The sequence below is a fragment of the Perna viridis genome, chromosome 12 (assembly GCF_037379345.1).
Source record: "Perna viridis isolate PV_CMFRI_1.1 ecotype Kerala chromosome 12, ASM3737934v1, whole genome shotgun sequence".
Classification (NCBI taxonomy): Eukaryota; Metazoa; Mollusca; class Bivalvia; order Mytilida; family Mytilidae; genus Perna; species Perna viridis.
In genome coordinates, this window is record NC_142456.1 from 17,392,344 (window position 1) to 17,508,098 (window position 115,755).

At 32.4% G+C, this 115,755-nt stretch overlaps 8 protein-coding genes across 12 annotated transcripts; 4 read left to right on the forward strand and 4 right to left on the reverse strand.

The window, feature by feature from the left end:
• Positions 1-383: 383 nt before the first annotated feature.
• LOC148601500 (uncharacterized) lies at positions 384-6,622 on the reverse strand. The gene is made up of 7 exons (XM_088556409.1): positions 6,565-6,622; positions 5,944-6,090; positions 5,621-5,837; positions 2,227-2,379; positions 1,653-1,779; positions 900-1,053; positions 384-521 (listed from the first exon to the last, which is right to left on the reverse strand). Exons 1-7 carry the CDS (start codon positions 6,620-6,622, stop codon positions 502-504), a joined length of 876 nt encoding a protein of 291 aa, XP_088412535.1. The 3' UTR covers positions 384-501.
• Positions 6,623-12,484: 5,862 nt separating this feature from the next.
• Positions 12,485-13,778, reverse strand: LOC148601501 (uncharacterized). The gene has a single exon (XM_088556410.1). It carries the CDS (start codon positions 13,776-13,778, stop codon positions 12,909-12,911), a length of 870 nt encoding a protein of 289 aa, XP_088412536.1. The 3' UTR covers positions 12,485-12,908.
• A 9,132-nt stretch (positions 13,779-22,910) lies between these two features.
• LOC148601502 (uncharacterized) lies at positions 22,911-29,784 on the forward strand. The gene is made up of 10 exons (XM_088556778.1): positions 22,911-23,027; positions 23,566-23,696; positions 24,298-24,409; positions 24,903-25,017; positions 25,333-25,482; positions 25,722-25,952; positions 26,657-27,014; positions 27,421-27,600; positions 28,879-28,968; positions 29,388-29,784. The coding sequence occupies exons 1-10, from the start codon at positions 22,954-22,956 to the stop codon at positions 29,516-29,518; spliced, it is 1,572 nt and encodes a 523-aa protein (XP_088412904.1). The 5' UTR covers positions 22,911-22,953; the 3' UTR covers positions 29,519-29,784.
• A 321-nt stretch (positions 29,785-30,105) lies between these two features.
• On the reverse strand, positions 30,106-58,385 carry LOC148601503 (transmembrane and coiled-coil domain-containing protein 4-like). Of its 2 annotated transcripts, none has more exons than XM_088556775.1 (14): positions 58,314-58,385; positions 51,919-52,027; positions 48,607-48,664; positions 47,505-47,649; positions 46,862-46,994; positions 44,334-44,431; positions 43,159-43,302; positions 42,319-42,465; positions 41,746-41,907; positions 40,275-40,411; positions 39,393-39,477; positions 37,870-37,987; positions 36,075-36,192; positions 30,106-35,519 (listed from the first exon to the last, which is right to left on the reverse strand). In XM_088556775.1, exons 1-14 carry the CDS (start codon positions 58,330-58,332, stop codon positions 34,710-34,712), a joined length of 2,283 nt encoding a protein of 760 aa, XP_088412901.1. In that variant the 5' UTR covers positions 58,333-58,385; the 3' UTR covers positions 30,106-34,709. The 2 variants fall into 2 exon arrangements, with proteins under 2 accessions (XP_088412901.1, XP_088412903.1); XM_088556777.1 differs by lacking the exon at positions 58,314-58,385 and adding an exon at positions 52,124-52,235.
• A 4-nt stretch (positions 58,386-58,389) lies between these two features.
• On the forward strand, positions 58,390-80,308 carry LOC148601504 (OTU domain-containing protein 3-like). Of its 4 annotated transcripts, none has more exons than XM_088556781.1 (9): positions 58,390-58,475; positions 62,668-62,906; positions 64,845-64,993; positions 69,245-69,357; positions 71,394-71,522; positions 71,859-72,002; positions 73,387-73,480; positions 74,111-74,286; positions 75,639-80,308. In XM_088556781.1, exons 2-9 carry the CDS (start codon positions 62,677-62,679, stop codon positions 75,798-75,800), a joined length of 1,197 nt encoding a protein of 398 aa, XP_088412907.1. In that variant the 5' UTR covers positions 58,390-58,475; positions 62,668-62,676; the 3' UTR covers positions 75,801-80,308. The 4 variants fall into 4 exon arrangements, with proteins under 4 accessions (XP_088412907.1, XP_088412908.1, XP_088412905.1 ...); XM_088556782.1 differs by having other exon boundaries at positions 58,391-58,475; positions 74,111-74,280; XM_088556779.1 differs by lacking the exon at positions 58,390-58,475 and adding an exon at positions 58,542-58,900.
• Positions 80,309-81,811: 1,503 nt separating this feature from the next.
• On the reverse strand, positions 81,812-87,898 carry LOC148601505 (uncharacterized). Its single transcript, XM_088555888.1, has 5 exons — positions 87,640-87,898; positions 85,108-85,253; positions 84,524-84,631; positions 83,561-83,664; positions 81,812-83,046 (listed from the first exon to the last, which is right to left on the reverse strand). The coding sequence occupies exons 1-5, from the start codon at positions 87,775-87,777 to the stop codon at positions 82,874-82,876; spliced, it is 669 nt and encodes a 222-aa protein (XP_088412014.1). The 5' UTR covers positions 87,778-87,898; the 3' UTR covers positions 81,812-82,873.
• Positions 87,899-89,983: 2,085 nt separating this feature from the next.
• Positions 89,984-96,559, forward strand: LOC148601506 (placenta-specific gene 8 protein-like). The gene is made up of 4 exons (XM_088555482.1): positions 89,984-90,125; positions 94,632-94,838; positions 95,410-95,546; positions 95,999-96,559. The coding sequence occupies exons 1-4, from the start codon at positions 90,113-90,115 to the stop codon at positions 96,089-96,091; spliced, it is 450 nt and encodes a 149-aa protein (XP_088411608.1). The 5' UTR covers positions 89,984-90,112; the 3' UTR covers positions 96,092-96,559.
• A 4,115-nt stretch (positions 96,560-100,674) lies between these two features.
• Positions 100,675-107,210, forward strand: LOC148601507 (cysteine-rich venom protein VAR8-like). The gene is made up of 9 exons (XM_088555483.1): positions 100,675-101,234; positions 101,700-101,722; positions 102,720-102,833; positions 103,478-103,568; positions 103,838-103,989; positions 104,602-104,696; positions 105,318-105,403; positions 106,165-106,263; positions 106,846-107,210. Exons 1-9 carry the CDS (start codon positions 101,123-101,125, stop codon positions 106,956-106,958), a joined length of 885 nt encoding a protein of 294 aa, XP_088411609.1. The 5' UTR covers positions 100,675-101,122; the 3' UTR covers positions 106,959-107,210.
• The last annotated feature ends 8,545 nt before the right edge of the window (positions 107,211-115,755 follow it).

Consider the following 115,755-nt stretch of genomic DNA (forward strand, 5'->3'; position numbering starts at 1 on the left):
AAAACACGTAATCTGATGGTAAGAATTTGTTATCACATTTATGGCTTTTTTTGTGATATTTCGGTCCATTGAACTCTTTGGCTAAGCGTCTTGTTTTTTTTTAAATTTTTCCTCATCTAATACCGGGTAAATTTGTCCAAGCCCTTTCAAAGAGTAACCTCTCATCAGCAGCTTTGGAACCGACAAGTGAGAAAACGTTCGAATGCCAATAAGGTAAACAAGAGTATCTGAGAACAAAGCAATTCAAGCTGGAAAAACCACACGAAGAATAAAACAACAAGAAAGGAATAAAAAGTACACACAGAAACCAACAGCACGGATCTCGTCACAACCCGGAGTGCACCCGCGTGTATTTTGCAACGCGCCCACCATGTTTCACATTATAACACGTTTCAATCAAAAAGGACAAAACGAAAGACATTTTGACATTTTAACTAATATGATTTTTATATATTATGTTTTTTAATTTCTGTGTGAGCACAAAAAAATAATTTCTGTTTCTCAGTAATGCCTCTTATGATCTACAAAAAACAATAACACTAATAATATAAATTTGTTATGATATTATATGATTAGGTATTTTAAAAGGAGTGATAAAACATTGCAGATGTTTAACTCGATTCGGCCATTTCTAATTAATCTCTTTTTATGTTAAATGTTGATCGATATTTTTAAAATTCGTTTATTCACTCACTGTTATTGCTGGCCGTCTCGTGAATTCTGGTATAGGGGACCGTTTATGAAGTGAATTATTTTCTACGATCTATTTGCCTTTTGACATTGGTATTTTAAATGCTGAAAACATCAAGTATTTACATTTTGAAAGTTTGACACCCTTGTTTTTTGGATAAGGTATTTGTCGCGCATAAACATTATTTCCCATACTTATATAAACAAACCTTCCCTTTTCCTGTAACGCCGACACGATTTCGCCATCATCTTTAATTTTCTTTTGCTAGCCTTCTCTACATATATTCCCCTGAGCACACAGCCTGTCTTAGCAATACATGTATACCCTCCAGCTTTTAATCCAAACCCAGATATAAAAACACACTAAAATCAACAAAGATCGCATGAAATCAGACGAAATTATTCTACTTACTGTGAAAGTATTACTGCTCGTGGGGTACGAATTTTCGTGGTTTTCGTGGGTTGAGTGAACCAGAAAATTCGGTTCTCAACGAAAAGGAAATTTCCCATTCGCTTGTATTATAAAGTTGTCAAAACCACAAATTCAAATTTCAATGAACTGATAATTTTTCCCTAAACAACGAAAATTCAAAGTACTTTCACAATATGTGACCAACATGATTTTGATAAAAAGAAATGTCAATTGTAAAAAGAAAATCGTAGACTCGATTCACTGAAGTTATCTACAGTAGTAACTAAATTCACCACAACTCGTAAAACTGGGGAAAACACTTTTCGATTGTAAGGATTCATCTACAACATATACTTGTTTTTCTAAATACATATGATATAAGTTACTTAGTAGTGTTTAAATGAAAAACGCTACGTCTTTACTTCCGGAATCCGTCTTTTCAATTTGGAAATTCCATCTTACACTTGTTGTCTTTGATTCCACCTCTATGATTTAGCATCAAGCTTTTTTACTATGAAATTCAACAGCATGACTATGTTTCCATAGCTACCTTTGTATTGAATGGACATTTATGGGTTCCCCTGAAGGCATTTAGAAAAGCATCTGTAGATTTCCCATCGAAATCACATTGATTTACGTCGAGGTTGTTTATTGCCACGTCTATTGTACCAACCCCTCTGAAATATGTAAATAAAAAACATCAACGAAAGATTGGTAAATTTTCAGCCTCGATGCAAAATGTATCTTAAGTCATCAGTTAATTAGATGTTGCAATGTGCACAAAAGACCGGTCCCCGCAGGTATTTACCAGGCAGCCCAGTAGTAATTACCGGAATGAAATCAAAGAATGTTTACCGGATTTGCAGTAAAACAACATCAAAACCCCTAAAATAATGAGACTTCATATCTATATTGTACACAATTTTTGAATTTTAGTTCTAATTGTATACATTTTATTTACTTTTGGATACTGATCTTCTAAAGAAATTTACTCCATGAAACACGTGTGTAGCATAGTAAAATTTGCAAAATTTATATGATTGTTCAGATAATTTTACCAAATCACAAAATGATTATTGCGCTCTGGTCAAGTTCTTCAATGAAATATGTGAACACATACTTACTTAAAAACAGCTGAGCCTGATTTGTCTTTCCCGAAAACTGGTGCTAAATATGTAACCATCCAAACATTGCCACCTTCACAATCAAAATATGGCTTGGACCAAATACCATTTTCTATAGTAGCATAGAATACCTTCCGGTTTTTTGTGGAACCTCTGAGAATAACAATAATAAAGAAATCTTAATCATAATGCTTTGGCATTTTAGTATTGATATGACTATTTTCACTGGATTATTAAAAACTTATTGCTAAAATTCAGCATTTCATCTATAAAACAAAAACAGAATGCTTAACTCTCACACTTGTATATGCGCGTTTGGTATAAAAAGTTCTTTCTGAACATGACCAGATGTAGCAATGTGGACTAAAGACAAGGATGGCTCCTTTATATACTACATTGATAGATAAAAAAAATGTTTGTCTTATCAAGGATGCTTTCAAATTGTAAAAGGAAAGAAAGACAACATAATTAGTGGGTGTAGACAGACAGACAGATTTCGAAAAAAATACAAGTAAAGGCGGAGACAACCATGGTCATTGGAAGCAAAGTTAGACAACATCATGAAGGAGTAGAATCATTAGCTATAAGTCATTGATAGAATGGTACCAAGTAAATGAAAGGATAATAAGAGCAAAGTTGAACACCAAGCCAGTCAAACATTTTAATCCTGGTCCTACAAATTACACAGAAGACAGAAGATGATTTATATGAGCACTCCAAGTGAAAACGTTCTAAAGCAGGATATGATCATCATTATGGTATGAAAGAGTAATGGGTGAAAATGTGGCAGAATGTATGTGAATGGAGATTAGTTGAAGATTTCTTTGTGGAAGTGATAACCTTGTTATTGGTGAAATACTTTCCCCACAAAAAGACACCCACAAGCTTAAATGGGTGTCAGCTGAGTATCATATTAATTGCATCGTTATTAATGGTAAATGGAAGAGATCAATTCATGGTGTGAGAGTAAGACGAGAAGCTGACATAGGCAGTGCCCACCACCTAGTTACTGCCACCATAAGGCTGACGTGGATGAAAGTACTACCAATGTCTACTATAAAAAGGTTTGATGTAGGGAAACTCGGTGACAACAAAATCAAGCAAGACTTAGAACTGGGAAATTAATTCTAAGTACTAAACAGTAATGTGGATTGAACATGACACCTGATAGATGAATATTGGGCTAAAGTAAGTGATACCTTTAAAAAAGCAAGAAAACATATTGGTCTTCAGGAGACAAAGAATGGATTGCAACAGAAACAGTGAAGTTTATTCATAAAGAGTAATCAAGGGAACCAAGGTTATAGCGGTAATCAAAAGAATGTAATCCAGGGATAAAGACCAGACATGGAAAACAGACATACACAACAAAGAACATAAAGTAACTAAAATCATACATACAAGTAACAAAAGTAAATGAGCAACTCGGACTTCTAAAAGAATGAATCTCAAGAAGAAGCTTTGTAACACTCGCTCAGAGAGAATAAAAGAGAGACAATGAGAGAAAATGAGAGCAAACACAAAGAGCAATGAAGAAGTTAAGGAAAAAAGGCAACAAAGAGGGACAGGCAAAAGTTCATTGAAGGAATGGCTGTGGCTAAGGAAGCTGAGAAAGCTGCCTCTCATCAAAGAATGGGAGATTAATACTTTATAACAAAGAACCTTTTTTAGGGAAAAAAAGAAATGCAACATGGGAATATTGATTACCTCTATAAAACAACAAGATGAAAGATGGAATGAACGCTTTGAAGAAGTACTAAACATACCAGACCCTGGCAGAAATATTGGAACAGCAATCCAACAAAGAATATGGAAACGATCAGCGACCAGCAGAAATATCAAAAACCGACCCTTCACCAGCCACAGATATCCTCCATCCCTTTTTTCTACAAGACCAGGAACGAAAACATAATACCAACCACGTCGTCCAAAGGGAACATCATAAAACTAATAAAGAAATGAGATCGAAGAGGGGTGTTTCTAGAAAAGCAGAGGACGCTTATCCTACCGGTGCACCTGATTCATTCTCCCAGTTTTTAGTGGAGTCCGAGTTTACTTTTGTTGCTTTATACGTATTATTTTGATTATTTTATTTTCTATGTTGTGTTTGTTTGTTTTCCCAGTCTGGTCTTTGTACCTGGATTTCATTCTTTTAATTTCCGCTAGAATTATTGTTCCCTTGATATTCTCACTATCAATACAATGCAATATTTTCAGTAAGACAGTCGTGAATTAAGGCAGCAATTGACGGCAAATTAAGAGATGAGCAGGCAGGCTTAATTAAATCTTTTTACTCTGGGTTCAAATGCACAGTAGGCAAAACATTAGCTACTACCTAGATTTTGAAATCGTGAGTCAGACAAGGTTACGAGATGCCATCCCTTCTTTTTATCACAAATATTACATCAATTGACTGTGTAATGTGATCAACCCTTAATGAGAATAACACATGCATTAGGTGGACCCTCTTTTCTAATCTGGGAGATCTTGACTATACAGATTACCTTGAAGCACGTGTTTAGGATAAAACTTCAAAACTATAGCACAATGCCAGAAAGAAAGAACTGACTGAAGATCAACTAGAACAAATCTGAAGATATGTAAATGAAACATCCACACAGGATACAATTAGATGGTAAAAACCTGTTGAATACAAGATCCTTCACATATCTTGGAAGCATTGTAACACCTGATGGTGGTGCAGGAGAGGACAGCCAGGCAAGATGAGAGGACCTCAAGGCAAGGAAAAGCGATACGTGCCTTCAGAGCGTCTGGAAGCCCATCAGTATCGTAGGAACACAACGATCACAATATTTGTGTCCTATCAGTACTGTTGTAAGGAGCCGAATATTGGAGGATAACTGAGAGAGACATCACAAAACTCTCTAGTATTTATGACGAATGTCTAAGAAAGATCGAGAGATATTCTGGCCTGCAAAAATCACAAACAAAAATAGGCACGAGAGAACAAACTCCTCAGACATGTGCGCCATACTGATGGAATATCGATGTCGATGGATTGGGCGTTTCCTTAGGAAACGGACCAAACGACACTACAAGAGTGTCTCAAAGATGGACTCAAGAAGATAAACGGAAACAGGGTTGCCCAAAGACTACATGGAGGCTAACCGCTGAAGCAGGGATGAGCTGAAAAAGAAAGCAAAGGATACAGAAGAGTAGGAAAGGCTAGTCCTAGTGCTTAGTGTTTCCTGGTGGAGCAAGGTGGTAGGGATGCTTTTATGTTCCCAGTTTGCCATATTTAATCTTACGGTAATTATTAGCATGTATGACACATTCATATCTTATAGTCATAATGATGATTTCCAGTGGGTACACAAAAAAAATATGCTTTTATCGAATCCTACATCTATAACGCGTTAGAGTAGAAACAGACCCTTCTGTTGTCTTTGTAAGAACCTCCTTTACATTAGTCCAGTCCCTCTTTGCCAGTTTCTGGTACGATTCATTTTGTGTAAAATCCACTTCTTCGGCTGTATCGGATACTCTTACAGCCCCTTTGTCATTGAATGCAAAAGCTGTCTTGTAAATATTCCTGGTCCAGTAATAGCTGCAGACCCAAACACTGTTGGTCGGCCAGTTATTACTGCTTGCTTCACCAAATTAAAGAAATATGAGTCTGGGTTCAGTTCCAGTGATCCACCTTCTTGCTCTATCCTCATCGTCATTTTGTTGGCGATGTATAAGGCTAGAAGGTACTTGAGTCCCATCGTGAGAATTCCAACTTGACATCTAAAGTCTTATCTGTCTCCTTCGCTGCTGCACAGTTCTCAGGAGTAATTTTGTTAATTGTGTCAAAAAATTCTCTGTTATTTGATCTTAATTGATGACTGTGTTTATGATAATCTACAAATTAAAGACATAAACATTGATTTTCAGAACAGAATGGCCTTAAAGCATTATAATTAATATATCATTTGAAACTTCGTAAGTTTAATCTTGTATAATGCCTTTTCTCAGCAGCTAAAAGAGTTGATTTTTTTATTTTAAAATCGACCATGCTAAGTGATTGTGGAAACATTAAAACATTTTTTGTGTCCATGTTTGTGTGATTTATTTTTTTTTAATTTTGAAATTGTTTTTAAATCCCAGGCCCACTCAGTATTACAATGATTGGTACCTTACAATTGGAAACTACTGCATTTTGCATCAATCCCATGTAAGCATCAAAGTAACTTGTACCGATTTCACTCTGTTTCAAATGAAAGCTTGATAGACTGGTGAATTTGATATGATACAAACATATCACTGATTTCAAGAGTTATTTCCCTTACCCTACGTCTACCTCCTTAAAGAGTATACTAAACAAATTATACTTACATCTATAATGTCTATAACTTTTTGCTGAAATAGGAGAAGAAAATACAACATGAGTCATAGGAGGCAAAATACTGTAATCAACTCATTTTCGCGAAGCTTTTTCTAAAGTATCTATCTTTGGATAACATGATAGCATATCAGTTGGACTGCTACTTAATTTCTTGACTAAAACTCTATTTTATATGTATTCCATTATATGGTGGGTTGTTTGTGGAGATTCAAATTTATTTTCCCGGTTTTTCTTCTCCATGACAAAATTGATGAAAATAAATTGCTCGCGAAAATAAGTTGGTTCAGATTTAAAAAAAACTTCATATGGCATTATAAATTCAAATCAGACAAGGTAAATAATAAGGACATCATGTTGTTTTATTTTCAGCTATTTTAAAAGTAGAACTATTGAACTTACGGGGTTTGTCACAAAGCTTCATGTAGCATTCTACTTTTAAATCGGACAAGGTCAATAATAAGGACAACCTGTTGTTTTATTACAATGTACTAAGTTATGTTAAGTGAAACTATTGAACTTAAGGTTTTTTTCTAGAATCAAAATAGAAATAGAACACGAATATGTGCCAAAAAATCCAGGAAACAAATGGTGCCTTAATAAAAAAAAGCCTCCGATTGAAAAAAATAAAATGTACATGTATTATCAATACAAATAATCTTATTTTAAAATAATGCATGGTTCTTTCTGTTATGTCCATTACTAAGTAAAATCCTTTTCGCATGCTCACTAAAATGATACCCTTAACTCATACTATAGTTAGATAATTCCCTCATTCAATATCACTCTTACAACCAAATGAAAAATCGTCTTCAGTGCCCAAAATTGCTCCAAAATAATTTCTAATTTCTTAGAGGAAGTTGCCTCCTAAAACTTGTCCCGCGCCCCTTTGCAAAAAACCTTCAGACGACATGGGATGGTCTGGGTCACCCTATTTATATAAATACACAAAAATTTACCTCGTCGGAAATGACGTATGTAGAACTCAAAAAGTGACAGACACAAAGCATGTGGTTACATTGTATAGAAACTAGTCTGGTATTAGACTTGTCCTCGATATCAATACTCAACATGCTACACATTTCAGATTTTAATGTTTCATTTTTTGATGTTTCATTTGTTGTAAAAGCAATAACCGTAGCACATTTTTAATGACGCACTGCCACTTCATGTTCAAAATGTGCGACAGGTAAACGCTTGTACACAGTGATGAAACATCAAAAGTGGAATATCCCATTCTTATAACTACATTTTTTTTTCTAATTTCATTGCTACTATGCCGGTATACAAGATGTACATAGAAAACCTAGGCAACATACGGTGAACGATAAAAGTAGTCAACTTAATTGTGGGTGTAGCCTACAAATTCCCGTTGGTTGAGACATCATAGTGGTAACTCTGACTAACGCTATTTGAGTACATTTGCCCCTAAACACATCCGTAGATAACTATACAGCGAAACCTGTCTAAACCGAAGTCTCTTTGGACTTTAAACATGTTTCGATTTAATAGACAGGTTTTTGGTTTACCAAGGTCCTCAATAATTTTATGTAGATTTATATTAAGAGACTAAAACATATCTGGTTTAGAGTGTTTTCGGATTATTCAAGGTTCGGACGGTTTAGACATGTACATTGTGACATTGTATCATCTTTCATCTGCGCATTTACATCTAATAAAACCTAACATTTCTATTAACTTACACTGATAGCCATTGACCTGAGTAGGCACTAAAGTGAAGCTGTACTTACGGGAGCTGATGACAGACGAATGGGCGGACTTGTAAACAATATGATGCCTGTATACTCCAAAACTTTGTTTGAATATCAGTAATTACTAGTTATGAAGAGTCATTGAATCTCTGGCTTCTTCAAGTATGAAAACAAAATTTAAAAAAAATATATATACTTATTTAAAAACAGACTAAAATTTTCAAGTACATTCTTTTGATTACCGCTATAACCTTGGTTCCCTTGATTATTCTTTCGTAAGAAACGTTCAAAAATATATAAAAAGATAGTAAAAATATATTAAGAAATGAACAGTCATACAAGACAATGCGATTAGTACAATATTGTACCGAATCAGCAAATTATGAAAAAAATTACATACCATTAGAGTATGATGCCAAGGAAAGCAGAATGAGTAACATTTTTAGAAACTGGAAATCCATGATTGTAGTTTGCGCGTCCTTTCCGAACCCTTTTTTAACACTTACATATTAATGCGTGTATGACATTCGCAGACTATTTTGTTTTTTTATTAGCATTTACGCTATTCGTTTACCGTTTGATCCCGGAATAATCAACAACACATGTCAGAGAAGCTTTCGTTCTCCAGCAATTACATTGTAGCCGCATTAAGCTTAGACTATTGAATAAGACATTTAGTGTTAAAACAATGTCTCAATTTCTGTAAATAAAATTCTACATGGACATGTACTCAAGATTATGAATTTTCACAATCATTTTAATATTAACTTACGGTTTTAGTTAGTCTCCATACTAGACTGGCATAAAAAAAATGTCTACGCAACTCATATTGAACATCTATGGTTGCGCCGGGCGGATTTTATGCATGAAACACAACCGACACGACTCGGAGATCGATACAAAATGAATTATTAATCCAGCACTATTGCTTGTAAACAAGTGTATTCAAGTCACCAGTTTGATACATTTGAACATGAAACCGTACCTTGATAAATGATGCATTGTAATCCATTAATGGTGTGAAAAAATAGTGAGGAATCTCAGGCCTCTATAGTAAGTAAGTAAGTAATCATGTTATTACAGCGACCTGGGTTAACATATATGATAAATATGTTACATTGAATAAGTATAATGTATCAAACATCCGACCCTTTAGACCTATAAGTCACCTTGAATCTAAATCATTTTATATAGAAACAATTAGATAATCACGATTTGTCAATAGAACATCTTTAACGTAATGACAAAAGAAGAAAGAAAAAGGAAATTTGAAAATAGAAGTATTACAAAACGTTATCAGTTGATCAATTACTTGTATATGTGAGAACGTTTAAAATTGGAAGCTCGGACAATACATTTTGCCAACTACCCACCTCTCCCTATTTCCAGTGGCAATAAAAATTTGTCGACCCCCCATTGTCCTTGTGTCCCATCCCTTTTTCATTTCATCATCATTTCATGTTCATTTTATCATCAATTTCATGTTCATCGTCTGAATATAGCTGAAATATTGCTGCTCGGACATTAAACCCCAACAAACAAACAAACAAACAAACAAAAGCTAACTTCATTGCATGCTCAAACATTAAAAGATTCATCTTAGCAGTATTGTTCCTGAAAGTATATTCGTTAATATGAAAGATCATATTCTAAATGAAAATGGGTTCTGGCTTCACGGTCTGTTGATAACACAGTCTACACAGCCTATCCTCGACCTGTTCACCAATATAACGTCCGGTCTTAATTCGTAGTGGTAAAATACCAAAGTGAAATTGCGCTGAATGAGATCGCTCTAAACTTCTTCTTTCGTGTCTTCTATGTTGCTGTAGCCTGTAACTATTTCGCTGTATCTGTATATAATGCTGTTTTGGGGCTAGCTGCAGCTTGTATTGTGTTATGAGGGTTTCCTCGTCGTTCATAAAAGACCCATGGGTAGCCTTGATCTGACATGTTTCATCCCGGTGGGGTTGTTGTCTCTTTGACATATTCACCAAATCCATTCTATGACTTGTTATATTAAAGGTCAAAAAGAAGCGGAACCGGAGGTTTCATGGATTGGAATGATCCTATTTTTAAGTATATACAATGTTTGTTGCTAATTTTGTGCATTTTTAATAAAAAATAACAGACCGACAAATACCATGGATGCTTTGGGTAATTGTGTGCTTACCAATAATAAATTCTAACATTCTATTGGTTAAACATTGATCAGCTGACATGTAGAAAATCGTATATTGAAAATGAAACGGGAGTCTTTTGTATGTGCAAGTTTTCCAGTAAACGATCCGATTTTCTGGTATTGATGAATCAGGAAGCGGTTATTAGGTCTGCGGAGGAGACTGTGACCAACTTACCAAATAATGTTTACTATTTTGGCTTTTCGCTTTAATTATTTTTGTTATTTTGACAATTAGCCTTACTTACCTGGGTGCTCACTATTCCATAGTATTTTCTAAATAAATCATTGAAAAAGTGCTGCAAGTATTTAACAATAAATTGAGTTAAAGAATATCTACGAAATGGCTGACTCATAAACCATAGCAGGACTATATAGTTGAACATTCTGAATAATTTATGTTATAATGTCACAGTGAGTTTTTCATCGGATATTTAGAAAAGTAGGCACCTGTATAAGGCCCTGACTTTTGTTTTTATTGATTTAAAAAAAAATAAATGTTCTAAATTATTGAAAAGTTCCATTGAAAAATATGGAAATGATTTTATATTTTCCTCATTACTGAAAAAAGGCGGATTTTTAGATAGAAATATTGTTTTCGGTTGCTGCTGAAATGTTCATTACACAGTAAAATATGCAAATATTAGGAAAAAGAATGTTCATAACAGAGTAAGATACTAGTATACAAATTTCAGGAAAAGTATGTTTTATGGTATTTATTTATCGTAATGACGTTACAATATTGCAACAATTATACGACATTTGACAAAACAACTGTCAATTTTGTTGTTACATATGATATTTATCTTTATTCTCTAAAACCACATTACATACAGAGAAACATGCATTGAAAAAATGAATTAACATGAAAATGAAAATGTCCATCAACAATATTCAAAAACGGTTTTTAAACTCTAAATTCTCCTTAAAAAACTCTATGATTAATAATTATTGGTGGAAAATCACTGTTGTTTAAAAAGGTCTATGTAAGTCAATTAAACTACATAACAATGATATATACTATATTTAGAAAGTTTTGATCGTTCCACACAAACGATTCACCACATTCATCTAAAATCGATTTCAAATATTTAAACTAATTTCTTATGTGACAGGCTGTATGACATAAAAGGTAATTCCCCCTCTTTTCCAGTATTCATTTTTGTCCAGCATTTGAATATCAAGAAAAGGTACGCCTAAACATGTAAATCGTTAACAATTTAAATTACTATGCAATCTTTCCATTACTGTACCAACAGTGACTTTCTTCTAAGTTGTACAATATTTATGCAGTGAATCGAGTTGCCTTTGTAAGTCTATTTCTTATTCTGGCAAAAGGACAGTATCATCTGAATATATATTAAGAAAAGGTTTACAAGATATATCAAGTTCTCTATCTAGTTCGCCAGAGACACGATTGAGACCAGCCACGTTTTTACAGGACATAAACTTCATGCAGATCTTAGTTTTTTTAATGCAATAATTATCAGAACTCGTTTGTTATGGATTCAAGTCTGAAATTTCATAATTAAAACAATCAACATTTAATGATTAAATTTAATTGTATTCAATAGGCCAATTAGGGCCTTCATAGCCCCTTCTCATTTGCTTGATAAAAATGAACTTAGTATCTACGGAATACAAACAGTATGAACGTATTTCGGTTCAAGATCTTCAAAACCTCATTGGTCGAGGAGGGTGGGGACAAAGGCGAGACTGAAAAATAAACTGATAAGGTATCGCACTCTTCAGCAAATACACAAAAAATAATGAATGAGTGTGCACGAAATATCGTTTTATTATTATTTTTCTTTTAATTTTGTTCGTTTGTTTTTTGTGTTGTTTTTGTTTTTTTTTTTTTGGTGTTTTAAGGGGACTCCATGCGTTTTCAAGTGGATTATTTTACACAAAGAAGTGACCAAGTTCCCCAAAAAAATGCCTAACATCATGCACAAACGTTTCTGTGTTAGAGGATGTTTTCGCAGGAGTATAGTGCGAATGAATATATAACAAGAGACGTAGTCGAAGGTGATATATTTTTTTAATGTGATATAATAAAAACAATGAGGAGAAATACCCTTTTCTGCAGACTTTTTGCGTTATATTATACTGAATATAATTTGCGCATGCGGAATGGAGAAGCAATTTCCGGTCGAGTGGGCGAAATAGTTTTTAACGTCATTGACTATCTTTTGGGGTCGGTGACGGTAATTAGTATATCGCAGATACAGAGTGGTATGTCATGTGAAGTTTATAAATTGAGGAACGGGCGATCTATGTGGGTGGTTCATCATTCATTCAGTCTTCTGTAGGACAGGACCTAGTTAGTAGGAGTAGAACCACATAACACATGCTGATGCGCCAATGGAAATTCTAGAAATTTGTATACAATTATTTATGCACATTTTCTTACTTTATAATGCAGAAGAGAATTTATTCCAGTGTTGTTTTATTTTTGACAACTATAAAACGACCTGACGCTATTTTTGAACCGTGCATCAGTGAATCCATAAATAAAAGGATTACATACATTATTTACGAGAATCAGTCTAAAACATATCTGGTAAACAGTTAATTGTGCATCATTCAATCCTGATGTAAATGTACGATCTAAAGTAACGATACCCAAAAGCAAAAGATAAGGAGTAAATCCTAGTACGAATATAGCAGTAATAAAGAAAAGCGGACGAGTGTTTCTTAATGTTGTTGTCTTGTGCACAGCTTTGAGATCAAATGAAGGGCTTTTGTATAAATCGAATTTACTATCAACCACCGAATCTTGTGAAGAATGGACTGGGTATTTGGAATCGGACGATTCTGTCGATTTCGGTGCATTGACGTCATTACTACACTTTTGTGATCTTCGTATATTAGTATATCGGGTAAAAATTAACCTTGAGATTGCCACATACGAAAATATAAGTATGATCGTTGCTGTCACAAAAAGTAATAGTATGAACCCCAAGTAACCGTACGCATACGCCTTACCCGAAGCTTCGTCACTTATGAAACACTTATACCCCGTCGCGTTGGTGCCGTTCCCTTGAAGAATTTGGATATGGTGACCTGTAAATAAATACATTGGCATCGTCAAAACGAGACTAGTGATAATTACTACAACACACAGCTTCTTTGATAATGTCAAGGTCATTTGCCGTTTCATTGGATTGCAAACCCTGCGATATCGTTCGAAGGCAATAAGCACGAGTATCAACGCTGACGACATCAACAGAAATGCGTTGTTAAACCTGAACAATTTACAACCTGTTTCACTGTAGAACGTATACGGCCTTGTTAAATCAAATATCTCCATCGGCATGTGGAAAAGACATGTAGTCAAATCAATTATTGATAAAGTTATCACAAAAACTGTATAAGTTGACGGTTTCTGGTGCGATCGGGGAAATAGCGCAAGCACGTGAATGTTTCCGATAATACCAATCAGACTTAGGAAACCAATGAAAATAATACACGGTAACCGCTGCTTAATTGCGACATTTGTTATTCTTAATAGTATGTATGCTTCTGTATCAACTGGCGTGTTCAACGGATCTCCGTCTGACTCAGTGGTATTGTTCATATTGACAACCGACGTGTTTCACTGTATCAACCGACTTAACTATATAGCAACTCCGACAAAGAACTCTGTTTCAACAGATGGGCGTCTGTACCAACCAGCATGCGTTATCTTTCTGCATTAATAGATGCCTGTTAGTACAATGTAACTCGACGGTCGACTATACCGTCAACTGTAATGACTATATCGATCGACGACTGACTTGAATGTTTCAACCATTCATGTGTCTCAATCTGTACTGGTGTATCTTTGACGCACTTAAAACACCAAACTGGAAATCTGCAATTAAAGAACAGTTCTGATACATCTGTGTGGAAGTTGATCAAATAAATTACTATGTATCTTTTTCGACTTCAATTTGTTTATACCTTAGAACCAGTTTGTTACACAAATAGCTCAATCTCAAGTAACAGCATGGGAAAAAAGTCCTTTCATTTTTGCTTTTAGAGCAGAGCTGGATCAGTCTTCAGAATGATTTTCTTTGGTTCACGCTTTTAGTTGCATCATGTCGTAATGTTTCACGTATTATTTCTTCCCTGACTGCGGCACTGCTTGTTCTTAATTTGGGTCTTATTGGTGAACAAGATAAAGTATAATTCTTATTGGGAATAAAAATGCAGAAAGCAGTGCATTTTCACCAATCTTTAATTTTGACATTGTCATTAACGGGACTAATACACCCGCATCCAGTTGAACCCTGTACAATTTGGCGCCACCGATTTTCATAACAATCCTGCGAGTCGTTAAGGAGGAGTTGTGGACAATGTATCAGACCAAAAAAAAAAACACCTAAATTCCAACAGTAGTCATTTTTACATTTTTTGCCCAAACATAAATTCCTAACAACACGAACAACATATACATCCCCATATAGTAATCGAACACTCTATTCAATGTCATTAAGGAGGTAGACCTAGGGTAAAGGAAATAACTCTTGAAATCAGTGATATGTTTGTGTCATATTCAATTTCACCAAAGCCTTTCAAGCTTTCCTTTGAAACAGAATGAACTCAGTCCGAGTAACTTTGATGCTTACATGAGTTCAGATGTCAAATGCTGAATACAAACGTCCCAATGATTTGTAAGAGTTGTTTCCCTTACCCTAGGTTTACCTCATTAAAATTCTTAAAGCCGCTAATAAGGAATAGTGGACAACGTATAAAACCAAGTTTTGCTGAAAAACTCAAAGTCCCACAGCCGTTATTTCTATAATATCTGTCAAAACATAAATTTCTGACATTATGCATATCTTCATGTAGTTAAATTACCTCCCACAAAGTTTCATAAGAATGCTGCAAGATGCTTAGAAAATAATTTAGACTGAGAGACAGGATGAAACCTATATACCCTCCAACTTAGTTTGCGGGTTGGGGTATAATTGAGAATCTTTCTTGGCCTTTCTTGATCTCATCCGTGGCGATCCAGCTATTAGTGCCTTCGTCGCCTTCTGTTATTATTTTATTTCCGGGACGGGTTGGAAATCCTCTATTTTCATTAATCTGTGTAAGAAAAGTTAAGTATGTTCTAATCAGAAATGCTTAGCTAGAATTTATTATATTTTTATTCGTTTAGTCATGGAATACGCTTCAAAAGTCTGGATCGGGTGTAATTTTGAAAAATTGCAACTTAAAGCTGGACGTACATGTATGTAACATGATTACGTATTTTCATATTTTTGCCCACAGGGAATCGATTAATTATGAACAGGTTGAAAGCTATTGGAGGACAGAAGACGATTCAAAAATCTTAATATGTTCTACTATATAATCAATAATCATCTGTGTCCACTATGCTTAAGCGATAGTATGCCACCATTTAATAACCAAATTTCGTCGTTTATTAACAACAATGCGGATTATACCGGATTATAAAGGTCAACAAGAAAAAGACCCTGATCATTTCAATTTTGACGGAAGGAAAGTCAACGTTAGTCAAAGTTATTCTTAACAGGCTAAAAAAACGTGAAGTTTTTCAAATGCCGATATATTTCGTACAAATGTATTCCCTTCAACCCCTTCCTCTTATTACAGTTGTGCAAGCTTCGAACAGCATCTGACGTTCAGAATTCACTCTAGACATTGCAGCCAGCCCTATCAGAAAATGCAAAAATCTTGCAAAGTTGGGAATAAGGGCGATTACAAAATCACCGATCACTAATCCGATTCCAAATCAAGTCAAGTCCAAAACAAATCTGGCAAAATAGATATTACACCATCGAAAATGATTTACGCGACTTATCCGATTGTAAATCGACGTATGATTTGAATAACGCCCGAGAATTTTGAAAGGCCTGTCTACAACGGTTAGTAAGAGAGGAAACGAACGTTTGCCTCTGCGTGGAGCTTAATAATTGTGGACATCCGTTCGAAGAACGCATTCACTATTTCATGGAATTTTCAATTTGTATAAAGAACATCGATATTTAGGCGGTTTTAAGATAACGGTAGAATTTCTGAAAGTTTTTTTCCTTCACTTAAATATCATTGTTTTTTACTGTGTATTAAAATAATGACACAGATTAAACTTCAATAATCATGACTGTAGTCAATGGGCTGGGAGGGTCCACCGTGCATCCCCCAACTCATCAATTTTTAGGTACCTTTATACCTCTCACTGCCGAATCAATTTGTCGCCAAAGAATATTCTCTGATTCTTTTTCAGTATAAGCCTATATTTGTACCCCACTGGGTCAAAAAGCCAAGATTTTTATGACTAAATTATTTGTGCGTCTAACCCTTTCTTGGATAGCATGTGTAAACAAATTTAACACATTTAGGTATTACATGTATCGTATAGCCCAAAATCCCAGCTTTACAATGGTACCAAGAAAGTTGCAGTAACACTTAGGGTTTTGCGGAAAATGAAAAAATGTACCCCTACCCCGCCGAAAAATCGCTTAAATTGACATATTTTTCAATGTCAAAACCCCTAGAGTATTAATGCTTAAGTAAAAAATTTCTTATTTGGTATTTTCTGTTTAACATTATCACAAATTATACTTCTACAGTTCTTTTGATGAATTTTGACGAATTTCGTTGTGAGAATTTATCAAAAAATGCAAAAAATGAGATTATCGTTTATTCGGTCAAAAATCACATAAATTCGACTCTACAAGTTATTACTCAACTAAAACGGCTCAAATTTGGTATCATTCGATGGATATTTTTAATTTTCTATACAAATAAACCACGAAAAACTAATTTTCAAGAAAGGATTTTCCAAAAATGTTAAAAATATTACCCCAACCCCTAGAAAACTAGTCTCAGTATCAAACAGAATTTTCATTCACAGCATATTGACATTGTAGAAATCATATTTTAGGCATTCATAACTAAGATAATAATGTACCCAACATATCTGATCAATTCAGGCGCTTAGATTTTCCTCAACCGCAACATTCTTGGTACCATTGTAAAGCTAAGACATTGGGCTACATGATGAAGCATACTTATGTCCGTTTAATTTGTTCTGTAGAAAGAATTTCGTAGAATAAAAAACTTTCAAAATTGATTTTTGCCTCAACCAGGTATAAAAAGTAGCCAAAAAATACAAAAATGCTTCAGTTTATTTTTTGGCGACAAAAAGATTCGTAAATGGGAGGAATAAGGGTACCTGTAGATCATATCTTGGTTGATGAGTGGGGGGACATGGGGGTTAACTCAGCCCACGTACAATTTTAGTTACGTTTAATAGTGGTAATTCTGCATTATTTTGTTATCATAGTTTGTATGGGAGAGGACCTTCATAATGTTGTTATAATTTGAGACCAATCCCATTGCTTGTAATTTCGAGCAAAAATAAATTACTTTTGCGCTAGATTTTGGTAAAAATGAGCAATGAAAGCCTGAAGCCCCCTCAGATCGGAACACCACTTGAAAAAAGGTTTGATCAACCCCTGAATTGAAGGTCTAGATCTGTGCACTAAAATATTCAAGTTTACTTTATAAATACATATGTATATATAAGCGCAGCATTGTATGATCATTACAAACTGATAAACTTTAAGAAAAAAAAATAATTAAAAAATATGTATAAAAATTATAATTATGTACTCACTACGGGTATAACCTCAATAAAATATCCAAGAAAAAGTCAGGATCTGTTCATAGTCTATCTATGTGTCTGATAATTGAAAACTGATTTATACAAGATTTACTTTACGTCGTAACACTATTCAATTTACGACTCGAACAAAGGACCCCTCGATGCCTCTGGCTATTGTATTGCAACGGTAATCAATGCTGGTATTCGTACATTCTTTATTTAACTGTGGACATTACTTAATTTTGTCGGCAAGACAAAACCCGGATTACTTTTAAATTGAAAAATATTGGGACTGATACATTAGCTAAATGTGCTCATGTAATGAAATATTACATTTGTAATAAGGTAGTTATAATAATATTTGGATTTCTAAATTCACATTTTATGCAACACTGTTAAGTCTTACATAATAATATTCGTTAGAGTTTATATGACTCATATATTAATTAAATTGTGAATTAAAATATTCACACAATATAAAGATGGAATATTAAAACCTTTCCGATAAAAGCTCGTATGTATAAGTGGCTAATTTGGTTAAATAACACTATAACAATAAAGTTGAAAAAGATAGTACTTTCCATATATCCGTTACATCCTTCATTTCGGGCATTGTAGAGCTAGAACATCGTTGCTTTTAGAGATAATTCGAGTGTCTTTGTGGATATAAACCAAGAAAATCCAAAAAAATCTTTCGTAAGACACTGTAAGCCAATCATTCGCACGATATGAGAGGCACGAGGATATTTTTGTCGCTCAACGGAGATCCCCCGCAAATAGTGCCAGATGATTGCGTACTAATTTACACATATAGGAGGTTATTTATATCTACTTTCACTTTACAAAAAAACGTGGTCTTTGTTGCATAGAAAATAAAAGATTTTTTTCCGAAAAGTTATCACTAAATAATTACACACACACACACACACGCACACTAACACACATATTTAAATAAAGGATTTACAATACTTCACTGCTTAATTAACGTAATATATTAAATTGAAACCCCGATTCATAGATATAATTATTATGCGAATCCTTTTTTTTTTATAAAAGTGTGAAACTTCAATTCTGAAGAGATTCTCAGTAGATGATATAGCGATAAACAGCTTATAAATGACAGTGTTTATTCTATCAGAAGGGACAAATACATATAGATATAACATTGGGTTACCCATAGTCAAACCCGTGAATGTGGGTCATTGTGTGTTCGGGGAAATTAACTGTCATGTGACCACGTTCATTCCTTAAATGCATTATCACGTGTTTAATGTCGATCCGTGACCTAGTGATCGAATTTGTGGTATGCACACCATATACAGCATTGTGTAGCCTACAGCATTTGCTGAATCTTTGACCCAGCAAAATACTTTTTTGGATAAAGTCAACACTTTTTGGACAGTGGTTGTAAGACAGATGTTGGTACATGCCAGTCAATTGATGAGAAATTTCCAAGGCCGAAGAAAACAATGTTATGTTTCCGAGCACTATTCTAAAATTTTGTAGCATCGTTAGGTAGGGATTTATTTGTTTGAAATGAAATAAGTCATAAAGATAAGATGAAAACCAAATACACAAATACTAAACATGTAATAGGCTAGTCCACAGCCTTATCCCTTTTGACGGAGGTGGTCAAAACAAAATATATCTCAAGTGGCGAATTCCAGAAAGGGATTATCCAAAACCTAGAGCACATTCATGGCACGTATGTTTTCATTTTTCTCTTTTTTTCTGAATGCCAATCGGCAGAATTTTTACTTATTTTTTCTTTTAATTTCAAATAAAAATTTTGAGTAGGGTGTCTGAAGGAGGGTCAGTTATTTGACTGGAAGCATTTTCAGGCCTAAACGAATGTCTATTTCTCCAGCAGTGCTAGAGATTGTCTGGTAAGCTTTTTTTCTGACATTTGCTTGAGGTATGAAGGAACGAAATTCCAACCTCTTACATTGTAGGATTAGTCTATATATACAAATGAAGAATCTAAAAAATTAAAAGAGTAATGACAGTGTTGTGAAGCGCTGAATGTACATACACGTTATGTTGGTTCTGAAACCAAATTATACTGGCAGTGCCTCTGGATATATACAGCTGCAAAGCAAGTATACAGTTTTCGTCCAATGACTAAAAAGGTATGTGACTATGTAGAATTAGATAAAATTGTTTGATACAAGATTTAGTGGAAGTATTGATTTTGAAGCGTTAATTTTGAGTCATGGTACCGATGGATTTAGCCTTAAAGTCCTCTATAAACCGGTATTGTAATCTTTTTCATAAGAATTTCGAATGTTCTTCGTTGAGTACATAATGTAAATAGGATTTTTTTTCTACTATGCAGTTTTATTCTCCTTTGCTACAGAACTGTTTAACTAGGACTTATGTTAAAAGAAAGACATTATAAAAGTAAATTCTTAGCAAATCATACACTACTAATTTGGTCCTAAGGAAGAGTAATTGACAGGCTTTTTTAAAAAAATGCGTTCGTATATTGGTATGGTGCTGACAGCGATGTCGTCATCGGCAGCGTCCGTGTCGTCGTCGTCCATATTGACTTGGTTTCCGTGCGATGACTTTATGGCTATGGTTGATCAATGGTTATGAAATTATGATATGATTTTACTAACTACTAATTAAGGATTGCTCCTATTTAATTTTGAGTTCTTGACCCCTACCATTTTTAGTTAGGGCCATCCATATAACTGACAGATACCACGCTGTTGGTTTCTGTTAATATTAAAAAAAAAACTGAGAGTCTAGAATTTTACCAAGCTAACCTACATAAAGTGAAATGGGCAATCCTTATTAACATGACATAGCAAGTTCAACACATTCATGCAAGAACACGTTCAAGGAAGAAGCATTGTAATATGTACATGGCATGTCTTATGGTTTTGGCAAGTCATTGTGGAATTTGTTTCCGATTTATTGATCTCAGTAGATATTTAGTGACATATGTTAATAGATATTTATCAACATGTGCATAATTCAGTTGTTGATTTCAGTAAATGGAGGAGTTTTCTAGACGATGCAAACACGTTCACCCTACCGGTGCACCTAGTCCATGCTACCAGTTATGTTTTAGTTCGAGATTCTGATTTAATTTTGTTACTTTATAGTATAATTTTAGTTACTTTATGTTTATTGTTGTGTTTGTCTGTTTTTCATGTCTGGTCTTTGTCCCTGGATTACATTCCTTTGATATCTGCTACAATCTTGGTTCCATTGGTCACCTTTTCAAGACAAAACGTATGTACATGTGTGTTCAATTTTGCTCTTTGGGCAATACTGTCTGCGTCCACACTTACCCCTCGGGCAATACTAATCTGTGTCCACAATTGTTAATTAAAAATAAAATTCTTTGAATTTGAATATTGAAAAAGTCTGTAGATACGACCGAGGATGCCTCGCGCATCCCACGAAGATATGTGTAAATGTTTGTAAGAATCAGGCAAAATGTAAAAAATCAGAAACATGCAAGTCAAAACCTCACCGATCTGATAATGTAATATATCGCTCAAGGATACTGTCTCTATTTGAAAAAAACATTATTTGATCTCTGCATCACTGGGTTTGCGCAGAATTTTTTCAATAGAATCTTGGAAAAATTATGTTTTTGACAGATTTTTTTATATGGAAAATATTGTCAATTTTTCTTGATTCTAATGGAGCAAAATAGTCAAATTACACTATTAAATTGATGTATTTTTTATACCATGTTTCGCCTACTGCCTGATTCTTACTGGGACTGACACTTATATTGTACCTCAAAAACGTGACCTTGTCCTTTGCATGTACTACAAAATCATTCCACGTGACATAGGCAAAGTACGTGTACAGTACAGTAGCTAATTTTCGTCCAGTGAACCTTTACAGATAACTGGGGTTTGGTTTATGGCTTTTATCCTCTTTTACCTATTTATAATGAGGTTGCCCATTTTCTGCTGTATAGTAAATGCAATCACAGTAAAAGCTGTCAAAGCCAAACCCTTTTAGGGCTATAAATATCGGTTCGGTTTATACACGTGTTTTGTTTTCCAAGATCCAAAAATACATTTAAACTAATCTATAATAACTTCACAAGTGACTGGTTTGGACAGGTTTTCGGATTATTCAGGGTTCGGTTTAGTCATGCTTTGCTGCATGAGAAAATCAAAACTGGGTCGTTAATTATCAAGATATTACTGCAAGGCATACTGAACACATTTTCTTATATTAGATTTAATCTTAAAATGATCTATTTATAGAAGCCTGTAAACCCGGAAAAACAGACAAACAAGCAAAATGGGGAACTCATCATATCTCAAGATAATCAATGAAACTGTTCAAATATATTGGTTACGTCCTAAAAACAATTTTTTCCCGGATTTACTATATTTTGAATGGTTACAGTGGGAAAATTGTGGCGGGAAATTATCCCGTTCTTTTCTATAGTAAAACTTGACCAACCAAACTTTAGGTGTTAATACCCTCAGTTACCAACAATTTGCACTCTTATTGTCGTATACAGTTTCTATGAGGCCAATTGAAGGACTTTCAGGCAAAAGATTTTTGGAATTAAGATATGCATGAATCACTGATGATAAGACTGTCTAATTTCAAAGCTGAACTGTAGATGAACTTAAAATCTGGCCAGCATGCAAGTACAAAACAAATGAAACGGCGAAAAAAGTTCAAGAAATTACACTGGAAAGGCTTAAAATGTGAGTAACGTCAAGTTTCGTTACGCTTGTCTTGACGTCGGATCGAGTTTTCCGATGAACGTCATCGTTTGTAACATTAACGTCTAAGAACCAATCAAACTCGGAGATATTGTGACGTTCCTGTTGGTATCGAAGCATCCACATTGCAGCTAATACAACACCAGCAGCTAAGAAGCATGAATTTGCCTCTGCCAAATACAACCTCTGTCATTGTTTATAATGCAGATTTTGACGGTCGTCAGAAAGAATCGTGAGTATATGACAATATGCATACATGTAAAGTTTCACTCGTTTCTAGCAATAGCCAGTTTTCTAAAATCTTTTATTTTAAAAATAAGCGTATCTGTTTTCATTACCCAGAGGTTGGAATTGGATTTGTAATTAACGCTGGAATAGAAAATAATTGTAGTGTTCTTTTCCCCATTCTAAGCCAAGGATAAAAATGTAAATGACTTTTTGACCGTTGGTGGATATTTCATTGGATATTCCTTGGAGATTTCCTTTAATTTTACACTTTCCAAATTTTCTATAGATTTCATTAAAGAAACACTTTTAACGGATTCTCTTTCAGCCTTTACTTATTTAAAATTATTTCTCGACTCTCTAGCTATCATAAAATTTAACTGTTAACATGCTCACTTAAGCTCGCTATTTCAAATCTTAGTTTTACCACCCCGAGTGGGTCCCAGTCGATCCAGTCGGCAAGGGTCAAACTATACCTACCACAAACTATATACATACATGTATAATATTGACATCTCTAAATATCCAATGGTATGTATTTACAGGCTTACCAGCACCAGGTTTTGGAAGCGCTTTTCACAAATGAAAATTGAAGGATGCAGTGTATATATCAAGTATTTTGAGCCAAGATTAAGAGATTTCGAAACGGAGTTACAGCACTTCAAAAACCCAGCAGGTAAGAATTACAAGCTGTTAAAGATATTGTACCTTTTATTTGCAATTCTCGTTACCTTATCCACATTATGTCTGCGTTTTTCTTCTTACTTAAGTTGTTGTTTTTGTAAGAATCATGCAAAATCTGAAAAAATGTGATACACCCCAAAAAAGGTTACATATTTTTATTTTTGTAATTAAGTTGTTTTATGGGTCTATACTATGAAATGAGTAATTATTCATTCAAATCTGCTCATAGGAGATAATCAAGATTGAAAATCCAGTAGATTCTATTGTATTTGAGCGTCATTTACAGAGTTATCTCCCTTAATTTTGAAATTTACAGTGCATTCTATAGAATTTTTATCTCCTAAGAGCACGGGTTATATGAAAAACCACATGTTATTTTCTGTTTACTATGACATTTCAAACATAATATCAAAAATAAAAATGTGTAGGCTTTTCACCCATGAATCACATTTTGCATGATTCTTAGCTTGAGTGCTACTTAAACTGTTTTACAATAATTGGAAAAGTGATTACAACAAAGACAACACTTCTATTCAAAATGACAAAACTTATGCTAATCGATTCAATTATTAGATAAAATTTCTTGATTTCAGAGGAAGCATGGGTGAAGTCAATCACGGCTGAACTTGAAAGAGAGAAAGCACAATTAGAACTATTCAAGTCTCACAGAAAGACATTCGGAGAGATGGCAAGGGAACTTAGAGTGTAAGTTGATACGCATAAAAAATAAACTTTACGAAGTACTGCAGTGTCCAAACATTAACATTAACTAACCTTTTTTTTTTTTTTTTTTTTTTTTTTTTTTTTTTTTTTTTTTTTTTTTTTTAAAAACACCTGGCAATCTGACTTTAATTGGAACTGGAAATTTTGTAGTTATGTGTGGTTATTATATAAACATGTAAAAATTACCATTTCATCTTGCGCTTTCTCTGCACACTTGTTATCTGTCAGGTGCTCCGGGTTTAGAATCCCTTTTGTTGAAAGCATTTTGTTAATTTTGCACAAAGTTTGACAAAAAAGTGCAAATGATAGCTTGGACGGCCTTAAAATATTTCTGGGTCGGAACCCCCTTATATAAATTTCTGGTTCCGCCTCCATCAAGCAATCAAACTCACGGTGGTACAGAAATGGTAACGAAATACAAGAGCGAAGTGGAGCGATGAGTTGTATATAAACACATCTGTCATTTATATCGCAGATTTGATGAAAAGAAACAGGAAGATGAAGATAATTTGCTTAGGATGAAATCTGACTTAAAACTTCTGCAGGAAGATTGTCAACGGCTTAATAAGAAACTTATTGAAGAAAAAGTTGTACGTATAAAAAAACCTTTTTTAAATTTAAAACCTAATGGATTTTCTAAGTTTAGAAGAGTAGTCATGTTAAAGTTTGATAATCGTTCCGCGAAAACATGAACAAAATAAAGTGGAAATATCAAACTTCTTCACTGAACAAACAGAAAACTCCAATCGATCTGAATGTTTTTACTCATTATTCTTAATGTATCTACATTTTCTTGTACATATTTTCAGCAACTTGAAGGAAAATTGAACAAACTTGAAAACATGATCTGAATGTTTTTACCCATTATTCTTAATGTATCTACATTTTCTTGTACATATTTTCAGCAACTTGAAGGAAAATTGAACAAACTTGAAAACATGATTTTGAGTTCATCTCCCGAAGCTCCAGAGAAAGCAAACAAACTATCAAAGATGGCAGCTGTGTATGACCAACGCATAGCGGAGAGTACTCGCAAAACAACTGCAGTTCAAAAGGTTCGTTGTCAAATTTAATTTTTGTGTTTGTCCCTTATTGCTCGGTCGTTGTTCCAGGCCTATTCCTACTGTTACTGAAACTTTTTCAAGGTACTACTGGGCCTAAAAGTTTACTTGATACATTGTATGTGTGTGGTATTTCTCTAACAAACCATAAATTACCGAGAGTATAATAACTGGTGTCCACGATATTTTTTGTTGTATTTAAATGTTTCATTCGTATGTTTTCCTGGTTACAGAAATCAGAAGACATTTTTAGAAAATTTGAAAAAGTTGAAGTTGACAAAGCAGAAACCCTCCTCCAGAAATGGAAAACAACTATGGCCAATCTGGACAAGAACTACAAAGAATTTCGCAGGACACTTCATTTCAACAAAGGTGCAAACACAACTGATGAGATTGACGTGTTTGCCCTCTTGGAAATGACCAAGAGAAACAGACAAAGAATATTCAGATACCAGAATTTTCAGGTATGTTTTGATCTCATTCCATCTATTACCCCACTGCTAATATGTTGAGACCACCATATAAGGATGTGGTATTTATTATGTTCATATGCATGGCATTAAAGTGCATACAATGGTGATGTTCAATAGAAAAAGTTTAATTTCCCTTCATTAAATGAAAATCAATCGATGAACTACCTCAGACAGTTAAGTGGGCATTAGACAAAGAGCCTTTCTATCATCCCTGGACCCTGTTTTAATAAGAAATCTAAAATCGTGATTTTTCTCAAATCCTTCCCCAAATCAAATTTCGACCAATCATATCACTTGAAATCGAAGATCTGAGGAATAACTATGTCTTTGAGAAAACTCTCAACTTGAGATTTTTTCTTATGAAACCCAGACCAGGTCTGATAGAAAGTTTAAATCTTCTTGTCAGTTGTCCTACTCGAGGCAGTTCATCAGGTGAGGAAAGCTAGTAAAGCTGTAAGTCAGAGTTCATCAACAATATTATTGTATGCGCTGTAGTTGTGGTCACATCTTGTACAACGAGTCATCAATGGGTTAATTCAATAAGTCAACATGAATGTAACGGGTGGAATCTTTAAAATACTCCGGCACAGTTCATGTTTCCACAAGAATAAGGCAAGCTTTAAAACGAAATACTGTTCATTGTAAAGTATGATGCCGTTTAATACTGGTTAGCCTCCTTTCTTTTATATTTATAGAAAAGCAGCGGACTTATCCAGCAGAATCGTACTTGTTCAGATTACTATTCAGAAAAAGAAGATGAGAAAGGCATGGTCTGTCAACAAGACGACAAAACAAGCAAAGATTCTCAACAAACAGACGAAAAGAAAAAATTGGTTTCCACATTTATGGATGGTGAGAGAGACTTGATGTCTAAAGATCAACTAATGGAAGATAAGAAAGTCATGGATTGTAAAGCGAAGGGTGTGAATTCAAGTGAACGAGAAGACCGTCGTCGTGTTCAGAAGAAAGTGAAACTGAATGATGTATCATATGAAAAATCTTCTGATGAAACCGAGAAGGCAAAGACGATCGCAAAGATCTTCTGTATTTCAGGTACATAGAAATGCGAAAGTATATGCATTAAAAATTTTGATTAATCAGCTAATGTCGTCTATTTCTTTAAATGATAAATTTTGAGCGTCAATAATTAATCAGCTAACAGTGAGAGGTCAAACCGTCGATAGATCTTGCTAATAACTGAATAAATGCATTTGTATATATCAAATTCTACCCATGGCCTTCCATACCTTTAAGCGCACCCGGCCCATGTTTCAAGCTCTTTGTTTGCTCACTTACACACATTTTCTGTTGTTATTTTTTATTTCCATATGTTGTTTCCGTTCTTTGCTAAGTTTAGTTCTAGGATTTTTGACTTACCGGTTTCGCTTCAACAATGGTTGCCGTCGTCAGGTATAGTTTTAATTGTGTAAATATATATACTTATAAATAATCCATCTAGATGTGAATGGAGTTGGAACTACAAGGCCATTACCAATTACTAAAATGCAATGCTTGAATGATCAAACATCTGACCATGGTGAAGACGAGGACCCCAGAATCAACCATAGAAGACCGCTTCCTCAGCCAGGGAGTTCTTGTAAAAGTCAAGCACAGGTTGCCAAACCATCCTTACGAGCTGGTAAGCATCGTCGTTCACTTTTGAAAATGCAAATTCGGGTTGCGTGATACTTTTCCATTGCTACGACACTTTTATCATATCTTACAGCCACTGAAACACAGTATGTAGTTGTATTACATGGTAAACTCTCACAACCTATTTGCTTGTGCAAAGTAAAGCAATTTCCTGTATCTTTGAAGACTTTTGTTTGGTTACAACTCAGTCATTAAAATCAATTGGCGAACAATAAAAGCACCATAAATATATATCATAACAGTCTTGGCATATCGATTTCTTGTTTTATTCAGATCAGGAACATTTGCGATTTTCAGTGGCAAATCCAAGAGATGGTCCAACGGCGCTCCTGACAAACCCATTGCCTAACCATTGTTTTATTTGGCTTTTCTAAACATGATTAAATTGATATCCCCTGTTATGTCGAATTGAGTACCTTATTTGTTGTAGATATTTTTAGGATCAGTGTTCTACATGTTGTACTTGATATTCAATTATGAAAACAGCTTATCAAAGAAAAACTTCAGAGTAGCCTAATGATCAGATCTCTCGGTCACCAAGCATCCAAACACAAATGGAGTGGGATGTCGTGATAGTATTTCTAGCCGAGAAAACTCAACAATTTTCGAATTTAGTAGAATTTTGTGATGGTCAAGAATAATAATGCTGTTCAAAGCGTCTCTATTTGAAAAAAAATATATATAAAAACTTTTCACAACCACTGTCAATTCCTGCTGAATATGGTGTTCGTACTTTTTCTTGTAAACTGGAACTAAAGTAGACTATAGAAACTTTTGCAGTTACTATTCCTTATTTTGGTCAGACAGTTCGGTGTCTTGCCATCAAACCGCTACTAACTAAATGTGCACGTGGTTCATGCACGCGACAAGCTGACAAATACTTCTGGAAAAATGACAGAAGAACGATAAAAATACATAAACAAACAAAACAAGACAAAACACATGCACGCATATTTGGTATAAAAAATGCAATAATGTGCATGATGTGATGGAAAATACTAACGATGACATCAATTATTATATTATCAAGCAGGAAAAATGCAGATGTTAAATCATGTCGTCTGTAAATTAATATTGGAATCAAAATTTACCTTTACGAGCAATGTTGAAAAAAGATCAAGCTAATCGATGTTCGTTTGGGTACCCCCAATTTTTCTGGATCCGCCACTGATTTTAATGCAAGTTTCTCTATAGATCCACGATCAATCTAAAAAATTGTATTTCACTCCAATTATGACATCAAGGCATTTTTTTTTTATTTCAGATATAGACCAAGAGACATTTTCACCTTATGTAGTGAAGATCAAAATAGCTTTTCACAAGGAGGTTGAGGGCCATATATCGGTGAAGAAAGGTATGAGTCCATTTCTTCTGAGGACAGTTGGCCCTAAAAAGAAATTTTCCATTAATCGCCAAAAATGCTACTTATAGTGCAATTAATACAAATGCAAAAAAAAAAATATAAAAATTAAACAAAATCTAAATAACAGTCCAATTTACAAACAATATATTAACACATTATATTAACACAATATATTAACACATTTTATTAACACCAACCCTCAAGATCACTCATAACTGAAAGGTGATTTTTTTTTTCAAATCCATGAAATCAAGGCAACCTTGCAGAGCAAAAACATCTGGTGTAGGAATGTAACCTTTTAAATGTCTTGTTCCTTTATTAAGTTCAATAAGACTTGAGATTTATGATATAGAAATGCCATTAAATTGCATTGTCCTCTTGAAGAATAAAATAGCCATTATCTATTGCAGGAGACAAGGTCAAAATAATTTCGAAACCAGTAGATGGCTTTGTGATGGCAAAAAAGAAGACAAAACTTGGCAAAAACAAACAGGGGCTCATTCCTGCCTACACATATGATACTCCAACAATGGAATCATGAAAAAAACAAAACAAATGACTATCTTTAAAAAGTTCACTTCCTTAGTACACTTGTGATATTTATTTTATTTCCATAACTAAATGATATTTTGAAAAAAAGGGTTTCTTAACTCATTTTTGCAGAAACTTAATTTTGAATTATATTTTTTTCATGACTTACATTTTGACTAACATGTAATTGATAGTAAAGTGACTATTTTTGTGACAATCTATAGGCTTGATTCTTTCTTGGTCACAAAATATGTAAAAATAAATGGCTTGCATCAATATGTTGGTTTAGAGTCTTAGAAGAGAGAAGTAGATTTATATTTAAACAGTAACACCTCACATGGAAATTTGCCACTAAAGCTGATATAACTTGCTTAAAGGTCAATGTATCAAATTTTGATATTTTCCAAATTTACCAGCAAACCTGTGAATAAAACCAACTCTTGTGTGAAGTGACCATGAACAAAGCAAACATCTGTATATAATAACCATGAAAAAAAACCAGACACCTGTGAAACTTTGAACTAGCAAGAATGATCTTTGGGAAATATGTAAAAAAAAAAAGGATTTCATTAATACACAAACACTATAAGCCATAAGTAAAGATAAGAGAATAAGTTTTATTTCAAAGACAAGCAAAAGTCATCACAAAAAAGATATTGCACAAATATTAGACAGCAAAATATGTAAACAATACATAACTACAGCCATTCAATTTCTGTAAATCATTACTAATGCTATTCCATACCTGATTAAAAAAAAAAAAATTACTGATCATTACTACTGTTTTTTTCCCCTTATCTAATAAATATTTGGTTCAAACTTTCAAAGCATGTGTTTTAATTTGTACCATTAAATTTGTGGTGAAAAAAAATGGTAAGTATATTTTGATGTAATGAAGAATATTGTGAATTAGAAAGCTGTAAATGGTTTATTTCTTAGTTTTTAACTGGAACGTCAAGCACAGCTTTACAAAAACAAATAGGGATGAGATTCCAAGAACATTAGGAAAACAGAAATAAGCAAAAAAATAAAAATAAACTAAATATCATGTGGATTTGTAAAAAGGGAAATTAGTAAATCTGAAAGATAGCATTTTTGGACTGTTCATGTGTAGACATATGACGGCAGATAATGATAATGAAACTAAAATGAAAAGAGACCATGATAAGAAAGGATATTTCTTATTGAATGAAGAATGAAACAATCACCTGGATTAGATATTAATTGGTGGATTTATAACTAATTATTGGGAGATTTTTAGATGAACACTATGTATTCGGTGGATTTTTTTCACATTTTTTAACACATTGATAAATATATACTAAGTTAAATCTACAGTGAAAGTGCTACTGTTTGTGAGGTACCAATTTTTGTGGTTTTCATGGGTAGGCCAGACCACAAAATTTTGTTCCCAAAGAAAACGAGATTTCAATTGATGTGTATACTGAAAACGTCAAATCAGTTTCAAAACGATCAAGTCACAATTTACAGACAAGCTAGCACAAACTTTTTAACCACATTATTGCAAGCATTTATGTACTTCTCTGTCTAAGAATTACGCAAAATGTGTATAAGATATGACAAATGAAGAAAAAAAGTGCACATTTTATTGCATTATCCAAGTATTTATACTTAAAGACTTCCAGAAATAACATTGAAAGTTTTTGCAAAGTTTGCCTTTTAAGATACTGATAGATAAAATGCAATTGAAATGCAATATGGAAAATTTTCTGGCACTTTTCCCTTAATTAAAAGACATTTTCCGTAAAAATAAATCTATGTCACAGATGCTTTGGGTTATTTTTAAATAGTTTTTAGGTTGTTTTCTAAATGTATTTAATATATTTGAGGCAAAATAGATCAAACTGAGAAAAACAATGTGCAACACATTGCCTGATTCTTACACAAAAAGGTACTTCATTAAAAAAATTCAGAGGTTTAGCACCTAGTACAGAAGGTGCTGCCGGTGCAGTACCAATAGTTTTTGTTGATACATCATGCAGTTCCTAAAATTCTTGTCAAAATGTTTTAAAACTAAAAATATTTTACTCGGCAACAAAGTAGTACAAGTTCAAAGACGTGTTGGTTATCCTTGTCATATATCAATTGAGATCTGAGTGCTACACCCTTGACTTAACAAGGTATTAAATGTGAATGCCCTCAATTAACAAACTAAATACACAAAACAAAGCATTTCAACAAAAAAAGAGAAAAAAAGACAAATAAAAAGCAATATCAAATGTAATCTACAAACAAACAAAAAAAAAACATACAACTCAACATAAGAATCGAATTAAGGTGAAGCAAAAATTTGATTTATTACTGTGAAAAAAAAAAAAACAGAAAATTTTACAGAATTAATGTTATATCACTTTTATTTTTATTTTTCTATAAGGTACTTTACTGGATAATTGACAAAGAATTTCCGTCATACCAAACTTAAATGGACAATCGACGAAAATCAAACTTTCTGACAAACTTAGATTGAAATATCTATAAAATAATAGAATGTTTACATCACCAAGTTGACTGTCCAGTTAAGTCAGTCATTTCATCGGAATATGATCAGTCAATCAAGGGAAGACCAATATTATTCCATGAAGTGAACTATAGTACTCACTGTAACATCATAAACTGTACAAGGAATCAAATATTAATATTTACTAAATTCTTAATAGTTCATGCTTGGTATTTAACAAAGAAAAAATTAATCATAGAATATGAGTCTATGTCAGACTAGTACACAATTCATCAATAGCACAAAGTAAGTATATTTTAGAGGTCTATATACAGTGAAACCTGTCTGAACAGAACCCTGGCGCCACTAAATTAAAAAAAATTACTTAAGTTTGAGAATATTCTTAACTTCCATGGTAACTCCAATCAAAGTATTTCAACTTGAAAATGTCACAAACAATTAAAAATTTTCTCAGACTTAATCAATTTTTCAAGTTTTGTAGTGATGGGGCCTGAATAATCTGAAAACATACATGTACCTATACCAGACACTTTTAAAGTCTCTTTTTATCAATTTAAGGAGGTAGACCTTGGGTAAGGGACATAACTCTTGAAACCAGTGATATGTTCGAATCATTGTCAATTTCACCAAAGCCTTTCCAGCTTTCATTTAAAACAAAATGCAATCAGTCCAAGTTACTTTAATGCGTACATGATATTGATGTAAAATGGAGCATCCAAATGATCCAATGATTTGTAAGAGTTGTGTCCCTTACCCTAGGTCTACCTCCTTAAATGCATTATAATACATGGTAAACTGAACAAAAGTAAACATTTTTTTTGTTTTAGATAGGTTTCACTGTACTGATCGTCTGCTAAACACATATGAGTTTGTTTTCAACCATCTTTATACATTCAAGAACGAACCAACAACAGATATTACACTTGCATGTAATTACCAATACATTTTTAAGTTACATTGAATTGAGTGGGATATAGTTACAATTGTCATGAACAGCTATTTATGACACACAAATAATCACTTGATTACTAATTAGATGAGGATAATAACCATATAAGATCACCATTACTGGATAAAGCTTAGATATGACAAATGAGCAGACATTGTTCCTGCCTAGGCTATCAATAAGTGTTCTCAGCACATGCAGAGGTTCAAATGTGGAAGCTCATGGACTTTTGCAAGGTTCATTGGAGGAAAATCAAAAGTCAACAATAAAATTTCCACAAAAAAGGATTATAGGGCCAGGGACCATGTAAATTAATTTCAAAGGTCCGAAGTCAGATATTGAGGGTCCATGAACCTGGATCACTGGTAATTCAAAGTTCTGACATGTATGTACTAGACATCTTTAAACTATAATATATTTAACATCTGTTGTCGCAAAAAATCAAATATTGAATATGAAGTTAGGCATAACTGTTCGTTGAGACAAACATTTTTTTTCGTAATTTTTTTTGTTTTACTATAAAAATGTAGTTATAGAGAATATTTACCTAAACATTGCTAAAGCTTAACTTAAGAATTTTATAACGAGGGGGATTCATCCCAGAATTTTACAAAAAAACAATTGCATCGCAGAATTTTATAAAAATGAGGGGTCCAAGCTACATTGTATCATTTGCTAATGCTTGCCAAAACAAATTGGGGATTCCAAACACTCGGAAGCCTCTCCTGGATATCTTACCATTTTGTTTTTAGCAACTTGCAATGTCTGCCACAATAAGGGGTTATTAAAGATTTGAGGACAGCAGTAAAGATGCTTTACTAAAATGGGAAATTAATCTCAAATATTGCTGTAACAACATATGGTTGTACATTAATTGAATGATCACAAGTTCTGGTGTAAATTAGACATACATAAATGTATATGACATCAAGTTAAACAACCCCAAGTCCCTGATTTTTAAATATTTACTAAGAAATGACATATAAATAAAGTTATTATTAGGGGAGGGGGTCGTAGCCCGTAAACCATTCTTATTTGTATGATATTATATTGAAGTTTGAGTACAAACAAAAATCAAACTCGTATTCTTAAATGTTAACAAGGCAAAACAATTAAAACAGGTAACAATTAAACAAGTAAAAAATCTATCATTTAAAAAAAAACTAGAGATAAAATTAAAAAACTTCAGGAAAACAATGAAGGCACAAACTATTTTTGGTACCAAGGCATAAAGCATGAATTAGTTTTTTGATAGATAAGGCAAGCTTGATGAAAAGGCAGCATTTCAGCAGAAAGTTACATGATCATGCGCTTCAGTAGAATATATTTGGAAAATAAAACACATGAAGTTACTGAAACTATTTATAACAATGTATGATTTAAACTACTGGTATCTAGTATTTTCTCAACACTAGAGTTTGCTAAAGTCTTATCTTACTATATGAATCTTTGGATATGAGAATTATCAGGTACATATACTTTGCACTGTTTAGTGGGTAATTTTTGTGGGGTGCTAATTTTACATATTAAAGCATTCTATCTGAAAACACCAAAAATCAATTCAACAAAATATTTACTCTGTGCTTAAATAGTTATAATTAGTGCACAACTAAGAATCAGTCCAAATTAGAAACATAAAAACATTTTTTTTAATACCTTTTTGCCACAATTTTTTTTTTCAAATTAAACACATGGAAAAATAAAGTAAACCACTATATTACATGAAGTACAATGCCTGACTTTTTTTTTTTTACAATTTTAACAATTAAATTAAACTCATGAATCCCTGCTATCATTTCCACTTCCCATATCATCAAGACTTGGTTGAAGCACTTCAAAACTATCCATGTCATTTTCTGGAAGATCTCTTATCCCTGCATTCCTAATGCTATGGTCTGCTATTGCCCTAGAGTCTATTTCCTTAATCACGCCACTATTGCCATTCTGTTGTATTTCTAACGATTCTAAATTTTGTACATTTATTCCATCATCATCAACAGGCTCACGAGCATTGGGGTCATCAGTGTTTTCTACACTTTCTGAATTGTTGCATTGGACAGTGTCAGTATCAATCAAATTTTCAGAAATAGAATTTTCTGGTGAAATGTTTTCATTCTTTTTATTTTCCAAACTACCCCCAATATTATCAACTTCTCTTTTTGCAGGTTCCGAGGTCTCATTTTCATAAGTATCAGCCAATTTCAACTGGTCCAATCCACTTAATACTGCTTGTTCAGCAGAAGCTTGCTTAGGCTGGTTTGATCCAGTTGCACCATGATCATGTGACTGAACAACTGTATTTGATTGGTGGGTTGTGTCTAATGCTGCTGCTGCAGGTTTCTCTGTTTCTTCAGATTCTTGTTTTTCTATACATTCTCTGTGAGATTTCTTTTTTCTTCCTTTTTTATGTGATTCATCATGCTCCTCACTTTCCTCCTCGCTGCTTGTTAGGCTTTCCAAGTTACTCTGACCTGGCATCAAGTCATGAGAGGTAATTGGCTTGATGGTGATATCTTGTTTTGTTCTGACACCTACAACTTTCATGATTGTATCCAATTGTTTGAGGTATTCTCCATGTCCACTGACCTATATGACAAATAAAAACCACTTTAAAACACAGACATATAAGCAGTCACAGATACAACATGTAGCAGCTGAATTTCAGTGATCAAATTTTATTGGAAATACTTGCTAAATGCAAGTTGAAATTCAATTTTGCTAGTTTGCTAGTAGAAATTATTTCCACTTGCTAAAATTTGCAAGTGGAATATATGTCATATAGGTAAAGTCTAGAAACATCCCAAAAAACTTAAATTTAGCAAGTATAAATTTTCAGTACTTGCTAGTTTTAGCTAGTGAAAAAAATTCTGAAATTCAATCCCTGAATTTATCATTTGGTGATAGAAATTTTTAAGTCCATATAGAGAAAATGGTTATTACAGTCAAAATTTGTGAATTGAAAGCAATGCACCTACTGATCGTTTTAGGGAGAAATCCTGATTTTAACATAAACTGTCAACACATGAAATAAATATACAGTAATAAAATAAATATTAAAGGAAAATATGGTATTAAAGAAACAAGGAAAATATGGTATTAAAGAAACAGTCATTACTAAGCAACAATAAAGACAATACGTACTATATCAGACAGATCAATATTGTGCATTCTCCTGTTGTCCCATTTGATTGGCTGTAACCCAGCAACAGAAAACTGTACAGAAGATGTTCTGTACAAAAACTTTAACAACCAATCAGCCCTGAAAAACAATGTACAAAATACAAAGACAAAATATGTGACAAGTTAAATGCAACCAAATAAGTAAGCAGAAATAGTTCAACTCAAAACTTTTAATGATCAAAAATAAAGATTTTCATTTTAATTGAATTTCATCTTAAGATTTTTTATTTGAATGCAGTTTATGTAAACTTTCCAGCATAAGTATTTGTTCACAACATGTATAAAACTAATAGACGTATTTACATTTGTGGATGCCATTGGCAAAATGTTCCAGTTGTTTTTGTACTAAATTCTCCCTCAGCTTAAAGATTAATGACGTCATAATTCAAAATTACATTGTTTAACTGATGTAAAAAGGTTCATTTGGAGACAAATCTGGGGTCAATCAGAGTAAAATGATGAGTGTGAATTCATGTATTGAAATTGAAATATAGTTCATGCATAATTCATGTGTAAGAGTAATCAAGGGAACCAAGGTTATAGCGGTAATCAAAAGAATGTAATCCAGGGACAAAGACCAGACATGGAAAACAGACATTCACAACAAAGAACATAAAGTAACTAAAATCATACATACAAAGTAACAAAAGCAAATGAGCAACTCGGACACCACTAAAAACTGGGAGCATGGACCAGGTGCACCGGTAGAGTAAGCGTCCTACATTGTTTAATTGATATCAAAAGGTTATTTGGAGACAAATCTGGGGTCAATCAAAGCAAAATGATGTGTGAATTCATGTATTGAAATTGAAATATAGTTCATGCATAATTCATGTGTAAGAGTAATCAAGGGAACCAAGGTTATAGCGGTAATCAAAAGAATGTAATCCAGGGACAAAGACCAGACATGGAAAACAGACATTCACAACAAAGAACATAAAGTAACTAAAATCATACATACAAAGTAACAAAAGCAAATGAGCAACTCGGACACCACTAAAAACTGGGAGCATGGACCAGGTGCACCGGTAGGGTAAGCGTCCTACATTGTTTAATTGATATCAAAAGGTTATTTGGAGACAAATCTGGGGTCAATCAAAGCAAAATGATGTGTGAATTCATGTATTGAAATTGAAATATAGTTCATGCATAATTCATGTGTAAGAGTAATCAAGGGAACCAAGGTTATAGCGGTAATCAAAAGAATGTAATCCAGGGACAAAGACCAGACATGGAAAACAGACATTCACAACAAAGAACATAAAGTAACTAAAATCATACATACAAAGTAACAAAAGCAAATGAGCAACTCGGACACCACTAAAAACTGGGAGCATGGACCAGGTGCACCGGTAGGGTAAGCGTCCTACATTGTTTAATTGATATCAAAAGGTTATTTGGAGACAAATCTGGGGTCAATCAAAGCAAAATGATGTGTGAATTCATGTATTGAAATTGAAATATAGTTCATGTATAATTCATGTGTAAGTATTTTTCATTTGACATTCCTTCCTTTATCAGTATAGACTTATAAATCTTATATATTCTCTTATCATTCTATAACCATGACCATAACGCATCTTATTCCTCCTGAAATAACTTTGAATTTTTTATCATTTTATGTATCAATCTTAACAGTATTAATTCCTCATTTGATAGAAAGCATAAACAGATACAGACAATTGTAATAATAAAAAAACACTAAAAACAGTGTGAAAATATTATTGAATCCAATACATTTAAAAAATGCACATACTTTGAATATCCATTAACAATTTTTCCAGCCACAACTTTTCCAAAATGTGACCAGGTTTTAGCATCACCAGTTACAGGGGCCCCTAACAGGATCACATCTTCTACAATACCCTCACAGCCTGAAAAGAATAAAAATCTATAATACATACATATATTATTCTTCATACAAAAATTAAACATTTCTATTGGATAAGCATAATGTTATTTCAGTCTATTCCTTTCTAGCTCCATCCCCTAAAAATGACTGGTGGATATGATATATCACAATGATATATCACCCTCATCACAATGATATATCACAATGATATATCACCCTCATCACAATATCTCCCTCTTGTCTTTCCTTGTCTGTATGCATATACTTTTCATTTTTATTTAAAATTAGCAAAATGGATAGTGGAAGTGTTCATTTTTTGTTATTTTGCAACTGTTGATTGATTCCAATGTTAAAATATTTGTAAGTTTCACTCCAGTTTGACATTCACTATCTCTGAGGTATTACAACTATTACTTTTGAGTTTCTAAGTAGCTGTATTTGTAAGAATCATGCAAAATCTGAAAAATGTGATACATCCCCAAAAAGGCTACATATTTTTATTTTTGTAATTAAGTTGTTTTATGGGTCTATACTATGAAATGTTTAATTATTCATTCAAATCTGCCTGCTCTTAGGAGATAATCAACATTGAAAATCCAATAGATTCTATTGTATTTGAGTGCCATTTACAGAGTTATCTCCCTTAATTTTGAAATCTACTGTGCATTCTATATAGTTTTTAACTCCTAAGAGCATGGGTTACATGGAAAACCACATGTTAATTTCTGTTTACTATGACATTTCAAACAAAATATCAAAAATAAAAATAAGTAGGCTTTTTACCCATGAATCACATTTTGCATGATTCCTAGCTGGAGTCCTACCTAAAATGTTATGTACATTAGCAGAGGCCGATACACCAAGTAACACTTGGAAAATATATCACTCTCGACTATGTCTCAGGTGACATATCTACCACATGTGTTACTTCAGCTTATCATCCTCTACTGCAGGCCATTTATGTATAGTAGTTAATGTTGTATTGAGACAGTGGTACTATTCTTCCAATACCAGTCTTCTCAGTCAAAACTGGAAAAATGGCATTAGGAAATCATTTGCTTCTGCCAAACCAGACATCATGTAATATTCACTTCATATTAGTTTAAATATATTCTAAAACTGTTCGTACAGAACATCTGTCTTAAACAAATTCTACAGTCCTAAAACGGTGTCATTGTACTGTGAATATGTATTTTAACACTGTTATAGTGCTAATCTATCAGTAGAGCAATATATGCTCTTAACATATATAAAATGTGCCTGGCTAAGATTAATAGACTTCAGACAGTGTTGTTGTCAGAACTGTTGTCATGACAATCTGAAGTCATTTGTGGTATACGAAACTTAGCATAGGCTACATACTGTAAACATTGACCACAGGTTGCAATGTGGTTATTAAATATATGATGAGTTGAACATGTACTCACATTTTCTCTTTGTCATTTCTTCTAAACAGTAAAATATAACTCTAGCACCAAGACTGTACCCAACCAGAGTAACAGGTCGGTTACCCTAAAATGGAGAACCCAATCTTTTTTTAAATTTTTGCAATACAGATCAAATAGCTGGTTGCATCACCTTTTGTTATTTTAACAGCAGAGAGTTCTTCCCTTATTCAAATGATGTATGCTCTCCTCATTTGTTTTTGTGTTAAAATCTTTTACTAGTTACCATTTACCTGAAAGACATATAGCTGTTTATTGTAAATCTATTACTATAGACTTTTTTCATATTCTGGACTTTGATGTCGTTTTTTTTTAAATAATTTTGAGCAAAGGGAAGTAACCTTCCAACCCAACAGACTGGTTTACTGTCCAACTGGAGCAATGGACAGCAGCAGACTTCAAATTTAAGTATTTAACATATTGTAGCTGTGGTAAGTAATTGGTTACTTTTGAATAATTAATTTCAAACCATTTAGCTACCTACCCATGCATAAATAGTTTAGGTTTCAAAGAAAAATGATTTAATACTGTTCTTCCTTTCCCCAATGAGACCGCAAACCAGGTTGTAGGGTGTTGGTGGGCTACATCCTTTGGAAAAACTTGCTAAAATGGCTTGCATTCCATAATATGAAAAATGACTATTTGTTGACTAATGGTTTCCAAATTTTCAATTTTGCTGTAACAATCATTACCCTTGCCTTAACATTCAATATTCCACCTGTTCTCTAACTCGTAATGTTGAACCTTTTCTGTCAATGGACATAACTTGGAATGGCCTTAAATCTATGCTAACTTGCTCTAACACTTACAGAACTCTGGCTTGAGAACCAAAAATTAACTTAAAATAACCTTAAAACAATCTACCTGTTCTCTTGCTAAAAGTGTCTCTGCCAACTCTTTCCCTACAGTAACAGATCTCTGTAAACATACACTCCATGGATTGTCTATAACATTAGCTGCAGACATCAAGGCAGCTGGCCAGGCTATGGCGCTTATTATACCTAGAAAAAGGACAAAAATAATGTATAACTTTTTAATCGTATGGTTACTATCTGCTTTGGCATCATCAGATGTAAAAAATTTGTCTAAACAATTAAATTAATTTTGGAAAATTTTCTTCTGAAATGAAAAAAATGAAGTAAAACCAATTTGTGTTTTGCTTCCTTGCCAAAGACAATTTAAGCAGCATTCCAGCTAAGAATCATGAAAAATGTGATACATGTACATGGTTGGAAAGCCTACATATTTTTATTTTTGATATTTTGTTAAAAATGCTTCAGTAAATGGAAATTAACATTTGGTTTTTCGTAAAACACACCCTCACAGGAGATAACAATTATATAGAATGCACTGTAGAATTCAAAATTAAGGGAGATAACTCTGTAAATGACACTCAAATACAATAGAATCTATTGGATTTTTAATATTGATTAACTGTTAAGAGCAGGTAGATTTGAATGAATAATTACACATTTCATAATGTAGACCCATAAAACAACTTAATTACAAAAATAAAAATATGTAGCCTTTTTTGGGGTGTATCACATTTTTCAGATTTTGCATGATTCTTACAAAGACAGCTACTTAATTAATTCACCAATTTTAGCTTGTTAACAAGAAAAACTCATCCACATGAGAGTTGTTGTAAAATATTTTCTGTTTTTTTTTTAATTTTATTTCAGAAATACCCATTTAATATTATACTTGTACTTTAAGTATGTTCTGTTAATGAAGAGGGAAATTATTTAATTTTTTTTCAACAGTTTTTCTACCATAATTCTGTGGATGAGAAAATGCATGATAATCTTAATCTAGAAATTTTATCAGACCAACTATTCATGTCTGAATACCGAGACAATACATGTATGTTTGTGTCTGAATACCGAGACAATACATGTATGTTTGTGTCTGAATACCGAGACAATACATGTATGTTTGTGTCTGAATACCGAGACAATACATGTATGTTCATGTCTGAATACCAAGACAATACATGTATGTTAGTGAGTAATCTTATCTCCATTCAAAATTTTCATTCAGGAATTTTAATTTCATAACATCACAAATGGGTGAATGTACTTTCTCATAAATTTACAAATGACATTATTCTCAAAGTAATAATGCAAATTTAATTTGTGACATTATTACCCAGTAGTCTTTCAGTTAAAGAAAAAGGAAAGGGGTACAATGGCTGACACAATAAAAAATACATCTATTCTCCAACTAAAGCATTGTTTTTCACATTTCGTGGCATCAAAGCTGATTTAAATCATAATGACATATTATTTTTTTGAAGAAAAAAAAAGGTCCAAGGTGCAAATCCAGAGAATTTTACCAGAGAGAACTGTATATTTCAAGGCTTCTTGAGTTGCCATGGAAACAGCACCACTTAAAATCATTTCAAAAGCATCACCAAGGATACACAGATGTTTTGATTCATATCTAAGACTATACTGTTCTTGAGATTCAGCTAAGTTCTTCCATGGAATTTTTACATCTGAAAAAACAAACAGCATATGCAAAAAATGTAAATTAAATCATGAAATTTATTCTTGCCTTAGTTGATGGTATATAAATCTGACATTTTTCTTCGTGTAACACTATGGGTAAGGATGCAGAACTATATTTTTTCAGTTATAGGTTTGTAGTTGCTCACTGAATGGATGGTCGCAAAAATAAAGGTTTAAGGAAGGTGATATACAGAAAACCAGTGACACCAAGTATTCCACAATGAGAGCTAATAACATTAAAATTATAGACTTAATGGGGACTAAGTCTGTTGATTGAGACAGATACATCAGTCAAGTGCTAAATTTCATTCAAGCAGAATATCAACATTATAAGCTACTATTCTAAGACAATTTGCCTGTAGCTATAGCTAAGAGCATAGATAAAAAAAATGACGTACCTCTCATTGAATTTGACAACCAGCCAGTTACTGCTATAGTGATATGAAGCTGTTTTGCTGTTGTTGCACGCTGTAAAACTCCACCAGATATCATAGGTTCAAAACAAAATTCTTCAATGGCTCCAAACCTCTTGTGCATTTTATGACCTATAAATGACAACAAATGTAATGTGGTATAAAAAACCTGATGATGTTTATATTATAAGCTGAACTAACATGTAATTTCTACATATTCTGTACTATGTATGAAAATTTAATGCAGACATGATTTTAAGAGGCCAACAAAAAAGTGGAAATTGTCAGATTTGGAAATAAACAAACAGTAAAAAATATTGAAACAGTAAAATCCAGTGTGATTAAGCAGGATTCTATTTTAAAATGGAAGAAATAATGTCTATTCATACCAATGAAACTGCAAATAACTCTCAATATAGAGAAAGAAATCACATATCAAATAATTTAAGCAAAATAGTGAGTAAAATTGCACAGGTTAATACTTATGTTACTAAATATAAAAGAAGTTGCACATTACTTAGGCTAAGAATACCCCCGCTCTGTCAAATTAAAGGCATATGGTAAACAGGAAGTAGATAAGTGAGGACATGGAAAGGTCACAAAAATCATCTAAGCATTCCCTCCTATAGAAGGTGAATAATTGACCTTCAGAAAAGTGTGACGTACAGGCAGACAGATGGATAGACAGATGTACAAGGAGACTGCAATATTGCCTCAACTCTAAAGAGGGGGGTAATAATATCTGATGGAAATTGACAACATATAAATATATAAAAATAACTATACTCAAATGCGTTTTTCAAACATAAATCAAAATCTTCTCACCTGCTAACCCAGCACCAGCTACACCAAACAGGGAGCCTATGATAGCAACTCCTGCAGTAGTTCCTAGAGCAGCTGCTCCGGCCCCTCCAATAATAGCTGATGCCCCAGCTGCAACAAGGGGGGCTGCCAGACCTCCAGTAAGTCCTATGAAAGTGAAAGTATTTCAGGTGGTTGAATAATCAAATAATATTTGAAATTAAAAATCATGTCATTATATGAAATCAGGATATTTACATTTCTATTAAAATTTATACTATTTTGTTACTTAGCAATAAAACCAGAACAGTGCTAAATGAGACTAAAACTCTCTTTTGCTGCACAATTCTGTTTACAGATCTTGACAAAATTTAAATTCCTGACAATATGTGCATCTTCATAAAATGATCTCACACAATATAAACAGATAAAGTTTCATGAGAGTCAGTGAATAAAAAACTACATACACCTTTCACAAGACATATATGTTGCTAATTTAGTCATATGCATTGAAACATCAATCAATAATAATATCATTGTCAAAGTATTCACAGACAAATGAAAACAATTCAAAATAAGTGTTGAGCTACACTTTTTCCTACAATACAACAATGATTTTCAACAATGCTGACTTCTTAAAGTTTAATAAGGTTATCTGATTGCTAACAACTAAATACCACTAAATTTACACAGACATTTGGCCTAAGACAGGTTTAGTTTGCATAAGCTTCCCAAATAAGTGTAAGTGTTTGTAAGAATCAGGCAAATTGGGAAAAATTAAAAACACGCACATCAAAACCCTATCGATCTGACAGCAAAATATCACTCAAGGATGCTTTCTCTATTTGAAAAGTCCATTTTTTGATCTCTGCATCATTGGATTTGTTCAATAGAACCTTAGAAAAATGAGGTTTTTGACAGCGTTATCTGTTTTTGCAATATTCATTTTCAGTGCATTTCAATGAAATTGTAACTCAATGTTCCAGCATGACATGGAAACTCTTAACTCTTTTTTGTTTTCCTTGATTCTGATGGTGCAAATAGTCAATTACACTTTCAAAATGACGAGTTTTTTCATACCATGTTTCACATACTGCCTCATTCTTACAGGGACTGACACTTAAAGGAAACTTCAGAATACATGTATGATTGTTCAAACTAAATACATGTATTTGGTTACGGCTATATATTTATCTCACCTACTAATGCACCACCACCAACTGTAGCTATACCAATCAGTGCATATCTAGTAATCTTCCGTCTTTTGCTCTTCTTTTCTTTCTCTTTTTGTTCTTCCCTAAAGAAAAAAATTAGAGTTTTTTTTTTCCAGAATATGAAATTTCTTATATATTGTTACCTTCTTTGCTTTTTACCTGGGTACCCTAACCTGACAATAAACAATAGGCCTTGAGTACTAATGCATCATAATAATTCAAGGTAAATTTAGCTAAAAATTTGAACTTTATCATAACAGATGGCTCAGAAAATGATTTTAAAGTTCTCTAACAAGTAGCCAAATTTTGCTGAAATTAAAGAGTTATCTCTCTTTTTTCAATGAATTTCAAAGCTTTCTATGTAATTTATTTCTTTTTCATTGTTGATGTTAATCAAATACCAATCTTACACTTTCAGAAAGGATGCATTTGTGGTATGAAATGGGCGAACATTTTTTTAAAACAAAATTTGTCATGTGCCAACCACTGCCTGGTTTTTGCATAGACTTCTTAAAGCTAAATTTCATCAAATCTTTTATCATTATCAAGGTTTTAGTTTGAACAGGTAACATTGAATCTTGTTTGGAAACTGACAGACTAATATAATGTTTATATGTATTGTTTGTTGACAGTATACAAAAATATTTGACATCTATCATGGCAGAAATTTTAGTGAATGTCCACCTACATGTATGATGTCATCAATGGTGTAGGTTTTCAACCAATCGGGTTTTACAGAAAATGATACAACTGATTGCAATCAAAAATTTTTCATATCACTACTTTGTTATCACATGGTGAGACATCACAAATCTCTAGCTGTCAAAGAATTAAATAAAATGACAAAATCATAGTGAAGAAAATATAAATAATATACAACAATTTTTACAACATGTATAATTGATATTTTATCAACTTAAGGAGGTAGACCTAGGGTAAGGGAAACAACTCTTGAAATCAGTGATATGCTTGTATCATATTCAATTTCACCAATGTCTATCAAGCTTTCATTTGAAACAGAATGAAATCAATCCAAGTTACTTTGATGAGATTGATGTAAAATGTTGAATACAACGTTCGAATGATTTTAAGAGTTGTGTCCCTTACCCTAGCTATACCTCATTAAAGAACTCATTGAAAATGTGCATGTACAATTGTAAATGATACATGTATAAATCAATTACAATCAAATAAAACCTAACAACACTTATCTTACCTTTTACGTTTTCTTAAAAACATAATGCAATTATAACATATACTTTTATGAGACCATAAAAAAAGAATTACGCAGCATATTTATCACATAGTTGTAAGTAATTTCAAATACTTTGACTGTGTAAAGAACACTCAGAAAATAGCCCAGATTCAGAAATATCTGATTAAATCAGTAATGTCTCTTACTATAATATGATTTTTATGCTAAGCCAAAGACGGATGGAGCTTTTTGTACTTAAATAACAAATTTATTGATGATGCACTGCCATGTTCTTTTAGGTGTTGTTTTATCTGATGGAATATTAAGACTTCCTATAACACCGCTCTTCAACTGTGTTTACAGTTGGGACAATCATTTCTGACAGAACAATTTTTAACCTATTCACATTTCAGACCCTCTATGTAAATAAGACAACTCTGACACATTATTTAAAAAAAAAAGCTTCTTCCAAGGGGAGATAATTGGTTGGAAAATTCTTTCAAAGAGGATATAATTGGTGGAAAAATTCTATTGAAATTGATGAGGAATTTTAGTTTTTTTATTATTGCAAAAAAAAAGAGTTTGGTGACAACCAGTTTTTGTTTTGAAGTATGAAAGAATGTCAGTTAAGTATTCTTTATATAAAATTAAAAGAAATTTTATCATCCAGTTTTTCTGATGTTTGCAAAATACAGAAAATTCCCTACAGAATCCACATAAAATGTTGTAAAATAATGGTTTTAAAGGCTCAAAATCAAGTTTGGTGAACTATTTTTTATACATTAAAATTTTTAAGTATGGTCACTCAGGGTCATCTTTAAGAAAAACTAGAAAAATTTATCTACTAGAAATATTTGGTATGGTGTACCTTAAAGTTAGATAGTATGGTTGAATTTCTAAACAATCAATTCCTGTCATACAAATATAATTTTCTGTATGTCTAGGAAAACTTATCCATGTGGAGAATGTATCTACTAAATTAAATTAAAACAAAATACCTTCATTTCAAATGCTGGAAGCTTCCTACATGTACATTTTATCTTATTATGTACATGTATGTAAGTGTTTTTAAGTACTGTGAAAGTACTTTAATTCATGGATACCAATTTCCTGGATCAGGGAATAAACATAAATTCGTGGATTCTTGAATTTGTCGTTTCGAAGTTTTCAGTTATACACATTAGTGAGAATCTCCAAATTAGCTGGGAACCAAATTTCGTGGTTAGGCCTACCCACAAATACCACGAAAATTTGTACCCCACGAACAATAGTATTTTCACAGTATTTTATAAAATTTAAAATCCCTTTCTCAACTTACTCTGACATTTCATATTGCCTAGCCTCTAAAGTTTCTGCCATTAGGGCCTCAACCTCCTCAATATGATCCCAGCTGACCCTAAGTTGCCAGGCAACATGTTTAATCATAGTCCTCATCCTGGAATCATAGCATCCTAAAAATATCAAAATGAACTAATTATCAATGGTAAGTGTCAGTCTTTGTAAAAATTGGGTAAATTTGAAATAAGTCAAAATATAAGGTTGAGATAATGCATAATTTAATTTGATTTTTTAACAAGTCTTGCGGTTGGTTGGTTGACTGTAAACATAATTAAAAAGCAAATCTTATGCGAACCTGGTTATCTTGTTTAACCTGGTTAGGTTCTGTGGCATCATAAATAATCCCTAACAAAATAATGTTTATATCATAAATCCATCATAAATATTTGGAACTGAATCTATTAGATATTTAATTATAATGAATGTTTCTAGTTTTATAAGAACTAATCTAGTTTGGGCAAATTTGTACTTTTTATGATCCACTTAACTGTTTCTAGGTGTAAACTGCAGCAAACCAGGTAATTTTGTTAGACCTGTTCTAACATTAGAAACAATACTTGGTATAATTAATAACTCAGTACTTTATTCTTCCATTGCCAAAAGTGGTAAAAAAAGTTACCCACCATTAAGTAATGAAAGAGTGACTAAATCGGTAACCACTGGCAGCCCACTCCCATGTAGACATGGCTCCTGGAGTACAATATCAGCATATGGCTTAGGGTCATCGATACCTTCACCCTGTGTAATGGCTCTGACAGATTCATGAGCCTAAGAAAAAAATCATAAAATCAAAAGATACAACATACACTACTGCAAAAATAGGGCTGTGAGGGAACATTAAGTGATACCCAATCACGGAATGGTAAAAAATGGGGAATTACTAAATGTTCAAAATGGCATAACTCGAAAATTACATTTTGGATTTTGCATAAAATTGAACTTAACTTGTATTTTGTGGTACTAAACAATGTGCAAAGTTCCAAAAAATTATTTGAATCTGTTCTTACATATAAAATATCAACAGGAAACAGTCAGGGGCCAGACAGATGGATGGACAAGCAACTTTTAGGAGAGTATCACATTATACCTCCCACTTTGTGTGGTGGGGTATAAAAACTGTGCTGAAGTTTTACATAAATAACTGTTATATAATTTTATAGGTATGTTTATATGGTTTTGACTGTATCTCATGATAAAGCAATTAAGTAGCTGTCTCAGTAAAAATCATGCAAAATCTGAAAAATGTGATACACCCCAAAAAAGGCTACATATTTTTATTTTTGTAATTAAGTTGTTTTATGGGTCTTTACTATGAAATGTGTAAGTATTTATTCAAATCTGCCTGTTGTTATGAGAAAATCAACATTGAAAATCCAATAGATTCTACTGTATTTGAGTGTAATTGACAGAGTTATCTCCCTTAATTTTGAACTCTACAGTGCATTCTATATAATTTTTATCTCCTAAGAGCACAGGTTACATGAAAAACTGAATGTTTATTTCTGTTTATTATGGCAATTCAAACAAATTATCAAAAATAAAAATCTGTTTTAATCGGTCCCAACAAATTCAGAAGACTTTAGAAAGCATCACTTAAACTTCTGATTAGTCATGTTTTGGGTTAAAAAGTATGGGTCAAGGATATTAACGGTCTGTAATGTTTTACTAAGAAGTGTGATTGTATCTATCGAAAGGTTCTTTACTTCAATACACTTCTATATTTACCTGTTCAGGTAATTTCAGATGATGTAGGATTTTTTCTATGGCTGCTTTCTTGAAATCTCTGAAAAATATAATGAACAAAAAAAATCAGACGTAAATGTGCACAAATAATCGCACACTTACATGTACAAATTTGTACATTTGAAATGTACCCGTACAGAATGTACACGTATATATATCTACATTGTTCTGTATAAAAGCAAAAATTATTAAAATAACAAATCAATTGCTCTTTAAAAATAAAGATATTGCATACTACACTGTACTATGTGCTATGAATGTCAATTAAGATGTATAATGAACAGGAAGATGAACAAAGAACCTAGAAAGGGGAAACACAGCATAAGTCATCGTGCAAAAGCAACATACCAAATATCTAAGCATTCCCTCCAATGGATCCTGAGAAATCTGTTCAAAAATTTCCTTTATGTACCACCTGATAAAGTAGTAAGTCAATCGGTAAATAAGAAGTAGAAAAGCGGGGAACCTGAAAAGAGGAGACATGGTACAAGTCCTCATGCAAAAGCACTATACTAAATATCTAAGCATGCCCTCCAATAAAAGCTGAGAAATCTATTATAAAAAGTGTAACAGATGGATGGACAAGGTGACTGCAATATTTTCTTCCAATTTACAGTATACATGTACATATTCACACATAAACTATAACTTCTCTTTGAATGAATCTTCAGGATCCACTTAGATACTTACATATTAGGCCTTTTTTATATTGCCCTTGTTACCACCCAAATACAAGACGGAAAATCTTGATATCAGCCTTGGGGTACATTGTATGATATAAGGTGAGGGCTGATAACAAGTAAAATATCAAAGGGCTTTCAAAACTAAAGGAAAACTATTGACCAAACTTAACAACTTTTTAAATATTCTTCCAATTTACAGTATACATGTACATGTATGTGTGACAAAAAAAGGATACATACATGTATACCTATATTCACACATAAACTATAACTTCTCTTCGAATGAATCTTCTGGATCCACTCAGATACTTACATATTAATACATGCACTTGGCCTTTTTGATATTGCCCTTGTTACCACCCAAATACAAGACTGAAAATCTTGATATCAGCCTTAGGGTACATTGTATGATATAAGGTGAGGGCTGATAAAAAGTAAAATATCAAAGGACTTTCAAAACTAAAGGAAAACTATTTACCAAACTTTACGACAAACATGATGACTTTTCATTCAGAATTGTCAACTTTCCTTTCATCTGTGGCAACATCCCTTTGGCTCTTGCGTATGGAGTGTTCATATCACAACTCATACGTTATGCCAGAGCTTGCCGAAACAACGCAGACTTTTTGTATCGCACTAGAAGTCTAACAAATAGGCTTCTGGAACAGGGTTATGTTGCTACAAGATTGAAGTCATCACTACAGAAGTTTTATGGTCGTCATCATGAACTCATGGATCGTTATGATGTATCCATCAGCACCATGAAAACTGATTTATTCAACGGGTCATAGTTTACCTTTCCTCGTTTGTCTACCCCGGACTTGACTTTTTATGAACAACTCAGCAGGTGTTTCTAGAAAAGCAGAGGACGCTTACTCTACCGGTGCACCTGGTCCATGCTCCCAGTTTTTAGTGGAGTCCTAGTTGCTCATTTACTTTTATTACTTTGTATGTATGATTTTAGTTACTTTATGTTCTTTGTTGTGTGTGTCTGTTTTCCATGTCTGGTCTTTGTCCCTGGATTATATTCTTTTTTATTACCGCTATAACCTTGGTTCCCTTGATTACTCTTACGTCTCATAATAAGTGAAAGATGAATATCACAAAATATCACTCAAGTTACTGTGAAAGTACTTTAATTCATGGATACCAATTTTTATGGATAAGGGAAGAAACACAAGTTCATGGATTCTTAAATTTGTGGTTTTGAGGTTTTGAGTATACACATCAATGCAAATCTCCTTTTTGTTGGGCACCAAGTTTCATAGTTTAGCCTACCCATGAAAATCAATATCATAACAAACTAGTTCATATTGTCCATGGTGTGATATTGCCAGTCTCTGGCTTCCAAGAAGTAGATAAAACAACCAAATCATAGAGAAATATTTATCTCTTATAATCATCACATATGTTGACACCTATGTTTCCAACATGAAGAGGATTAAAAAAGGAGTGATTGAAGCCAAATTGGTGTAGTTTTTTTTTGTTTTAATCACATTTATTTTATATCAATGTGGTACATGTATATATGCAAATCTAATTTGACTAAATGTCAGAAATTTATGCTTCAATTATCACTACAATGTACAATTTGGTGTTACTTCATGAAAGCATATGTAAATTTCAATAATTTACAATAACTTGCTCGTTACTATATGTGTGAGTAGGTTAGTGTAAATGACCTTTGTTAATAATAAGGGTGACACAAATTAGGTTTATCAAATGCCAGGGATAGATATGTAAATATCTACTTGTAACAATTATAGAAACATAAAAGTTCAAGAACAGTTCATGTACTTTATCTGAATTTATAATCTTTGTATTTTGTACATGTATATATAAATTAAATTTTTAGGAAGTATATTACTAGTATGTGCAATGTACAATTACATTTATAAGTATACAACTACATTATTTTTATTTCTCTAATTTACTAACCAAGAAAATTGAACCTATACAAAAATGTCAAATCACATTGTTTATGAAACTTTGTAGGTAGTAAGGACATGAGATGTACATGTAGTATCGCATATTACCTGAAATTCATGATCCACTAAATTTTGTTGGAGTTATACCCCTTTGAACTGTGAAACATTGGGAGACATACATGTATATGTACCATGCAAACACATCATTTGTGTTTGAAATAAAGGGCTAACTTCACAAGATAACATTTTATACAATAATATTTAAAAGACAGATTGCAAATACATAGAGTACAAATATACCTATTAAGTGTGAGTTTGTAAGAATCAGGTAAAATTGGAAACATGCAAGTCAAAAACCCACCAATGTGACAATGTCATTCACTCAAGGATGCTTTCTCTATTTGAAAAGACCATTATTTGATCACTGCACCACTGTATTTGTTCAGAAAATTTTTCAACATAATATTAGAATAATGAGGTTTTTGACAGAGTTATCTGTCCTTGAAGTATTTATTTAAAGTGCCTTTCAATGAAATTATAACTCAGTTACTAAAATGATATGGAAAATCTTTTTTTTTCTTGATTCTGATGGTGCAAATAGTCAAAATAGTAGTTTTTTTTTCATTGCATGTTTCACCCACTGCCTAATTCTTACAGAGACTGACACTTAATTTATCTCTTACCTGTTCCATTCATCATCAAACAACTGAAGGAGACAAACTCCACAGAGACAAGAGTAAGAAAAGGAGCCAACATCTGTCAGTTTACTGGGAAGACTAATTGATACCTCACCTAGTCAAAACAAAATACTTTAAATTAATTTGAATTTCAATCTATGTCAAATCAAATCTTCAACGTTACACTAATAAAGTCTGTTCATACACGTACCAACAGAGATTGACATTGAAAATAAGATTTTTCTCAAATAAAATTAATCCTTAAATGAAAATCCAAACCACTAGATTCATTTTTGTGCATAAGTCACCTTCTTGTTTAAGTCATATAAATCTTCATTCAATCAAAAGCAGGAAAAAAAAACAGTTGGCTTCCTTTGACACAGGAAATACTGCAATGTCAGAACAAAAATAAAACAGTTGACTTCCTTAGACACAGGAAATACTGCAATGTCAGCAGAAAAAAAAACAAGCAAGGAAAAAAAACTTTTTTTAAAATTTTCGTATGCATGAACTTAGGTTTCTATGGATGAAAGGTACCCTAATTTTGCCATTGTTACACGGACTTTCCTTTTGACTATTGCTTAGATTTTTATCGGTTCAGTAATTCTGTTATTAACCATCATTGCTCCATGTATATTATAATAGTTCACCATCTCTGTCAAATTAAAAAATGTGGACTTACAAATTTGTGTGTATTGGCCATAAAATTAATAAGCTAGTCTCGATTTGTTCAAATTACCTACATGTACTTACATAAACCCATTTGTACATATTTCAATATTTTTGTATATAAGAACATCATGTACACTGTTACATGTACACATAAAATGTACTGGTTCCAGAGAATTTACTTAAATTTACAATTTAATGTTTCTACTATCTTATGCATACAATGAGGATTACCCATAAATTTACATTCCTAGATGGCAGGCTATTACAAGATATCAGTCTGAAAGTTGCAAGAGCAAACTGAATATCTATATGTATATTTCAAAATACATGTACATTAACAAATTGGAAATTCAGCACATATACATGTACACCAGAAATATTTTTTGGCTTCCTTGCTACTTTAAGAGTGAGGTTAAACACATGTAACAAACTACAGTTCATTCTTATGTACATGTAGCTGTTACTTGTTGTTCTTATATAAAACTGGTTCACAATTTTCACTGAAAGGATTCTGTAGGGTCATAGAGTGATACATACATGTACCGCTAAGGTACAATGTAATATTTTTTTAGTACTAGTTACATTTACATGTTTTTATATTTTCCTTGATTATTATGATTAAGTACAAATACATGTACATGTTGTCTTTTGATGGTGTTTATATTGTGACAGAGACCAATTGTACATTCACCATTTACATGTACATGTACCTTCAATATAATGGAAATTGTTTAATGGTACATGTACATGTATGTTCAGGAAAAAAAGGGGTTTTGAAATTCATTAATAATAAAGTATGTGTATTCATAAATCTAAGTACATGAAAGTCATCTCAAAATTTGCAATGCTTTCAATTGTCTAGTTTGAAAATCTTAGAAATACTTAATTGAAATTTCTGTCACTTTGCTCCCATTGCATTTTTTCAGTCTTGGGCAAGTTGCACACACATATCAGATCTCAACATGAAGGAAGATTTTATTCAGAATGGAAGTGAAATTGAATATGTAATTTGATTAGTACAAGTAATTAAAAATACGCAAATATTTTTAACAAACACATAAAAAAAAAAACAACAAAAATAAATATCAGCACATAGATAGTGAATGGAAACAGTGAATGTGTTAAAGCAACAGCATTACTACAAATAAATTATCCCTTTTGGGTTTCACTGTCCTATGCTCTGTTTAATTATCAATAAAAAAATATATGGAAAATGGATATGGTGAATATTTCAAAGAGACAACAACCCTACAGGGATGAAAAATGTCAGCTCTTCAGTGAAAGAATGACGAGGAAACTCTCACACCACTGAGCAGGCTGCAGCTTCTTCTTCTTTCAATTTATAGAGTTCCTTAAATTTGCTGTTGAAGACTGCACACTGAGCATCTAATTTGAATTAACAAAATAATGATAATGAAAACCAACTATATATACAATTTTTTGTAAAAGCTGCCCCAAAACAACATTTTATACAGGTACAACAAAACAGTTGCGTCTATATACATGTACCTGTACTCCAGCAATATAAAGTAAACTGAAAGTAAAAATGGAACAAGACAGAGGCCAGAAATTCCTGAGACATGGGACAGATGCAAAATATATTTTTGTAACTTTGCATTCTGAAGGATTCAGAATTTTCTCAGATAAAAAAAACTTTGGTAATTAACTTTTGTACAGTACAGCTTGAAAAAAAGAATTGATTTTTAATGGTTTGATTGGTGTTGATTAGTGCTACTGGTACATACGCAAATTCAATCACCTACTATAGAAGCTATTGACAACAGAGGACTTGGAATAAGTGGTACGAAATTTGTCTAAATCCTAATCTCAGCACATATGCAGTCATATAAGTACCCCCAAAAAAGTACATTGGTTGATACAAGTACCTTGTGTGGATTACAGAACCTAGCTATTATTTGTGCCATAGCCGGCATAGACCATAGATTGGGTACACCCTGAAATGTGTAACCACCATCTGTACCCTACCAACTTTTCCCAGTACTCAAATACTCTTTTGCCAATTTCTTCATTATTACATGATATTTCTGGCTGGTAATTTGTACAAATTTACAAAATGATATGTTGGCAAGGCTAGAATAAATGTCATTTAAAATGTTTTTCAAAAATGTGATATTCATTCGATTTTTAATTTTCAAAAATACCAAAATGTGTAAACCAAAATTCAATTACCCGAATTTAAAGTCCAGTATTTTGTTATTTGTACAATTTAATTAAATATTTCACATAAGAACACAATAATTTTATTAAAATATTCAAGGGCAATAAATTAAAATTGCATCAGATTCTATATATGGGACTTTCTTTGTCATTCTTGACTTGTGGTATAAGGCAACTAAATAGTGCTCAGAAACCTAGCCGGGGGCTAGGTGCTCTGCCCAAAGAGCAACTGGGATGTGTGCCCCGGGTGGTGGAATGGGGTACCCCTGGCGTGTTACATGCTGGGGTTGTCAGGCTATAATACGGAAAACCTGACCGCAAACCATAGTGGTGCCCCGTGTTGGGAAAGATGCCACGTTCCTCGCACGTTAAAGAACCCTGCTGTGGTATTCGATAGGAGTAGGAACCTTTGTGCTCCGTCACAGGAGGCTAAATTGCCCGACCTTACCCATCCCCCTTTTTTTTCCAGTGGCAATCAAAATTTGTCAACCCTATTATCCTTGTGACCCATCCTTTTTTTTCATTTCATGTTCATTTTATCATCCATTTCATGTTCATTGTCTGAATATAGCTGAAATATTGCTGCTGGGACGTTAAACCCCAACAAACAAACAAACAAAATTTTCATTCTTGATAAGATGGTATCCATTCTTTGATGGTACAGGGATTTGTGCTACAGTAGGGTATGGAATTCACACATTATCTCAAGTCTTAAAGAATACCTGCAAACTTACACAATTTAAGCTGGTTTTTCATGATTTTGACCATTTGTCCCCCTAACACGATTTTTCAGGTCAAATTTGTCCCAAAACCTGATTTTGTCACAGTTACATGTACTTAGAAAAAGCCTAATTCAAACCACTAAATTCGTGTTTTAATCGCATTTCTTTGACTAGAAGAGTCATAGATATGATGAAAGGTGATAATTGCTGTCTAAATAGGTAAAGGATTGTTTAATAACCGGTACATAATCCCCGATGAGCAATCAGCTGATCAGAGTTATCGGTGATGATTGACAATTAGGAAATGTATCTGGATTGGATCTTCCACTATTTCATGAACAACAAATCTCTTTCTTAAGAATACCTTCTACTGAACAATTAATTTGTAAAATACTGTCAATTTAATAGGTCTAAATTTGTAGAACCACATAAACAAATAATAAATTTACCAGTGTTCAGGTCTCACTAACCACTTCCGGATCAAATGGCCAACCCCTTATGTAGTACCAAAAACACTGAACCTAGACATATGCATTGTAAGTGCATTATTTGTGTGTATTATGATTAAAAGTAGTCAAAATAAAGCTGAGAATGTGTACTTAAAAATCATATATGTAAATAACTACTAAAGTGTATGAATATTGTTTACATGTGTGAGTAAGTTGCCTCCATGAATTTTGTGAAGAATTTCTACAATCATCGTACCATTAACATAATGATTTTGGAAGACTTATTTCCAAGCTTTGCAACGGTATGCAACTTTAAGATGTCATTTGTCCTGGGAATTCACAGTGAAACTTTGAAAATTACTTTTTTAACATGTAAAGTAATGGAAACATTAGAAGTGGTTAGTGAGACCTTATATAAAATGAGTTACCTCCCCTACAATTTTCAATTATTTTTTGTTATTTCAACAGTACAGTATATTTCCCAAAAGTTTTCTTTGCAATAGATAAAAGAAATACTATAAATTATAAATTGCGATGACTTAAAAATTTGGTACTGCATAAATGAATATGGTATTTGTTACATTTCCTCATATACGTACTGCACCTCATAGTATGCATTTAATGAAATAAGATTTTGTCCAAGTTTCATTTTGAGACTGAATCATTTTCAGTATAAAAAACAAATGTGTGCTATGCATTCATGATACTACAAATACATGAAATGTTTTCTCTTTATTATCTAGAATTTAAACTTCAGTATTTCAATTAGGTTTAGAGGAATCCACCAAAAAAGGGGCTTACAAACACCAATACATTACATTGCGTGCACATGCTGTTTAACTGAAAAAGGCCCTGTATTACTTGAGTGCTTGTCTTATTCATACATTACAACAGTAAAACACGTACAGCTTGCAAAATATGTTGCGAAATTGTCCTTTCACACGCTGCGTCTGAAAAACCTCAATGGGGATTTTCAAAAAGTTGGCAGGTATGTTAAAGTGAAGTTTTAACCTCTAAATGATTTTAAAAAAAAATGTAAAATTCTGACTAGAAAGTGAGAAATAGTAAATCATTAGTTTGGTATGGTATATATAACTTCCAGTTAAACATTTCAGTACTTTGGAGAACATAAAATTGACTGAGTTTGAAAATATCATAAGTGCTTTAAACTGGTTTTAACTTCAATTGATTTAAACAAAAAAATCATTCAGAACTTGAGGACCAAGTTTCAGTATAAAATTTCTAGTAATAATTGAAAAATCCGTGATTTAGTGATTTGGTACAGGGAATTTAGTATGGGTAGGGGTGTACCCACAAATTGAGGATTGAGAATTGAGGAACTGTGATGACATATCACAAGACCTTGATATGCTCCCGAAGGAAGCTTTTTCAGGAGCGTTTATGGTTGTATTATCAACTTGGTTCTGTAAACTTATGGCAAGAAAAAGCATCAATATCCAGTTTGTACTTGCATTTTCTGGAGCTGAAAAACAGCATAATGGTAGCTTCATTTGCATATACTTGTATATGTGCAATTGAGGCCAAACCAGTCTCGGAAAATATTTGCTAGTTTTGATAATTAAATAAAAATCGAAATCATAGCTTTTCCAAGATAGGGTGTGCATTATAGTCTGCAGTATGGCGCACAGATGTTTACGAAAATTTCGTAATCAATATTACCAATAAAAATTGTGATTCGAAAACGAACCAACACGAAATCAAAATAATCAATAAAAGAAAGAATCGATAATCCGATAAAATTAAACTATACAAAATGAAACAGAATGAAGGGAAACTAAATGCAACAAAAGAAATCTTTTCAGACATTTCACAAATTAGAAGAACCATAATGTTAACCAGTGCCGGACAATTCAACCCAAAGACATTTCGGACCATGACAACCAATAATTTCTTATGAATGCCGGACATTTCGCCCAATAGACATATCAGACCATGGCAATCAGTATAATGCTTTAGGACAAATATATATCACTACAAAATTTGTCATAGTTGAAGGTTATAACTAATATAAGTATAAAATATCAAATCAGAGCTGGCAAAAATCATCAAACTCAAAGTTGTTTTTAATTAATGTTTCATCGGGAGCTTTAAAAGGTTTCACCTTCATCATATTATGACAGAAAATGAAAGAAATCTGTATTTGTCAATTCTGTGCTTGTACAATAACTGTGATGACATGTCACAAGATCTTGACAAGACAGACGGTGAAACTGAAAGAAACCTCTGCAAGTTGGCGATCCTTTCTTTGCAATCTGAATCTCAAAACACAGAAAACAAAAAATAAAATTCCACACTAAAAAGTAACTAATTCGAAAATAGAAAATGATAGAAAATATCAAAACATCACCAAATAAATCACCTATTTTATGCTTTTCCATCTTTTTGCATCATGACCATTTCATGACAGTATGACTTCCGGTTGTTTGGTTTTCTCTAGATTTTTCTTGTTCGGGACGAAGCGGGCTTTGACGTCATTTCCAGTGAAAAGCAGTTTGACAAGTTGCTATGCTTTGTGAAACAGGTAAAATTAACCCTTATGGCAATTTTAAACGTAGACATACTGGAAATTTTAGTCGCATTTCATTTTTTTTTATTATATCTGATTGGTACATTTTTATCTGGCTGACTTTGGGCTATAAAATTCGGCTTGTGTGATTTTTTTTGGCATATGAAATTTTGGGTCACACCTGGGTAGCCTTACACAATATCCGGCAATTCTGACGATCATACGCCGACCAGAAGGTTGTTTACACTTCATCTCTTAAATTAGATTTTTGAATTACTCAGACCACACTGATTCACTTTCTTAAATAATACTTTAATAGTGCAATAGTTTCGAAAAAGCCTTCAAGATTTTAAAGATACTGAAGAAAACTTGAATTTTAGAAGAATTTTTATTCATCATTCATTCAAATGGAATATATGTTAAACAGTATTCAGTTGCCGGTGAGTTAATATGATAATCAAGATTAATATGATCAAATAAATAGTTAAATAGATAGAAATAACAGAAATAAATTGGCTTGGTGACTAGTCTTGGCAAATTAGATTTATTATCTGTCTGACCAATTCATTTTACATCTTTTTTCATAAAAAATATAAATCTAACTGATAGACTGAGTGAAATTTTGTCTTACATTATCGTGGTCGGACACATATTATCATTACTGAGATGTGAGACATTTTCTATACATAAGTGCATGTACTTGAATGGATCTTTAGTTTGATTTAGTGGAGTTTAGAATTATAAATTGATTTTCAAAGAAGATGGTAAAGATACAAATTTGTGTATAAAATAATTTTGTACATGTAAGTCTATTCTAAAAGATGTACATTGATTCATAGGAAATGATGGTTGTGTAATTATATGTATCTTTAATGTATAAAACAAGCACATGTCAAGACCCTATTTAATTGATAAAAAAAGATATGTTAAACTAAAAACAATACATTTATATGTAATTTTTCCACTGACTATTGACAATATTAATTTGTTTTAAAGTGACTCTGATATACATTGTAATTCAAATGAAAATTTCCATCTCATATGATTATGAATTAGTATTTTACTGATTTATTCAACGGGTCATAGTTTTCCTTTCCTCGTTTGTCTACCCCGGACTTGACTTTTTATGAGCAACTCAGCGGGTGTTTCTTGAAAAGCAGAGGACACTTATTCTACCGGTTCACCTGGTCCATGCTCCCAGTTTTTAGTGGAGTCCGAGTTGCTCATTTGCTTTTGTTACTTAGTATGTATGATTTTAGTTACTTTATGTTCTTTGTTGTGTATGTCTGTTTTCCATGTCTGGTCTTTGTCCCTGGATTACATTTTTTTGTTATTACCGCTATAACCTTGGTTTCCTTGATTACCCTTTCAAAGAAGAAGTATGGTAATAAAAGGAGAAGGGATATTTAATAAGGGCTCTCATTTGCCCAACACACAATTGAAAATAATCATTCAGTGTTGAAAGTGTTAATTGTGATTTTGGAAATGCTTGATGACTTTGGAAGCATTGGGATTGCTGAAAATGTTTGCATCAAATGTTTAAAATAACAAAAGCATTGCTTTTGGTTTATCAAAATACTCCATTAATATTCCATTAATTTTAGTAAAATATGTCAATTATTGATTGACATTTTTTCTTTATGTTTAATATGGGAAATATGATACATGAACATGTAGCTGTGAAGTCTGCTTGCAGAGGACCAAATAAAGTAATATTATTCACCTTGGGTTAATGAACTCTGATGTGACTAGCTCCATACTCGATCTGATCTAAAAATCCAGAAAGTACAAACACAAATAATTTCAATGCAGTAGATTCCCGTTAATTGCATATCCTAAAATATATTTGTCTGAGAAAATTGTACAATTAATAAAAATGGCCATTTTAGGAGAATTTATTGCAAAATTTTCAAGTTTATATGTATATTAGTGAGATAAATTATTTTCCAATTTGTTGTTACCTGTGGATGCCTGCATCAGTGTACAATCAAAGAAAAGAGAAAATAATGTTGTGAAAACAAGTTTCTTATAAAAACTAACAGTCGTTGTCAATTTGTCATTAATGATGTACATGTATTGTTGTTTTACCCATTTGCATGTATCTACAGTTTTGAATAAATTTTGAATGATATTTATGCAATTAACAGGAAATTTCGAAATTTTAGGTTATTCTTATTAAATGCAAATAAGAGAATATTTTCATGGATCAGATAGAAGATGTTTTTTATGTTTTGCGTTCTTTCATGCCTTGTGCAATTAGCAGATTAAATGGAATCCACTGTACAGTGTACTAGTTTTATTTAATTGTGATTAACTTGCATAGTAATTTTTTCATCTTGTACTCTTAACACGTTTGATATGTATATTAATTTAACTTCAAAAACAAATACATGTAATAATATACATGTACATGTAATGTGAACAAATAGGAATTTGATGACAATTAAGATAAAGATATGCCATAACTCCTTTAGGGCTCAGGACGCTGCAAATTTTTACATGTCTTTCATGTCTTATGTGTTATTTTTCTTTGATCCTTTGAATTTAAGTAAGTGTTCAAAAGAAAAATAATAATGTGATTTAATTGATAAGAAAGTGAAAAATAAATACAAATAGATTTATACAAATAAAGCTTCTAAAAATATAATTGTCATTCATGTGTTAGGGATGTTTAGAACTCCCTGTTTTTGTGTACAAGCTCACATTGATTTGTGAAAATTAATGAAATGGAATGTATAGAAATTTGTCCTTTTATGGTTATACCTATGGTAAGTAAATGTAGTATCTTTTCATTTTATATGCTGTTAAAACAATATTTACCCAGTATAGTGGATTTTTAGAAAATGGTGTAAACTTCATCAAACTTTGGCTTTTATGGACTGCGAGACTTAAAGAAATTGAACATGTATTTGCCTAAAGAATAATGCACATGTACATATTTGTATATTTACTTGTACAACTACATGTGCATGTAGGTTATTCTTTGTGCAAATACCTTTTCTTGTTGAACAAATAATAAGCTTAATTTGCTCTAAAAGGCTTCTGTATTGAAAATGGAGTGGAATATATCATTTACATGTGTAGGTATTACATTAAAATTTTATTTGCATAAATATCAGTTTTACATGTTACATGTACTTATTTGGACAATATTTAAACCTTGATCTTTAAAGTCAGTGCATGCTCATTGCATTTAAAAAAAATTGTCTTAACTCATTATACACAGCTTCTACTGTTTCTGCATATCTACAAATTTTTCTCTTTGGATATTTCATTCATGTATTTCTTTGAAATTAAAATGTAGATTTTCTGCATGTACTTGTATGATTTTCAAAAATTTAAAAGTAAACCAGAGTAGTTTTAAAACAAAATATCACAACATGCTGAATTGTTTATAAAACATTTAAATGTATTTGAATATGACTATTGGATTAATGGATTAAATTGTACATGAGTTGTATATTGTTACATGTACATTCAACTTCATTACTCAATATTTATTTAATCACTTAATTGCATTTTTGACACATATTACTCACTGTTAACTATTGTAGGCCAAAATTAAAGTGTTTTTTATAATACTTAAATGTCTGACTTGTAAATTGAAGTAGCACTAATTGACTGGTTTTGTAATGATTTTCTTAAAAATCTTTTACAAAAGAAGTCAGGTGGTATTTTGTACTTTTTAAGCTAGTACAATTGTTGTCTAAAACATTCCTTTTTGTACTTCAGAAATATGAATTAAAAGATAGTGTGTCATAGCAGGACCTAATCTAGACATTGAGTAAATTCTGTTTTAAAAATAACAGTGTAACCATTTCAAAACAAATTGGAAACGTAAATTTCAAAATGCTTTCATGTATATTTTTACAAATCAGGAAAATGGACTGTTACCTCCTAAAATCAACCTGACAAGGCAGACTGGGAGAGGGAAAATTTCCCACCTTTTGTCCCATGGCCTGCCTTTTCACTGTTTTGTAGGACTGTCATGTCTTCTTGTCACATTCCATGTTTCCATACTTTGGACCATAGTCTTATTTATCAATTCTTGGATATTTGTTTTTGTTTTGTTTTGTTATCTTTTTATCAAAAGCATATTTTTTCTATATAAACTTCATCATTATCATCATTATTCTTTATAAAAGAGATTCATAATTGGCTGACTTTGATTTTTTTATTGGTTTAAATTTTCCTACATGTATTTCAGGCTTATAGTATGTCAGGTAGAAGGGTAAGAGTAATTGCTGCGAGGAACAATAATCCTCGGTATGTACAGGCAGGGCGACGAGATGCTGTGTCACGGAAAAAGGAGGAACGTCAAATTAGAGACCAGCATAGGAAAGCTCACAAAATTGAATCATACCTAGCAGATGATGAGAATTTTCCAAGTTTTTCAGCACAGTTAGGAAAACTAGGTCTACAGCTCAGAGATATTCCTGGAGATGGGTAAATACATGTTAATGATTTTTAAAGCTTCTTTAGTGAAATCCACTTTCTTTTTTATTTGAAAAAATATGCTAGTCATGTTAATAGCAATAAAGCCACAAGTTTTTCTTTTTTCTTTTTTCTTTTTTTTTTTTTTTTTTTTTTTGAAAAGAGGGAAGGTTTTGTGAGGTTTCATACCAAATTTGAGTGATTTTTCTAGCGCATGTGATTTTTGTCATGGACAAAAGACTTCATGATGATGGAAATAATCTAGTCTCATATCGTCACCTGAAATCTTTGTAAGTACAAAAAACATTAAGAGCTGTTAGCCCAACATTGGTTTAAGTGGCAAAAGTGACAATTTTATTACCCCAAGCTAAATACAACTCTCAACAGGTGTCAAGAATCACCTTTCATCAATTACACTAATCTGGCACATTGAATAAATGTCGATCAAGTTTACTCTGTCAGTCCAAACAGATTTATTCCAATGCTAATTCTGATTAAGTAGTTATGCAGAGAAATTTGTTTCTCTGAATGTATTATTTGAAAAGGATTACACTGTACTCAGTACTCTCAGGAAGAAATCAATAGGTGTTCAAATATAGGTAGGAATAATTAAGGCCTATATGAGATCCTTAAGCTGCAGGATACACCTATATGTAGGTGCTTCTGCCTGCACCTTGCAAATTATTTAGCTATAATCAAGCTTTATTACCCATTTTTTTTTAAATTTAGCCCGCTATGATACATCGTGTAAATTAAATAATCTTAAAACATAAATTTCATAAGTTGTTTACATGTTTTGGTGCATTTAAAACGAGTTATGTGGGTAGTGGGTGTCTGCAATTTCAATAACACTTTCTACCATTTATAAAAAAATTTGTTCAATAAATATTAAAAAAAAATGTCTGCTTATCAAAGGCATTTAAATATACCAACCCACACATTATTCAACTATTAGAATTCTTCCATTTATCTTATTATGCAATTTTAAGAGTCTCATGGTCTTGAAAAAGATTACAGACGATTTAAGTAGAGCATTTATCGACATGTATCTGAAATCATTCAAGCAAATGAAAATAAAATGTTTCAATTTGTGCTTAAAATATGAATGTACCCCGCCTTTATTAACACCATACCTGCCACATGTACACATATTGTTATAGTAACAACAACAACTACATTGTAAATTTATCAAGTTCAGGAGAAAAATGTCCAAAAGAGGCCAAATTTAACAAGCATTTTTTATTTCTGGACAATAAATTTAGGTACATTAGTGAACAGATCTCTTGTACCCCAACATGATATCGTGAAAGGATATAATTTATTTTGGAGGCTTTAACCTAAACCAATAGGGAATAAGGAATAAAAAAATACAAGCATTTTCATGAAATTATAATCTCTTGTATCCGGAAATCTCTTTGAAATTGTACCACAATACCGTATCCGTAACAGAAAATTGATTAACGGACCGTTTAGAAATTATGGGTCACAAAAGGGCCTCTTGAATTCTGGTCAAATTTGTTCAGGGTTTGACCTCTTTGGATATCAAGCTGCACATTTTTTACTTTAATGAATCTGCAGATGTACAGTCTGTGAACCGATCCATGCAACAATTTGATGGAACGATGACAGCTGACTGATTGATTGCTGATGGATCGATGACCGGTGACCGATGACCGATCTGATCGCAGTTTTGTTATGTAAATATGTGTAAAATTGACAAAGAAAACAACGAAAGTTGTAAAATATATTGACCGCTCTGTGGTCACATGATGCGATCACCGGTTTAATGGATCAGTGACCGATCGGAAACAGATCGGTCATCGATGACTGATTGCAATCTTTGTTGCACGGATCGGTTCAGGTACTGTACAAACATTTTTGTGTATGTATGTATATATATCTTGCTGCTACATTCACCTGTACTGTAGCCTAATTTTTTTTTACTTGCAGAAACTGTTTGTTCAGAGCTTTTGGGGACCAATTAGAAGGACACTGCCGTAACCATTTTAAGTTCCGATATGAGATTGCAAATTTTATGGCAGAACATCGAGATGAATTTGAACCTTTTGTGGAAGATGATGTTCCTTTTGAAAGATACAGTATGTAGTACTTACTTACAGCTTACTTCTTTACAGCTATGGTTGTCCTTTTCTCCCTTAATATTACTCTACAGTGGCAATGTATTATGCAGTTTTAAAGTGGATGTAGACTTGTTTTGTGTAAGAATGGTATGATTTTTCTTTGAAAATAAAGCTTAACTTGTCTTGAATAAAATACAACTTGATATTTGACGACGTACTTGAGATGAAGAAAATATTCACACATATTCTATTAGAAAAAAATTAACATATTTATTACATTTAAAAAATTTTAAAAACTTATCAGAAATTCTAGCCATTGAAAAGATGTTAAGCACAATTTATAATGAAATGCGAGTAGCTTAAGATCAGATATATTCATCTGTGACATGTAAATGTATAATATCATCAATTTAAAAAAACTGATTTGAAACCTGAATTCAGTGTGACCACGAGGAAGACCTAACTCCATTGTACACTAGAATTTTAAAAGCTTGAAGTCTGCTAAAAGTCTACCATTTTAATTAGTACTGGCACTTACAAATAGCCATGGGCTAGACTGTTTTCAGATTATACAAAGGAGGTGTTCATTAAATAGACACAAAATAGACTGTTAGTGGGATGTATATGAAAGCTTCAGATATTATCTGGTTCATTTATTTATATATTTCCAAATTGAAATTTCTTATTTCCAATTTAAACCATGTATGTTTTAATGCCTTGTAATGAATATTTGTTGAGAGAGGTTTGTTGTTTCTCTGTTAAGTTTTTCCCAAAGGAACAATAACATGAAATATTTTTCTTCTAAACCGGTGTTCTGCTCAGTGTTCTTGTGAAATGTTAAGTGTAAGTATTTGTGAGATTCAGACAAAATGGAAAAAAAATCAGAAATATGCATATCAAAACCCCACCGATCTGATAATATAGATCCACTCAAGGATAATTCCTCTATTTAAAAAAAAAACACTGTTGTTGTTTGACTGTTATCCACCCGTGAAATGTTTATTTTCTCAGTTTACCCAGATAATTTGGAAAATCTTGTCCTTTTTCCATGATTCTGATTACAGGATTTGTTTATACCATGTATCACCTTCTGCCTAATTCTAACAGAGAATGACATCTTAGGCCATTTGTCTTTATTGGTCAGTATTGCTAGTCTTTCTTTATTTTTATCTTTGGCCTTTGTAAATTTAGCCTGAAGTTGTTTGGACCAGTGGCCTATTTCATTACTTTATTTAAAACCACCCAATGAACATGTAAAATTTGTCCTTGGTGTTTTATAATGGAATTTTATACATTTATCTTTTAAAGATTGTTATTAAAGGGATGTTGGTCAAGGACTTCAAATTCCCATTGCTGTATAATATTGCTAGAACATTTAAAAATTTGGCAGTTAATAAAACAGAAAAATGATACACCCACTCAACAGGTGGATGATATATTGAAATCAACTTGTCCATCCATTTGTCATTCTGTCAGTCAATCCATTTGTATGAATTTCATTAATATTGCAATGGATGGAATTATTTCAAATTTGGTGTATGGCTTTATATAGATGGGGCATATACTTTTTCAGCACTTTTGTGTGCTTTCTGATATCAACTTCCTTTATGATCGGAGAATGTATGGTATACCTAGCGAAACAATGCATGCAACTTCATGTTAAATTTGCTATGATAAAAATAAAACAATATTTAAGAAGTACTCATTTTATTTTTTGTTGTAGCTAATTAATGAGAAAAAATAGTTTGAAAAAGAGTTTTGACACATAATAAAACATTTTCTTTTTAAAGAAGAACAATTAATTGTGGATATATTAATGACAAAATCTGAGATAATTGATATGTTCACTTTTTTTTTTGGCAAAATGGATATTTATTTTAGAAAAATGCTTTCAAAATAATAGCTATGGGATAGATAACTCAAAATGCACATTAAAGTTGAAACATATTTTAATGAAAGCAACTGTGAATGGACAATTCACAACTTACAAAAGCAAAAAATCAATTGCACATTATTAATTGACCAAAAAAAAAAATCAAATGGTGGCCATTTTGAACTTAAAAAAAAAACCTTTGAATGGAAATGACTCTTTAAACATTCATGTCTACATATTTACCTAATTCTTACATTATTCTGGGGAAACTCTAAATACAAATTAACTTTCCTTCACTTGAAGTTAGCTCTCCAAACTTAAAAAATCCTTTGAAAAATTCAAGCATTTTACTTGTGGAAGGGACAGTTGGGCATAATAAATAACTTTCCCTCACTAATATATTGCACTTGCCCCAGATGATGGGAAAGTGAAATCCTAAAACACTGATTCGTACACTGACTCATACTGAAATAGCAGTATTATTAATATTAGACGAGAGACAATTCATGAATGTCAATAACCCACCAAACTCTCTTTTATATCTTATTACAGACCACATTACCAGTCTTATATTTATTCTTTCGGTTGTTGCACTTTAGATGAAAATTATAGATTGTGTACGAAATTGGCACTTTGTAAGAGTTATTGTACTTGACTTGGTTGATTTATGTGGGAAATGAATGTATGGTTTTCTCAAAAATACACATCTGAATACAGAAAGAACTGTTGATAAGTAAGAAATATAGCATATGCTAAAAAACATTCATTTAATTTTTACACCCACAATCACCTTACCATTGACAGTGTCTGAATTTTATATGGACTGGTACTTAAATACATGTAGACTAATAAAGGTCTTGACCTGTGGTTTAAACGGTTTTGACACTTTCTTGAGGCAAGTGTTTTAGTAGGTGTAATAGACATGAGAAAATTACAGTAATTATTGTGGTATTACTTACATTGACTGTCTTTTTTTTTTCCCAGGGACAAAATCTAAAGAAAAGATAAAATTTTTATATGAAGTTTCACATTTCAGTTTGGTGTGGATGACACAAAGAGCTGAAAATGATGACTTCTCCAAAATGTGTTTATTGATTTTTTTTTTTTATTTTGGGAACATATTTCACTGTATATAATTTTTGTGTCATATTCAGAGGTTGAAGTTCATCTTGGGTGTTAACTACCTTTAACTGGTAAAATTCAATCTAATTTCCTATTCTCAAATTTATGCAGTGTATATGTTTACTGACAAAAACTTCATGTGAGAATCTTAATATTGGAATAGATGTACTTCAATGTATCAAAATGGTTACACTTTCAATGCTGTATTTCAAATTAATCTTTACAAATTTTAATATGTTTCTTTGCTCAATAGAAACCAATGCTGGGAACAAAATTACATCTCATTGGAAATTGTGATTCACCTCATATTTTAAATGCTTAATTTTTGAACCAGTGAAATTTCCCATAGCAAACTTTAATTTGATTTTCTTAGGTATATTTATATTAAATTCTCCAATTTCTCAAACCACAGTACCCTGTATGTTGATTATTCACATGTACATGTATGAAACTCAGAATTTAAAGATTGAATTAATTTTCATTCTTACATGACTCACTGAAACTAATTGTATGCATCCCATGAAATTGTTCATATTATCATATATTAATTAATTTCGTCCTTAATGCCCAGAGAAAAAAAATAGTTATGTTTCCTGCTACCAGCAAGAATAATTTAGGGTACATTGAGGTTAAGGTAGGGAAATTATTTTATTTTTCAGAAACATTTTACATTGATTTAATGAGGAAAGATTCTGGACTTTAACAGTGCTTGAGCCTATATTGTCTTAAAATGTTTAGGGAAGGCACAAAAAACTTGGGTGGGTAGGATAGCAGGAAACACTCTTTTTATTTATTTTGTTTTTGGCCTTACCAGAACTTCTTTAACATATCCTCAGGAACTACTGATCATAGCCACTTGAAATTTGGTATGCAGCTTTCACTAGTGGTCCTATTCCACACTTACAGATTTCAGACAACTACTTCCAGTTTACCAATTTTGGGAGAAATACAATTTGGGGGAAGTGGGGGTATACTCAGTGAGTAGCAACTCATAGATCCTTTGTTGGTCCAAGACCTATGTAAATGAAATTTCAGCTGAATTTGATGGTCCTCACCTGGACTTGGGACCAGTACTAATATGAACCCCTGATAATACTGAATTCATTCATACGCATGTTCTAACATTTAGCATTCACCTCCTTTCTTGACCCTTTTACCAAAATACAGTATATGCAGTATTTTAGACAAAAAAATCACCAGGTTTATTTCTTCTTTCTATTTGTGGAATTGGAATGGTAGAAAAAATGAATCATCAAGTTAATTTTTTCTTTCAGTGAAGAACCTGGGTACCATAGGAACATATGCTGGAAACGATGCCATTGTGGCATTCGCCAGATTGTACCAGATTAACGTTGTAATCCACCAGCTTAACTCACCATTCCTGTTGGTAGGTTTTACGTTAACTAATTCATCCTTGGAACTTTTTTAACAGCTTTTCCTTTATGCTTATGCTCACATAGGGCTTGTTAGTCTTGTTTTTCATTTATTTCTTTTTCCGAAGTTTGGAAGTTGTTGAAAGCAATCAAGACTGAAGACTGATTTTAATTTAGATTGCTGCTTCTATATGTTCGTCATTATGATGCATAGTTATGAGAATTATCTATTTTGTGTTATTATCATAATAAAGTGTAGAAATAGTTGAGCATCATAATTTTGTTATCATGTTTATGTATAATAGGCTTAAGTTGATATGACTGTAGTCTTTTATTATGTAAAACACTATTTCCTTTGCTTAGGGGTCTATTCTTGTGGATTCCAAATGACAAAGACTCTATAGCCCTATTCCCTGTCAAACTTGCTGTGCTACATGTCTTGATTTCATAACTGTAGTATTTCTGTAAATCTATGCTCATTATACAAACATTAACTGAAACAGGGGAGGTCTTTCCTTAATTAGCCGACCTGTGCTTGTCCAGGTGTCAAAAGAATTGGCCTGCAGCAGCACTAAACTTGTTTTAGGGGCGACTAAATAGTGCTCAGAACCCTGGCCAGGGGCTAGGGTGCTCTGTGCTATGTTACATGCTGGGGACGTCAGGCCAAAATATGAAAAACCTGACCGCAAACCATAGTGGTGCAACGTGTTGGGAAAGATGCCATGTTCCTTGCATGTTTAAGAAACCTTCTGTGGTATTCTCCTGGAGTAGGAACCATAGGGCTGTGCCACAGGACACATCCTTGTGTCCCATCCCATATTCCATTTAATCTTCATTTCATGTTCGTCGCCTGAATATAGCTGAAATATTGCTGCTCGGGCATTAAACCCCATCAATCAATCAATCTTAATTAGCCTGATCAAAGTATGGGTAAGTTTAGAAATCTTCATAACTAGTATACCAGAAAATCCATTACAATTGTCTTGCACTTTACCTTTCTTCATACTTTTAAATGCCTACAGACTCTTATACATGTACCTTTCAAATTTGTTACATTGGTATACAAAACTGGTAATATTGTAATTTTCATTATTACATGACATAGTATCATGTAATGATAACCGGTATTTTGCAACTAAATGATATGTATTAGTGAAGGAGTTAGATTAAGTATCATGTATCCTTATATTGTTTTGAGAACCACTGTAAAAATAACAAAGAATGTAAAAAAGGTGGGGCTAAGAATACTGGTCATATAGTGATTATACTGAAAAAGTGGGGAATATTAAATAAAATTCAACCAAGTCAACTCAGTCTCAGATACAGTTCTTATTCATGTTATTTTCTCCACAAATGGAAAAATTGGTTTAACATCTTTTTCTTGACTTGCAATGATTCGTAGATCAACCTGTACTTTGAAAATACCTGAAACTCTCAATCATTCTTTACAGTGTAAAAAAAACTAGATGTAGTATAAGTGATATCTTTTGTCCCTTTCCTCAATGCAACACATGGGACCTAAAAAATGTAGGGCTCTGTGTGTCAGTCCTTCAAATTTTGTATGTCGCCTAATGCTTACATCTCTCATTGTTGTAATAATGTATGTGCATCCATTCTTTAATAAGTTTAAGGCTTATGTGTAGCTTTTTTCTGTGGTATATAGTTTCAGCATAATGAAACTTGACAAAAAGGCATCAGTTTAGCTGATAAGTCTTACTATAAGATTGGGTTGATTGTACTGCATTGGTGTTCACAGATTCCCTATGGCATCTACAAATTTTGACTGCAAAGAATGCTCTGTGGATCACGAATCTCTATATTAATTCGTACCTAAGGTAAAATCACACAAAGGAAGGATTTTATGGATAACTTTCTTTACGTATAGCCAAAAATATGGATAGTCTTAAAGAAGCATAAACAGGTATGCTACTGGGTGGTTGAGAGGTGGCTTGATAAAATTGTTGCTATGGATATGTAGTTGATAATTGTACACATTATTCACTATTTTGAACTTGTATCATTCACTTGTTTGTTTTATTCACTTCTACAGATACAAGGTCCTAAAACATTCAGCCAGACAACAAAACAGATTCATATTTCCTATCACAATGGAGACCATTATTCCAGTGTGAGAAAACTTGGGGATAATACAGAATCTCCAGCAAGTATCAAAATCAAGGTGAGATAACTGAAATATAATTATCTGGAACCAAAATTAAAGGGAGATAACTTTAAATATAAATATAAATATAAATACTGCATAATCTTACTCTTATTTGAAAAAAAATGTTGACTTTTATCTTTATTCTATTTAAATGAAAAGATGTAATCAATGTGACACTAAAGACATTCCTCTATTTAACTAATCCATGTGATATCGAGAAAAAAATATAAAATTGCTTGCATTGTTTACATCATTTTAAGCACATGGGAAATACTTAGTATGTGAAATGCCTGCTTCATGGAGGTGTTGTAGGAATAAGACTTCTTTAATTATGCAAATCCTTTTTTTCAGATAGGGAATGATACACAAACTAACTTCCAAGGGTCAATTAAGGGTCAGGCCAATGGGGACATCCCACGTTGTGGCAGGGAGGTCAAGGCCATTAGAGACATGGAAATTATAGAGCAGGAAATAAAGGCTGCAACTGGATGTTCAGTAAGTTTAAATCGGTGCAACTCCATTGAAATAATATGGTGAGAATAAGGAAGTTCAAATTAGGACTTTTCTGTTGATTGAAATTCATTACAGTCAAACCTGTATTAAGCAGTCACCTCTGGGGAATACTCAAAGTGACCTTTATAGAAAGGTGACCTTTGGAATGAGGTTGCAGATTGCGATGTAGAAAGACTTTGATGTCAGCATATAATCCCATATTCCTTTAGATTGTACTATCTCTGATTGTCATAATATTACATGTATTTATCTTTTATTTTCAGAATTAGATTCATGTATTTAAAAATATTTTCATTCAAATTATCATTCAGATAAAAAATGTATGACAATAAAAAAACAAAGTATTTCCTCATTTCCTGTTTTATGTTGTTTCACTGTCTACGTTATTTTCAATGTCCTCTATAAATTCTCCTTTTCTTTTGGCAATTTTAGTAATTAGTGTTTTTACGACATCCATTTCCTTTACAACGGCAGGGGCACCTTTTCCACTATTTAAATTTTTAGTTTCCTCATTTATTTCAATTTTCCATTTCTGAGACATTTTGTCGCAACTCAAACTTTCATAATTAAACTGAAGACTGAAGTTTTTACGATTTAATCACTTACCATTGAGTAAATTTCACACCTTTACTATTGAATCTTTAATTTTGTTTTCATTGCAATACTGATTTAATTCCATCAGCAACCTAATTATCTATAATTACATGTTTTAAATATGATTAAATCATGTGACATGGTACTGTTATCTGGTCATGTGATAAACTGAATGTTTACAAAATGGCTGGTATAAGAAGTCAGAAAGACGATTTCAGCTGAAAAATAGGTGGCTGTTGGCCATGTTAGGGAGGTGACCGCTGATTTGAGTTAAAATAAATAGAGAAAACAGTTGGAGGGGGGGAATGACCGTTAAGTTAAGGTGACTGGCAGAGCAGGTTTGACTGTACTTTTGTTCTTTATCTGTCTGCTTTCCATGATACAGTGAAACCTGTCTAAACCAAACCTTGAATTAACCAAAAACCTGCCTATACCAGACAAGTTTTGGAGTCCCATTGTGTCAGTTTTAATGTATTTTGACCCTGGATACAAAGTACTGCTGTCAAAAATGACTAAATTCTACATTCTGAAAGGGGTTTGGTTTCGAGAGGTTTTACTGTAGTTCCCCTTTTTTAAGATCTGACTTTGATACAGCAAGCACTCTTTGATTTTGAATATGGTGTGGTTTAATGTGTTTTAAGTTTTTAATGGTAATTTTTTTTCTGGCTCTGATTTTGATACATGAAGCCCTGTATGACTCTGATAATGATACATGTATAGTTTAATGTCTTCCATTCTATCTATCTATCATGATAATTTTCTCTTTTTGTAGGATCTGACATTGATACATGAAGCCCTCTATGACTGTGATAATGATGTAGATAGTGCTATAGCTCAAATACTACAAATTATGTCTCTTGATGAAGGTAAGACATTTGTTGTATACATATGTTATTGGTTTAAAATTGTTAGGGAATAGAAATAGAAGGGTCACGATGTCATTCTTTGATTTTCTGTTTCAATCTATATTATTGTTGATTTCCATTTTGTTCCTTTCTTAGATTACATTTTATTTATACTTGTTCACCTCGTATAAAGGGATCAATGCGCCCATAATCTGAAAAATGTGATACACCCCAAAAAAGGCTACATATTTTTATTTTTGTAACTAAATTGTTTTATGGGTCTGTATTGTGAAATGTGTGATTATTCACTCAAATCTGTCTGCTCTTAGGAGATAATCAACATTGAAAATCCAGTAGATTCTATTGTAGTTGAGTGTCATTCACAGAGTTATCTTCCTTACTTTTGAATTCTACATTGCATTCTATACAATTTTTATCTCCTATGAGCATGGGTTATATGAAAAACCAAATGTTAATTTCTGTTTACTAAAGCATTTTAAACAAGATATCAAAAATAAAAATATGTAGGCTTTCCAACCATGTATCACATTTTGCATGATTCTTAGCTGGAGTGCTACTTAAAATTTGAGAGAGAAGTAATAATTAAAAAAAAAACAGTATAGTATAATAAATAATACCATAATATTGTAGGTATAAATGGAGAAACGTCTTCTGTTACCTCACAACGAACCTCAACCGACAGTGGTGTTTACGCAGGAACTAACTCTCCTGTCTCAGGGCACACTCGGGATTATAGTTTTGGGGGCAGCTCAGGGTATGACTCGGTAGGCAGTAATGGTGGAGCTCGACCAAAACAAAAGGTACCGGTATGTTGGCTTATTTATGGTTCTTAGTCTTCTTGGTCTTTTGATGAGATGAAAGGCTATAGTTTATGTAAATTTTGTAAGAAGCTCTCTCTACATAAAACATGTAAGGTACTAGGAGACTGAGGTGTAATTTTCCAGCATCAGCATTCGCAATGGCATTGGCATAGTTGTCTGCATCAGCATACAAGTTAAGATTTTCATGTTAAGTTTTCTTATCACATTATCCACTTGTGCCTGGTCAATCACTTTTGGTAAGCAGTTGCAATAGCACCTCTTTACTACAAATTTGCACCCGTTTAAGGAGGTAGACCTAGGGTAAGGGCATAACTCTTGTAATCAGTGATATCATATTCAATTTCACCAAAGCCTATCAAGCTTTCATTTGAAACAGAATGAAATTGATCCTAGTTACTTTGATGCTTACCGTATATGTGATTGATGTCAAATGCTGAATACAAATGTTAAAATGATTTGTAAGAGTTGTGTCTCTTTCCCCACATCTACCTCCTGAATACATATGCCCCAGCAGTCACTGTTTGTTGATTTTGTAATTTCAAATTTCTTTTTCAGATTTATTATGTTTTCTGATTAGGTCTTGTACATATTTTCATAATGATCTGGTCTTTTTCATGTGGTGATAATTTTTATGTAGTCAGTAAATCTTTAAATTAAGATAAGATATAACATTATGCAATAGGGTTGGAAAGTCAGTAAAACATATTAGATAATGTCAATTTGTACCAAAATGTTTACATTGATTTATACTATGTATATTTGTCTATTGGGGTTTTTTATGATTTGGTAAAAAAATTAAGATTTAATAGCCAAAATTAAAACAAAGAAAAGAAAAATTAAGAAAAGATCCCATGTGATTGGAAAAAAATTATATTCTTTTTAATACATGCATGTAATAACAACAAGTGAAGTGATTCAATGTTTGCATTGATGACTTATTGACCTCATTGTACAATTGGTGTTCACACAAGTAGGGTCTATTCTATTGATCAGGCCAAAAAAATAATAGTCTTGTTTCCTGCTAGCAGCAAGGAAAAAATATGATGGTTAGCTTGGGAAATTATTAAATTTTTCATAAACATTTTACTACGAGTTGATGGGAAAACAATTAAGACTTTAACAGTGCTTGAGCCAAAATAGCCATAAAATGTTATAGGTAGGTAGGGTAGCAGAAAACAGACATATTCCTTTTTTTTTGGCCTCAAACTTTTTATTCTTGAAATTTATAAAATATCTGCCAATGGAAGTTTAACTATAATCAACCTGAAAGTAAAAAAATGTCAGCATATTTTTTCTCGTATGTTAAAAGTTTGAGGTTTGAATTTGATATTCTATAGGAAATGACTGCAAAGCAAAGAAAAGAAGCAAAAAAGTTAGAAAAGAAGAAACGAGCTGAAGAGCGGCACAGAAACAAAATCACAGGCATGAAAACTCAATTTAGTGATGATGAAGATGTACATACGGTTGTTGCTAAGGATATGGCAATGATGAGGATCTAGATGATAATGTACACATGATTGTTGCTAGGATATGGCAATGATGAGGATCCAGATGAAATGTATACACAGTTATTGCTAAGGATATGATGAGGATTTAAGTATTAGACAGGAGGCGTGTCAAAAACCCACCAAATTTAATTTTATTTCTATAAATTCAGATACAGTTACAGATCACATAACCAGTCTTAGTTTGTCATTTGGTTGTTGCACAACTTAGCGTATAGTTATAATGTACATAACTGTAATTTCAGTATATAGAGTTATATGTAATACCTATATGTAAGAGACGTCTTTCTTTTGATAGAGTAAATATATAAATCACTTTATATTTCTATCTCTATAAAAATGTATCTCTGACTTGACCTAAGCCAAGGGTGCAAATTAGTGGTGATCTGAAGACTTGGACCCTCAAGAACCTTTGAAATTACTTTTTTTGTACATTCACATTGGTATTGGCTTCAACTCTGAATTGACACTTTTTGAGGACTTTTTCCTCAAGTGGACCATTGATATATCTTAGTAAACTTTTTTGCAGAAGTCAATAAACTTAATATAGGACATTTAGATTTAACAAAAAAGATCAACAGGAAAATGTTGATTTGATCTCATAAATCTGCTGAAAAGAGTACGTAACTTTGCAAATGTGATCAAATCATGTAAATTGAAATTTTGCTCTAATTTTAGGAGTAAATGTTTTTCATTTAATTGTAATTATTTGTTACAAGAAAATTAATATATATTACATGACCTCATTTGTATCATATGTATGGTTTTATTTGATGCACTCAGACTGTATGTATATATAACTTGTTCATGTGAAAAATTATAATTTTAAGACACCTATGCAATATTATACACAAAGAGTTTTGAGAATTTATAAACACTGTCTCTATATCATATATTTAGTCCTTACCTTCTATTAGGTTTGTATATGGCCAGTAATTATTTTATATAAATATCTTATTTTTACAGATGTTTTTCTGCTAGGTCTCTAAATGTGTAATAATGACAAGAAATGAGATGAATTAATCATTTACATCAGTAGTTTGTCAATAAAGGTGGCAAACATGATATAGATGTCAAGTAGGGCTGTAACTATACACCTACTTCGTTATATGATATGTATTGTGGTGACAATACGATACATTTCGAGACGATACACAACAGCATGTTGTCCTATTTATTTTCTTCAATTTGGAATAAAAAAATACACAATGTATTCAACAGATTTAAAAATGATAAATTTTGTTGAAGCCGGGTTTCATTCTTGGAGACTATAACTTCTATCTTAACAAAGATTAATGGATTTTTCCTCAGCAGACATGTCCTACTTTACTATTTGCATAGTAATTTCATCTATTGTTCGAAAAAAAGTTGTATTTTGACCTGCATTATATCATATAAAAAACTCAAACATATTGTATCGTATTGTGACCAAAAGAATTGTGATACATCAAAATCACAGTGAATCGTTTCTTCACTAATCAGTAATGTCAACTTTGGTGTACCTGCTTGTTTCTTATGAAAAATTTTTGAACAATAACATCAATGTGACCTTGAGCATTGGTCATGTGATCAAAAGTAGTAAACTTGGTACAACACACACACTTCTTTTATTTCAATCGAAACGTCTTCTCTTATGTTTAAAGTGAACCCTTTCCATGATTTTAGAATCCATCTCGAAAAATACATTGAAGTCTGTCATGACCAAACTCCTATAGGAATTTGTTTGGTTTAGACAGGTGTTTGGTTTAACAGGTACAAAGTACACATAACTGATATTAAGAAACTTTAATGTAGGAATTTCAAGATGTGTATGGATTAGGCAGTTTTTCTATATATTTAGTATTTCGTTTAGACAGGTTCAACTGTACATATAAATTGTTTGTATAATTTTATTTACCCAGTAAATACTCACTGAACTTGTCTTTCCATTTGATGAATTAATTTTGTAGCAGAATTACATAGAAATATAGTGAAAATTGGTATGAAGTTTATGATTTAATAGAACCTGTGGAATCATGAAGTATTTCGGTACACACTTATGTCAGTTTTTTTAGTTGATACTTGTAATGAGGCAAAAAAAAAATAGTCTTGTTTCCTGCTTCCAGCTAGAAAAAAATTAGAGTAGGTACATGAAGATAGGGAAATTATTTTAAATTCAAAACTTTTAACATTGAGTTAATGTGGAAATAATCTGGATTTTTAACAGTGTTTGAGCCAAAAGGTTGGGCACAAAAAACGGAGGTAGGTAGGGTAGCCGGAAACAGATATACTATTTTTTTGTCAGATGTGTAAAAAATATATATATAAGACAAATTATCACTGTTATATTATATGTGACCTTTGTTTCACGGAATTTTAGTCACATTTTGTTTCATTCGTGTTCATCCCAAAATATATTTGTATTTACTTTTATTTTTTTTATTTGAAGGATATATATTCAGAGCATAATATATTTATTCTTTATTTTGAATTATGTACTAAATAGGTGTAAAAAATACATGTAACTTTGAGATTATTCTTTTCCCGGATGGTAAAAGAGATTAACAAACTGAAGAAGTCAAAATTGTCTTTGAAAAGGTGGTAGATCTTGGGTAAGGGACCCAACTCTTACAAATCATTGGAATGTTTGTATTCACCATTTTACATCAATCTTATGGAAGCATCAAATTAACTTGGACTTATTTCATTCTGTTTCAAAGAAAAGCATGAAAGGCTTTGATGAAATTTAATATGTTACATACATATCACTGATTTCAAAAGTTATATTCCTTACCCTACACAGGCAAAATTATTTCACATGATTTTCACACGAATTTCACCTGAATTGAGCAAGTAAACTAAGTGATACAGTTCATGTGAAATTGGTGTGAATGGAGCCTTCATGTGAAATTCACACGAAACGTTCACATGAAATTCGTGTTTAGTGAAAATCATGTTAATTTCATGTGAATTTCACATGAATTTCATGTGAAAAATATTTGCCTGTTTAGGTCTACCTCCTTAAGTGACTTTCCATGGTCAAATAAGACAGGTGATCCTACCGTACAGGTTAACCTTACAAAGAATACACTACATAGGGATATTTTATTCATAGTTTTTTTTTTATATCTGGTTAATGCTGAATACAGGTGGTCACTAAGGCAGGTTTTACTCCATTTTAAGAATTGATTTGATACTTGAGAGAAGTTCAATGTTTTGACAGTCAGTTCCAATAAGACTTGAAAACTACTTGTATATAAATTTGTTCAAGATAAGACAAATTCTAACAGTAACCTTTATTCTATGTAAATATATTGTCATCTGTATGAAATGGTATAGAGATGTGTCAAATATTTGTATATATGTGATTTTCATAAGCCACAAGTACCAATAGATTATGATATTTACACCAGCAGATCTATTGAAATCCATGAGACCTCTATTCTGCTTCAGTCCCCACTGCTTGCAGACAAAATAATTAATACTGGTTAAACTTTAAAACGCATTGAAAAGATTTTTTTCTGTTCAGTCATCGAAAAGTTGGAGTTTATATTTTGATAATGTTTATTTTTGAAAATACATTTCATATTTGATGAAAACACTGTTTGAATGCAATGCATTTTCAAAAAAATTCTAAACACTTTCATGTGAATGCAGTAGTTTTCAGAAAGGTTTAATCACAACACATTTTGAGTGAACCTGGCAAAATATGTATTATAACCTATACATATACAAGTAAATGTATCTGTTTGTATGTCTATTATAGGTTCTTTGTGGACCCAACCCCTCTGAAAACTAGGTATGGGCTTTTGTAGGATAGTATGGTGTTGATTAACTTGATCTTTTTACACTGTACACAGGCAAATATTTTTACATGAAATTCATGTTAATCGAGCTTGACATGAAATTAATGTGAACTTCACATGAAAATAACATGATTTTCACATGAAATTCATTTAACATGAATTTCATGTGAACATTTCACATGAATTTCAGTTGAAGGTTTGATTCAACTGAATTTCACATGAACTCTGTCACAAAGTTCATTTGCTCTATTCAAGTGAAAATCATGTGAAATTCATGTGAAATAATTTTGCCTGTGTATATTTGATTTGATATAATATGAGAGTTATGAGACTGAAGATTTTGTTCATTTGACATTTCACAAGCAGATGGGACTATATGGTTAGGTGTGCTAGTAGATATTGTCAATAAAATCTGTAATGAAAAAGATTGCTAACTTTTTGGAGGATTTGTTGATTGTTTGATAGTTTAAGGAGGTAGATCTAGGGTAAAGGACAAAACTCATGGAATCAGTGATATGTTTATATTATATTCAGTTTCACCAAAGGATCTTAAGCATTCATTTGAAGCAGAATAAAATGAATCCGAGTTAATTAGATGCTTACATTAGATTGATGTAAAATGCTACATACAAATGTTCCAGTGATTTTTAAGAGTTGTGTCCCTTACCCTAGGTCTACCTCCTTAAATACATGTACAAATTAAGTAAACATTTATTTTTTTTAAAAAAAAGAGGTTGTCATATTTAAGGAAACTATTTGGCCATGAAAATCTTGATATTACAGAATCAAAGATTCACTGGCGCTGTTAAAAATTTGTAAAACTTGATTTTACTATACAACTAGTTGTAAGACCAAAGATTTATATGAGGTCAAAGGTCAATATTCCTACATGTATAATGAAACCTGTCTAAACCAAACACCTTTTGGACTTGGTTCAGTTTACTCGGGTGTTAGGTTTACCAAGGTTAAAATAGATTTTAATTGATATAAAGGTGCTTTGATAAGTGTTGTCAGAAATTTTAATTGATATAAAGTAGATTTAATAAGGTTAGGCTTTAGAAAGGTATTGATCATATTTAGGGTTTGTTTTAGACAGGCTTCACTGTATAGTGTTGCAATCATGTACATCATCTGGTTTTGGGATATCATTTAAATAAGTACTTTAACTCAGATGTCTTTGGTCTTTTGATTACCTTGATTTCACATTATATGACTAATGGTGTTTAAGGAATTAAGGGCAGAGAGGCCAAATCACGATAAAGAGGATATTTTAATCATAATCAGAAAGGAACATTAAAATCCGGTGTAAAATAAAGATTATGCTACTAAAAATAAAATCAAAAGCTTTTTAAAAGGAAATAATTCAATACAAGGTTAAAAAAAAATTGCATATTGTAAATGAAGATTTTTTTAATGTCTCCTGAAGGAGAATAGCAGTGCCCTCTTGTCTAGTTTGGTTAAGATATTGTTACTTTTTGTTTGTTATATATTTTCACCATGACAGTATCCTAAATAATACCAGTCACTGATCTCCAATTTAGGAATCAGATCTGGGCTTTATTTTTGGGATCACTATGGCTGTTTTTGTACATGTAATATCAGTCACTGATCTCCAATTCAGGAATCAGATCTGGACATTATTTTTGGGGTCACTATGACTGTTTGTTTTGTACATGTGATCAATTGTTTATGTTTATAAAGCAATAATCTGCACATATCAAAATATAATATGCTCAAGTTATGTTTGTGTTACATGTAAATCCATATTTTGCTTGTTGATATTCATTAAAATATATTTTACATAATTTTTGGTTGTTAATTTTTTAACCTAATGTCCTTTCAGCGAGTTAATTCTGTATGTGTACATCATCAATTATCTACTTAGATAATACTAGGCCTATTGCAATAAAGCATGGCTTATTAATATAAAATAGGTTTTTAGTAGAATTTGTCAAAACCATTAACTAGTTGATTCTGATAAATATTGTTGGCATATTATTCATATCTTTCAATATAGAACAAAAATGGTGCTTTCCATTATGAGGTTAATTTCACTAAACTGCAGATTCCTGTTCCATTATTGGATCAATTTAGTTAACAGTGACTGTGATCAGCAATTTCAGACAGAGAGTGTGAGAGACAGATGGATGAACTGTCTGATGAACAGACAAGGGAAAATAGAATGTTCCTATTTTCAGAGCAATAGCATAGAAATTCAAGTTCATACAAAAACAAACTTTATTACAACCATTTTATCACAGATTGTTATTGCAAACTTAACAATAAACATAATTAGTAAAACACATAATACACAACAGCAAGACAATCATCAACTCAAATAAACTTTCATACTTAATACAACACATGTGAAATACAAAATTGGACCAAAACTATAGTATTTTCACGATTCTGTCTACTTGGTACTCGTACTATATTTGCCTAATCAAAAATATTTTACAGCTCATCTCATAAAAATGTTATTTTTCAATATCCAAGTCTGTTTTAAAGAGGTACCTATGGTAAGGGACATAACTCTAGAAATAAGTGATATGTTTGGATCATATTCAATATCACCAAAGCCAATCAAGCTTTCATTTGAAACAGAATGAAATCAGTCCAAGTTACTTTGATGCTTACATGAGATTGATGTATAATACTGAATACAAACATTCCAATGATTTGTTAGAGTTGTGTCCTTCACCTTAGGTCTACCTCCTTAAGACACTTTAGACACTCATACATAAAGCATTATTGCAGGAAGACAGCTTGTGTAAGAGTCCTGAGGATTTCTGGGAATGACATGTTTTACCCTAAGATGTTTAACTAGAATTCATTCTGTTGCATAGATACTAATTTAACATGATATACTAGAAATGCAGTTTTAACAATCGAGGTCTTAAAACTAGTGACAAAATTTTGGCCATAACTTTGGATTTAAACATATTTAACTATCCATGTCTTCAACATATTTTTCCACAAAGAAAATTACTGAACAATGGAATGGAAAAGTTTCAATAACAAGAACACAAATGAAATAAAGTACAAGCAGATTTGAAAGTTTGTTTACCTTCACAATGAAAAACAGAAAACAAATATTAAAATAACAAATTACCACAAGAAATTAAATTCCAATATAATCACAGTTAAAATATGCTATTATTGAAAAATAAAGTTTTATAAAATATGCAACAATAATTACATCAAAATGTGCAAAGAAGCATAACGACTTGCCGAAAATGATTAAAATGCAAAAAGTAGAAAGTTTTTTTCTCAAATCTCGGCTTAAAACAGGTTGGTTTGTAACATGATACGTATAAATTCAGATTGGTCCACTTTTCCGTCACCATTTATATCGGCTTCTTCAATCATTTCTTCAAGATCACGCTGAGCAAATTTCATACCTGCATCGGTACAGATCTGTTTTAAATTGTCTAGTGTTATTGATCCTGAATTATCTACAACAGAAAATAAAACAGTTATTATTTACCTCTTATATTCTACGCCACAATAAATTTGAGATATCTATGAAAGCATTCACCAAACTACCCCAACATCCTAAGATATTTGTATTTTACTTTTTTTAAAAATATTTTTGTAAACAAAAGGGGAATAACTCAATATTCCATAATAAACACAATATTACCATGTTCAAGCACTTACATAAAATTAAAGTTATTTTTTTGCCTACAAAGTATATATCCAACAAAATCAATGAATCAAATTCAGTTATAATATACACATCTACATTTTAAGTCCTAACTACCTACAAAGTTTCATGAATTTTAGTGCAGCAGTTTATGTAGAATTTTACTTACAAAACTGTCATGGACAGACAGACAAACAGACAGGGCAAAACCAATATAGAAACATGATAAGGAATTAATGCAATATTTAACACATTCTTCAATATATTCTAATTTGAACAGGGATTACATTAATTACTAATACTGAAGAAAGAGAAATACTAACCTTGATCAAACATTTTAAAACCCTGAAGAATTTCATCATAGATATCCCTGGCATCATCCTGTCTATCTATTATCACCTCTAGGAATTCAACAAAACCTATTTGGCTGAAAACATAACAGTTTAAAACTGGATTACAAATATTTCATACAACTGCAATACCATATGCAGTGTTCCCCCAAGGGCCTTATAGCATCATGGTAAAGTGGTACTATTTTGATTAGATGTGATGCTATCTGAACCAATTTTCTTGTAAATAGATACAAATGTGATGTTGTTGTTCCAGAAGGAAAGATGCTATCCAATTTTTTTGGTTTACTAGGATGCTATTAAATTTTTAAGGAGAACACTTACATGTGGATATATATATATATAGCTAAACCTGTATAAACAAACCCTAAATAATATGAAAACCTGTCTAAAGCAGATAATTTTAGAGTGCTGTTATATCAATTAAATGTAAACAATAATTTGAACCTTGATAAACTTAACACATTTCTAAACACAACCATTTTCTAAATCCAAAAAGGGGTACACTTTAGACAGGTTTCACTGTATTAATACATAGCCAATCAAGAAAAAGACTTTCTCACTCAAAAACAATTAGACAAAAAACAGTGCAACAAATTTCAATCAAATTTTCATTCTCTGCAAAACTATAAAAAGCTGGAACAAACTTCCCAAAGTTATCACAATCAGTTCCTCAACAAAAATGTTAAGAATGAGACATATGATGTCTGTAGTACTATTTTACGTACAATTTTAATCAATACCATACTTTTATCATACATGTATATTCGATAACATTTTTTATTCATTCAAACATAACCTAGATTTTTGTTAAAATATGACATGTATGTGTCATTTTAATTTATAAAAGAAGATATAAAAAAAAAATAATTGCTTGAATTTATTGCATGACTTGAAAATGATACAACCAGCACATCAATCATATAATAATTTTACCTTTTGCCTTTAATACTGACATCTGAGATCATGTCTTTAGCATCATCCCTGGAACATTTGAATCCCAATGCTCTCATTGCACGTCTAAGCTCTTTGGCATTTATGTATCTGTAATTGCAACAGTGTAAAACATGGAAACTCGTAAAATAATCATAGTTCATATTTTGGGCAAATTAGTACCTATTGGTATTCCAGAGCATTCATGTGCAGGCGAATGTAGGTTTTAGGTTTAAAATACAAATGTACTGTTGTATTAGATCATCTTGGATTGATTGTATATTTTAACTTACTAATACGTGTATATATTTGTTGTTGTATGTTTGCTGTACATGTATGTATGTTATATTTGTTACACGTATGTTCATTATGGAGATGATATTGTAAATTGGTATAACTTTTGTCTCATCTATTTGCTAATTTTGCAATGAAGTATGGTTAAACTAATCTAGAGCACCAACCAATGTGCATAATTTGTAATGTCAATTGTGTCAAGGAAAATCAAATTTCATGGTCGTCAAAATTCCATTCTGATTTTGAATTCTGACAATTCAGTAAGAAATTAAGGAATGCATATTATAATTTACCCATCAGAATTAGCATCAAACAATTCAAAGACTACAATCAAATCTCGGATTTCTGCAGGGGTTAAATTCTTTAAGATTCTGTCTGTTACTTTGTAGCCATGTACTTCTTTCTCATTCACAGGATGTTTCTTCAGTAAGTTGATTAACTGAAAAACAGAGCAAATTAAATTCATCCAATATGTATCATGCAAAAAATCCCAATAAAATATTATATTGTACCAAAGGAACCATGTTTTACCTAGGCTAAGTAATATAATTCATGCATGTTTACATAAATTTATTCATGAAATTAAGAGTAATCAAGGGAACCAAGATTCTAGCAGAAATCAAAGGAATGTAATCCAGAGACAAAGACCAGACATGGAAAACAGACAATCACAACAAAGAACATAAAGTAACTCAAACAATACATACAAAGTAACAAAACTAAATGAGCAACTCCGACTCCACTAAAAAATGGGAACATTAGAATCTTGGATCTCTTGATAACTCTTTCAAACTGAAGAAATCTCCCATACAATCATAAAATTCACCATTTTGGCTACATTTTTTGTATAAGAAGAGCCTTCCAACAGGGCTCACGCTACTGGGCAATTCGGGTGAAATAGTCGCCCTGAGGTTACTCACTTAGCCCTCAGATGTCATCAATAGCAAAGTGAAGCAGGCATCGACATTTCCGCTAGTCCGATCGCCCGAGGCGACTAAAACTGGCTGGGGACTACTGAAATTTTGGGTAGAAATAGTCCGCGGGACTAGTAAATATTCAGTATTGAATATGACTTAATTGCGTCTCATTGTCATGTGAATCATATTATTGTAGCCGTCAGACAGAAATGAACTTCTGGAACGTGTTTCTTTCACCTACGGTTAAAAAATAGAATGTTTACATTATTGATTTTTGTGAGACTGATTGAGGAATTGTGATTGGTTGGTTTGGTTGTTAGTTATGATCAGTACAATGTTGACAGCAACGCGGTATAACGTAACTTTTATGAAAAATTTTTGTGCTTTTAAGGGTAATGTCCTCATAATACATCCGATGTCTTTGAATTTGAGGTCATAAATTAAGTTTCCAAAAGATTTAACCAAAACTGGTCTTTAAATCGATGATTTTAAACAAAATATGTATTTCGCGTCCATTGCATTATTTTCGGTCAACTGCTGAAGCCAACAAAATGGTGTCTGCATTTCCCGTAATTTTAGAGGACTACTAAATATGTTCAGGGACTACTGCCAGAGAAAAACAAGTGTCAATCCCTGTGAAGTCGCCCTCTCATTTTCAGACATCGCCCGTGATCTGGACTGTACACAGTCTTAAAGCGGTAGTTTAACCAGAGTTATCTCTCTTCCTATAACAGTTGAAATGAAAATGGCACCCATTTGGGAAAATAAATTGTAAAAATTTTTGAAATTTATCGAATTATCAGTTACAACCAAATATTTTGATCATCTTTTTGTTTCAAATGCTTAAAACATGATACGAAACGAACATTCTTCATTTCAGCTTACAATAATTCATGTTTTACCGTTCACATTACATCACAAAGCATGCAAATTTGTCATACGGGTTCTTTGTTAAAATTTATCTCAATTGATAATTTAGAAGAAAACCTGAAGCGTTTCTTTTGATCTTCAAGTTTCATAACAGAACAGTAAATTCTCCATTTTTCTTAAGCGTGAGACAAGTTCGTACCGACCACTACAATATGTGTCAATAAAGTTTCAGTCTTGATTTGTCAGAAATAAATTTTAAACATGATTATTGATATTCTTGATCAACTTATATCAAGAGATTGGATATTTTGAACAAGAAATCATTCTTGAATAAGTGGGATCAGGAAAAAAAACAGAACAAAATGAAAATTTCAACAGAATGTCACTGCCTGAAATTTTCTGCTCCAGTGCTGCTAAAAAAAAGGGCAAAATCAACAGGGCAATGTGATACAGATTATTGTCACAACTTCTTAAGTCCAAAATTCTTTTTTCATGTGGTACATACTTTTAAAAATGTGTATTTCAAGTCTAAGTGGGTGAAATACATAGCAGTTTTGTACATATACACATTTATTTAAACGGAGTGTTTTTCATTCATTTTAATACATTTTGTTGTACATGTACACTATGCAAATTATACAAGTCAAAAATTTAACTGGGAATTCCAAAAATCCAGATTTATGTGTATTTTTGTATCCTTCTATCAATGGGGAACATTTATATAGGATACAAACAAACAAACAAAAAGCTATATGACAAATTTAAGCTTCTATAATGTTTTTAAACAAACAAGTAAACAAAATAATATACGTCTGCTATCGGCAGGTAAAAAGCTCAACCCCAATTCTATCTGGAAATTGGAACAAACCCGGAATTTCCGGAAATGTTAAATACTGTTTTGTGAACAGGCAACCATCCAAAATAAACATACATTACATTGAATATCTAGTCCCGCAAAATGAATCTGGGTCGAGTAAGTTTTTTTTTCAAAACACTTTTAAAGTCAACACAAAAGAAAACATGTTGTTGGTTCAATACCTTTTCTCTTGGAAGTGGGGGAGGTGGAATGAAAGTTGGAGTCATCGGATCTTTTGGTGTCTCGGAAGTCTTTGTTTCCTTTTTAGATTTTCCCTTCTTCCCCTTTCCTTTCTTTGACTTTCCCTTCTTCTTAGGCATGACTAGTGTATAATTAAACCAACGAAAATGGAAGAAATACAATTATATATTGAAACAATTATGGACATCGGGCACCTGCCGCCGCCATTTTGAAGCTTTCTTTGTTGCTGTCTGACGTCACAGACAACGAATGGATATCTCGGACCACAATACGTTCGGACTAGCAAAAAAAAAAAAGAAAAAACACAAAAAAAAAAAACAAAACACATATATGACTAGATTGAATTACATGTATTTGCTGAACATCACAAGAAAATAAGTATTAAAAATGCACACAGTACTTAAGTTAGTAATTTTTTTCCATCTTCTGATCGACCTTTTTTTTAAATAGAAAAATCGTTCAAAAGAGTTTATAGTTATTTAATTATACTATGAGACATTAAAAAAAAATAGTTCCATCACAATTATTCATGACTTATATTTCAGATATAAAACAGAAGTGACAATAGTTTACATGTTTATTTACAAACGTGTATTTCGCCAAAAAATGATAAACCTTACCCTGTATTTCATAGTACTCAGGAGTTAAATAAAGATATTCATTTCTGCTATTTATTAATCCTTGATAGTACTTAACAACTGTGCAAAGTTGCAAACAGTTCATTCATTCATTCTCAGGTCATCGGGGACGGGCAGATGGACGGACGGACGGGAATTCATCTTCTTTTTTTTGGGGGGGGGGTATCAAATAATATCTTGCCACATGCACTTTGTGTGACTTGGTTTATTTTTTTGTTGATTTAATTTGATGAAAGAATTTTAAGTGATACTGCAGCTAAGAATCATGCAAAATGTGATTCATGTTTGGAAAGCCGACCTATTTTCATTTTTTTATATTTTGTTTAAAATGTCATAGTGAATAGAAATTAATTTTCGCTTTTTTATATAACCCCTGTTCAAAATTTATAAGAGATATAAGTTATAGTCATTTAAACATATTTTATTGTCAAAGACAATTGAATTAGACACAAGTTGTACAAATTATCAATGCCTTTTCCTAATATATACAATTGAATAATACATACTTATAACATTTACAATAAATAGTATTATTTACGAAGTTACTATTGAGACAAACAAATATGTAGTGACCCATAAACATAGATGCATGCACTGGGGAATAAGCATGAATAAAATTAGACAGGCATATCGAAAAATATTTACTCAAATTGAATGTTTAAATGAGTTATAAGTTGAATTTTTCAACACACACACATGCATCAATGTTGCAGTGGAACATGATAAAAATAAACACAAGTAGTGTTCACGATACACCCTACGAGCTGAATGTAACGACACTTTATTACTCACCTAGTAGCTTCAATGAACGTTTGAACATAACTAAAAATCAATGAGTTAAACTCATAACTCAAATTATCATCTCCAAAAAGCAGTGTTGAGACAAATATTTGTTCCTAGACCAGTCAAATTTTGAAAAAAAGCATGTTTCGTTGCACAGTAAAATTTGGACAGACGAGAATAAAATGTTCTGCGTCTTCTGTCAAAGCTCCACAAAAACAGCTTTTATCAAAAATAAGTTATATAGAATGTACGGTAAAATCCAAACTAAGGGAGATAACTCTGTAATTGACACTGTTGGATTTTCAATGTGAATTATCCTCCAAGAGCAAATCGACAGATCGGAATGATTGATTATACATTTCATCATATATAAGCATGTAAAGCAACTTAATAACAAAAATAAAAATGTGTAGACTTTTTTAGGGTGTACCTCATATTACAGAATGTACATGATTCTTGGCTGGAGTACTACTAAATAGTTTATGCTTTGCTGTAAAAGGATGCAAAAATATGTGCAAAGCATACAACCGTTCCAGTATTTTGAAAAATATTTAACGGTCCGGTCCCTAACACAATACTGAATGGCCCGGTCCCTAAGCTAGTATTGGCTGAGGGACCGGACCGATCAATATTTATCTGAAAAAAAAATAAAATAAAATGGCGATAAAATTTCTGATTTGATCCGTTATCGTCTGGAAGAAACAATTATAAAAGCAGCGAACTGGTAAACAAAATAAAAATGTTTGAAAGATTTAAAAATTGGAAAAATAAACTAACTATATTTGAGCATGAAATTACAGTGATTCATACGATAGCTAGGAAACATTTTAACGACTCTCAATTTATGCAGTGATTAAGAAGCAACACGCTGTTGATGATGAAAATTACAGTAATTTTATCTCTTAGATATTTGTCATAAGTGCGGCGTGCGTCAGTTCATCAGCTACTGTATGTATCTCATATTGTAGAACAATCAGGACCGATATACACGTCACTAGCACACGTGCATTCATGAAATTCTTGAAGGTTTACCATGGATACGAAAGGTAAAGTTTATATTTATTCTATTGAGTACATGTACAATGCTTTCTTTGTAGTGTCTTGTTGAGTTAGCTGTAGCTTCACATGTTTATCTGTTTATTCATCTGATATTGATTGTTTGTTAATGATTATCATTGTCATAGTTAAACCATTCTTCAGTAGTATAGCATAAGGAAAACTAATAATATCCATAGATTAAATACAAGTATTAAACTTGACGTATATAGTGAAGTTACAGTGGGAAAGTTAAGCATCAAAATACATTTTACGCGGAAGAAGTTTCAAATGATTTAATTTTACGTATATACACACGCTTAAAAGCAAACGAAGATGAAAATTTGTTTTCAAAGCCTTGTTAATATATCGATTTTGTATTTGTCCATAATCCCATGTGTACCGGGATTTTATGGCGCAAATGTCCATTTATAACTGAGCGAAAATGACAGTTTCACAATGATTAACGACGGACTATAAAAAAATAGGATGGCTGAGCGAACAAAGCAAAATCTACTGTAAACGGAAGTGTTAGATTTACACATTAAAGGCTTTGCCCCCTCCTCATCCTTCCACAATAATTTTTTAAAGATATATATCAATAAACACCTTTATAAACAACAAGTATATTACAAGCTATGTGTTTACATATATCTCTTGAAAGATGCGTCAAGAGAACCAGGATTCGAACGGTAATCAAAGGAACATAAACCAGGGATAAGACTGGACAAAGACAGAAGACAAACACAACAAAGGACATGAAGTACCCAAAATAACGCGTACATTGAAACATAAATAAACCCATGAAAAACCCTAGGAGATTACACAGTCTGAACCAAATTAGACCTGACGCTTTTTATTTTCTTCTCTCGAAGGGGGTAATTTTAATTAGACTGGCAGACTCAATTACAAACTTGGAATATGAACCGCGTGCATCGGTGGGACAAGCTTACTCTGCTTTTCGAGTTTTTTGCCTCTATGTCAAGTCCTCATTGACTTTATTTTCTTAGTATATGTAATTTTTCGTCTATATAGCAAGGCAATGTATTGATAAATAATTTTTAAATATTTTTAATATTTTACTAATAATCAACATAGAATGGTCACCTAAACAAGGAATACCCATCATACGGTTTCCAGTTTTCTTGCACGGATTCATGGAGGGGTTAACCCGGCGTAGCCCCCACCCCACACCGAAATAATAATAAAAAAAAAATAAGTGCTTGAAATCTTGATTTTTCAAAAATTTTTACCACAGTATTATATTGCTTCACTTGGTCTTTAATTAGTTACAAAATGTACGCTCCCTAACCCGAGATCCTTGATCAGCCCATGTGTACGCTCTTCCTTGAATTCGAGCTGACGTGAAGAACCGTAAGGATCGTATAGTTTGCATAATGCAACAACATTCACAAAACTCTGAATTATAGGGATCATATATATTGTATTTAAATTGTTAATAATATCTGACAGTTAGAGATAAACTTAATACTTGTATGTTTAAGATATAGAGCACCTGGTGTTTTCTTCAAACTGATTGTTTGTATCCAAAGAGAAAAAACGCCGAATTGCTATACCCCACCTGGATATTTATAGGACGATATACACTTCCTGCCCCCTCACATTTTAAGATTTCAAGCAAGGAAATGTAGAACGAGCCTTTCCATCAGCCGTTCTGTCACCAAACTACCAATTGCTGTTGATGTGTGCAGGATGGTTGGGTTTGGTATTGGCAGAGCTCCTCAATTGTTATTTGTAATCGCTAGACTTAACCAATGTTCCTACAGACGATTTTGGATTGGCGTAGACGCCCTGCCTTATTCGATGTTTTTTTTATAAGCGCCCTGTCCTTTTCTGTCAATATCCCCTAATAGTTGACCATTGTATTAGTATTTTATGACAAAAACACATCCCGAGGCTGTATTTTGGAGATGACGCTAGACCATATATGAAACGGGCACACATCTATGGGCAATAGATGAAAACCCCAAATGCAATTCAACTGACATATAACTATGTATTAAAAATCATATATTTCAAATTTTAATAAAGGTAATTAGCAAGAAGATGTTTTGTCCTGTACATGTTGAATAGGTAAAACTAAGAAACATAAATTATTACGAATCAAAACCCTTGGCAAGCAAAGATGACCTCTAACATTACAAAAATCTAAAGTTACATTTTCGGGTAATTATCAGCATTTATACAATAATGTTAACGAGGATCGTGGTAGTTTACAACATAAACATAATGTAATTTTTAGATGTAGAACATACGTCTATCTACCAAAACATCTGGAAATAAAAAAAAAACGACAGCTGATGTTTCCATTCGCCATGCACGATATTTTTGTAACAGAGCAAACTTAAATACTGGGACCATCTACATAAGTTTTCAGCTCCTATGGCTGAAATGGCGGATCAAAGTTCTATAGATTTAAAAAATAGCGTAGCGACAATAGTGCCGGATTCAAAGGGGATAGGGTTCAGGGGACTGAAGCCCCCGTTTTTGTTGGACAATTTTGTTGATATCGTGCAAATTTTGTGCAAAAACGAGCTAAAAAAGCCTAGACCCCCATTTCAAAATCTATGATGAAACAAATAAAGTGCAAAATTAGACTGACAACCGATTAAGTGTTTTGTACATATATATTGTACTTTTTGCTTGATCCTTTTAAAGAAGGTAAATCTATTTTAAGCAGTAGTCTTTATAAATATCAGATAGAAGGTGTTCAGGTATGTAAAAACTCAAGAAACCCACTTTTATTTTTAATTCAGAAAAAAGTTTCAGACGACAAAACCCGTGTGAGTTTTTGCATTTTTGAGATAAAGTTTTATAGACTGTACATGAGATTGACACTTTGCAATAGTTAACGTTCTTGTTGATTTATGCGTGGTTTTCTAAAAATACAAATCTGCATGCAGAAAGGACAATAGTTACATATATTTTAAAACGTGTGGTATTTAGATGGTGAACACATTGTTTTTCAGTGGAATGGGGTTTTTACACCCCGGATCATCTCCACCATTGGCAATGTCTGAATGTTATATATAGATTGGCACTTTAAACCCTTTCAATTTCAAGTTTGCAATAAAGTTTAAAAACTGGAAGTCTAACGACGTTTTTCATTGTCCGAACAATTGTGAAATGGAATTTTGATTGAATTAAAAACTTAGTAATCCGTCAAATTACTCACTGCGAAACTCACTGATGCAACCCAGTATAACTCTTTAATGCAATAATATAACACCAATTTTCGTAATTAGGCAAATTTAATACCATTATCTACATACATTTTACAACGTATCCTGAATATGTATTGACTTTTGATAAACATTATGGAAAGAACATTTTTTGTCACGTTGTTTGATTTTGAAGTATAATAGTTTATAATAGACCATTAATGTTGGTGAATTTTCTTAACTTGCATAGGGAATGTTTCTGCATTTCTTTTGAGTAACAAATCTTTAAAAGACATGCTTTCTTCTAAGGGTGATCGATTTTTTTCTTCATATTAAAAAGAAACGTTGAAAATTCAATGGATCAGTTTCAGTAACCATTCTCCGCCTCTACAGATCTTTTTAAATGATGTCTAAGAATTTTTCATTTGTAGTCAAATTTCCTTTTAAAACATTTTCACTTTATCAAACAGGGACGGATCCAGACACTTTGAAAAATAGCAGTGCCAGCCGGGCTTTCTCTGAAAAAGGGGGGTTCTAGGACATTATTTACCATTTTTTTAGTCGTCAAAAGAAAATGACAAATTTTCCAACAAAAAAGTGGGTGCCAACGGCTTGTACCCCTGGATCTACCACTATCATACACTATGAGTTCATTTAAAATACAAATTTCTAAGCAAACTTGCATAATGTCCAAAAGATTAATGCAACGTTTATCTTTTTCGAGTCGTAACAGCTAGGATGATATATTAAAAGAAAATCAAGGGAACCGCGGAACGGTAATGAAACAGAAGATAATTAAGAGATAACGACATGCCTAGGAAAATAAACAACAAAGAACACCCCCCCAAAAAAAAAACAAACAAACAAACAAACAATAAATAAACAAAACAAATAACAAAACAAAAGAACAAGCACATTTTATCAAATGTAAACGGGCAACCCGAACTCCACTATAAACTGGGAGCATGGACCAGATGCACCGGTATAGTAAGCGTCTCCTGCTTTTCTAGAAACTTCTGCCGAGTTGCTCATGAAATGTCAGGTCCATGGTAGACGAAAGAGAGTAATGAAAACCATGCAGCACCGAACAAATTGGTTCTGACGGTGCAGATGGATACACCACAACTATCAAGAGGTCATGAAAAAATGATGAAGACGACCATAAAACTTTTGTAGTGATGACTTTAATTTGGTAGCAACATAAATCTACATGTTAGACATGCTTACTCAACATTCACTTAAAGTCGATGCTTTTATCGAATATATTGTATATTGCATAATACACATATGCGTTGTAAACTTCTGTCAATCATTGATGGGAATTGTTCTTTACAGATGCGGACGAAAAAGTTGTGATGACTGGCGGATCTTTTGCTAATGAGGACACTTCTTTAGTCGTGTCCACACAACCTAAAACGTTATCCCGGAGGGAAAGCGAGGTTAGGAATAAATCAGCATTTCACGGACCATTTGATGATGCCCATTGTGAGCGAAACTGGTCATCGGGTCTGTGTGCCTGTGGTAAAGACGAAAGAAGAAGTGGTAAGTTTGCAGTTTTATTCGTAAGAAATGGTTATGTTAAGCAGGTATTTTGTACTATAAAACATGATTAGTTAATGATTGCTATTATAATCATCGTTAAGTATTGGCTGTTTAGTTGTAGACGCAGAGACAAAACACCATTACTATACAATAAACACGAGCACATTATATCGAAAATAAGGTTAAATTATTAATGTATTATAGATATACAAAAATAAACGTTGTATGTATCTTTTTGATAAGAATAACGTCTTCTCACATCTTATAAGAGACGTTCATATTGACATTCTGGTAAATTGACCTAAAATGGTCACTGGAGTAACTTAGTCAAAATTTAAAAACGATTCTTAGAATTTAATTTGCGCGATCAGTTTCAGTCCAAATTAAGAATTGATTTTTAAGCAAAACATTTTAGTAAAAGATTATTACTTTTATTTGAATCGTGAACTGTAGACCTATCGACGTAATGCCAAATTATTTTATACAAAAAATAAAAAAAAAATACCAAGGAGTCAGTGGTCTTACTTAAATATTAAAATTTTATATTGCAGTTTTTTCTTATATTTTTCAGGATATTGTTATGTATGTTGTTGGCCATACTTTAAGTATATGGTTGCCACACGGTTAGGGGAAACACCATTTATGGCATTGATACCATGTGCGGCGTTCGCACTACGAATCAAAGTTAGAACTCTCTTTGGAATTAAGGTAGTTAACACATGTAGTAAGATCATCCGGTGATCTAATATTCACTTGATAATAACTGGATGTATATGAGTATACGGCCTCATAGTCTGGGGATATTTGGACAGGTGTCCTTGTCGAATGTAATTTGGTGCAATCGTATGTCTGTTGGCCTCGATCATTATAATTGACTTTTCTGAATCTGTTAAGTCAAAGCTATTTTATAACTGTCAATATCATAAATATTAAATTGCTTAAATCATACCATGTAAATTCGGTTAGTTATTTTACTAAAAGCAAGTATGTTTTTGCATCGTATTGATGTTTTTATTTATCTTTCTGTGTTTCAATATTTTTGTAATGAAAATCTTGCAATTTTTACAGATATAAATGGAGAAAATGTATGGCTGAAAAACTTTGAGTGTACGGAATGCCATTACTGTAAAATGAATCCATTCTCATGTTTGTTATTGCAGGGTTCCCTAGCTAAGGACTTCTGGACTACGTGTTGTTGTGAACCGTGTGCAGTATGTCAAATGTCAAAAGAGTTAGATAGTATAGGGATGTAATGTTCCGACCTTGTCAGAGGACTCTGTCTCTAAAAATAATTGTGCGCTATGTAGACATTCACCAGTTCAGTGCAATATACCATATAAACAGTGGCGTAAAACCCCTCTTTGTGTTCATTTTGATAGGCAGTAAATTATCTTAGGGATGACTTTCTTCAAATTCATATTTATATTCATCACATGATTTGAGAAAAAAGTTTCATTCTATCCATTTCACATTTATACAGCAAATTAAATTTTACTATTTTGTTATATTTATGCCAAATAAAAACGTGTATGTTTTCTATTACCCTACCCGCCCTATTTTGTCTGCTGAAATAGCATACCATAAAGTTGTTTTGTCATTTTTCAATAACCACCGTTGAAATTAGAATATTTCTCCAATAAAATAGTGAAATAAAATGTTCCACCTACTGACCCTATTTTTTCAAAGGCGTTATAGGAAACACTCATGTTATTATTATTATTTTTTTGCCTTACTTTTTCAAGTTCTTGTTATGATGTTACTTTCATTTTAGAATTGTACAGTTGTAGATACACGTGTTTACATTCGAATAATACTTATATAGGATAAACAAAAACAAAAAACAAAAAAAATGAAAAGTAGTTTTCTATGTTTTTCCTAACACGTACAGGAAAAAATACAATATATGGTAACATAATATTTTACAAGTGATTTTTAAAACAGGTTAAATGCAATCATAAATTATTTTTCAGTTTTTAAGAAATAACTCTAAAATATTTTAATGAAAATTACATGGTTAGAATATTCTTACCAAATAACTCATATGAACAAAAAGAATAATTCTTTACCGGTCCTTATTGTATTTTTTATATGTTTTAAAAAAATATGAACATATATATATATTGCAATTTTCCCTGAGTATTTGATATTTAGGAGTTAATATTTGATATTTATGAGTTAAATTAGAAGAAACTCTGGTTTTATCGGTGGTAAGACGCCAACAGTCGAGACACAAATATGAATAGGATGCTCATATGTATATAACTCTATTTCTCATTATACCGCAAACAAGTAGTGTAAATACTTCTTGAAAGAGTAATCAAGGGAACCAAGGTTAAAGCGGTAATCAATGAGTAATCAAGGAAACCAAGGTTAAAGCGGTAATCAAAAGAATGTAATCCAGGGGAAACAGACATACACAACAAAGAACATAAAGTAAGTAAAATCATATATACAAAGTGACAAAAGCAAATGAGCCACTCGGACTCCACTAAACACTGGGAGCATGGACCAGGTGCACCGGTAGGGTAATTGTCCTCTGTATTTTTTCTGAAACACCCACCGAGTTGCTCATAAAAAGTCAAGTCTGGGGTAGGCGAAAGAGGAAAGGAAAACTACGACACGTTGAATAAAACAGTTTTCATGGCGCAGATGGACACACCGTAACAATCCACGAGTTCATGATGACGACCATAAATTAGGATTGTTTAAAGATAATACGTCATCTATATGAGTCATGAAATTAAACATAATTCAATTATATATATATATATAAAAAAAATTATAATTTTTAAAAGCATAATTCTTATATACATTTAGGTAAATTCTCTTTGCATTCAACATTCTGGCAACCAACTATTTCATCAATTCAAAACAACGCGATAATTCAAATACGATTTGTTTAAAGGACAAATGACTATAACCTTTTCGACGTTCGATGTCCCATATATTTGCAGATAATACATTTCAAAGACCAATTGAAAGAGTTATCGTTAAGGCCATTTATATTGAAGATTAATGGCAGAAACGATACAAATCTTCAAGATATTATTGTTAGTGAATTGACTTTCAATTGTCATATTTTCTCATGACTATGATATTCGCGTCAATGGAAACTTGTTGGAGTCAAAACAAGTCTCAGTTATAAACGTTTGAGGTAAGCAAGTTTTTAAATGAGTTGTTTGTAAATATTGTCCAATCTTTTTATTCTGCACAAAATGTTACCATATTTTGCCACTAAGCTAGAAAATGTTCCTCTCCAGTGTGTTTTTGTGAATAAAAAATGTAAAGAAACTTTGAAAAATTTTAAATACAAAAGAAATACTATACTGCAAATATAAAAACAAGTACTTGAGTGTGGTTTCGTCAGAAAGCATCACACAAGTTGTATGTTTTGTATCGCCATTACGATCTATTTGTCCCCTGTCTACCTATACCACTCCATCTTAATTCAATACCGAGAACACCAAATGATTTGCTTGAAACAAAGTATTTGCATTAAGTAACTTTGTAATATTTTTATTTAAAAAAAGGAGATGTGATTATTCTTTTAGTATTTTAGATGCATTTAACACATCTTTGTTTCTTTTCCAAATGGCTACAGCACCATTACCCTTCAACACAATATTCCTTGTCGTCGACATTAGCATTGAAAAGGAGGTAACATAAGAAGGCAATAGAGGAACAGTAAATATAACAAAACTGACAAAAAAGAAGAATTTACAGATATTGACTAATGAATGAACAAAAGCTTTATAGACGGTTGAACGAACATGAACACACAACAAAGAAAAAAAACATAGACTTGCTCCCTTGCTCCCAAAAACCTTTACAATAATAATAAACATGGGTGTACAATAGGCGCCAGAGACTAAGCAGAAACACCAAAACAAAAAAACAAAAACAAAAAAAAACAAAAAACAAACAAACAAAAAAAAAAACACCAAAAAATGAACATAAGCATACATACATTGTATGGCGATAGAAAAATGAACATAGACATACATATGGCGATAGAAACGTAAACATATACAAACAGAAGTAAGAAAAATGAACATAGAAATACTGCAATCGAAAGACAAATGAACATACATATATGGAAATTGACATAAAAAAATAAACAAAATCGTAGGAGTGCGAAATAAAACATGAACGTAGGTATATTGCATCTGACTATCAAATTTAAATAAATATAAACATATAGGAAAACGACAGAAAAACCCACATAAAAATGAAGTATACTTTATGAAACCGACAGTAAAATTAACGTAGATGTATGGAAACCGACAGAAAAAATATACGTAGATGTATAGAAACTGACAGTAAAACTAACGTAGACGTATGGGAACCGACAGAAAAAATATAGTAGACGTATGGGAACCGACAGAAAAAATATCGTAGATGTATGGGAACCGACAATAAAATGAACATAGGCGTATGGAAACCGACAGTAAAATGAAGTAGGCGTATTGGAAACTGGCGGAAAATTAAGTAGACGTAAGGAAACCGACAGAAAAATGAACGTAGGCGTATGGAAACTAAAAGTAAAAATTAATATTAGCATATGGAGACCGACAGTAACAAAAAAGTTAACGTAGACGTATGGAAACCGATAGAAAAATGAAGTAGACGTACAGAAACCGACAGTAAAATAAACGTAGACGTACGGAAACCGAAAGAAAATTGAACGCAGACATACAAAGGGCGACATAAATAGTAAGCATTAGAAAAACATACTGCCTCCGACTATCGAGGTAAAAGGAAAACAAGGGTACCAGGACTCGAAAGGTAACCAAAAAGAACATAATCCAAGAACAATTTTAAATCGACTTCACAGATAAAATAGACGCACAACAAAGAACATGCTATGATCACAAAAGCATGTAAAAAAAAAAAACAAAAGTATTTGAACAACCCGCCTCCATTAAAAAAATTGTGAGCTTGTACCAGGTGCACCAATAGAGTAAGCGTCCTCTGCTTTTCTAGAAACAATGACTAAGTTGCATGCGAAAAAAAAATAAACATAACAATTAAAGCATAAAGATGAAACCAATAATATGAATACAGACATAACGAAATGGACAGTAAAAAAAACATGAAGGTATCAAAACCAACAACAATACGAACAGAGCCACATTAAACGACAGAACAAAATGATATGAACATGAAATAAAATGAATAAGACGAATAGATATGAACAGAAAGAAAAAGATGAAAATAAAGTTGAACATTCAGAAACTATAGAAAAATTATATGAAATAAACAGACGAAATACGAAACATGCAGCAAGTCTAGTGTATACCCACTGTTTTTAGAACACATCCCAAACTAGATGTCCGTTAACACAGCAAAATACGTTACTATAAATATATCTTAAAACTGTCAATAAATTGTACGTTGGAAATAACAAATTTTGAAATGAAAATGCATATTAACGAACTGTCATTTAGTTTCACAATTGTGCATTATGCCACAAAAAAACCAAAACAAACAAACAAACACAAAACACAAAACAAAACAAAAAATCATGGCTTGGAAAAATATGCAGTTTTTGCAATCAAATCATCTATACATGCAAAGCTAGCTGCTATAAATATTATGAAACCAAAAAAAATGCCATGTGTAAAATAAAACAAAAATAAAGTTGTTACATTCAACAAGAAATAATTACCATATTTCAGGAGCCTAACCCATTCCATAGGGATATAAAAACTCGTTATGTATAAACTTTATTAACTTACGATGATATCTATAGCAACGTTTTTTTCAAAGCCTATGACGAAACGAAGCATTTTCGCACACCGATACGTTTTCAAAACAAAAATAAAATTTAATGAAGCAATTTACAAAATCCTGTGGGCGCCTGTCAACTTGTTAACACTGATACGAAGAGCCAACTTGAATGCCAAATATTATAAATTAAGAAAGGTTTGATATATCATGAATGTGGGTTGTAGCATTGCATATAATCATGAGTTTTGGCATTGAAAAACATGTTTTTGATTTTAAGAGTATATTGAGCAACATTTGAATAATCGATGAGTAAGGAATCACGTTGTTAAAAGAAGGAAATTAAATCTAATTAGTCATTCATAGTGAGGAAATATTAAACATCAGCGAACAAAGAACGAAACTGATAAATAAATTTATTCGAGGTGATAAAAGAACACCTACCTCAAAGCAAGATATACATGATTAAACTTTATTGAAATCTAACGTCATAACTTTGATATAAGATTTACCTCAGACGATCTCGCTGTAGAAACATTGAAAACCCTGACGTGGCCATGTGGACAATTCTGGCGGGAACAATAATATCCCTTGCTGCTGCGGCCAGCATTGAAGATCCTCTGTTATTGAAAGACTGGGTCACAGATTTACCTGTTACACCGAAGGGAGGTATATTTTTAATTATCATTTACGTGCTTATCTTGTCCCATATTGAAAGTTCAATAAAAATTTCTAGCTTTGTCAACAAATGTAAAACGTTTTATTTATCTTGCAATATTTTAATTAAAGATAAATTATTTGAATAAAAAAGGGAAAAACCGTATGTTAATGCAACATTGATTTAAATTATATCTACCTTATACTAAGTAATTGGTTTTAATACTGATGATGATAGGTTACTCTTGGAAACGCATTCAGTGCACCGTAATTTGTAATATTAAAGTGATTGATATTTTATTATATTTCATTCCGTCTATCGTCAATCTAAAGACAATACAGTGCTCATTGATAATTGGAATTGTAATTAAAAGACTTTGAACACAATAACATTTTTATCATTTCATACACTCAATTATTGAGTCCTTAATTTCAAATAATTTATTTCTAAACTAATATTCTATTATTCTGTTTTAGGAAGAAGTGACAGTAATGTTCAGGTAAGTTTTCTTTATCGATAACCTTTAGCATCTGATTAAGTGGTAGAACTTCTTTCATAATACTAGTGGATTCTGATACAATACTTCATATTCAAAAGTTTAAAAAATGTCAAAACCAACATTTGGGTTTTTTTCAGTAATTTACTTTGATAATCTCATCCAACATATAAGTAGTTGTGATTAAAGTGACCAAATATGCCTAACTTTTATTTTTTATAGAATTAAAACGTCGTCTACGAAAAACAATAACGAACGAATTATAAGTTGAAAATAACGAAGATTCTTATATTTGAGGGTTTATATTACTGATGATTTTCATATTTCATATGTTCGAGGAAGATGATAAAAGGTGCACTATATCAACAGTTATATCAATGGTCTCTACAATACCGACAGCTTTTCCAGTTTAAAATTGCGGCCCCGTGCAGGTCCGGGTGTTAAAAGAATAGGCCTGCAGCAGCGCTAAGCTTGTCGTAAAAGGCGACTAAATAGTGCTCAGAAACCTAGCCGGGGGCTAGGCGCTCTGCCCATAGAGCAACTGGGATGTGTGCCCCAGGTGGTGGAATGGGGTACCCCTGGCGTGTTACATGCTGGGGTTGTCAGGCTATAATACGGAAAACCTGACCGCAAACCATAGTGGTGCACCGTTTTGGGAAAGATGCCACGTTCCTCGCACGTGAAAGAACCTGCTGTGGTATTCGATAGGAGTAGGAACCTTTGCGCTCCGCCACAGGAGCCTAAATTGCCCGACCTTATCCACCCCCTTTTTCCAGTGGCAATCAAAATTTGTCGACCCTATTATCCTTGTGACCCATCCTTTTTTTTCATTTCATGTTCATTGTCTGAATATAGCTGAAATATTGCTGCTCGAACGTTAAACCCCAACAAACAAACAAACAAAACAAACAAGCGATCGCTTCGCGTGTGCTTTCCATGGAAAGGTTATAGTATAATAGGTCACAATAATAAGTTCTAATAATTTTGTAACTTTTATTAGCAATACCAAGTTGAAAAGGCAGGGATAGCTGTAGCTGACAGACAGCCTATAGTAGACATACATAACAAGTTTAGAAGGCTTATAGGTAGAAATGCCACAAACATGATGAAGCTGGTAAGTATACAGAATTATATAATGCCCATTTTGGAATGGTTTAGTAGCGGAAAATGTTTAAGCCTAAAAACGTCTTTTTGAATTGTTAATCTAATATATTGTGGCTTGACTTTTGGATGATTTTAGGTAAGCCAAAGACTTCACTGTCTCACTGTACAACATAAGACGCTGCATATTTTATTCTAAATCATACCATATATAAACTTTTATCAAACATTACTTAATTCTTCTTTTTTTTAACAAAATGTGTTGATATTACTGTTTCAACATCTTATAATAGGATAATTAATTGGAAAAATGAATAACCAAATCATGAACACGAGTGCCGATGTAGCGAGTGCGCGGAACTTGTTCTTTCAGCTTTCTTTGCACGATTACTTGCATTTAGGTTATTGCCGATAATTAATATACTACCACATCAATTACTAGTTCATAGATTTTCTCAAAAATCATCGCTATTTCAATATATATTTTAAACTTTGTAATCGGCGAATTAAAATTCTTGTGTTGAAGTTTTTGCGAGAGAAAGTCCGAGAGTGACATTACATAATTTATTTCACAATTGAATTTTCAAAATATTTTATCCAGGGAGCTGTAAATCACTGCTATCTACATAATGATGGGATAATCAATGTATATTTTAGTACTGGGATGATAAGTTGGCGGAAACTGCTCAGCGTCATTCAGAGACATGTTCGTACAACCATGACCAGCTTGTAAACAGACGACCTGACAGTAAGTACTCAACCACAAGTCCCTTTATGTAAAATATGTTGGCTTCTGTCTTGATGTTATTTGTAAAATGAGGAATCGAAATATATCTGTGTGAAACATATAATCGTTTAAAGTTATCGGAGCAAGGGTTTACTGATTATCAACCGACAACGTAGATAATTGGAAAATATGTAAATTTGTTTGTTGGCACCTAGTACAGTTAAGGTATTCTATTGTTGAGTCGAACTTGGACGACTGAACAGGATTTATTTGTTTCGATGTATTTCTAGCTTTGCCCGGAATCTACGTCGGGCAAAACATGTGTGTTGGGAGTACATCTTGGGAAGAGTGCATAAAACAATGGTATGATGAAAAAATTAACTTTGTCTATGGATTTGGTACCAAAACTTTATCATGGATGGATATTGGACACTTCACACAGGTATGCAAATTATATTGTATAAACATTGATATATTTATTGCGATGGTAGTAACAGAAGATCGCAATTCGTTTTTTTGGGTCGGGTAAACCATTGCTTTTGTATTTCATGTTCTTTTATGTGTGCATCTATTATCCACGTTTATTCACTGTCCTTGGAATATATTTTTTGAATTACTACTCGAATCTTGGTTGGCTTCAATACTATTAAACACAGAGCTGAAACATGTAAACAGGCATTATAGCATCTCCTGTTTACATGTTTCCAACGTTGTACCTTATTTATTGACACAGCTAACCAATTATTATGCAAGTATGACTTTACATACCGTATTGATGTCCCTTGTTATTGCTCTCTTTTTCATGGCAGTTGGTCAGGTTACTCACTATTTTCAGCGCAATTTATTGTTTTAGTGTTTTTCACTCAAGATTTATTGACATCTGCTGCGTTTTACAACATCAGAATAACAATGGTAAAAAGAAGAAATACATATGACTGACATATTAAGTACATCGTACACGCCATACAATTGTTTCATGTGGGTCGTACGCATATCAAAAATTTGCTTTGGGATTTGGAAAGTCACATGTTTAAAGATGTGTTTTCGTTTTTAGTTAGCAAGCTGGCATATAACAAAAGTAGGATGCGGTTACGCTGAATGTGTTGGAAGAAAGGACAAGACGTCCATGGTCTGTAATTATGCTTATGGGTAAGTAAGAGTAATCAAGGGAACCAAGGTTATAGCGGTAATCCAAAGAATGTAATCCAGGGTCAAAGACCAAATATGGAAAACAGACATATACAACAAAGAACATAAAGTAACTAAAATCATAAATACAAAGTAACAAAAGCAAATGAGCAACTTGGACTCCACTGAAAACTGGGAGCATGGACCAGGTGCACCGGTAGGGTAAGCGTCCTCTGCTTTTCTAGAAACACCCGCCGAGTTGCTCATAAAAAGTCAAGTCCGGGGTAGACAAACGAGGAAAGGAAAACTGTCATATAAAATAGTATGTTGGCAAATCAAAACTCTTATTCAGACTACTTAATTAATTACAAAATAGCTAATTTGTTTTCAAGAGGAAAAAGATGAAGATAATAATAATAAAACAAATGAATATATTTCATTTTGTGAAGGTAAAGAGCACAAACACTAAAATCGTAAATGCAAAGAAAAGTCAAGCATCAAATCGGTAAGCAAGTGTTCATTGCGAAAAGAGTAAAACATTATTGTTAAACTAGTAGTAAATTCTTTTAAATGGAATGTTTTATAGTGATACTGTTTGATAAGGAGGAAAAGGAATAATTAAACATTGTCTTACTATCACAGCCAATACCAAGAAGATATACAGAGACCATATGCGGAAGGACACCAGTGCGCTGATTGTCCAAACCATTGTAATAATGGACTTTGTGGTACGGTATTGTGTTTGAGACATTTGCATTTCAATTATTGTTTATGTCTAAAATCAGTCTTGCTTGGGTTTAAAAGTCTCTTCGATTTATTTCCGATCCGGTATTTATATTGTAGAAAGCTTTCTAAAATTATGATACACACGGAAACCATTGATACCCTTTGTTGTTAACATCGAGTCACACAATGGTCAACAAAGCGCTAGTTATCACTTCTTGCAACACAATAAATAAATCCGTTACAAGAAGATACATTATGAATGCCAACTTTATGGGTGGGAAAATATAAATAAAAATCAATACCCGTCGTGATACAACGGTATGCATTATTTCACAAACTATTCACGAATGTCAGATTGTCACATAGGTCATGGTGAATTTTAACAGCTTTAAGTCAAAAAGCTCTTGTGTCCAATGTTTGATCAACTCTGCGTTAAAAAGGATGGTATTGAATTTTTTTTTTTTTTTTTTGCATTTTTTTTGTGCAACTAGATAACGTTTTTCAGCAAACGAAAATATTCGTTTGAACAAGAATTGGTATAATTCACACAAAACACACAAACATTTAACTGTTACGGCGAATTTATTATCACGGAGAACATAGAACAATGCTTTAAGACGTCATTAATTTTAATATGTTTGTCACATGAGTTCTTTAAACTCACGTAACAATTTAAAATTTTATCACAGAGTTTTTGTATTTCAGACTGTCAAAAATCTCACGTAACAGTCTAAAAGTTTATAACAGAGTTTTTATATTTCAGACTGTGGAGATAACATGTGTGATAATTTTTCTACTCTTGACGTAAAGACTTGCACATGTAAATGTCTTCCATATTATAGAGGACAGTCTTGCCAACAAGGTAAGCTGATTTAAATGCTACTTTTCTGCGACAAAGAGCTATGTATGGATTACATGGCAAAAAATGGGAAACTCGACAGTCATGCTTGTTTTTAATACATTCATTAATACATTCTGATTTGGTACAAAGTTAACTGTCACATCATGGTCTTTTTGATTACTTGCATTTGGTATGTCGCCGCATTTTATTGATATCATATATTTTGTGGAGACGTTAGAACTTTTAATTGTCGTTTATTTTTAGTCAGGACAAATAAAACAAATGGCAGCGATTTGTGAAAAGATAACATTAAACGAACACTAATTATAACTTTTCTACTCTTGACGTGAAGACTTGCACATGTAAATGTCTTCCATATTATAGAGGACAGTCTTGTCAACAAGGTAAACAAATTTAACTTCTATCTTTTTTTGGCAATGAGCTATGTATAACAATTGGCCGCAACTTGTTCAAAAGAGTCAGTATAACAAGCACTATTTTAATTTTTTTTTCATGAAGTCTGAGTATATTTGTCATGGAAATTTAGAACTTTCATGTTTAATATCAGTAAAAATGCAATGACAATATTTTTTTCTATTGTAGTAACATGTGGTTTTGCAGAACACTCATCATGTAGCCAGAAAACAATGACAGAGTGCAGAACTGGTGTTAACATCGCTGCTGTATGCCCTAGGGCGTGTGGAAGATGTCATTAAAATGTGCTATGTTGAGCTAGTTAAAGCATTGAAAATGTATGAAATTTGAAATGATAAATTTGTCATGTTGCTGTTATCATAAAACTAAAAGGCACTGCAAATGCCAACCAAATATATTTTTTAAATATGTTGTATCCTCATTGCATTTAGAATGTATTAGTATATAATAAATGTTAACAAATAGACTGATTGAGATGTACTATATTGTTTTGATGTTCAATTCCTTAGTGCGATTAAAATCGCTTGACTGTTTTCTGTATCTTTCTGTAAATGACCACAGCCTTTTAAAGCACTTTACTGACTTTAAATGTTGTAAACATTGAATAAAAAGAACCACTCAAATCGACTGGAAAACACATGGGACACTCCAATTGCAATATCGGGGGTCGAAGTGTGATTCATAATCCCGCTTAGACCAAAACCCGAGGTCATGCCTAAATGTCCTTCGAAACACCAAAAATAATCCCTGAAACAGGCACTTGGTTTGCTTCTTAAACAATTTTCTTTAGAATTTATCACTCAGAGTAATTAATGCAACTGATATTCTTGCACGACATCCAAATATCGGTTGGAATTTAGTGTCTGCCCAGTACTACTTTTTCTCTTGACTCAGGTCGAAGTTCATTTTATATATTAGGCCATGTGATATAAAAGATTATAATAGTAATTGTTGTTTTTCTTGGCATTCCGAATTTTTATGGACAGATATTAACACACCAAAACACACACGCTTTGTTTACCCACGATCTTAGGGATAAAATGAAAAGAAATTTAATGTCAGTGATTGTATTAGGTACTTAAGGAGTACAATTACGTCAAGAGTGACCAAAGCTCAGGCATTGTAAAGCCAGAAAAAAAAATATGCGCTATATTGAAACATTTTCAAACAAATTAAAATCGAACAAAAAATCGCATTGCGAAAAGAAAAAAAGAAAAAATAACCACAACAAAAACATTAAAACGAAACTGAAAAATTGTGGGCGCTTCAGGTACACTGTACTCAAAGCTATCTGAAAACTACTAAATATGACATACAACACAAAACGGCTGAGGGAACGGCTCGATGTCACAGAAAATTTAAACATAGACTCGTGTCGATTCAAAGTGGTAAACCTAGGGCATACAACATTAAAAAACATTTTAAAATTGTTTATCTATGTTGTTTCTTGGGTGTGGACATAATTTTCTGGATGTGAACATGTTCGAAAAAAAACAACAAAATTCACTCTCAGCATTTTTTTAATGACGTAAAATTGTGGCACCAGTATGACGTCTTTACAATTAACTAATGGCGCAGAACATCATTTTTCACTATATTAATATATTCTACAATGTTATTAATAACTTTCATGTTATTACATCAAAGTATATATTGTAACACGAGCGGGGCTCGCCGGCCGACAGTAGTGGTCCCGTTCAGTTGACACTTCTTTTATATACTCTCTCATGTGTCAGGATTATTATGATAAGCAAAATAGTCAATAACAAGGAAAACAACTTTATCCTGGTCCACAAGTTTCCATAGCACCATATGCGGGAACATATGTAGTCATTAATAACAAGTACATGTAAACAACGCATAGCATTTGGATTCTCACTGGGCGAATTACAACGTGTAACCCATATATCTTATTATAACTTAAATCATATTATCTATATAACTGATATTAATTTTTCAAGGTGCGCTGTTTTGGTACGTTCAACTACGAACACTGTTTACATGACTTTCTCTGAATATTTGGCAAGTGTATTTGTTTGGCAGCTTCTGAGAAGTACTCTGCGAGTTATCCGCCATTACACTGAGATTCTCTGTATTTTTATACTGGTATTCTAAAGTGTCCTGACAGCCAATTATAAACAAGAGTATCATTAACAAGGATTCAAAAATTCATGATAGCCAATAAAAACTACAATAAATGACAGGAAAAATCCTCAAGTCTCAGGAATTCTGGCAAAAATTCTATCGTCCCTTATAATATAGTTAGAGAAAATAAATTTGCCTGACAAGTAAAATCAGTTAAAGTAATGGATTATAAAAAAACCTGTTATTACTATAATTATGTAAAAAAAAAAGCTTAATATATTAATAGCTTGACTTTACGCAAAGTTTGGACTATAGCGTCAAAATGTCGACGACGCGCGTACTTATTCCAAGAAAACTAGTTCCTTTAAGGTTGGTTATAGTTAACTCAAAAATACTTGAATAGCAATTCAAAGCAACTTTTATAGTATAAAAAATGAAAAATTCAACATGTCTTATGGTTTTCTTATCATAATGTTAAAAATTAGTACCAATGCGAAAAAATATTTATATATTTGGTCCCAAAAGGCCTTGTCCTTAAATAACTTACAGGAAGAGATCAAATATATTATTGATAATAAAAATGAAAATAATAAAAAAATTCTGTACCATTTGAATCTGTATATATTGCAAAATCTTAAACGATTAAACATGGCAGGACCAATCTCTCCTTCATATGAAAAGAGATTTAGAACAAAAGCACAAGTTATTTCATAAAAATGATAAAGATCTTCATGTTAGAGGCTCTTTTTTCAGTGCATTAAAAAGATACAGAAAAATCCGCAAGAAAACAATTAGGCAGTATTATGAGTCGATTGTAGACCAGTTGGATACACTTCAAGGAGATAATCCTAAAAAAAACATATTGGGATTTACTTGAAAATTTGATTCAGAATAAATCTGAAAATACATGTGATATATCAGCTAGCTCTTGGATAGAGTATTTTGAAGATTTGAATAAAAAGAGAGTCAGAACTTCTCAAGATATATATAACAGTTTGAGGGATCTCGAGGACACTTAAATATTCGCAGAACTTGAAAAACTGATTTCTAAAAAAAGAAATTAATAATATTATAAGCTCATTAAAAATAACAAAGCAAGTAGTTACGATGCAGTATTAATGAAATGCTTAAATATGGTCAAAATTGTATTATTGATATCTTGCATATACTTTTTAACTTTATCTTAAGTAGTGGTAAATTTCCAAAAGCCTGGGCTAGAGCAATAGTAGTTCCAATATTTGAAAGTGGGATCCGCGATGATCCTGCGAACTATAGAGGCCTAACAGTAGGCAGCCATATATGTACACTTTTCACTAGAATTTTGAACTGTAGATTAGAAAAGTATTGCACCAAGACAAATATAATTTGTAAAGAAATTGGACTCTGTAAAGGCCATATTAAGTGAACATATTTTTGCACGAAAAACTTTAAAAAAATGTATTGGGTAGACATTCACTATTATTAGAGAGAGTAATCAAGGGAACCAAGATTATAGCGGTAATCAAAAGAATGTAATTCAGGGACAAAGACCAGACATGGAAAACAGACATACACAACAAAGAACATAAAGTAACTACAATCATGCATACAAAGAAACAAAAGCAAATGAGCAAATCGGACTCCACTAAAAACTGGGAGCATGGACCAGGTGCACCGGTATAAAAATTTTTTAAAATGATAAAATATTTAAGCTATCTATATTATTAGATTAATAGCATTATATATGAGGCCTTCATTGAATCACAAAAACTTCACTCTGAAAACAAGTCATGTTGGTCATAGGTTAAGAACGTATAGGTTATCTAGGATAAGTTAGTTTATGAATCATATTCAAATTGGATAACTTTAGTCAGAGAAGATTGATTACAAAATTTCGAATAAGCTGTCACAAGCTAGAAATAGAAATTGGTAAATATAAAAATATTCCGACTGATAAGAGGATATATAAACTGTGTAATCAAAATGTAGAAGTTGAAATTCACTTTCTGTTAGAATGCAACTCTTTGAGTCAAGCCAGAAAGAAAATAATTGATGACATCATTCTTAAGTACCCAAATCTAAACCAATTAAATAATAAACAGAAATTTACATGGCTTTTATCTGTAATCAACTCCATTTGTTCTGACAAATTTATATGAAGCAAGAAAAATATAATTTGTAAATATATTATATAGATTTGTATTTAAATAATCTGATACCAAATAAAATAACAATGTTATTTCATTTTTCATTATACCAGTATGAATAGTTTTAAATAATTTATGAATATTTCACAAAAAATATATATGTCATTTTAATCAAGTTATCTGCCTCCTAATTAAAAAAGTTAGTTTAAATAAAATGGGATCACTGCATTTATCATCGTCATACTTGTATTTTTTACATAATGTTTTATGTTGCAACAATATCCTTTTATGTCTAATATCTGCGTGTTACTAAAATCATTCAAATCATGTTAACTATATGTACATTTTGATTTATGTTTAATTGTTCAGTTCATTTTTGCACGTCATAATTGACAATAAAGCAATTGTTTGTTTTCTTTGTTTGTTTCACGACAAAAAACAGAATGGCTGATAGCGAAATGAAAGTAGGAAATTTGCGATCAAGAAGTACACATTTTGCAACGGTAAGAGTATCTGACACACACATTACGTGATCGAGGTAAATTATCAAGTTATTGAAATGAAATGATTTCCTTTTGACGAACTATGAAATGTTATATTAGTTTTAAAATGCCAAATATCGTACATGTGAGTACTCATCCCTAACAAATCAATAGATAATTTTGAACCTAATATTCGATTTCATTTTGCATATATTTGTCTATAATAAAGTTTATAAAATTAGTCGTTGTTGTTTCTTCTGTTGTCATTTCACCGGTTTATTGCAATATGTCAGGCAATATTCATACCTTAATACCTTGTCGTATATCCATACATAAATACTGGACAACTCACATACAACACTTCAATTGTTAAAATAGTATGCCTAAAGCTATGGATTAAATACTTATCTAAACGGATTCTTCCTAATATTTCGATATTATTTCTGTTAAATAAAGTATCCATTATATTGTTAATTTAAGGATTGTTTTAATCGTTGGTTAGATTATAGTGTATAAAGAACTTTGAGTCGGTTTCAGCTGAATAAGCCGCGAAGCATTTATTTAATGCGTATCAATACTGCCAACTGTCAATCGATTGCATCGTTTGTAATTTACATGCATATTTTTAGTGTATTAAGATACCCCATTATAGTAGTTCCGTATTTAGGGGGACGAGACTGAAAGTTAGGTTATCTAAAATGGACAATATTACTATATATATACATATATATCCTGCTTTCCGTGACAGTGTTCCAAAATCGAGCTCCTACTTATAAATTGTTACAATGTTTGTATATCCAATATGAATATATCTTACTTTTGAGGGGCTTTATTTGCAGGGACAAAAACATATGAATGCAAACAACTTGGTTAGTGTAAGTTTCTTACATGTATTTACTTCAAAATTCAATCATTTGGTGCTCTTGATTTTCCCTTACAAATTTTATTCGAACATAATACAGTTCGTGAAGTTTCTTCACATTAAACTTGCCATGTGTTCATTAATTTCGTTTGTTTTGCCTTCTTTCGTTTAATTTTCCTTTCGGATTCAATTTGACTATATTGACGATTTAACAATGCGTACATCCAAGACAAAACTAAAAAACTTAAATTGTGCAAACCATTCATCGCTGACTAGAATAAAAAAGGAGGGAATAACTTTTTCCTGTTTTCAAATTTAATGGTCGCTAAAATGTTGGTCAAGTCTAAAACAAATTCCATGATATGACATCTTATATACAGATCCCGCCAAAATATATCAAGTGGTTGTGATACACATGAAGGGTATTAACACTGTTATAGGGAAACTTGTAACGAAATTGTGTTGACGGACGAAACATATTTAGACGTATTTGTATATTGCAACATCATTATGATCAACCAGTACACGATGTCGGCCGTAAAAGTTTTAAAGTGATGACTTCAGTTTTGTGACAATATTACTCGTTCCAAAATATACGTGTATCTTGCACGGGCTTAGAACATGATGTATTGTACGATAAAATATAGTTATGCATGAACGAAAGACTATTAGTAAAACTGTCTTTGTGTTATAAAAACACAAATACAATGCCATTCAAATTATTCACAGCAAACAATTTATATATATTTGCAATAGAAATTATTTCTCCGTCAAAAAGAGACGTCTCTGTCGTACTAACCCGATACACTGGCGATTTTCTTACATAATTTCACGAGACTGCAAGCCTACAGAAATCCTACATACCGACAAAAATGTAGTGGGTAAATTTGTTTATGAAGGATTTGCAAGACAATGTCAAGCGTCAACAAATGGAATTTTTATGATATAGAGATGAAGAGTTAAAGGCTTTCGCTTATGAGTATAACGTTTTTGTTTGAATTTTGTGTCCACTTTTGTGGTACTACCGAGGGTAATTTGATACGTATTCAGGTTTCTTTTTACAAGTCAGCATGTTTTATTACTCTAAATAAATAATGATAAAGAATCTTTCTATTCCAGGTGTCGTTTGAAGATTAAATGTCATCCATAATGTTTCACTTTTCACTTCATTTAGTTCCAAGTTTTCTCGTTATGTCTTTGTTCGTTTACTTTTTATCGCCGAGTCGTAACTGCAATGTTTAATTTTGCGTGAAATCTACAGCTCTTTTGTAGCCCTACGTACTGTATATAACAGCCTTTGAAACTTATTACTCTAACGAAGTAATGTTGGTAAAAAATAAGGGAACATATAATTTTACCTGAACTTTTTTATATTTAGTTCTTCTTTTTATGATGTGTATCTTTTCAATGTGGCAACCCTTTTCTTTTTTGTGTTAAGATTGTTCAGACAGTTGTATTCCGCTTTAGCTACTTCGCATAAACTATTCCTTTGGTTTTGTTTGAGCTTATATCTGGTTAGTTTAGAATACACTATGTTCTCTTACGGTGTCTTTGGTCATTTAAGCTAGGAAACGAAATACTGATATAAATTTGTTTGCGTTATAATTAGAAACTAAGAATAAGTACGACCAATAGCTAGTGTTGAGTTTGTTAACCCTGATGTTACCAGGAAGAAATGTACTGAGATAACCCTCTTAAGATGGTGACAGGAAAGTTTGAAACTCAACAGGAAAATAAAGATGGCAGTTTAACAGATCTATTGCTCCATTTGTTTAGAAACTTTCAAGGATCAGAGATATTTACTATGTCTTCATACATTTTGCTGCGCGTGTTTGAACACTTATATATTATCAACGAAGACGACAAACAAAACATTCCTTTAATTGTCCAGTATGCCGACAAATCACTGATTCTGGATCATGCTCTGAAAACCAGGATGTAAACACAGATCAGTTTTCTGTAAATCATTTCGTGATTTCGTTGTTAGACTCTGTTGTTTTCAAGAAAACTGAGAAAAAATGTGACCCTTGTTATATTAAAGGTGCTACATCAAGTGCTATATCATGGTGTTCCATTTGTGAGAAGGCATTTTGTGAATCGTGCGATTTGTGTCATAAAATGTTCAAGATGCTATCAACTCATCGACTTGTGTCATTATCAGATACATCGACTGAAATGCGGTCAGCTAAATCTCAATTACTTTGTGAAAAGCATTCGTTTGAAATTATTAAATTTTATTGTTTTGACCATTCTGAAGCACTATCTTCCGCCTGTGCAACTCTTTTGCACAGAGAGTGTGGTGAAGTAATTTCAATCGAAGTAGCTGCGTCCGGTATCAAACAATCAGAAAAGTCTTCCAAATACTTGTAAAAAAAAAATTTAAAATCATTCGAAAAAGGAAAAAAAATCTTCTAAACTTTCAAGAATAAGTAGTCGATGCTAAAAACCGAGTTTCGCCAATGAAAAAAAAACAAATTGTAAAACATCTGGAAGACTTAAAACAGGAATTTAACACAAATGTGTTAAATTTCTCAAAAAAGAAAACTTCATTAAGATAGAAGATAAATCAACCTCTCTCGATTATTTGCACAAATCATGTAAACATTTTGCTGATACAATCGAAACGTGCTCGTTGCATGGCTCTGATCAACAATACGTAATAGAAATAGAATAAGTTATGTCGAAGAAAAGCGATCTACTGAAAAATGTCCAGAAAACATTTGGAATCATGAGAAGTATTTCATTAAAATTTACAGAAAACGCAGATTTCGCAAAAATTACTAATACTGTCAAGTCGGCCGGGGAAATAAGCATTAATCTTAAATCTCTTATCCTTCGATTCATTATGATTTTTAGAACGGGAATATAAAACTGGAAAAGTTATTAAACTTAAGTTATCAAATACAATGAGTTGTGGCACCTTTATATCAGACGGTGTCCTGTTTGCGCAGTATAGCGGCAGGAAAGTCATAAACTACGATATGAATGGATCGATTGTTAGCCAAATTGATTTGCCAGGAAATCTATATGACATTTCCGATGTTGACGATTCGCAAATTGCAATATCATCTGGTGGTTGTCGAATCTTTGTAGTTGATATCAAGACGATGGTTCTTACAAAAACAGTTTCTATTGCAACTGTTTATGGATTACGTTATGTCGGTGATCAAATTATTGGTTTAGATGGTATAAGTATCTATCATTTTAAGGTATGCGGTGGGGAATTTATTTCAAAAAAGGAAACTCGAGGTGAAAATTTCTTCATCTCTGCAAATTCCGAAAGAGACTTTAGATGGCTGCGGGACTATTGTACGATCTGTGAGCGGGAGAGAAATTATGCGATACAGCAACCCAAAGCTGTAAGTAGCACAAGGGGTATTGACATCGACAAGGACGACAACATTTATGTTTCTGGTCATAAATCGGGACGTCTGATTCAACGAAGCAGAGAAGGAAAACTTATTCGAACTATACTCGCAGAAACAATAGGACTCAAGCAACCATGGGTTGTCAGATTCAAGAG

Bases quoted from the DNA above. Each gene is read 5' to 3' on its own strand.
- LOC148601500 (XM_088556409.1), bottom strand. From the start codon at position 6,622: ATGACTCATGTTGTATTTTCTTCTCCTATTTCAGCAAAAAGTTATAGA. The intron at 5,838-5,943 runs GTACCTTCTAGC...AATTTGGTGAAG, and splicing joins ATTCTCACGATGGGACTCAA to CAAGCAGTAATAACTGGCCG. The intron at 1,054-1,652 runs GTAGCTATGGAA...TGTTGATTTTAG, and splicing joins AATGTCCATTCAATACAAAG to TGTGTTTTTATATCTGGGTT.
- LOC148601501 (XM_088556410.1), bottom strand. From the start codon at position 13,778: ATGCCGATGGAGATATTTGATTTAACAAGGCCGTATACGTTCTACAGT.
- LOC148601502 (XM_088556778.1), top strand. From the start codon at position 22,954: ATGAATTTGCCTCTGCCAAATACAACCTCTGTCATTGTTTATAATGCA. The intron at 23,028-23,565 runs GTGAGTATATGA...ATGTATTTACAG, and splicing joins GACGGTCGTCAGAAAGAATC to GCTTACCAGCACCAGGTTTT. The intron at 27,015-27,420 runs GTACATAGAAAT...TAATCCATCTAG, and splicing joins AAAGATCTTCTGTATTTCAG to ATGTGAATGGAGTTGGAACT.
- LOC148601503 (XM_088556775.1), bottom strand. The intron at 43,303-44,333 runs GTGAGATAAATA...TCACTTTCATAG, and splicing joins TGGTGGTGGTGCATTAGTAG to GACTTACTGGAGGTCTGGCA. The intron at 37,988-39,392 runs GTGAGTACATGT...TATTCTTTTCAG, and splicing joins AGAAATGACAAAGAGAAAAT to GCTGTGAGGGTATTGTAGAA.
- LOC148601504 (XM_088556779.1), top strand. From the start codon at position 58,868: ATGGAATATATGTTAAACAGTATTCAGTTGCCG. The intron at 58,901-62,667 runs GTGAGTTAATAT...CATGTATTTCAG, and splicing joins TAAACAGTATTCAGTTGCCG to GCTTATAGTATGTCAGGTAG. The intron at 72,003-73,386 runs GTAAGTTTAAAT...CTCTTTTTGTAG, and splicing joins AGGCTGCAACTGGATGTTCA to GATCTGACATTGATACATGA.
- LOC148601505 (XM_088555888.1), bottom strand. From the start codon at position 87,777: ATGCCTAAGAAGAAGGGAAAGTCAAAGAAAGGAAAGGGGAAGAAGGGA. The intron at 84,632-85,107 runs GTAAATTATAAT...TTGCAATTACAG, and splicing joins TTTGATGCTAATTCTGATGG to ATACATAAATGCCAAAGAGC. The intron at 83,665-84,523 runs GTAAAATTATTA...TTATGTTTTCAG, and splicing joins GTCAGTATTAAAGGCAAAAG to CCAAATAGGTTTTGTTGAAT.
- LOC148601506 (XM_088555482.1), top strand. The intron at 94,839-95,409 runs GTAAGTTTGCAG...TATATTTTTCAG, and splicing joins TAAAGACGAAAGAAGAAGTG to GATATTGTTATGTATGTTGT. The intron at 95,547-95,998 runs GTAGTTAACACA...TTGTTATTGCAG, and splicing joins GAACTCTCTTTGGAATTAAG to GGTTCCCTAGCTAAGGACTT.
- LOC148601507 (XM_088555483.1), top strand. From the start codon at position 101,123: ATGTGGACAATTCTGGCGGGAACAATAATATCCCTTGCTGCTGCGGCC. The intron at 101,235-101,699 runs GTATATTTTTAA...ATTCTGTTTTAG, and splicing joins ACCTGTTACACCGAAGGGAG to GAAGAAGTGACAGTAATGTT. The intron at 101,723-102,719 runs GTAAGTTTTCTT...AACTTTTATTAG, and splicing joins GAAGTGACAGTAATGTTCAG to CAATACCAAGTTGAAAAGGC.